The 144,179-nt window shown below is 46.2% G+C and overlaps 2 protein-coding genes and 1 pseudogene across 3 annotated transcripts; 2 read left to right on the top strand and 1 right to left on the bottom strand.

Annotated features, from left to right (window-relative positions):
* Positions 1-5,449: 5,449 nt before the first annotated feature.
* Positions 5,450-87,792, top strand: LOC149328611 (venom metalloproteinase Antarease-like). The gene is made up of 13 exons (XM_089562296.1): positions 5,450-6,214; positions 52,306-52,404; positions 55,870-55,962; positions 58,286-58,424; positions 63,175-63,332; positions 66,381-66,452; positions 66,517-66,644; positions 66,738-66,790; positions 68,061-68,169; positions 78,745-78,912; positions 79,654-79,789; positions 83,217-83,339; positions 87,611-87,792. Exons 1-13 carry the CDS (start codon positions 5,492-5,494, stop codon positions 87,746-87,748), a joined length of 2,139 nt encoding a protein of 712 aa, XP_089418422.1. The 5' UTR covers positions 5,450-5,491; the 3' UTR covers positions 87,749-87,792.
* Positions 37,835-42,836, bottom strand: LOC149328612 (TNF receptor-associated factor 3-like). Its single transcript, XM_089562144.1, has 2 exons — positions 42,552-42,836; positions 37,835-38,917 (listed from the first exon to the last, which is right to left on the bottom strand). Exons 1-2 carry the CDS (start codon positions 42,834-42,836, stop codon positions 37,835-37,837), a joined length of 1,368 nt encoding a protein of 455 aa, XP_089418270.1.
* A 29,346-nt stretch (positions 87,793-117,138) lies between the features above and the next one.
* Positions 117,139-139,028, top strand: LOC149328613 (venom metalloproteinase Antarease-like; annotated as a pseudogene). Its single transcript, XR_016285873.1, has 13 exons — positions 117,139-117,195; positions 121,339-121,508; positions 123,135-123,227; positions 123,738-123,876; positions 125,455-125,603; positions 127,096-127,167; positions 127,249-127,376; positions 127,480-127,529; positions 128,538-128,646; positions 132,308-132,475; positions 134,879-135,013; positions 136,298-136,420; positions 138,846-139,028. The product of XR_016285873.1 is annotated as a venom metalloproteinase Antarease-like (transcript).
* The last annotated feature ends 5,151 nt before the right edge of the window (positions 139,029-144,179 follow it).

Here is a 144,179-nt window from a genome sequence, read left to right on the forward strand (position 1 = left end):
GATTAGCGGCCTTCATTGCTCAGTTCTAGGAAGTGGCTTTGTTCCGCGCTCAGTACCCTCCTTCAAGGCGGCTCGTAGGCGCTAATTGTCAAGCCAAAAAGGGATGATCCCCTCTGGCGTCGCTGTGTCCCATGGCGGGATATAGACATGAATGGGTGGCTCTTTGCCGCCCGACGAGGTTGCTGCCCACCGCATCCGCAGGTGAGTGGCACCGCCGTCGTCGCCGCGCCGGCGGCATGGCAAGACAACGGTGGGGACATGGAAGGACCACGATACCTCGGCAATCACTACGAGTTGTGCTCGTGTAACTACCAACGTGTAGAACGTGGAATTGTGTGAAATAAGGCAGCGGCCAACACGGTGAACGTACAAAGTAGGGGGCTACTTGACGCATCACGCAGGAAAAAGGTTCCAGTTCTACGTCAAAAATCACATCTCGCCCTATGAGAGCCCGAAAGCGGACGTTCGTTAAAATGTTCAAAGGCTTTTGGCCCCCCCCCCCCCCCCCCTTTAGGACCGTTACTGCTCCTGTCCTGGTCGGAACGTGCGTCGATTTGACCAACATTCATTCAAGGGGCACCCGAATCTCCACCTCTTAACACACGCAGCTGCCTCTTGCCGCCCGCTAAATCTGATAGTGATTAGGGTCTATAGATGCAAGTGGGCGCATTGACAGTGTCGTAAAAATTTCAGTTTCGCACAATTTTGCTTTTTGTTTCGACAAACACGGCAGTGAACAATGCAGAGCTTCACAAACTACCGTGTTCACATTAGGTAGAGGCGTATTTAATCAGCTTTACGGTTACCATCCTTGTAATGAGATTTATGAACCCCTTGTACATGTGTGTCGATGTGAGGTTAAAGTAATTCACTGGAGGCTCTCTTGAAATTACCGGAGCCCTCCACTATGGCGTCCCTCATAGCCTGAGTCACTTCGGGACGTTGAACCGTATAAAACAGAACCAAACAGCACAAAAAAATTGCCGATGATTATGTTACTTCCTAATGCGAAATTTAAGCTCATCAGCTGTTCCAGCTTTTCGATAAATTGAGGCAAAGAATTCCAGCAAGACATGTATGTACAATAGACGATATGCGAAATGCGCAGCGCCATCTCTCGGCGCTCCGAGAACTAAGTCCTCCATGTTGGTACGGTACAGAAAACGAAACCGCTGCCCAGCGTTGGGTTAAAACGGCTGCGCTTCGTTTGAAAAGTAAAATGCCGATGCAGTGTTGCGCTACCCTCTCCCCTGTGAAAAGACACTACGATGCGTGCCAGAACTAGGTGCGTTCCAGCTTTTCGCTTTTCTATTTTTTTACTCCGTCTCAACGTTTTAGTAACACAAAACACCATGCGAGGTATCATGTGTAGAGATGTGAAGGCCTGAAAAAAAACACTGCAATTTTGGAAAAAAACCGTTTTTTTTTTCGTTTTTTTCAGACGACGAAAAATGGAAAGAAACATCGAAAATTTCAGAATGCAATTTCAAGGTTTTATAATTGCTTGGTTTTAGCTTAGGTTTTTGATTTTGCTTTGAAAACCATTGCAGCGTGCATCGTAGAACGATTGGACAGCAGTCGTCATCGCCGGTGCCAGGTGGTGCTTTTAAAACGTTCGTGCTGCAAGTTCGCGGGTTGAAGGCCCAGGTCACATATAAGATCCACGCTTAACTTAAAAACACACTAATACTTGAACTCACGACTGAAGTAGAACAAAATGGCTGCAAATGCTACAGCGCGACACACACGGCATAAATAACATAGGCTGCTGTGCACGTAAGCGGTTTTAGCCAAATAGAATACTAGCTTCTTGATTTCCAACGTAGCAGAGTACAGGACATCCGTAGAAATTTGGTCCAGGACAGGGGTCTGAGACTCAGCGAAGCACGTGGCCCTATCTACCTGGTGGCAAGGCCTTTGCACCAACCATCCGCTAACTCCTCTGGCTTGCCGACTGCTGCAGATACCTCAATCAACCGACAGCTGCGAACGAAACTGGTCACGTTTCGGAAACGTGCGAACAGGGCTGCGCAACAGGCTTTCAGGGGAATACGTTCGAAAGCTTATGTGGAGTCGTACCTAGCTGTGAAGCACAACTTAAATCTATGCTGCTGCGCGCGTAGTGCCGCATCCAGCGACAGTGACTCCGAATGAGTCCGATATGGAGTGACTTATAGATCAGTTTTCATGTTCTCTTTCTCGGTGCAATAGAACAAGAAGTTCGTTCCACAAATATGATATTTATATCTCTATATTCGCTTGAAGTGCAAATTCGGTGCAATAGAACAAAAAGTTCGTTTCACAATATGACATCTATAACTGCATATTCGACTGAACTTCGAAGCATTATTATTGATCGTTGTGCTGTTGCAAATAAATCTGTTTTTTATACGTTTAGCAAAATTTACAATTTTTCATGAAAAAAACCCGAAAAAAATGTTTTTTTCTCATGCCATTCAAAATTTCTTGAAATTTTACATCGCTAATCATGTGTCAGCGCGCGGATCAGTGCGCAGCTTTCGCTTTCTGCGCTGATTTTTGACAAATCTCTCGAGGTGATTTGCGTTTAATTAAGATAAGGACCACAGCCTTTGTTGTCTCTGATCAAAATTAGAAGCCGATTTCGTGCATTTATCAACTCTCCGGTCGGGCGTGTATATAGACGCATACTTGAACAACGTAATAGAGAAGGTAATTTTTTTGAACGGGCCAATCGCTCGTGCCGTGGCGAAATAAGTTCATTCGAAGAACCATATGCCGATTACTGCTTAGTTTGCTACGTGTTCAGTCAAGTTTTTCCCGTGTTCAATTAGTTTCAGAAGGGCGAGCAAGCTCTCTGGACCATACGCATATGTTATGCGCGTTAAAGAGTCTTTGTGAAGCAATACACCCTACGTATAAAAACTGAGGTGCGAATGCTTTATTTCTTGAGGATTCCTATACCTTCGATATCTGCGGCGACGAAAATCTAAAAAAAAAGAAGCGAATAATATAGCTACTTTATTATGGAGGGGCGCATTTCTAAGCTAGAAAGTACGTGCAACAGTGTTCTGAAAACGCTTCAGGCCATCAGATTTTATTATCTTTGTGGCATGCTCCAACAGCTTGCTTCGCAACAAAGCCGTTTGTCCAAGCTTGGGAGTAAGCTAATTAAGTTTCGGAAGCAACCGAACATGCTAATTTCCCCCCTGCACACACAGCTTGACCAGCGTGTCGAGTCCGTGCATGCACCTACAGCTGTAGCAAGCCGCCGCGGTGGCTCAGTGCTTATCTGAAGAAAAAAAAGAAGCTGCGGCTTTGCTTACAATATTTTGAATTATATGTGCATGCCTACTTTCCTCTTGTTAATGTCGACTGACTGCGTCTTAAGCAGGACGCGGTTTCAACGAATTGTGGCGAAAATCAACCGACGCCGGGCTCTGAAACGGTGACGTTGAAAACCGCGGATGCGCATTGCACATTACAGTAAAGGAATCGAATTACGCAGCTGGTCGAGGGTCTTGTGCGATTATACTGCAATGCACGAAGCTCCTGGAGTCGGCGCGAACGAAAGTTCGCACTGTCACAGAATTTTGTCAATACACGTGCGCACTCACGGCAAAATAACCGCTCGCTACCCTACCAGATGAATTCGCGACCACCTTAAAATAGCCATGATAATGCGTGATGCTTGAACTGGTGCTTTAATGCGAGCATTAAAACAACGACAGCACACGGTCACGGTTCGACTTTCCAACCCACTTTCGAGTGCCGATTATTGCGATCATCAGCGCCAGACTTCAAGCCAAGCTGAGGACGCGGTAGGAGTAAGCTGGCGCTTACTGAAAGCACCTACATTTGGTCAAAGATCAGCTGTGAAAACAACGCAGCAGCTGAAGCTTCCCTGTTGAAATTCCACTCGCAAGAAGAAAGTACGCATAGCAAACGATGCACCAGATCAACGAGCTCGACCGAGCCAAGATGGAAACCGGAAGTTGTGGGCGCGGTGTTGCCAGACCGCCAAGCAATTTCGCATATCGTCTATTACAGAGAACTTGTTATTTTTCATATATTGACCAAATGCTTAGACATCATCGACGTCCACGCTCGGGTGGACATCAATGAGTAATTACTCCCTTATTATTTTTCATATATATTGCTTCTTCAAGAAATACCCCACTAACAGTTCTTGATTGTCATGAAGGAAGCTTTGTGGACGGAGAATTAGATATATATATATATATATGCTCGACGTGCTGCACCAATGCCTTGTTCTCAAAGATGAGGTCTGCGCAAGTATTTAGCGAGGTTGTCGCAGCTGTGAGAGCGTTATGAGCGAGAGGAACGGGATGTTCTCCCGCATAAGTGGTAAAGAGTTCCTGTTTGTTTGTCTTTATCTACATTAAAGTCCCCACCCACCCCAGAAGGTGGCAATTAATGGTTGATCGCGAGAGTTCGCGCACCGTTGTCAGCGCTAGCGCATACGGCTAGCCCACATGTCTCTCTCATCACCCCACGTACCTATAAACGCGATTCATGCGTCCACTGACCCAGGGAGCCAGTTATGCACACTTCTTTTCCTCAAAGTGATCGGAAACGTTCTCGTCGCCAACGCCAAAGAACGCAATGAATGCCGACTGCCTATGGCTTCAGCGCCGTGTTTCTTGCACAACGTTGTCAATGCCAACGCATGCAGCGCACATGTGTCACTACCGCCAAGTAGCTGTGAGCGCGCGAAGCGAGAGGACGTGCAGTGCATCTTCTCCGCCAACTTTTGGCTGGAGCCACGAAATTTCGCCCGGAACCCCTTCAATACAGCTGCGTCTGTCTTTGTGAACCTGACAGCCACCTGGGGATACCACTCGCACCCAGGTGAGCCTACATTTAGACCTTTTAGGGCCGATCCTCACGCGTATCGTGGCAACGGTGCTAGGCCTGACGCCTACGCCGGCGCCCGGCCGTAAGTGAGTCGCCCACCCGCAGCAAGATGGCTTCAGATAATGCTGTACAACGTGGCTACGACCCGGACACCATGGCCTGGTCCGAGGTTCCGGCAAATCCAACGCCTGACAACCCGGATTCTGCGCCGATCGAAAACATAAAGCTTTTCAAGCTCGTCGAACGCCGCTCCCGCAAGCGGAACGCTAAAACGGACGCCGATGTGGCAGGACGGTCAACACGGCAGAACGCTGCTACGCGCGCTGCAGCGCTTCATGGCCGGCCCCAATCTAAGACCGGGCCCTCCTGGAAGCCAAATCCGCTTCCGCGGCTTCATGCCGAAGACATAGTCATCATCCTGAAGCCCCGGGCGGCCGTCGCTCTCAGGGATGTGTATCAACATGGCGAGCTGGGAGCAGCGTTCGCGGCCTACCTGGGCGCCAAGGCCGCAGCATCCCTCAGCCTGCTCCCCACATGGGAGCAAAACCTGATCGTCGCAGGCACCCGGGAGCCGCACGCCGCGGACAAGCTTCTGCGGGAATTCGAACTTACAACATCGAAGGGCTCGCTCTCCATGTACGGGCAGCTGAAACTCACTGGCGACGTGTGCCGCGGCGTCATCACCGTGGCCAAGCACGAGACCAGTGAGTCGCTCCAAAACAAGATCCAGTGGCGTGCTGGAGAGCTTGCCGATATCCGCAAGCTTGGAAAATCAGACGTCGCGGCGCTCACCTTCGTGGGCAAAGTGGTGCCGCGATATGTTCACTATAATTCAGAGGTGACCCTTGTGCGGCCATACAAAAAAACCATCCCGGCCTGCGTGCTGTGCGGCACTGTGGGCCACCGTGCGGACACATGCCCCTGCCCGGACGAAAAGTGCGGCCTCTGTGGCCAAATGGTGAAAACCGTCGACGGGGTCAAGACACCTCATCAATGCACTCCAACATGTGCAGTCTGTGGACAAGCCCACGCTACCAACTCCCGAGACTGCACGGAAAAATTCCGGCAGCCCAAGGTGCCCGGCCCCAAGGCCAAACGCACAGTGCTCCGAGGAAACCAGCGACCTGGCAAGCCGCCAAGTCACCCAAATTCAGGTGCAAGTGCCGGAACGCCGCGTGGTGCTCTCGGCACCGACGACAAAGTGTCGTCGGCTTTGCAATCATCGGTTAAGTCAGCGCCCGGGAAGAAGACGCCGCCTCCACCGCCCAGCGGCAGGGACACTGGCCACTTCCCGGCCCTCAAGACATATGGCACTACCGGCGCCCGGGCATCAGCGCCTCAACACGGCAAACAACAGGTGAGCAGCTGGGCTGAGATCGCCTCCTCCTCCTCCCATCCCTCCTCCCCCCCAGTTACCGCCTCCACACTAGATGCGGAATACAAAAAACAGATAGACGTGCTCCGGGCACAGAATGAGCTTTTGCTCACCAAAATTCAAAATTTAGAATCAAAATTGGCGTCCGCCGTTCCGAGCCCACCGAACTCGGACGCAATGGAGAGCGACGCGGAGATCTCGCCTGTCCTCGTGACAGCCATCTCCGCGATGGAGGAACGCTTAACCTCTAAATTACGATCTATGATCGAGACCGCCATGGACCAGATCTTGACCAAGGTCAAATCTGCCATCCCCGCACTGGTCTCAAAACACATCTTGGACAACCCCCGCCTCCTCCGTCGGACGGGGCCCATTAGGGACGTATCCCGTCCTTCAAAATTCAACCATCTCATTATTGATTCGGACAATGAGGACAGTTGCCCCGCTTCTTCCGTCATCACCCCCTCGATGGCACAAGTAGCTGGCTCTGGGGCAGCCAATACCTCCTCCTCCCCCCTAAAAATTTTAAATCATGGCGAGACACCTTAATCAAAGGAGTTCCGCCATCTCCAATTCGGCCGTGTCCACTTCAATAACACAATGGAACTGTAGAGGCTTTAAAGACCGCACTAAGCGGGCCAATTTCCGCCTCTACCTTGAAACCTTCGAGTCCCTACCAGCCGTGGTTGCCCTCCAGGAGCCAGTCCTGGGCGCCACACTTTCAAATTACACGACGTTCCAACAGGATCCCGCGTCTTGTCTTCTCGTCCACAAAGCCTACACAGCCAACTTAGTAGATCTCGATCTCCAGCTCGAGTATTCTTATGTAATGGTGACTATCCTACCACTCCGCCGCAAGGACCCGCCGTTGCATATACTCAACGTGTACTGTTCTCCCAAACTTAAGCGAGTGACTTTTTCGGACCTCTTTAGCCGTGCGCTAAGAGTTGCGGGTCGCGATCCCCTGCTGATTGTGGGCGACTTTAACGCTCCCAGTCAGCTGTGGGGGTATCGCAAGGAGGAGTCGCGCGGACGTAAGTTGGCGGAACTTGCGTCCACGTTGGGCCTCACCCTCCACACGGACCCCGTCCACCCAACACGGCTAGGGAATTCTGTGACACAGGATACGTGTCCGGACTTAACCTTCACTCGCAACATACGACACGCAGACTGGCTCAACACCGAGGAGACCCTCGGTAGCGACCACTGCATCCTTAACACTACACTACGCACACGACCCCTCAAGCGTCCCAGAACACAAGCCCGCATCCCAGATTGGACGAAATTCAGGCAAAATTTTTACACACTTGATAATACACCCATTTCGGAGCAAGGATACCAGGCATGGTCCCAACAGCTGCTGACACACCTTTGCTCGCATGAAACTCAGATCCAGCTCTCAGATGCGGTCACGGACGTGGATAACCACCTTCTACACCTCTGGGAAGCCCGTCGCAGCCTCGTCCGCCGTTGGCGGCGCCAGAAACATAACAGAAAGTTTAAAGCTCGAATTGCCGAGCTTACCCAGAAAGCGGCAGAGTACGCGGCCCAACTCGCCGACTCCAACTGGGTGGATAGATGTAACACGGCCGCGCGACAAATGTCCAGCCGCAACACGTGGCGTCTCTTTCGAGCCCTAATCGACCCAACCCAAACACGAACAGAAACACAAAAACATTTGCAGCGAGCCATGCATGCTTTCCCTGGCAACACAACTCAACTGGCACAGAAACTTCGGGACCAGTATCTGTGTACAGCCCAAGACGCCCGTGGATCTGCGTACTTTTATGCAGGCAAGGAGAACACGGAGCTGGATCAACCTTTCCAGCTCCATGATCTGCGGGCGGCCCTCGCCAAAATGAAACGGGGCACTGCGCCAGGGAGGGATAAGGTCACCGTCAAGCTTTTGACGAACCTGCCCGACTTGGCATACCAGTCCCTCCTCGCCTACATCAATGCAATTTGGCGCGGGGACACCCCCCTTCCAATTGACTGGAAAACGGCTCTGGTCACTTTCATCCCTAAAACAGGCAAACAAGTTGACACAGATAACCTCCGCCCCATCTCTCTCACCTCTTGTGTGGGCAAACTCATGGAGACGATGGTGCGGGATCGGTTATCTGCATATCTTGAACACAAACATGTATTTGCGAGCACCATGTTCGGATTCCGCCCACACAGATCCGCACAGGATGTCCTCCTGCAACTTAATCGGGAAGTCCTTGACCCCCTCGAATGCCCCCATTCGGGTCGCCGCCTTCTTGCTCGACTCCATATCCAACACACCCCTCCAATGGAAGACAGGTTTCGCATCCCAGAACTGTGGAGACGTGCCCTCCACGTGCGGCCTCTTCCAACAAACATGTCACACGAAGACCATAATGGTCGGCGCCTGGCACGAGCGGAAGCGCTAGCCCGACATTATGGCAACAAAACAGGTGTATACTACGTGGACGCCTCCGGTCCTCACCACGGGGGATGGTACACGGCCGCGGTAGTTCACAACAGCAACACAGTTAACGGCCTCACCTTCAGAGCCAGAAGTGCAACACAAGCAGAAGAGGTCGCGATTGCTCTCGCGGCCTCACATTCCAATTCAAAATACATAATCACCGACTCGCGAGGGGCCTGTCGGAACGTCGAACAAGGCTGCACTCCCTTCCTAGCCTATCGAATATACCAAAATTGCATACGGGATACGGACCCCGCACACCGTTACATTATATGGGCCCCTGCTCATCAGGGGTTGGCAGGAAACGAGGCAGCAGACGCAGCCGCCCGCGCGCTCTCTCACCGGGCTGTTTTCTCCTCCCCACCCGATCAGGAACCCGATTTTAATCCGGTGGATACATTCAAAGAAATTACAGCCTACTATCAAAACAGTCATCGCCTTTACCCAAGCCCATGTAAAGGCCTCAAGAAGGCGGATGAGCGGCTCCTTCTCCGCCTTCTCACCAATACATTACTGTGCCCGGCAGCACTAAAGCATTTTGACCCCTCCTGTAACGGCAGCTGCCCGCACTGTAGTGCGGTGTCTTCTGACACCTATCACATGGTGTGGGCCTGCCCCTCCAACCCGGCTATTCCCCCCATCCCCAACCCAACCCGGGAGGACTGGGAGGCGACCCTGCTCGGCTGCCACGACTTAAAGGCCCAACAAGCCTTAGTCGGGCGCGCCCGGGCAGCGGCCACCGCCACTGGGGTCCCATACTAGGGACCTCCACCTAGTCTTTGTAAGGATCGGTCCCTTACGGGCTGATCCAAGCATACCTCCTGTCCTTTCTTAATAAATGTTTTCACCACCACCACCAAGTAGCTTAAAACATGGTTGAGGTGTCCACTGTTTCAAGAGGGCAGTTATGCGCCTTCTCTCTAGTTTAGGCGTCCACCGAGATGTGTGAGACAGATAGTGCGCCATTTGCTTTCCTCAAAAATCTATTTATCGATTTTGCCCTCTGCTTTTCAAGCTCCTGCTCTATTTGTTTCGCAGCTTAAAGCGCTACTAAGGTGTCCACTGCTGGTTACAACGAACAACGGCGACATCGACGCCGCGAAACGCAGTAACGGGCGCCAAAGAGCTGCGCTCTAAAACTTACTGTCTTATTTTCAGGGAACTAGCATATATTTTTGAGAAGTGCATTTTCTCGGATAATTCGGGGCTGTGTGAACACAAGGCACTATGAGCACGTATGACTAACAGACATATTTCAAGAGCGAAGAATTTTTTTTTACAACTTTGTAGTGGCAGGGTTTATTACGGTACGAGTGTATGAAGATATGGTGCTTTGTTGTCTACGGAGAGCAGGGATGATATTGCCACATTCCTGGACATTCTCGTGGCGCCGTCTCCTGGCCGAACTGCCTTAACCGCCATCCTGGCTAGCCTTAGCCATGGTGGCGGGCAGTGCTTCTTCGTCGTCTCTTCTTCGGGTTCCGCTCGGGAGTTCGATGCTGTCTGGCACTGCTCAGTAAAACGTGACCTGGCTTTCCCGACTGTATAGCCGTGACATATTTGGTGGAGGTGCTGGGTAACGTCCCATGTACACTGACTCTGAGGACACCTTTGAAGCCAGCTCTCAGTGCGTGGACACAACCCCCGTCCACAAAGCGAGCCGCCGCCTGCGAGGCTTACAGCCAGGGTTCAGCGGCCTGACAAAACCGGCAAGAGATATGACATCAACCACTGGTAGCCAGACCACTCAACGTTTTGGAGCTGACACTCCCTTCGTGCTTCATGCGCCCAGGTCACCGCCGACGTTCCACGGTGACAGGTTCGAGGACGTTGAAGACTGGTTGGCCAGTTTCAACCGTGTGGCAGCCTTCAACCAGTGGGACGGTGAGCGCAAGTTGAGGAACGTTTACTTCGCACTAGAGGACTCGGCAAAGATCTGGTTCGAGAACCACGAGACCTCTTTTGCCACCTGGGAGGTTTTTCGTCGCGAGCTGCTGGCGACATTCGGCACCAGTGAACGGAAAGAGAAGGCGGAAGTCGCTCTGCACTCGAGGTCGCAGCAGCAGCGTCACCATGTTCGTTGAGGACATGATGCGCCTCTTCAGTCGAGCCGACCCTGCTATGGCCGAGGCAAAGAAAGTGCGGCACCTGATGCGGGGCGTTAAGGAGCAGCTGTTTGCTGGACTTATCCGCGACCCTCCAAGGACAGTGGCCGATTCTACGAAGGAGGCAGTGAGCATGGAACGCTCCTTGCAGGAACGCGGTGCGCAGTACGGCCGTCAGGCTAGTATGGCAGCCGCTCAAACCTGCACGCCTACGACGCTGCCTCCTGAAGATCTTCGAGACCTTGTAAGGAGCATCGTTTGCGAAGAACTCGCGAAACTCCGCTTCGAAGCTCCACAGGCCAGCGTCGCCGCCCTGTCGGACGTGGTACGGGATGAAATCCGTCGAGTGGTGCAGCCAGCACCAGTTGTTCCGGAGCCGCAACCCTACATCATGACCTACAGCGAGGCACTTCGACGGCCTGCGGCAGTGGCCCAAGCTTTTTCACCTGTGCCGGCTGTGCAGTACCCACGTCCAACTGTGCCCACCACCGTGCCGCAGGAATTCCGGCCCGCCATGCGTAAAGCGGGCATCTGGCGAACGCCGAGGAACCGACCACTTTGCTACCACTGCGGTGAGCCCGGCCACATCCTGCGCCACTGCCCCTACCGTCGGATGGGTTTAAGGGGTTTTGCTTCAGACGCTCATCGACCACGCTACGGCGAGCGACCCCAAGAAATTGAACAGTACCTGACGTCCAACTTGCAGGCTCAGACCGTGCCGCGATGCCAGTCTCGATCCCCATTGCAAGAAGATTCTCTTCTCCCAGCCGCCTGTCGACCTCTGGCGAATTCAGAGGCAGGTCCCCACGGCGGGAAAACTGAAGACGGCGTCCTCTGGGGGTAGGGCCGCCGCAGCTAGAAAGAGACAAGAGCCTCCACTCGACGATTTGCAGCGACGACGAGACCAACGACCACCTGACCCGACGAGCCCACCGACGAAGAGCCAGCAGTTGGCTTCTACGGAAATACCAGTAACCGCCGATAACTGTGAAGTAACCGCACTGGTAGATACCGGCGCTGATTTCTCTGTGATAAGCAGCCGGCTAACCACGACCCACAGAAAGGTTTTGACACCCTGAACTGGGCCGCAGATCCGCACAGCCGGCGGCCATGTTGTGACGCCAACCGGCGTTTGCACCTTACGAATTCAGATCCGCGGCGTCACTTTCCCCGGCTGCTTTGCTGTGCTTCCTGAGTGTTCTAAAGACCTGATTCTCGGTCTGGATTTCCTACAGGAATATGGGGCTGTCATCGGCTTTAAGGAGCTGATCGTCTCGTTTGCCGCACACCGTACTGTTGGCGACGAACCGCAGCAACGCAGGACTAAGTTGCGGGTCTGCGATGATGACTTGGTGATTCCGCCGAGAACCACAATGTTAGTAACTGTGGAGTGCGATGACAGCGCCGGCGCTGATGGCATCGCTGGAGCCAACATGTCACAGCTCCTGGGTCGGCAAATGTGTGTAGCTCGCGGGCTTATAGAACTGAACAATAAGCGAGCCGAACTACTGATAACAAACTTCGGTTGTGAACCCCAACGTTTAGCGGCCAACACAACGATTGCTTATTTTGAAGAACTCGGGGAATGCGCCGGAGAGTACGCGTTGACGGGGACTACGAAGTCAATAGAATCACCGAATGTTCCGGTTCAACTCGACGTGAACCCGAATCTCCTGCCTAGTCAAAAACGCAACCTGCAGACTGTCATTGCCTCTTTCGGGGACTGTTTTGCGTCAACCTCCAGAGTTAGACAAACGCCGATAACAAAACATCGAATTATAGTTGATGAAAGCCAGAGACCATTACGCCAGTCGCCGTACCGGATATCTTCAAAGGAACGGTATGCAATTCGAAGACAAGTTCAAGAAATGCTCCGGGACGACGTGATACAGCCATCGAAGAGCCCGTGGGTGTCGCCTGTGGTCCTAGTTGCAAAGAAAGATGGGACCCTACGGTTTTGTGTTGATTACCGACGTCTGAACAAAGTAACCCAACTCTGCCTTTTCCACAAGTTATACTACAGTTTTCCTCAATTGCACTGCACACTTCTACTCCCTCCCAATAGAACATCTCGTCGTCTTTTTAACAGCCTGAGCCTACAGCGTTTACATGGTTCCACCAATGCCTTTCAAAAATCATTTCTGCCATCCGCCATTGAACTGTGGAATGAGCTGCCTGAGGCAGTTGTAACTGAGCGCGATGCAAATAAATTCAAAACCCTGCTTTTATCTCATCCTTTTCGTTAGCGCATTTACAGTATAATGCCCGACAATTTTCAGTACCACCTCTGCACATGTTACATTTTTGAACCCTTGTCTGCTAATCAGTGTTCCCGTTTTCTTCCTGTATATATAGCGTGATGGCCACAGTGTACCTGTGATTGTTCCCTTTTTCGTTTTTCAATGCTCTTTTAACAATTGTTTTGCCTTCTTCACTGTTATATTTCAAATGTTCCTATTGTTTGTGATTTCGTATTTTTGCTCACCCCTTATGTAATGCCCCACCTAGGGGTCCTTAAGGGAAAATAAATGATGATGATGAACTAAAAAAGACGTTTATCCTTTGCCGTGCATTGATGACTCCCTAGACCGCCTGCGCCACGCCAAATACTTTTCATCACTCGATTTACGGAGCGGCTACTGGCAAATAGAGGTGGACGAACGTGACCGGGAGAAGACCGCATTTATTACCCCGGACGGTTTGTACGAATTCAGCGCGCTCCCCTTCGGTCTATGCTCAGCTCCGGCAACTTTCCAACGGATGATGGACACTGTGCTTTCTGATCTCAAATGGCAGTCGTGTCACGTGTCAACCTGGATGATGTTGTCATCTTCTCCGACACTTTAGAAGAACACCTCAGCCGCTTACGCGCTGTTTTCGAAGCTATCCGTTTCAGCTGGTCTCTCCCTTAAGCCCGAAAAATGTCACTTCGCTTTCCAGGAGCTGAAGTTTTTGGGCCACATTGTGAGCGCCAAGGACGTTAGCCCAGACCCCGACAAGACTGCCGCCATCGCTTCTTTTCCCATCCCTGCTGACAAGCGAAGTGTGCGCCGTTTTCTGGGTCTCTGCGCTTACTATCGGCGTTTTGTGAAGAACTCCCGAATAGCTGAGCCCCTTACTCGCCTCACCAAAGATAACGAACCGTTCTTCTGGGGTCGGGAGCAGCAACATGCCTTCGAAGAGCTACGCATGCGTCTTCAAAGTACACCCATACTTGGGCACTTCGGTGAGGCAGCTGACACAGAACTGCACACAGACGCGAGTAACGTTGGCCTTGGTGCGGTACTTGTACACTGGCAGGATGGTGTCGAACGCGTAATCGCTTACGCAAGCCGCACGTTATCACGGTCTGAGGTGAACTATTCCGCCACCGACAAAGAATGTCTAGCTATTGTGTGGGCAGTAACGAAATTTCGACCCTATTTGTATGGCCGCCCTTTCCGAGTGGTGAGCACCACCACTCGCTGTGTTGGTTGGCAAATCTCAAGGATCCCTCAGGGCGACTCGCACGCTGGAGCCTCCGACTGCAAGAATTTGATGTCACCATCGTGTATAAATCAGGGCAAAAGCACAGTGATGCAGATTGTTTGTCCCGTGCCCCACTTCCAGCCAGCACCGTGGACCTCGATGACGATTCCCTTTTCCTTGGGGTCATCTCCGCGTCCACCCTGGCTCACCGCCAACGAGACGACATTGAATTACGGTCCCTGTTTGACTATCTCGAAGGAAGCGCTCAGACTCCGCCCCGCATCTTTTCACGCGGCCTGCCATCATTCGGTTTACGGGAGGGCATCCTGTACAAAAAGAACTATAGGTCGACGGAGGCTGCCTATCTACTCGTTATCCCTAATGCCTTTCGCGATGAAGTCTTGCAGGCGTTCCACGATGATTCTTCCTCTGGTCACCTTGGTTTCTCCCGAACGTTGGCACACATACGGCAAAAGTATTACTGGCCCAAGCTCGCGGAGGTTGTGAAACGCTACGTCCGAACTTGCCGCGAGTGTCAACGTCGCAAGACGTCGTCGACTAAGCCGGCCGGACTATTGCAGCCTGTTTATCCACCACAAGTTCCTTTCTACCAAGTCGGCATGGATTTACTCGGCCCATGTCCGGAGTCTTCGCTGGGTAACCGGTACATTGTGGTCGCCACCGACTACCTCAGTCGATACTGTGAGACGAAAGCTCTTCCCAGTGGAACAGCTGCGGAAATTGCCACCTTCTTCATGCACAACATCGTGCTTCGTCATGGCGCACCCACGGTCGTTATAACTGACAGAGGAACGGCGTTTACCTCGGCGCTGACACAGGAAGTTATGCCACTCAGCGGCACGAGTCGCCGACGAACAACAGCTTATCACCCCCAAACTAATGGACTCACTGAGCGCCTAAATAAGACGATCGCCCTCATGATTTCCATGTATGTCGATGACGATACCGCAACTGGGATGCAGTACTCCCTTACGTTAAATTCGCATATAACACCGCGCTGCAAGAGACTACTCACTTCACACCGTTTCGCTTAGTCCATGGTCGCGAGGCCGTGACAATGCTCGACCCAATGCTGCTTCCTGGTAGTGAAAACTCCACTGTCGTGGGGGCCGACCGCTTTGTTCAAGAAGCCGAGGCCGCCCGCCAACTTGCTCGGCAGCATATCCGGCATCAACAAGAAAAAGACGCTCGCCGGTACAACCATCGCCACAGGGATGTCGCTTACCAGCCCGGAGAACATGTTTGGGTGTGGAGCCCAGTTCCTCAACGAGGGCGCTCTGAAAAGCTTCTTCGGCGGTACTTTGGCCCCTATAAAGTGTTACGCCAACTCGGCGAGGTAAACTATGAAGTTCTGCCTCAAGGCACTGTTCGTTCCTCTAGACGACCAACGTCCGAAGTTGTGCATGTCGCCCGAATGAAGCCTTACCACGCCCGCTAGCAGCTCACTCGTCACTACCTTCTCTCTTTCCACTAGGCTCTTAACCGTGCGCCCCCGTCGAGATGGTGATCGGCCAGAACCGCCTCATGGAATTCGGCAACGTCAATGCCCATCCCACACTTGCCGTGCTGTTCAACCACAACACGCTGCAGCTTGAGTATTTCGTCGGACAGAGTACCCACGCTTCTGTGTCGCGAACGCTGAACGACCGCGTGCTGCTCCCACTGGCAGTAGCCAATGTCCAGACGACTAAGAGCGCAAAGGTCATGGCATTCTCCATCCTGACCGCCCATATGCTCCAGCTATCCGCATCTGTGATGATTGTCTTATTGCCTCTGCCTCCTCGCGTACGAGATCACGATGGCCGAGAGAGTGGATTCCGCACCCGTCGCCGATAACTACTATATGCACCAGGACTACTGCGCCTCTGCAAGGGCACTCCATGATCAGCGGACGTTCGTGCCCCAAAAGCCCGTGCCCGGGGAAGCGGCTGTCGGACCACACGCCCTGCTGCGCCGAGGGCGGCGCTTTCCAGAGGGGGGGGGGGGGGGGGGGAGCAATGCCACATTCCTGGACATTCTCGTGGCGCCGTCTCCTGGCCGAACTGCCTTAACCGCCATCCTGGCTAGCCTTAGCCATGATGGCGGGCAGTGCTTCTTCGTCGTCTCTTCTTCGGGTTCCGCTCGGGAGTTCGCTGCTGTCTGGCGCTGCTCAGTAAAACGTGACCTGGCTGTCCCCGCTGTATAGCCGTGACAATATAATGATTTAGTTTAATTTTGATTAAATTCCGGCCCTCCTTGCTATTCGTTATTTTGCCATGCCTTCGCTGTCACCAGAACCAGTCATACATACGGGTCGTTGGTAAGAAATGATCAAATTGGACGAAAAATTTGTTTTACTGGGGTCTTGCATTCAATATGCACCCGGGCGCAGCTAATTACTATAAGAAAATCGTGTAACGAAAAAGGCTACCTAATTTTTTTTCGCCTTCCATCTACAAATGGCTAAAAATCTATATCCATGCTGCAAGTAGCTTATGATTAATAAATTTATTAGCAAATGAAAGATCCACAATATCACAAGAATGCACGACACTACATTGTCATACAGGTTGCTACTTTTGCGAATGACCAAAGTTTATTAAAACCTTGATGTGGCTAATTTCTTGCAAGGATGAAGTGTACGTGTATACGAATATGCTAATACGAAGAATACGAATAAAAGGAAATGCTGCTATGTAATGTTGCTAATCTTTCCCTTTGCACGCAGACTTTGGCGATGAGGATGAGAAAAAGTTGTTAGATTGTATGAGCAGGTCCAGTACACAGGTAGGTTGTTTGCTCGGCTTAGCAGTTTTGCTGAAGCGGCTCTCTCTCGCAATGAACGAGTAAAACAGGAAGCGCAACATCCATATCACTCGAGATTGCGCAAGAGCAGTGACATTCAATGCGATTTTTTGGCATCTATAATCTGAAAGCATATTATGGCAAGCATGTGTTTTGCTTGAATTGACTTCACTTCACTTGATTACCTTCAAGACCACACTCTGGGGGTATTACATAAGTCTAGGAGTGCAGATATTAATTGGATATGATTGCCTACATGCTATTTGTGAAGTGGATATTTAAACTGTTAACAAAACTTGATGCGCAGCTAGGTATGGCATCAACGTCTTGGGGAAAGCTAATCCATTCTTTAACAGTGCGATGAAAAAAGGATGCAGAAAAAGTGACGCTGCGGGCGCGTCCTTGGTTTCTTGATTTTTTTTTTTGTGTCGGAGAGAAAAATTTTTTTCTCCGTCTAAGAACAATCATTCCTTTGCCGTATGGAACGCATACTGTGTTCAGCAGCATCTCAATAAGTGAACATGCACGGGCTGCAATGAACAGGTATAGACATGCACAGCCTTTTATGCAAAGGGCCTTGCAGCGGTCATAGTTTGAATCCAAAGAAAATTGGCAGGGAGCCATGCAAGGATTGTCTTCCCGACAGTATGTTATTCTTTGCTATATCTAAGAGAGGGTAAATGACAGGCATAGTATGGAGTACCGGAGCTAAAACGCAATTTCTATGCTTCCTTCTTTTTTCTCCATAACGGCTCCTACGATATGGACGTCACGACGAATAAAGTTGCGCCCTGTCGCTATTAAGAATGGTAACCTCCCTCGCGCCAAAGTTTTGATATTGTCTTAAGATTAAGATAGGAAAGTTTGATTTTTAAAATTGTCTTTTAGAGCTAGATAAGCACTCTCGTCTGGGCGAGTTGGTTCATAACAGCAATTAAAGGAATAAAATAGCTCAAAGAGATTGTAGAAGAAAACGAAAGAGATGTGAGGGCTGTCCTCCCGTCTCTTTCGTTTTCTTCTGCAATCCCTTTGCGCAATTTTATTCCTTTTAGAGTTAAGAAGGCGCTTTTTGCGGCATTGCATTGCCAGCGGTGTAGCGCATCAAAATGCAGCTAAAACATGCTAAATTTTAGGATGGTGAACTAATATTTATTATTAGCTTTTTAACTATTACTGTTATGCTTAATTATTGAGAGCCGCATAGCCCGCCATTGCTAGTATCGGTGTCATTTTTCAGTGTTGCCTAGCGTTAGTAATACTCACATCAGTTTTTAGAATTTCGGAAAAGCTGTTAGCCTCGACGCTTTTACCAAGCAAATTTTCCGTATTTCGACCAGTTACGCCCACTGAAGAGGTTGTTTCCCCTGCAAGCTTCTCGACAATCCACGTATTTAGCTGCGGTGTGGCCGCAATTTCTCGGGCCACTGCGCCGAGGGTACCTACGTTTTCGAAGTTCTAAAAAACAATATGAATATTACTTACTGTGGGTTACGATTCTCTCAAGAAATAAAAAGATTTACAGTAATAGCCTCAAATGTTAAATACTCGGTATTAGTTAACTAGCCTACTAGTTTGCATGCGTTTGCTGTAATTTGATGTTCTACGCCACTGCAATGCTACGGCAAAAAAAAAAACACTGTCTCAAAAAGTCTGTTCTAAAAAAAAAATCCAGTTCTTAGCGGAGACACCAGGCAATTCTGCGCATTTTTGGTGGTAATATACTTTCAGTATTACGCTCATGCCTGAGGAAAACAACACAAGCACCCCTTCTAATGTATATTTTTTTACTCAAGGGCACCGACTTAGCATTAAACCTTACAGTGGTGCCTATCTTCTAGTTTGGCAGCGTTCCTAATTTGTAGCTTTAAGATGTGACGTGCATACGGAGACGGCATCTGATCGAATTAAGTTATAATGTACAATGAGCAAACTTGGGGAATTCTAAATCTGTCTTATGTCATCTCATGATGAGACTTCATAAGGAATTTTGCTTTAGAGACCTGCAATTTACTTTTCATTACACTGAATTTACTAAAAGTGCAAGCTCGCCTCGCTGGATTCTGAAAAGGTACCCGGATTTCCATGTTCACGCAAATCACCTTTGTCATTTTATCAACAAATGCGCGCATTTTTTTTATTGGTTTCCTAATATAAGGACGCTAGCATTCAGTAATAACCAGCAGATTAGTGACGTATACGAGGAGATGCGTAACGCTCTACGAATTCGCATAGCACAAAGTTGTCCTGTTTATTTACTTTAGCAAGGAGGAAATCTCCTGCGAGCAATTGTGAAGCTCCACAGTGCTATAAGAGGCTGAAGAACGGCGCGGAGGCGGTGTCGTATTGTTCTTTTCCACTGGTGTTGCGTTGTCGTCGCTAGGATCTTTTAGCTTACCTAACAGCAAAAATACCTTTATTTTTTCGGTCGAGCTCGGCTGTCTTTTTAATCCATCGTGTAATGTTTTTTTTTTTGCTGGTTATAGCACTTATGTAACGTATCATCCCTCCATTCTCGCACTTGTTGATTGCTTCCCTACTTTCATGTGTGAGGAAAACAAGGCCTGCAGTAATATGTCGAGTCCTGAAATGAAATTTCGAAGTGAATACTGTGACTCATCGGGCACTTTCTCTTGCTTCCTGTTATTGAAATCAGAAGTGCTGGAAGGAGAAGTGGTGCCCTAGAATAAGTGAAGGGTTAATATGCAATTTAACTGTGCGAAGTTCTTTTCAGTCTAAAACATTACTCAGCAAAGAAGGAAGGAACACTCAAACTTTTGCTATAGAAGTATGGAAATTAAACGTAAGTGCGCAGTTCTTCACAGCCAATACGCACGCGAAGAGCGTCGAGTCTTGGCGTCCTTGGCCAAAAGAGGTCCCTAGCGGTCGTAGCAATTCGAGCCCCAGTCCTATTTCTGAAGTACTAAATTTATTGTGCGGTTTTAGGGTGATGTGCAGAGGTGGTTTGCTGGTGGATAGTAGTTTAGGAAGGCAGCTGGGTTTCATACCTTTATGTACTCGATTTCTCCGTCGTTTCTTGTTCCACTGCTGCGTGGGCTTCTAGTGAGTTGAGACCTTTTAGAAGGTGATTGTAGGTGGGCTCCTGGCAGCTAGTGTTTCTGGAGATACACCTAGGTTAGGTGTATGGTGGATGGTGTTCCTGAGAGCTGAAGAAGGTGGAAGAAGAGCTGGGGTGGTGAATCGAGGGTGTCGGTCGGCTGGAATTCTGCTTGCTAGGCAGGTGTGGTAATTGGCGGGTGGTACTTCTGGATGGTGTAGACTTAAGGCTCCGAAGGTTCACAACGATAACGCCGGCATTTTCACGAAGCACCAGTCTGGCTGTATTATCTGTGAAACGAATGAAGAATGAATCCCGAAGGGCTATGCAGTAACTCGGTGATCCATCCTGTCCAGTGATCGCACTGTAACCTGCCATAGCTCCTCGCAAATCTCCCCCATCAGCAGCCTGTCTCCCCCTTCGTCTTTGCTTTCCCACTTTCTGTCTGCAGCCCCTACCGTCTTAACGAAGGAAAGCTCATGTACCTCTGCTCACTTTACCGCATGCCACCTGAGGCTTCAGGCGGAGGGACATTTCTAAAGCTAACGTATTAGAGCTGAAAGCGCGAAGGCCGGGTCCAACAGGAGCCTTGCTATGACTAGTGCTGCATGGTCGAACATGACCAATGTCATCGGCTTATGGAGGAAAACGTCCACGATGTGTGCACAGGGCTCACAGTAATGTTGAGACGGGCAGATACCCTTCAAGAAAGGAGTTATGTGGCGATGCATGATCTCTTTATGCTAAGGAGTATGTCTGGGCATTAACTGTTGAGAGCGTTGTTTTGGGAATATGTACACGTTTGTACAGGCGTGACGATAATGCTTGCGGATAATTGTGAGACAAAAAAAACGATTAGGGCGGAACTCTTGGCAGTCAAATTTGGATGGTCCGAGAAATAAAAAAGCGCTTCTCACTAGAACTTTCATCGTGCGATGTACCAAAAAGGGCTAGGAGCGGGCGACATACTTGAGCGACTGTTCTTCCGTTGCGCTTTTTTTTTCGGCTTCCTTTCTTTTAGCGCGAGATGCTTTACTAGCCAGATGACGGAAAAAAATTGCCCGATGTCGGCGGTGTCTGCGTTGGCGACCGTTTGATGCTTCGCAGTCGGAGCGCCCGGTGGCTTCAGGCGCTCCGGCAACCTAGGTGCACCACCTTAGTCACGTGACCGTGTGACGTCATCACAACCTGCCCGTCGGATTGTGAGCAAACTGATAGTTGCAGGTTGCAGATAAATTAATGACTGGTCACCCGGAAAGAGCAACCTGGGTAGGCCCACTGCTGGGAGAACCTGCCATCGCAAAACAATGGCGCATTGCTTAACCGCTGCACCAGTGCGCCAGGAATGGCGAGAGGACTCTCGGGGATCTGTACATGTCAAATACACAGATAATGACCTTGTGTATAGATCTGAATTAACTCATTAAGCTACCTCGTCATGCTTTTTAGGCGGAGCTGAAGTGCTCGCTTCAATTTTTGTTTCAGAGAGTTTGGCTACCAGCACTTTTCAGTTCATTTCAGATCTCTTGAAGTGCTCAGAAGCATACGTTGTTGAACGTGGAGTTCATTTCTAGTAACCGCCGTGGCAGTGCGTTGCCTATTAATTTTTGGCGTGTCATCTGGCGGTTGTGCAAACAAGAGGAACTTGCAGTCACGTTTTATTTCCTGTGTTAAAGATCCCACGAGGATAGAAATAATACGGAGACATAATCAAAGCCTTGCCTCGTTGCCAATGCGCAGCTTTCCTTGAAAATAAAAAGAGAAACCTATTAATTTTTGTTTCTGAAATCTACCATTGCGTCCCAGCGTAGCTAGCGTACCAGTAATTGTAGTAACAGGCCGGCAGCAGCGCGGATGCTTAATCGCAAGGCATTCATACATCTTTCCACCTTTCCTGGAATGAACCCGAAAAAGCGACGTGACCGCTTGTATGAATATCACGAGTCTTCAGGCAGGCTATTTTTTACCGTCTTTTCCTGAGACTCAAGAACAGGCTCTCTGTTAACCTAGTACAAGGAAACGCACTCAGCGCGGTCTATAATCTTTAATGGTAAAAAAAAAAGAATGCGCAGTGGTATAACAAACGCTAGAAAAGACTGCGATTGATCGGAAGGAACACATGAAAGGCCAAAAAAGTTTCTTGTCAAGCTTTGAAAAGACGTCGGGTGGGGCGGCACAGGTCGGCTCATTTTCTTAATGAATAAAAGTTGCTGAAAAAGGAAAAATGCCGCCTGGGCTCTGCGGATCTCTGCGTCCATCTAATTTGATTTTAGTGAGTGCATATTATATTTCATTTCTTCGTATTGGCAACAAGGGCGCAAAAAGACGAAATGCGCCCGCGCAAGAGGAGACCGCCGGAATCGGAAGCTTTCGGGCATCTGTTTAAAATATGACCTACTTTTCCATTTAACCCACGTTTCTATTCTACCAATGTCATTTATATTCTTGGCTGTGCGCATTTCAATAGGGTTCTGTTGGCATTTACATTTTTTTTTGTCTGTCTCGTGAAATATCGTAAAAGGTTAACTCGGCCATTGTATTAAACAGTCTGAAAAGGTCAGTCAGCACGGTTGGAAATTCTGTAGGAAGATACTACTCTTTTTAGCTATAAAGGTTTACTTTCTCTTGTATTTGTTGCAAAAATAAAAGTTCTTTAGGTTATAAATATGTTGTATATGCCTCCGATATGCACTTGATATATACAAGCGGAATGGGGACGACATGCGCTGCTATGTTACAAAAGTATATGAGCGAATTTTTATAATCTAGACGTCAGCGAATGTTGCGCAGAAATGGTGCACTGTGATGTTGCGCAATTCGTATAGCAGGCAAAAAGTGGGAATTATATATAAATAAGGTTTTTATTCTTATAACATACAGTTAGTATACAGCTCGAATTAGCATGGTGTCGTTTGCGCGTGAAGCCGGGCAGTGCAGCGGGCGTTGCAGCATGGTTTCGCGGTCCCATGGTGCCTAAGCGGCCGAACCGCATGAGTGAATGCTGTATACTCCGATTCATTTTCCAAAAGTGCACTATGACGCCTGGCCGCTTGTCCGATCTAGTATCCACTGAAAATGCCTGTCAGTGTCCATGGTAATACTGACCCCGATAAGAAGGGTTACCGGCGCCTGGGGCATTGATCGAATGTTAACGAAACCGCTGAGGGAGTAAGGACAGCGCCGTGGGCGCCATGAGCACAAAGAGGATAACTTTAACGTTAACATATAGAAGGAGGACACCACGTATGGGGAGGAAACATGGACTGATGACACTCCACGTGAAATAAAACAGGAGCCATGGACTTGCGCAAGCTACACTCTATGTAAAGTTGCCCTGTTGCGCCTTGCCTTTTATAAAAGGGAATGTACTTGAGGACTGCTAACACCTTTTTTGCTCCCATATAGGGGCATTCGTGTTTGGAGTGTATCTCGTGTTTTGATAGAGTAAAAGAGTAGACCTTAAAAGCAGGGAAACGTTCATTCACCGGAGTGTGACCGTAGGCTCACCGGAGTCTCGGATGAAGCGATAACAGTTTGTGTTGGTTACTGGGCTACTGATGATCAATGGGAAACATATTTGCCCTGCTAAACACGGAATGGAAAGGAAAATGATAGGTGTAACGTTAAGAGATCGGAAGCGGGCGGAGTGATTGAGGGAACAAGGGCGGGTTTACGACAGCCTAGTCGAAATCAAGAGGAAGAAATGGGCTTGAGCAGGGAATGCAATGTGAAGGCAAGATAACCGCTGGTCCTTAAGGGATTCCAAGAGTGGATTCCAAGAGAAAGCAAACGTAGCAGGGGGCGGAAAAGTTAGGTGGGCGGATGAGATCAAGAAGTTTGCGAGGATGTGGAGCCGCAACTGGCAAAGGACAGGATTAATTGGTGAGACATGGGAGAAGCCTTTGTTCTGCAGTGAGCGTTGTCAGGCTGATGATGATAATGATGACACACGAACTGCCTGATTGCGCTGCTGCTATTGCTGCTAACGGTGATGACGAAGCTAAACTGACGTATTTTACCTCTACTTCTTATCTGTCTCCGTCTTTTCACCTTTTCTTTTGCGCCCTTTTGATATTCAGATATAGTAATCCCCTAGCCATGTTTCCTTGAAGACATCCGGTAGGTCACAATGTAAGAATTGACGCTTTGAATTTTTAGTCAATTTTTCGTTTCTTTCTTGCGCCCACAGCCTAACTGTGTAGCGGGTGTGCAAATGTAAAGCTCCTCTCATGCTCGTCATTGTTTACACATGCGAATGCGTGAATCTGAGTTAGATTGGCACTACCTTCACAAGGACGAAGTGAAGAAACACACGCCACATCCACTATAAAGCGCCAACCTTAATTTAAAATGGACATCAGTGAGACCAACGGCCTTGCTGGAACCACTGCTTAAAGGCTTAAGGTGCGGCTCTTATTATATTGATCTAGCAATGCCATCTCCCTGCTGCGAACATTTCGCTTAATACATAGACATGTACCGGGCTAGTTGGCATATAGTACTTAGGAAAATTTACGCAAAGAGGGAGACACGATCAACAGCGCTCGTCATGTGTCGAATTACTGAGTGCGTTTCGCCTTTGTACTCGAATGAAAAATAGCACATACCCACTGCGGGTAACTGGCCAAGACTAGGACTGTGACATGCAGTAGTGAATTGGGAGGCTACCTTAATTAATAACGAGCGAAACAATTTCCCCTCTTTAAGTTAGAGGCATCTTTCGAGCCTGTAGTGCTGGAGTATGTCCGTGTAAGTGGTGAGTGGAGAAGCACGTGCGATATTACAGTCAGAGGAAGCAGGGAGGCTGATCATACACTCTGCTCGGCAACTGAATCTCGGGCGAGAGTGCGCCTGGGCGTTTCCGCTGAGCGACTCGTGGGCTGGAGCCCAAAGAAGTAAGCGAGAGGTGGAAGAGGGTGCAGTATAAAGTAGAATGTGTAACGCCTGGCAAGAGATACGGCCAGCATCGTAGTTGCGGATAGCCGCAAACTACAAACTGGCAGTTTTCGAAACCCCCTCTTATACAGCAGGATCTTTCCGCAATAGATAGACCACATGTGCGAACACTGCTCAGCTCCGGCCCCTCTCATACGCATGGCGTGGACTTGTACACATTACAACTTAAACAACTCAAACACCCCAGAGACGTGGGAGTCTCTCCTGCGTACTTCCGAGCTAGAAGTACAGTGGCTGGAGCCAGATGACCAACGCCGGCTTATCCAGCGCGCGGTGGAGGCTTACCCAGCGCGACATACCAAGGGATCCCCGCCGACCTTTTCTAAGCCAGCGCAACCGGTCCTTGGACTGGTCCCCTGTTTTTGGGAGTAATAAAAGAGTTCAGCACCACCACCTCTTTACGTTAGACATGTCTAGCATTCTTGGACAAAAATTTTGAATACTAGACAGCTGTAAGGTGCTGCTACGGAAATATTGAAGGTGGTCCATTCTTCCGATATGTAGTGTAATATATCTTTTACAGCGTTTCCATCGCTCACATCGAGCAGTTAAGACGGCCATAGAAAAACAGTGGGCAATGCTTTTGAGGGGAGCAGGAATGTTTATAGCAAAGAAACGCAAGCATACCGGAGATCTGCGGATATATTGATTGTTATAGTGAAAGCTTACAATGTATGAAAAAATTGCGCTCATAAACTCCCGTTATAAAATGTTTTTGTGCCGAATTGTTGTATGTTCAACGTAAGCTTTTGAACACGTGTTTATTAAAGCTACTAAAAACATTACTACCACTTGCAACATGGGGGATGACCTAATTCTGCTGCAGTCTTGTTCCTTCTCGACCGTGGTCGACCATTAGGCACAGAGGACGGAAACAATGGAATAAAATGAAATGAAAAGAACAGTTATTAATTGATTACTCAATTTATTTCATTATACTGTAGGTCTAGTGAACGACCCTGACAGAAGGTGCACATACTTAATAGCGCTCGTCCTGTGTCATATTACGGAGTGCGTTTAGTTTTGTCTTCAGACGGAACAAAATATTCATAGAATATTCAGACTGGCATTGGAAGGTTGGGTTACAGATCTGTTAGGAAGGTACTGTCAGTCAGAAGGATTACCCGAAAAAGTAAAAGACCAGAGAAATTCAGCGAAACGTTACCCAATTCCGAGGAAGTCATTTTGATCGTCAAATCAGGCAGTTCTCGGAGGCTAGCTCTTTTATTGTGTCCGTTTCCAGAAGATCCGTGCCATTTAAGTTCGCTTTTAGTGTCATGCGCGCACGTTAGCCCCGCTAACGTGCGCGCGAAAGTCGGGACCATTCAGTACTGTCGCAGTGAGAGTAAATCACCTCTTATGAGATATGGCAGAGGCCGCGGTGGACTTCTCCGGATTAATACTGACCGCGTGTGCGTTGACTTTCGCGCAGCGCATGGGCTTGTTTTGTATTCCGCCACCATCGACATTCGGCTGCCACGACCCAGCTTAATAGTGTAGTGACCATGCTGGAATAAATAAATTGATATACACATGACAGGAACATTGAAAATAACTGTGACGTGACAACAGAGGCATTGGTACGAACAGGTGGCGACAAAAAAAGAAAAAGTGGGGAAGACCCTTTGGAACGGTCGTCCGCCTGTACAAAAACAAACAGATGAAAGAATAAAAAGACATTAAGCGCCACCTACTAGATGTAGAAGCTAACTACTAGTACGCCTTCTTTCACATGGATAGAGCCACATGTCAATAACTGGCGGTGCGACAGGCGCGTATGAACAAACTAATGTAGTGCGCGCCATTCTGATTGGACGAGAGAGCTCTACCTTTCGTAGTGGTGCAAACATCTTGTGAGACGGAGTATAGGCGATAGTAACTTTTCGCATTTTGCTTAAGAGAAATTCTTTGTTCCCTGACAAAATCCAATGTAAATTCTCCAAGTATAGCACTAATTCGCTGTTTCTAATTTTTGTTTCATGTGCGTAATTTAGACCACAAATAGTGCCTGTTTGGTTCTAACCGACCGACCGACCGCCCCCCCCCCCCCCCCCCCCCCCCCCCCCATCCCCGGAAATGTGGTGCCCCTCTCCTGCAAAAAGTTCTCCGGACGCCCTTGCACAAATCTAAGTGTCTATGTACCATAACCGTATACACGCTCATTCACACATTTAGTTCAGCGTATGCAATTATACATGCAATGATAAGCCCAGCCTAGTGGCGCCATCTACATGTCAGGACAGAAACCAGAACTGTCAACAAACCGACGCTCCTCTAGTGGCGGCAGAATCGTCGCTTTAAATAGTAACAATAATAAAAAAATGATCACTTATATGTTTGTTATAGGTGAGGTGAGACGAAGCTCAAGACCGGTGCCCCATTTATGGCCAGTGAACGCCCCGAAGAAGGCAGCGGCGGCGACGAATTCAGTCCTAAGCGGGGGGTCCTGCTTCGAAGGGTGGTGGTGTAAAACATTTATTTATACTATATACAGAGGTATTGCTTGGACCGTGCCTGAAGGGCCCGGCCCTCACAATCACTAGGAGGGATCCCTAGTCCGGGACCCCTGTGGCCTCCGCGGCGGCCCGGGCTCTTGTCACCAGGGCTCGTTGGTCCTGGAGAGTTGAGCAGCCGAGCAGGGCAGCCTCCCAGTCCTCTCGGGTGGGGTGGGGGTGGGGTGGGAAAGCAGGATTGGCAGGGCATGCCCACACCATGTGATACGTGTCCGCAAACACTTCCCCACAGTGTGGACACCCGCCCGAAAAGGCCGAATTGAAATGTTTGAGCACTGCCGGGTACAGTACCGTGTTGGTGTAGAGGCGAAGTAGCCAACGCTCCTCTGCCTTCTTGAGGCCTTTACAGGGGGGTGGGTATCGACCGTGAGCGTTTTGATACAGGAGAGAGATCTCCCGAAAAGTAATAGCCGGATTAAAATCAGTAGCCGGATCAGGCGGCGAGAGAGGCGATGCCCGGTGGTTAAGCGCGCGGGCGGTAGTGTCCGCTACCTTATTTCCCTCTATCCCCGCATGTGCTGGGGCCCAGATGATGGTGCGCCGGGTTGGGAAATCCCGGTACTCATCATCTGGCGCCGCCATGTTTGTCGCCGCGGAATTTTTCCGACGGCGGCCATCGGTCCTGCACCGATTGGTCTCGCTATGAGCGCGCCGCTTTCCGCCCTGTCGGCGTAAATAAGCGGCCGAATGCGCTTCGCTCGCCGTCAGTGGGCACACGGGCTACGGTGGCTAGACGGGCTGAGCTAAACAAAGTTGGAAGACGCTTGGCCTTTAAGAGCAGAACGCGACAGCGTAATCAAGCCCAGTTCGCAAACTGCTATCGGCCCGCTAATCTGTAGCCGCTATCGGCCGCTGGAGCTAATCGGCCCGCCTACGTAGACGAACGTTATAGCAGCGGCCGATATAGAGAAAATTTACAAAAAAATACTGGCTGGATACATAAAGTGTAGTGTAGCAGCCGTGCTCGCTCACTGTGGTGAACTGTAGTAGTGAAAGAAGACGACGATCCTGAGGTGTGACGCTCGCTCGCAGCCCGAACGCTTGGCCTGCACCTTTGCTGAACGTTGCAAAGCGACCTAGGTTCTGCTCAGCCACAACCCCATCCTACATTTGGTGGAGGTGCTTAAGTTCCCCCTCTCGTCCTCATCCTGGAGCTCCGTAGCCGCACCTTACCTTCGCCGCCAGTTATGCCTGAAGTCACCAGCCAGACAGCCCCCATCCCGTCGCCTACCATCCTGTGTTCTGGCGGGCTCCGGCAGCGAGATCCCAGCGTCTTCAGCGGTGCCGACGACCACGATGTTGACGACTGGTTGGCGACTTACGAGCGCGTCAGCGCCCACAACAAGTGGGACGATGCCACCAAGGTTGGTAACGTACTATTCTATCTCAGCGACGTTGCCAACTTGTGGTTCCGCAACCACGAGGCCGACTTGCCTACCTGGTCGTCCTTTAAGACCAGCTTCTCGGAGGTATTCGGCCGCCCAGCTGTGCGCAAACTGCGCGCCGAACAACGCCTCCGCGCTCGCGCTCAGCACGCCACTGAAACCTTCACCAGTTACATAGAAGATGTTCTAGACCTGTGCAAGCGCATCAATCCATCCATGCCGGAGGCCGAGAAAATTAGCAACATCCTGAAGGGCATCTCCGACGACGCGTTCCAAATGTTGCTCGCCAGGAATCCGCAAACGGTGGTGGATGTCATTCAGCTTCGTCAGAGCTATGACGTCCTCAGGAAGCAGAGGAATTCTACTCGCCGTTCCGGAGTCCTCGACGAGTCCCTTCCTGCGCCGGCGGTCTGCAGTCTGGTCTCTGACTCGGCCTCCCTGCTTCCCCAGATCAAGGCCTTCATACGGGAAGAAGTGGCCCGCCAACTGTCCCTACTGCCTGTGTCTGGCGACCCTGAGTCACCCATAGATCCCACCCTTCGACGCACCATCCAAGAGCAGGTCGCCGAAGCTTTGCCCTCTAGCCCTCGGCCTCCGCCTGTGGCTGCCCCCCTCACCTACGCTGAGGTTGCCGCCAGACCCCGACGCCCCGCAGTCTACGTTAACCACCCATCTGTCGCACCGCTACCACCTCCGCCGGCACCTGTCCGCCGTCGCCTGCCGCCTCGCCGTGCCGTCATGAACCCATGGCGTACCTCCGACAACCGCCCCATATGTTACTCCTGTGGCTTGCCGGGCCACGTCGCCCGGCTTTGTCGCCAACACCCGCCGAGTTTCCGGGACGAGGCAAGCCCATTCCACTACGACCCTGCGCCTCCCTCGCAACCAGTTTCCTCCGGCACCCCTGCGGGCTCCTTCCACCTTGACCGCTCTTCATATTCTTCACGCCGGTCGCCTTCTCCCCGTCGCCGATCTATCTCTCCCATGCGCCGGCGATCACCCTCTCGTCCGGAGGAAAACTAACAGCCGCAGTTCCGGAGGCAAGAACTGCGATTCCATCGAACTGCCCAAGTCCTCCGTCTTCACCTGCGAATGTTATCGAAGTATTTGTTGATGGCGTCGCCGTTCTCGCCCTTGTAGACACGGGCGCTGCTGTATCCGTTATTAGCGCAGCCCTTTGCCGTAGACTCCGTAAAGTGACGACGCCTGTTTCGAACTTTTGCCTCCGCACTGCAAGCTCGCACCGCATTCAACCTCTAGCATTATGTACAGCTCGCCTTGTTATCCGGGATGTTGTGCATATCGCCGAGTTTTTCGTGCTGTCCTCCTGTTCTCATGACGTCATTCTGGGCTGCGACTTTCTAACCCTTCATCATGCGATCATCGACTGTGCCCGTGCCAGCATTGAACTGTCTCCGCTCTGCGCTACTCTGCCGTCCGACACCTCTCTCCGCCTCGGTAAAATGCTGGTCGCTGCAGATACTGACATCCCTGCCTTCTCTGCTGCCCTGGTTCCCCTCACTTGCGCCTGCGATCCTGATTCAACTGCTCTCTTTACTCCGACCGATGCCGCTGCCCGTCGCCACTGTTTCCTCCTTCCTTTCGCTCTTCGGACTGTCTGCGATGGCCACAGCGCAATCTATGTCACGAACCCTTTTTCTTGTCCATCAACGCTTCTCCGGGGCGAATGCCTGGGCCATGTAGAATCAGTCGATCACGCTCTTCCATACTCCGTCTCTGACGAACCTGCCCCTCTCCAGATAGATGCCATTGGTTCGCCTCCTGCTACGCCAAACCATGACACCGTTTCTGTTTTTTCCCGATCTATCGATGCCAGCCTTTCGCCGCACCAACGTGATCAGCTCGTCGCATTACTTCAACGTTTCCGTACGTCCTTCGACTTCCCGCACAGCTCTCTTGGCCGCACATCCGTCGTCACACACAGCATTGACACCGGAACGCATGCCCCTTTGCGCCAGCGTCCTTATCGCGTGTCGGCCCCTGAACGCACCGTCATTACCAAGGAAGTGGACGACATGCTTCAGCGTGGCGTAATCCAGCCTTCTCACAGCCCCTGGGCCTCTCCCGTTGTTCTCGTGCGGAAGAAGGACGGATCCATCCGCTTTTGCGTTGATTACCGTCGCCTCAACAAGATTACGCGCAAGGATGTGTATCCACTTCCCCGTATTGACGATGCCCTCGACTGCCTGCAAGGCGCAGAATTCTTTTCCTCATTGGACCTCCGCTCCGGCTATTGGCAGGTGCCCATGGCTGCTGCTGATCGGCCAAAGACGGCCTTTGTTACGCCCGACGGCCTCTACGAATTCAATGTCATGCCGTTCGGCTTGTGCAATGCGCCGGCCACATTCGAGCGCATGATGGACACAGTTCTCAGCGGACTCAAGTGGCACACGTGTCTGTGCTATCTGGACGATATCGTCGTCTTTTCTCGAGACTTTTCGTCCCACCTGGCCCGCCTCGAGCGTGTCCTGCAATGTTTGACCGACGCCGGCTTGCAACTGAATTTAAAGAAGTGCTGCTTCGCAGCCCGGCGGCTTACCATCTTGGGCCACGTCGTCTCCAAAGAAGGCGTCCTTCCCGATCCTGCAAAACTGCGCGCAGTCGCCGAGTTTCCCCGACCCACCTCCCTGAAAGAGCTGCGTAGCTTCATCGGGCTGTGCTCTTATTTTCGCCGCTTCGTACGCAATTTCGCTTCCATCCTGTCACCCCTGACTGATCTGCTTGCCGGCGACACCAGCCTCTCGTCTTGGACACCAGACTGTGACGCGGCGTTCACAACGCTTCGGCGCCTGCTTGTGTCCCCGCCGATCCTCCGCCATTTCGACCCCAGCCTGCACACTGAAATTCACACTGACGCCAGCGGCGTGGGCCTCAGTGCCGTGCTGGCTCAGCGCAAGCCCGGCTGCGCCGAACATGTTGTTGCGTATGCCAGCCGCACTTTGACAAAGGCCGAGCGCAATTATTCCGTGACAGAGAAGGAGTGCTTGGCAATAATTTGGGCTATTGGGAAGTTCCGCCCTTACCTATATGGTCGCCCGTTCTCTGTCGTTACCGACCACCATGCCCTCTGCTGGCTGTCGTCCCTCAAAGACCCTTCAGGCCGTCTTGCTCGTTGGGCGTTGCGCTTACAAGAATACGACATTGAAGTCATCTATCGATCTGGCCGTAAGCATTCTGATGCCGACGCACTATCGCGGTCCCCGCTACCTTGTGACTTAGACTCCACATCTTTCGCCACCGCTGAGGCGTCCTCCCTTGATATTGCCGACATGCCGTTTGAACAACAACGGGACCCCTGGATCGCTTCCCTCCTCGCTCTCCGGTCTACACCATCTCAGCGACCTGCGACCCGCACTCTCCGTCGTCAAGCCCGCCACTTCGCAATACGGGATGGCCTCCTGTAAGGCCGCTGCTATATTCTAGCTGCAACTACTGTGTAGGGCGCTGCCCTCGCGGCGGTGGCTGTCCATTGTGAACGACAGCACCGTCGCTACCTTCAGGGCGCCCCCACCCCTATCCCCCTTATGCATACGCTAACGTCGGAAAGGCGCCCGATGGGTCAACGCTCATTTCCAGCTACCACGGTGCAGGGCGCAGCCCCCGCGGAAGGGGCTGCCCATTATGAACGAAAGCCCCTCCAAGCACAGTGCAGTAGGGAGTTCGTCTTTTGACGCACTGCTATCTTCACGGTGTCTCTATCAATTTTTGGGGGAAAACAGGAACCCTGTCGTGGCTGGTATGCCGAGCCGACAGAGAGAGCCCAGGAAAGGACGATTCGAGCATTTTTTGGGCGACGTGGGGAACGACATGCATTCCTCACTTTTATCCGCCCGCTCATCGATCACCCTTCTCCGAGCGCCCCACCGTCTGTGCCGTACCGGCTTCTCTCTCATCTATTGTTTGCACATGACAAGCACTGAGGACAGGGGGTACGCATCTGTACCAAGATCTTGACTTGCAGTGCGAGTGGAGAGGGGGGGGGCGGCGGTGTGCTTGGGACAGGTCGGAAGGAGAGCCCCAACGGGAGAGGATGTACATGCTCTTTCCGACTAGAGAGTGGTGTTGTATTTGTTCTTTATTTTTGTTTCCTTAGCGAGACCCTGGGTTTGAGGCTGAGCTCAACCCACGGGGTAGGTCAATGATTGGAGAATTGATGTTTGGGGCGGGCCACTGAAAATCACCGCCCCATTTCTTTGTTTGTTACGGTTATAAAAACCGAAGTAAACGGATGGAGACCAGCCTGAGCTGGGGCTCCATGCTTAGCATGTAAAATTCTGCTACTTAGGCTCTAACCTGCTGGGTCGAAGAGTAAAGTAGCGCAGTTTGTTTTTCCCTTTGTAAATTCATGTCTGCTGTTTTCCAGTTTTACTCCTTGTACATGTTTACTGTAAATATATGTTCTTCTATCTATCTCATCATCTGCAAGAATGCCTCCTGGACTTCCCCCACGCCGAATTAACTAGAGGAAGGGTTTCGGAACCTTCCTGTGAAGAAACGAACAACTTTACTCCTCCTTTACCGCCGCAACTACCTTCCCGACGGTCGCAAATGGCTCCTTGTCATTCCTCGCCACCTGCGTTCCGACATCTGCGCCTCTTTTCACGCCGACCCCCAGTGCGCTCACGCCGGTGTGGTGAAGACCTACACGCGCCTTCGACTCCGCTTCTACTGGCGGGGAATGTACCGTTTCATTCGACAGTACGTTCGCTCCTGCCCGGAATGCCAACGCCACAAAGCCCCTTCTCGCCGTTCCATTGCTCCGATGCAGCCCTTGCCTTGCCCCATGCGCCCATTCGACCGCGTTGGCATCGATCTCTACGGGCCCCTTCCCATAACTCCGGCTGGACACCGCTGGGTCATAGTGGCAGTCGATCACCTTACCCGCTACGTCGAAACGTCATCTTTGCCATCCGCGTCTGCGCCCGACGTTGCGTCTTTCATCCTGCATCATCTCGTTCTACGCCATGGTTCTCCTAAGGAGCTTCTGAGTGACCGCGGCCGTGTCTTCCTCTCAGACACCGTCGAAGCCTTACTTCGCCAATGCCGCATTGTTCACCGCTCTACTACGGCCTACCACCCTCAAACGAACGGCGTTACTGAACGTTTCAATCGCACATTGACCGAAATGATCGCCAAGTATGTTGCCTCGGACCACTCAAACTGGGACCGCATTCTCCCATTTGTAACATATGCGTACAACACTGCCACACAGAGCACAACAGGCTTCTCTCCGTTCTTTCTTCTTTACGGCCGCGAGCCTTCCTGTACCATGGATACCGTGCTTCCGTATCGCCCTGATATCTCCGAGTCTCTTACCCTTTCTCAAGCAGCGACCTATGCTGAAGAATGCCGCCAGCTTGCCCGCTCTTTTACAACGCAAGATGAGAATCGCCAGAAGCACCTTCGCGCCCCTACCAGTCCGCTTCCGTCCTATACCCCAGACTCGCTCGTGTGGCTTTGGGTTCAGACCTCTCCAGTCAACTACATCATTGAACCGCTTTCGCCGCCGCAAGATGCGCGCCGTCGTGGCCGTGAAACAGTGCACGTTGACCGTCTCAAGCCGTACTACGATCCGCCTACCATCTGTGCGCCCTAAGACGGCAGGATGCCTCCTTTTTCGCCGGGGGGTAATTGTAGTGTAGCAGCCGTGCTCGCTCACTGTGGTGAACTGTAGTAGTGAAAGAAGACGACGATCCTGAGGTGTGACGCTCGCTCGCAGCCCGAACGCTTGGCCTGCACCTTTGCTGAACGTTGCAAAGCGACCTAGGTTCTGCTCAGCCACAACCCCATCCTACAAAAGAATAAAATAAAAAGCAGTCTACAAAGTTTTGAAATCGTATATCTCCCCAGCCCTACAGTTTACATCTGTCGAACAGTTAGCGTCCATGTTTTGAAGACTCGTACACATTATGTCCACCAGGAGTTTACGGTTCCTATTCCGCGAGTTCTCAGTGCTTACCCCCTAGCAACTTTCCACGCGATGGAAAGCCGCAGGGACCACAGCTATAAAAGACTTGTACATGATATGCTTCGTCTGCAACATGCCATAATAGTCGTAAGCAATAGTTGTTGCTTTGCACTTAAATATTTACCAAAGCACGGTACTTTACAAATAGTGATTTTGTAAATAGAACTGTCATTCCATTTCGTGCTTTTTTATTATCAATCGGCAGCTGTCAAATGTTTTGGATTTATTATTTTTTCTAAGGGGAGCCGGCATTAGGTGTTCTGTAACGACTTCTGCCTGCTCCACGTTCGTTAGCATATGCAATGCAAAGCGGAACCAAAAGAAAAAAAAAGAAAAAAATTTACGACCTTAGTGCTTCTCAACAGACTGTGCGATAAGTTGATGAGCGAATGAAGGAATCATATACAGCCCTTGTTTTCCTCAGTTGTTTTCCTGAATTATCAATCTGGTTCTCCTTACAGAGAGTTCAGAATAACACAGTTCCTTTCATCCTCTATTATTACAGCCAGACCGCAGATATGGAAGGCAAAAAATCTGACATTTCCTGGTCTAACAAAACATAGACAACCTATACGCCTGTGAGCTTTTCATGAAGTTTTCCATCCTCATACATTGCACTACCATTTCATTACTACAACCACATATCCCTCTCTTCGTGTCGGTCATTACCACAACGTTGGAAATATTTTTTGCCCCACGAGCACATTTTCCTATTCTTTTGCTCTTCGCACATAGAAACCGTCGAACTACTTAATTCCCGCAGCCGTAGCTTCCATACAGCACAATGCATTCTATCACGAGTCTCTGATAAGCGTGCTTTCATGCGCCAAGGTTCATGTGCCATATAATAACAGAGGGGAACAATTCTATTCTCCTTTCTCAGAGCAGTACGTTAAGTTGATGTTTTGAAAGAAAGATTAAAGGCGCTCCATTTTTTTGTTATATATGGGATTATGGGATTTACTATGGAGATTGGGTAAATTTGGCACCGTAGTGCACGGAAAATATCCAATCGCAAGAAATAAAATTTCGTGCTACAAAATGATTTTCAGAAGAGGGATAATAGAGGCTGGTTGGAACATGGCTTTTGTCTGCGTTGTTTCTTTCGCTAAACAATGTGTGCGCTTTTAACTCCAGATAACAGATGCCACAATGCCTCTTAGCATTACGAGGCATGGAGTCTGGGTTGGTACAGAAGGTGGCTTCCGGAGTAAGGTTAGTCAGCCTCCAAAGGCGACCAAGACGAAGAACTATCGCTCCAACTTTATCGCTATAGGAAAAAAAAAACTTTATCGCCTTCGAAAAATGACTCGCTGGTAACCGAGAGAAGAAAGTAGACACGAAGCTGCTCTTGCATTAGTGCTAAAGAGACGCCAAAAAGAAACCGTGAAAAGTACCTCGCATAAGAAGAGGTGCGGAGTTCCCGGGAACTAAGAACAAATTGATCTCAAGCAGAATTTTGTTCCACCATACGTGATCTTCGTATAATATACAGAGGAGGAAGAAGGAGGCCTCGACCGCAACAGGTAACAGCACTGATAACACGGGGAAGTGTTCTTTTAAATCGAAGAAGAAAAAAAAAAGAATGGCAGGACATCGATTTCCAGCATAGAAATGCTTTGTAAAATAGTGTGTATTGAAACCAATGTACACGAAAAGAAGCCAACTGCGATTCTTCACGCTGAGACGACTGCACACTTATCCAGGTAAGCATAAAGGATGTGTCATCTTCAAACGGCCACGACGGATCTTGGCCGCCGTGGTCAACATGGGTGTTCATCCAGAACAAGCTTCTGCGTGGAAGACTACCTCGTCCAAAGAATGCCTTCTGTGGGGATAGCAACGCTGCAGTGTTTGTCCGCTTGGGGAGGAAATGCTCAAAGATACAACGTACATAAAAGCTCAGTCGAAGCTGCTGTACTGTTGGCAGAGTTGCGCTGATCCTGACTGAATCAGCGCATGTTATACGGAAGTAAAAACAAAGTGTTTGCCTTTATTTTGATTATTACGTACCTCTTAATTGTTTCTAATTAAGGCGTCAGAGCAATCCCTCTTTGTGCCATGTAAATAGATACTTCACAAGATTATCATAAAGACGCAACCATTATGTTGTGGTGGAAATAAAAATTGGATTTGGCACATACATTGTAAATGAAAGCAGGCGTTTATTTATTTTATTCGGATAAAAAGGAAATGTTCAGCAATGTGTGCAATATGAGGTGATTATTGTTTTACCAAACTATTTAAAGAAACACGCCACACTCGCAGCAAGACGAGGGAATAACATTTGTTCATTTAGCTGGTGAAATGTTTAGGGGAATCCCCCAAGGTGGAGTAGGTTTGTAAGGCGGCGCTCGGGTGGATGTCAATGAGTAATTACTCCCTTGTTTGTTTAGTCATTTATACTTCACATATCACGGTAGCGGAAAAGCGAGGATCAGAAATCAAGAAAATTAGAACATGTTTCGTGAGGCATTTTTAACCAAAGCCTTCATACTGGTTTGGTTTGTGTTGGTTTATGGAGTTTAACGTCCCAAAGCGACTCAGGCTATGAGAGGCGCCATAGTAAAGGGCTCCGGAAATTTCGACCACCTGGGGTTCTTCGCACATCGCACAGTACATGGGCCTTTAGAATTTCGCCTCCACAGAAATTCGACTACCGCGGCCGGGATCGAACCTACGTTTTTCGGGTCAGCAGCGAAGCACCATAACCACAGAGCCACCGCGGTGGTCACTCATACGGGCGTTTTTAGACGAATTGCTACGTAACGTGAAGTTAATCCCTAGAAAATTGCAAAAAAAAAATGGAGCATAGAAGGGTGTTCACTGACACGAAATTCTAAGAGGTGCCCCGTGTCCGCGCTTAAAAGTGATTCAAGGCAGCAGCTCAAACTTCATGCGCAGCTGGTCATTTTGTACGTACCCGCCACGGTTTCCACGTGTGAGGATAAAAGGTGCATGAAAGTGAATAGACTGGTTGCTCGATGCGGTTGGCTTTTGATTATCTGGGTCACGTGGATCTGGTTTAACTTCCAGCACACGCTCAGCACCCCCTCCTGGACGAATGACGCTGACCTTGACGGTGTGATCGAATGGCCACTTAACAACGTCGTCCATGTCGCCCTTGTGCAGAGTGTACTTCACGCTTACGAACAGATTTCCATGGACTTTCGAGATCTGCACTCCAGGAGACATACAGTAGCCGCGAAGGTACACCTTCTCGCATTCATAATCTGCCCAGCCAACCTTCATCGCCTTGTCTTGAAGCGACTTCACACCGCCTACAAGAAATTCGCACATCGTCACCTGTACCTCACACTCTCTACGCGCATCGTGGACGGGCTGCAATGTTTCTGAGACGCTTTCCTGCAATTCAGCCGTGTCTTGTTCAATGCCAGCTGCGATCTGGGACAAGTCGTCTCTAGTTTCGCTCAATTTATCGCTCTCTTTTTTTTCTACGCTTTCTAAAGTTGTCAAACAAGTGTTACCATTCTCCCTGCAGGTGGCTAAACATCCTTTCAGTTCAGCGTTGGACGACGTTGTTTCCTCCTGGTTCTGTCCTTTTAAAGACGTTAGTTCTTGACGCAGTGTGTCCTTCAGCATGTTTATCTCATCAGAGATATCGCTTAATCTACCGGCATGAGTGCTAATATCAACAGCCATTGACCTAAGACAAGCTGTGATTTCACCCGCCTGCCTTCCGAAGGTTGCTTTGAAAGAAGTCAAAGATGCTGCTTCTTCTGGATGAGTCGCCGGAACTTGGCTTTCGGATGCGAGAGGTGTCAAAGTGTTGCAAGAGGCCGACCTGAGATGTGTGCACACGTCTCTACAAAGAACGGTGGCCGAGCACTTGGGACAACGGACGGAGTGGTGTTCACATTCCCCCAGGAAATGCTGGGTGATCCCTGAAGCAGCGGTCGTATACTGGCAGCCACTGCCTTCGTTCCAGCACTTTACCTGAAAAGAGACAAAATAACTCACTTGGAGACATGTGATTATGTGCCAAAAGACTCACTTGTCACGTTCTCCAAGGATAGCGAATTAGAAATTAGATTCGATTATAACCACTCAGTTGTGAGCCTTCGAAAGCTACCTAATATCTTTTATTCTTCTTTGAGTTTATTCTGAGAAATTAAACACTGCACGTGGCATACCTTTAGCTAACCAATCACGTTTTCTATTTGCTGTGTATACTGAACCTGATTAGTACACCTTGGTGAAAATGTTGTATGAAAATCATAAAAAAAAGATATTGAAGTATGAAAAAGATTGGGAATTGTTTGCCTAAGAATTCGTAAAACATCTTTAAAAACAATGAAAGGTAAATGAGCTGACACACCGTGTTCAAGGAAGCGACGTTACTCAACCGACCTGCCATGTAACAGGTGGGAGACCACACTTTTTTGTGCGAAAGCACTACTTTACCAGGTCCAACCGGCTCACCGAGTTTGTGTGAAGCTTGACGTTGAAGGTGACCATGGCAACACACTAGCAAAACAACAGCCTATGCAGAAATAAAACAAAAAATATTGCCTCGACTAGGTTTCAAACCAGCGGGGGTGTGAACAGATCAGCTTCGCTGTCTACTGCACTAGGATATTATACTATCGCTGCAGCCGATCACGCCTCGTGTTAAACAGCAACACACACTCGCGCAGTGCAGGGCACATCGCCGTCTACATCAACTTTTCTCTCGGCGCGAACAGATCAGATAAGACGACGCGAGGCGAATCGCGATCAGAGCTTAACCCGAGCCTAATATTGTTGCCAGATGTGCTGATGACCACATCAAAGCAAAACAATGAGCCAACCAGACTGAAGACATGCTTTCGCACGTATACTCTGTTTAACTACGTTAAAACGCTACCATTTTTTGTTTGTTCTTTGGAGTATACGACGGCCAGGCCCTGATAGCGTTTTCAACGCTCAAGCAGAGCAATTTTAATGGTGTGTCGAAACACTGGAAAACAATTGCACAGCGGCGGCTACAGAGAGCCACTGCAGGGTGGCATACGAACTTTCAATCTAAGGCAGGCTTTGTCAAAGCAAGAAAAACAAGGTACGCGGCTTCGTACACGGGTCGAAGACAAACTGAGAGACGTCGGGCGCGCAACTAAAAAGCAAGGCTCCGCCCAACATTTAATCTCATGCCCAACAAGTTGAGACTAAACGGAGCCAGCTGTTCGAGATAACTAAGGTTTCGCATTCGGCCACCTGATTACGATGAAAACACGATGAAGTAATACAAAACCTATTTACTAAAAATGGAAACTAAAAAAAAATCTAGAAAAGGGAAACTGGTAGAAAGGGGATGTTTCTTTGAATACTTGTTATGGTATATTTTGCCTATGTATAAAATTACTATCGGCCTCAAATGAAACGCGAACAGCGGGACGCGTGGCGATAGGCTCCATTCAGGCCGCCTGCCTGTAGTTATCAGCGCGAATTTTCGGTTGGCGATACTTTGCTTCTATTACCTTTGGCGTTCTTTTTCTTGCTTTGCCACTGCAGCGGCACATTCATACTTACCACAGATTACAGCTTGCACAGCGCTTTGATTTTGCTTCCACCGATGCTATGCGCTGCTCGCATCGCTACCAGATACTGATAACATCGCATCGGTGGAAGCAAGACCAAAGCGCTGTGCAAGGTGTAATCGGTGGTAAGTATGAATGTGCCGCTCCACTGGCAAAGCAAAAAAAAAGAACGCCAAAGATAATAGACACAAACTATCGCGAACCGGAAATTCGTGACTCTCTCTGATAACGACAAGCAGGCGGCCTCAATTGGGCCTATCGCCACGCGTTCCGCTGTTCGCGTTTCATTTGACGCCGATAGTAAATAAAGCGAGCTTTAAATTCAAAACATCTTAATCACAAATCACGTCTCTCCTTTAAGCACTCTGGCAGCATCTCTCAAGTCAGAGTTCTAGACACGGCCTCAGCAAAGTCCTGAATGCGGTGCTTCAATGATTTAGAAATGCCCGCAATTCACGAAACTTTCAAGGCGGACGAGTTTGCTTCGGGCCTCACCAGTGCACCACGTACAGGCGCCCAAATCTTTAGCTGGCGTGCGCGAGCGGCGACTTTTCTGAGCGTCAGCGCCATATGACGGAGCGAAGTTGGAAATAGGATGAGGCTAAGCGCATGCTCACAAAGCACGCTCGGCTGGGGCCGTCGTCTGCTAGTCTGTTCCTTATTAAGGACGTCCCCCCTTATTATCGCGTTTCGACGAGCAGGCAGCGTGAGTAGACGAATGGTTTTGCTCGCATTTTACGTTCCGAAGAACAGCGTTGTAGCAACCAAGCGAGGAAATGAAACTGAAAGATATGCCGAACACGCCCAATCATGCGATAAGCCGGAAAACATGGGTCGTTATCATTATGAATGGAGAACATGGATCATTATCGTTTTGAAAGGATTATCACTAGCTCGGGCAACAGTCTGCAAACCTTCTTTTGTTTTCCTGATGAGGTAGCGAGGAGCATCTTCGATCCGACCTTCGTCCCACTAAGCACGTATGATTCTGCCCACTGAAGTCCCAGCCACTCTAGTTGCTTTAGCATCTCCTTCTGTGATGAGCCGCCCAATGACATCCCCATAATTCGGAGTCTTGTCGCTTGACATACACGGAGTGGCATCTTGATATCTGTTCCGAACTGCTGCGAGCACGACTGCAGAGCAGCTTCATTTCAGTTTCACAGCGGCCTTTTAGTTTCGTCGCCACGCTGAAGCATAAAGCACGCAGAGTGTTGATAAGCGCCCTTCGTGCAGATAAAAAAAAAGCTTTCGCTTCAGCAAGTAACACATGAACGATCCATGTTCTCCGGCTTATCGCATGATTGAGAGTGTTCGGCCTATCTTACAGTTTTATTTCCTCGCTTGGTTGCTACAACGCTCTTCTTAGGAACGTAAAATGCGAGCAAAACCATTCGTCTACTCACGATGCCTGCTCGTCGAAACGCGATAATAAGGGGTGACGTCCTTAAGAAGGAACAGCCTGTCAGACGACGGGCCCAGCCGAGCGTGCTTTGTGAGCATGCGCTTATCCTCATCCTGTTTCCAACTTGGCCCCGTCATATGGCGCTGACGCACAGAAATGTCGCCGCTCGCGCACGCCAGTTAAAGATTTGGGCGCCTGTACACCACATCCCGCATTCGAAAGCAGTGGAGGCTGAGAAGTTTCCCTTCACCATATTCATGTTTGCGCTTTTAAGCGAAAACAAATCGAGCTAAGCAAATTTTCAAATCGTTCTGCGCGAATTTGGAAATATACAAAATATACGCGCTCTGCGCGTATGTTTTCCAAACTAGACACTGCACAAGACGCCTAGGAGTTTGAATTCATAGCCTGATAGAAACCTTATTATCTTACGGATACAATTCCTATACTTGTGAACATAAGCCAATAAACGGGCTCTGGAACAAAAGTAATATTGTACAGGGTTCTTTCTTTTTGCAATCCACTGGCATTCTTTCTTCCGCTAGATGTAAAATGCGCAGACATGTTTGAAATCCTCCGCGCGGCAAGCAACAAGCAAAAAGAAACGAAAAAAGGGGGACTCCAGAAGCTCTTTTATATTGTCGCTTACCTCTCTCCTTAGCAGGTCGTCAGCAGGGAAGTCCATGAGGGTGACTTCACACTCCTCGTACCCGTATCCATCCAGCGGACACTGTTGCGAGCCGTTCTGGTAGCACTGCTCGTTGCAAGCATCGCATAGAGCGTGCATGCAGGGCAGCAACACTGTCCTTTTGCGGACTAGCCCGCAGGCGCTGCACACTCGGTTGGCTGGAATAGGCTTGAGGAAAGTCAGGGGCCTCCAGTCAAGATCCGAGGAGAACCCGACAAGCGTGTACTGCGGGCTTGCAAGAGGCATTGTTGGCGACGTATCAAGCTGTTTCACACTGAGAGCCGAACTGAGAGCGCCGGCGAGAACGGGCGGCACAAGGCGCATGCGCGGAATGAGCAGCCGGCCGTCCTTACTGCGCATGCGCCGTTGTCGCTGATTCTCCCCTGCTATCGGCAGCCACGCGCTCCCAGTTTCCCAATCGGTTCGCTGCGCCTGTCGTATCAGTCACTTCTTTTCCCTCCCCCTTTATCAATTAACGACCGACATTGCATATATGATAAAGGGCGCAAAAATGTGAATTGTTTTAGTTTCTGCCCTCGTATCTACTCGAGATGCTAGCGTGATTCAAATAACGCTCTTGTCCAACTTATTTAGCAACGCAAGGCTAAAGTATTAGCTGCCGGAGATACAGGAAGCCCGCGAAAAGATAAATTCGTGCACAAGCTAGCCCTAACACAAAAGAGCCTTTCATTTATGTGGTCGTAATGCTGCCATGGACGCCGGAACAGGGGGCGCAAGGGGGGGGGGGGGGAGGGGGGCAGAGCCCCCTAAGTGTTCTCATGAGGGGGCTCAGCCCCTCCCCCACCTGAATTCCTACCTTGTGTCTATTTTTTTTTGCTGTAACCTAACTTACGGCCTCCGCGTTCCCATGACGTCCCAGTAGGAAACTACACGTTGAAGACACCCCCAAGTCTCTGGAACAGGTTTGAATCAAAGTGCTAGCCAATATTTTGGTTTTAGCAGAACAGCAATTTTAACAATAAAAACACTCTGGCGCAGGTACCACGACGAGCGCCACTTGCTCGCTAGTTTCATTCTGTGCTGAAATGCAAATAAGGTAGTACAATGACCGGGCCAAGCATAGCTCATGGCCTTCAAGTAGAAAACCCTTTATCTTCAATCCATGGTTCCGGCACCAACTCCCTTCCTTCTTCAGTGGAGACTGGATTCGCAGTATTCAGTTACATTGAACATAGAAAATTAAAGCGGAATATAATATATCGTATAAAATGTACATTATACGATAGCGGATCAGCACCCTTACACTTTTGCAGCTAGTGGTACTGCTGCACGCAGTATCTTCTTTGTCGCCAAAAGTGGTCAGTTATGAAAGAAAAGTAAAAAAGTAAGAAATTACATCACCCAATCTTAGAAAGACACCACTCGTTGTGATACTACGCAGTTTCGGCACCTTTCTTGTTACATACGAGCCATCTGAGCTTCCTTGTATACCCCACAACACAACGTGGATGTGATACTGTGCGTTGTTTTCGAGAGAGTGAAAAGTCTCCGAGTTCCATATCTTTCTTGCTTAAACTGCAAAGCAAATGCATGAAAATTTTAGATCGAAGGAAACAAAACAAAAGAGTAGGTTATGCTACTGTGCGCCGTCTTCGCAACACTAAAGGTGCACTGAAGAGGAATCTGAACTCGTCTTTTTGCCGCGGGAACTCAATCTACACGTTCTGAGCATTCTTAGAAACTTCGATTTATGGCCCTGTGTGGCCGATATCCCTAATTAAATCGAATTAACGTCCGGCTCCCGCCTTTTTTTTCGAATTCTCCCCCGTACGGTGGGCGGAGTCGACCAACGCGTGGAGTGCCTTCAGCCAGCTCCGTGGAGGCTTTGTTTTCGCTTTATTTTGTTGCTTAGGTTTCCGTGAATAAATAGTTTCATTTGCGGATAATATAGCCGCAAAATAAGCCCGCAGAAATAAAAATACGCGCGGACTATTTGCTTCTATGGACTACTACGTATTACTCCGCCAATGGCAGAGCGGCAAGCCGCCTTAGGACTGGGTGAAAGGCGCTCCACGCGTTGGTGGACTCCGCCCACCGTACGGGGGAGAATTAAAAAAAAAAAGGCGGGAGCCGGACGTTAAGTTGACATAATTAGGGAAATCGGCAACACAGGGCAATAAATCGAGGCTTCTAAGAATGCTGGGAACGTGCAGATTGAGTTCCCGAGGCAAAAAGACGAGTTCAGATTCCACTTCACTGCCCCTTCAATGCCGAAGCAAAAGCCGGCTTTGACGTCGGCAAATGTCCATTACGTTCGTCAGGGACGGTAGAAAGGTGCATGTTGTACACTGCTGACGTAAGCGCAAGATTCAAGAGGCTCTTGCGCGTTGCCTTGCTGTTACGCACTAAAAGCAATCAGCCTTTAGCGGTAATAAGATTTACAGACCATTGGTCAATGGCGAGGCACCAAGAGCATCCCTCCTCGGACAAGTACTCACAGTCACTGTGAATGTAACCTATATTTGATATGTCTCCCGCTAAATATGTTAGAGGCGGTTCAAGATTATAGGGGAATCAAATAAAATTTTACTTTTTCTACCACGGACTAGCGCTATAGATGGCTCGGAGCTTTCCGGGCTTCTGTGGTTGAGATGTTTCCCTTGAAGATTTTTTGTTTAAAACTCCGGTTGACAAAAGGCAAAAGCAAGCCCAGCCTCCGCCAGGGTGCTTAACCGAAGTGGAGAAAAGAAAAAAACCAGCCTAGGAAGGCTGAAAGGCAAGACAAAATTATTATTACAAATCATGAAAAGTTTGTAATGACCAGATAAATCGCCTGCCGGAGGCAGAGAGTGATGCCAGGATATTTCTTCGTAAATGAGGAGGCCGAAAACCCGAGAGATGAACCTGCTGTGTTGACTTGAGCGTCGTTTAAAAGGGCTGTATTCGCAAACACATGTCTGTTGGCAAAAAATGGAAGATAGAATTGAGCCGAGTGAAATATAAAAGATTCAGGTGTCCTGAAACATGCACAGTTTGAACGCCAGTCTTGCGAACTGTTGCATTCGCTCGGTCTGGTCGTTTAAATCTGGAAAGTGCAGTTCTGGAGACACATATATGGTAGCGACAGGCTTCCGCCAGCGAACCATAGTTGGAAAGCTCACTATAAAATGAAGGCATGTGAGGTCCGCTGCAGACCAGGTAGGTGCGAGTGGCAGCGGAATTCTTTGAGAGGAGACTACTTACCCCGCTGCTTGTCCTGGGCCTGGCAGCATTAAACAGGGCTAGAGTGGGAAGAGTCGGGGATTAGAGTTAATGGAGAATACCTGAGTAATTTGCGATTCGCTGACGACATTGCCTTGCTAAGCCACTCAGGACAAGAACTGCAAAGCATGATCAATGAGCTAGACAGGCAGAGCAGAACGGTGGGGCTAAAAATTAACATGCAGAAAATCAAAGTAGTGATCAACAACCTAGCAAGGGAACAACAGTTCGCAGTTGGTAGCGAGGTGCTTTAAATAGTAAGAGAATATATCTACTTAGGGCAGGTAGTGACCGCTGATCCGGATCAGGAGAGGAAAATAACTAGAATAAGAGTGGGGTGGAGCACAAATGGCAGGTTCTCTCAGATCATGAATGGCAGTTTGCCAATATCCCTCAAGAGAAAAGTATACAACAGCTGTATCTTACCGGTACTCACCTATGGGGCAGAAACGTGGGCTAACAAAGAGGGTTCAGCTTAAGTTAAAGGACAACGCCGCGAGCTGTGGAAAGGAAAATTGTAGGTGTAACGTTAACAGATCGGAAGAGGGCGGAGTGGGTGAGAGAACGAACGCGGGTTAATGATATCCTAGTTGAAATCAAGAGGAAGAAATGGGCTTCGGCCGGGCATGTAATGCGAAGGCAAGATAACCGCTGGTCCTTAAGGGTAACGGAGTGGATTCCAAGAGAAGGCAATCGTAGCAGGAGACGGCAGAAAGATAGGTGGGCGGATAAGATAAAGAAGGTTGCGGGGATACAGTGGCCGCAACTGGCAAAGGACAGGGCTAATTGGAGAGATATGGGAGATGCCTTTGCGCTGCAACTGGTGTAGTCAGATTGATGATGATAATGATGACAGTGTGCATGTTACTCTTCTCGAACTTGTGCTATACACAGTCTATAGACTTCTTATAGACTCTGTTGCTTTCCTATGGATATTTCTCTTTGTCTATTCATAGTCTATACACTGTCTGATACAAAAGTCTAGTAACAGTGTATGGCCATAAATCTATAGATTGTCTATAGACTGTCTGTAGCATTTGTATTGCCTATAGACCGTTCTCTAGGATTTATTTATAGAGAGTCTATAGACTGTCTGTAGAGTTTGTATTGCCTATAGGCTGTTCTCTGGGATTTATCTGTATAGAGTCTAAATACTTTATAGACAGAAGTCTATAGATACTGTATAAAAAGACTTTTGTAAGGGAGGAGCTGTGTTCAGGTCACTATCTGGCATTTCGATATTCAGATATCTGAGGATCACTTGGAGAAACATAAGGGTGGGAGGTGTAAGTTAGTTACTGAGGTGGGCCAGTAGATAGGAGCTATTAAGTGCGTGGAAGAATCTGCCGACTCGGTGAATGCCTTGTCGGGGCTGGGGCATATTGCGAGGGCTGGCTGCCTCTTTGAGCTGTGTGCCGTCCTGCTTTAGTGTATTTGGCATCCTGGGACTGTTCACCCAATTCGTGCTGCATTCTCAACCGAGATGGCCTGAACAGAGCGAGGGCGAGGTGACAGCCGCGCTGCGTGGATGGATCGAAAATTTCGGAGCGTATACGCCCCAATTGAAAAATATTACAGAGCCGGATTAGAAAAGAACTTGTCGTCCGGCTCTGTCATATTTTTCGACTCGGCGCATATGGAAAAAATTTTCTCGTCCTGTCGTCAAGATAGATTTTTCTGTAGTATTGCGCAGTTTCTTGTGCTTGCGACAGAACAGAATCTGTCTTTTCAACAGGAGATTGTACAATACTACGTAAAATCCTGTTCGTGCTGCAAGATTTGTGTTGTCCCACCGGAAAATCTGTTGTAACAATAGAAAATTTTATTTTGTGTTTTTCAATAGGGCGGTGCATTTACCAGGAATTGCGTAGAGCCTTGCTACCACAATGGATTTGGTCCAGTAGGCTATTCTCTGCCAAGCCTATCCGAGCAGTGGTCCACATGCAAGGTGGCCAAGGGAACTTTACCATTCTGGAGTGGCCACTTGACGCCTCGTCGTAGCTGTGGTGTGAACGAGAAGCGTCTCGGCCTGTGTAGCTGAAGTTGTCAGCACCTCGATATCCAGGAAGGCTCTTACTGCCTGAAGTGCTTACTGATTGAGAATCAAGAGCTGACCCTAGCGGTCGTGTGGTGTTATATGTGTCCATAGGTATGCGTTATCCACGAGCACTGAACAGCGCACTGAGAACTTGCAGTACTTTCGGGTCATTCAAAATGCTTACAGACAATTAAGCGAATGTGAGGCGGAAAAATAAGGTTAGGGCGGAACTCTGGGCAATCAAATTTGAATGGTACGAAAAACAAAAAAAGCGCTTCTCACTAGAACTCTCATCGTGCGATGTACCAAAAAGGGCTAGGAGCGGGCAGCACACATGAGCGACTGTTCTTCCGTTGCGCTTTTTTTTCGGCTTCCTTTCTTTGAACGCGATATTCTTTAGTACGCGCCTGGCGGAAAAAATAGCCCGATGTCGGCGGTGTCCGCGTTGGCGACCGTTTGATGCTTCGCAGTCGGTGCGCCCAGTGGCTTCAGCCGCTCAGGCAACCTAGGTAGGCCACCTAGGTCACGTGACATTATGGCGTCATAACAACCTTCCCATCGGATTGTGAGCAAACTGACCACTGTAGTAGGTGGCAGTTAAATCAATGACTGGTCATGAGAGGTTGTTCGGGACGAGTGACCTGGGTCTCACAATGCTGGTTGGTTGGTTTATGGGGTTTAACGTCCCAAAGCGACTGAGGCTATGAGAGACGCCGTAGTGGAGGGCTCCGGAAATTTCGACCACCTGGGGTTCTTTAACGTGCACTGACATCGCACAGTACACGGGCCTCTAGAATTTCTCCTCCAAAGAAATTCAGCCGCCGCGGCCGAGATCGAACCCGCGTCTTTCGGGCCAGCAGCCGAGCACCATAGCCACTGAGCCACCGCGGCGGCTCTCACAATGCTCACCGACGGTAACATCTGCCATCGCTGGACAACGGCACATGACATAATCGATGTACCACTGTGCCAGTAGTGGTATGAGGTCTTCCTGCTGTCTATAAGTGTAAGGTACAGAATTACCAATTTCGCACATACGGACATTAAACAATTAACACTGTGGCGGCATACCCTTAAGGCGGAGCTCAAGTGTTCCCTCGAGTTTTTCAGTTGTTGTGTAAGATGATTGAGGTAATAGAGATGGCATACGAGCTAGAGCCAGACACCCATTAGGAGCCGCATAAAGTGGAAATCAGGACTTAAAACTTCCGCCCTCTGAAGAGATCTACCTCTCCTTACTACAAGAGGCCTTGAGGGTTGGTACGACTTGTGTGCCTACGCTGAAATTAACGCACGTAAGTCGAGGCTACAACTTCATGCCGGATTCCATAACAATGCATCACATGGTGAACTCGCTATTCTATATTCAATAAATCAACCACCTCGGTTTTCTTCCTCCTTTGAGTTGCGCGATGCTAACAGACACCTGAATTGCAGTAGTCTGCAGATAGATGCGAGATGGTTTTAGAATTCTACTCCAGTAAGCTATAGCAAACTCCTTAAATACTATCACGCCACATCTGGGCTTCAGCAGGACCTTAAACTGCTCGTTTTGGTGACGGCGGTTAAGACTCCATGGACATGAAATACCAGTGGTCTTAACAGGAACGCTTAAACTTTAGGTGATAAAGGTTGCAGGAGGGAAATCGTAAATACATCGAAACTGAGGCTGAGAGAAGCCAAAGCTGAAAATGCCATGATCGTTTGGCGTGATCACCCCTGACGTAAATCACTTTCTATTCGCCAGACAAGTGTGATGCATGTCTGGTTAAGCTGCGAAAGTGCAAGAAAGTGGTTGTGGCATTTATACCAGTAACTTAAGTAACGAATCGACCTCTAGAATAAGCGAATGAAAAGTGTACCTTAGTGGACGAATTTTGCTTGAGTCTGTCATCCCGAAGATGAGCAGACAAAGGAAAGGGGAATGAGGGGCTCGTTATGACACACATGACGAAAGGTAACAGTTAGCTTCCGTCACATATGTCACAACGAGCACCCCTGTTCCCTTGTCTGCTCATCAGCTTTGTTAAGGAAGCGATACTATGTGTATTGTTTCCATCATCTGAAGGAGACAAGTTGAAATGAACAAGACCTGCCACGCACACGAACGGCGCACAGTATGGAAGGCTCGGAGCAATTGTTCACGCCAGATGCATTTCTAATTTCCTGCACTTAGTTCGCATCTGAAAGATTGTGAGCAATTAAACGCAACACTACATTGGCACTAACATCTTTTAATGCAATAGCATTTTGGTTGTTGTCTCACAAAAAAAATTCCGTCTTCTCTGTCACTTAATGCCCTGATTGATCGAGACAGATCTTCCGACATTGTGACGTCATAACAACCGGTCCAGGAAGGCGGGTAAAACCGGGCTACCGGTTCGTCACAACCTGCCCAGTATGGCAGGTTGCAAATGACCCTCTGGATTGTCAGCAACCTACCTACCATCTCACAGTCGTGGAAGGGATTAAATGATTGATCGAGATAGGTCACGTGACATTGTGGCTTCATCACTACGTTCCCACCGCGGCAGATGGCAGTCTAGTGGCAAATCTGAGGACACCCGAAATGTGGAAGTTGGTCCGCCCCCAAAAATTCCAAAGACATCCAAATTTTAAGGCGGAAGCCTTTAATGTCTCATCGTTGTAAGCAGGAGCTGTCGACAGAAATGTCACGCTTTTCAATTGGTCGAAACGGTCGTGACGTCACAGTGCGCGAATTTCAAACGGGGCCAATTGTACTTTGGCTACTAACTATGCAAACAATTAAAGGGATCGTACAGTGAGGCTCCAAGTAAGTTTGACTGAGATTAGTTAATTGCTTACTTAACTAATTGGGCTAATTAACCTTTCTAGTCAGACCAGATAAATAAATAAAACCGAGTAAGAAATTGGCCAAGCTTGGGAATCGAACCCCGGTCTTCGGCGTGAGAGACGAGCATGCTATCCACTCCGCCATGCCAGCTCGATGGTTTGGAATGAACAAAGGTGCGTCTTATAGTGAATACGGTGTCTTCGTTCATTCCCATCTTCCTCCCTTCCCGTTACGGCGAGGTTTAGGTGTCCACCGAGATATGAGAGACAGATACATTTCCTTTCCTCAAAAACCAATTTATCGACGAGCAAGGCGTATTTGTCCGCGTTTCAGATTGGTCCAAATTGTCGTGACGTCACCGCGCGCGAATTTTGACGGGTGTCTACCGAAATATGTGAGAAAGTTACTGAGCAAATTCCTTACCTCAAATACAATTTTCGATATGTGAGACAGTTAATGTTGTTGTTGTTGCTGTGACTGAGAGAAGGATGAAGAGGAAATTGCACGGGCCTGCTACTGGCTCGAGCCAAGCCACCACCGCTGCCACGTGCAGATAGAGGAGAGTTAAAAGATCAGAGGAAAGTTAATGCGTAATTTCCTTTCCTCAAATACAATTTTCATTTCCTTCATTACGGTCCCTCTTTCTTCTTTCATTCACGCTTCCTCCCTTCCTGTACGGTGTGGTTCGGGTGCCCACCGATATGACAGAGAATTACTGCGCCATTTCCTTTCCTAAAAAATCGTTGCGTTCAAAGGGCAAGGCATCGCGCCGAACGGGTGGTGGCGTTCCGTGGACTCCCTGGCAGCGCTACAACACGCTGTCGCGTTCCACTCCTAAAGGCGAAGATTAAGCGTCATTAATTGGCAGTTAATTATTGCACCAACAATATGTGCAGTGAACAATCGCGTAGCAGAATGCAGCACTCAGGCTTTCGCCTTTCACCACTTTAGCCGCTAAAGTACCTCGTAATTTTTAGATATAGAGCAGCCCCAGAAATGAATTAAGGCGGATTAGTGAAGATTAGTGGGTGCGACTATTATAATCCCTTGTGATAATCCAATGGAAGGTATGCGAACATTCTAGAAGGTGATGACCTATTCATACCATATAAGAGCAATGGAATAGGTTCCAACCAGGCTTTTAGCGTGAACATCTCAATAATGACTTAGACACTTACTCTAGTCACCATTGCTGGCAACCTAAATGCTGTAGTATTTTCTTTTTAAACATGTGGTTAAAAAGGCCCCCAAAATTTTGTAACCTGCACCGATTTCGGTAATTTTGTCAGATCAAGAGAACAAGACAAATTCCAGAAAAAGATACGTTTTGTAGCTCAGGCCTAGTCTTGGCTTAGCTCCTGGTAACTGTTGGACACGACCAGTGACATTTGGAATTGAGCTCTATCGCAGTGGAGCGTACCGGTTTCATCTTTCCAGCCTAGATTCACGTCATGAGGAACTTCGTAATAGGTAACCACAGTGACGATGTCTGCTCTGCCTAAAGCATCAGCCACCAAACGGTTTCGTTCGATACTACTGCGGAAACTAAATGCTTACACTTTACAGGTATAAAGGAGCCTAGACTGGTTTATGCTCGCCTCCTTGAAGCGCGCACCTCCGATAGAAAGATGGTGTTGCAGGTACACGAAGACCTTACGCTCAACCTGGAAGGAGCGTCAGTGGCTGTTCCTCGACTACGCTTTCTTGGGCAGGGAAATGGTGATTCGGTAGCACACTTGGTAAGCGATGCAATCACACTTTCATTTGCAAGTATAAGCTTTCCCCGAAATACGTTGGTCACCGCACTCTATTTGTGGCTGTGAATTGCGGAACGTATTGAATCGCTAGTGGTCAAAGCTCTCTCAAGCGTGAAGATAACTCGTCTCCTCGCCCTCATAGCGCTTATAGGAGTGCCAGAACCACAGGAGTCCCACTTCTTGGCCCACCACTGGATCGTGTGGCCTGTTAATTTCTGACCAACACTGCGCTTTTTGTACTTGCTGATGATGTGAAACGTTGCAAGAGGAGGCACTCTGGAAAAAGCGAAAATATAAACGCTTAAGTCTGTAAAGAGTGTGCGGTGAGGGGCTAGTTGGTTTGTCTCTCTCCTGTGCCTTGTCCCCTGCTCAGTTTTATGTTTTGTAATCATAAATCAGTGGATTTCAAAGCCTTCTCAGCTATAATTATGAGAAGAAAGTATATTGATGCAGGACATGTAACCTGAAGAATAGATTAGCTAGGGTTCGTTAGAGCAACCTAGTCGGTTTCGAAAGGAAAACGTAATTAACAGCGGCAGAGTGTGAGGTAAAGAAGGAAGGTGAGCTCAGGAAACGGCGGGTAGTCGTGGCCGATATAGCAGTGGGCCAGTTGGACATTATAGGGAAAGGTTTTGCCTTAAAGGTGACGCAGTATTGTTGATTCTGATGGATGGGTAATGCCAACTGGAAGCAAATGGAACGTTTTCAAGCCTGACCGATTGCGTCTGCTCTGCACCAGCAGCAGCCGCCATATATAAGCAAATTTCCTGATTTAACCTTTCCACCTAACTTTGTGAAGATGATGAAATCTGAAGACCATTTTTTTGGCAGATTTTCACATTGCATTTTTGATCAGAAAGCTCATGAATAAGAGTCACGAGACGAAATTACATGCGATTAAATTCTAAAATTTTGAGGACAACTGATATGCGAGCTGCTCAGACCCGTTTAGTGTGCAAAAGTTTCGCAAGTCCCTATTTTCTAGCCTCTGGTAGAAAATATATTCTACCTCTCTGGTAGCGAGGCTCCTCTCCTTGCATTCCCTCGAGATTTTTCTCTCCCGCGTCTCGTCGAGTAGGCTCCGCAAGGGAACATCGCCCTTCCTCCTCCGATGTTAGCCGGAGGCGTTTTTGTCTGGTGGAGTGGGTCACATGTCGCCCGCCATGGTCCCGCCTTGAAAAGAATTCTTTTGTGTTTTGCTATCCGGTCTCATTCAGCGGGGGAGGGGGGGCGGCTCTCCTAATACCCTCTCTATTTTGCTCTTTGTGTCTCCTACCTGTGTTTCGTCGCGTTTTTCTTCTTTGTCCTTCCTCTCCACAGTTGCTTGGGTCGTGGTCGTAGTCGTCTGGAGCGAAGTGTCGTCCGCAAACCGCCACATTCTTTACTGTTGTGTCAGGAAGACCGATTAGTTGGAGCGAGAGACGACTGAACTCATAATCTCCTGGTAATCTGTGCTGGATCGTGGTTCGACTCCAATCGCTGCATGCGCATCCAACGATGAAACAGCGTCGTTGAATATTCTCCGCACCCTAAACGATCGAAAGGCGCGATCGGCTTGACAACCTAAACTTGTTAGCGAGCGCATCCTTTAGTATATCTGTTTGTCAACCCCAGTTAGCGAGCCACCTTTTCATTCCTTTTTTTAGGCCTCCCCATCTTTTCACGACCTGAGGGGCGGGAGTCAGTTTTGTTCGAAACGCAAGGCGAAGAGCGGATCCGGCAACCGCCCGTTTGCTTTTCTCCGTGTATGTTTGTGTTCTGTGTCTTTTCTCTGCTCCTAAGCTCACGTTGTTCAACGCAGCCAAGGTGTAGACAAGATGCACGAACGATATGCGGTGTGCGTGCGAGGTAAAGGGTCTACTACACATGGCACGGCATACGAACAGAACACACTGAAGCATACATGAACTGGCACAACTAACTAAAACCTTGTTTTAAGGGGCTTGCATGGAGGAAAAAAAAACTGAGGAAGAAGCGCGCACACAGAGGGCTATCTTGTGCCGTGATCACGGAGGGGGGGGGGGGGGGCGACTCTCTTCGGTTTACTATTTTTTACTTTTTATTACTAGGGTTCAAGGCTGTCGCCGGACGCTCCCTTCTCAGTTTTTTTCCTTCGTGCGGGCTCGTAGGCATGTGCCAAAACGGAAGGCGCTGACGAGCAGACAACGCGACGCCCCGACTACGCCCACCCTTCGCCCGACAGTCAGAATGACGCACCAATGGAATGCCTTTAGCGAAAGCTTTCCGTATGTCGTCAAACGAGCCAGAGTAGAGGACGAGGACGTTTGCTTGTGGAAGGAAAAAACGAGCGGGCTTTGATTTGAATTTTTATAGCTTTTATGGGCGCGCATGGCTCTAATATTTTGCAGAGGCTATCTTCGATGCCTCATCTAAGCAGTGGGCTTGTTTTTAAAAAAAATTCCAGACCCTGGCCAGTAGCCCTTCAAAAACGTTTTGTAGCGAGCATTTTGCTTGAAATTAGGGGTGTGCGAATATCAAATTTTCCGAATACGAATCGAATACGAATACTTAGTTCCGAATATCGAATCGAATATCGAATAATCAAGGAAATACGCATTTAACCACTGCAAAACATTTATTTGAGCTTCCAAGAACATCACAGTTCAACTATCAATAACTAAATGAACACAAAAGGTGCGTGTGGTTGCACAGAAAGTATTGAAGTCTAGAACATTATTTTTAGAAGAGTGGAATTTTCACAGAAAATGGCTAGTACACAGCACTGATTGAATCTAGCATGCCACCAGCGCAAAAGCGCGTTGCTGGGATGAACTTTAAAGGTCGTTGTGAAGGAAAACCAGCTGCTCCACATGGTCAAGCAGGAGTCGTTCTCTTCTAGCTGGAACGACTTCTCCAGCCACAGATAATTTCCTCTCACTTGGCACTGAAGTGCCAGGTATTGCGAGGTACCTCGTGCACAGCTTTTACTATACCAGCTTCGCAGGTATAGCCACAAAGAAGCTCACAAGCACTGTCAGCTATGGCATGGTCCAACATTACGCATGGCTCCGGACGCCGCCATGTTGTTATGTCTATGTCAAATGGACTTGCGCACCGAAATTTACGCCGGTGCTCGCAATAAAATATTCGGCTTAATACGAATATTCGCATGGAATCGAATAATCGAAACAACCCGAATACTTAGATTTCGAATCGAATACGAATAGCAAGAATCTAATATTCGAATTATATTCGAAAATTTCGAATATTCGCACACCCCTACTTGAAATGCGTTCCCAAAGCACAACATATCCCCTTAGTACCTGCTCCCTGTGTGTATATGAAGTTCATTGTTCGCCGTGCGACTGTTTTGGCTATGGATGGCTCAGAATGGGCACATGTCTACTATACTAACGCTTCAGATTGCAAATAAATACTTTATTAAGGGGTGAACGTGATGCAGCATAAGGGTTTTGATATTTTCAGTACAACGGAGAAGAGATCAACAGGCAACTGTTTCAAGACAGCAAACGCTTGGCAACAGTTTCAGTCAAAATGAATGGCAATAGTGTCGAAGTGGTGAGTTGACGGGAAGTTCCGTTTTTTGACTGCATATAGCTCCTCGTGCTGAATTCTGCCGTAGAGGTTAATCATGGCCTTATGTAGCTTTGCAATTCTGTGAAAAGGCCTTAAAGAAAAGCCTCCTTTTTTGAACAGTTGATGTTTTCGACTTGAAAAACGAGAGACAAACACTTTAACGAATACGACTTTTTTCTTTTTTTGTCTTCTTTGTTGCGTTGATCTCTTTTTGAGCTATGCTTTGCTATAATACTCTTCTGCCAGCTATTTTTCACGTGTGCTCGAAAATAAGGAGCAAATGGTTGATGGAACAAAAGCGCTAATAACAAGGCTGAGACTTGTTGAAGGCAGCGATATAAGTCGAGGCCATTATAACAGAGGACTTTCACCGGTAGTGGATGCTGCTCGGCACGTGATGATAGCTGAGGTGATTGATCGAGGAATTCAAAATACAAAATGATATACACTTTACCCTTCTCGTCAATGAGTAAAATACAAAACTATTCGAGAGAACGGCAGTGAAGGATGCGAAATGTGTAAAGTGACAGGAACTCGTAGAAATCCATGGTGAACTTCTGCTGTTTTCCTTAGAGAAAACAATTTGTTAAATGATGAAGAACTCACATCTTGATGCTCACAAAAGTTTGCAGAAAAGAAATGCATGACCTCTTCTTACCCGCTGCAGCTGCTAAGTTTTATTTATTCTGAAAGTGGAGAGCATCACGAAATGCATTTAATGGAACCGTGTGAAGTTCGCGCACTTTGTAGGTGAGGAAAAAGCATTTCAAATCCATGTAGATAAAAGAATCTGATCAAACGAAATAACTGTTAGACTATGCAGAATGAATTCATTAATACTGATTAGATATTTTTTATGGTCGTTATTGCAGGGATGTCACGATATTATTAATGCAAATTTTTTGTAGTGGATTATTCCATTTCTCATTTCTTGCTTACAAATAAACTAAGCAGGAAGCTCTAAGTATTTTGTGAAATTACTGATATTTAACATCGTCTGAAATAAAGACAAGCAATAAACGATAAGGAGATGGAAGTTTCAACGAGGAGAATGAACTCATACATTTATTAAGCTTGGGCATTTGTTACAAAAAATTTCAGCAGAGCAGATATAAAAGATACACAATGTTTCATGAAAGCAAGACCTTGCTTTGAAACAATGTAAACGTGTGTCTTTCACTGGTAAAGCACAAATAAACGTGCCCCGCCGCGATGGCTCAGTGGTTACGGCATTCGGCTGCTGGCCCGAAAGACGCGGGTTCGATCCTGGCCGCGGCGGCTGAATTTCGATGAAGGCGAAATTCTAGAGGCCCGTGTGCTGTGCGATGCCAGTGCATGTTAAAGAACCCCAGGTGGTCGAAATTTCCGGAGCCCTTCACTACGGCGTCCCTCATAGCCTCAGTTGCTTTGGGACGTTAAACCCCAATAAACCAAACCAAACAAATAAACGTCACAATTCTCGAGCACGGGTCTTTCAAAATGCAGCCGAGAAGTCTTCGCGTTTTCGATGAAGCAATGAGGGGCCCCATGATAGGTGTTTCCCCGAACACCTATAGGTAGAGAGTTTTATTTCCGAAACCACGTGCTGCGAAATAAGTTTTTGATTCAAATACGCGTTATTGTGGGCAGGGCGAGAAAGATTTACTATTCGACTGTTTAAGCAACATTTTGAAAGTTGCACTATTAGTTAAAGATTTAGATTTTCCTCAGTAATGATCCTTGTTGTAGTTGTTGCAATGGCAAAATAGCTACCCGAACTGAAAACTGCGCCTTCATTGTAACCAGTCAGAAATTCGTGCACTATCTACTGCGTTAAAATTTCTCATATTTGTTTTGCTGGCTGCCTTCCTTAAACTTTGTTCACAGCGTCATTATAGTGGTCTGTGCCGTCATAGTGGTCAGTGCCGTCATGGCCTGTGTATAGTGGTCGGTGCCGTCATGGTCTAGCGGATGTGGCATTTCGCTGCCATGAAAAAGATTAATAGTTGGTTACCTAGCCGCAGCGAATCCAGTTTATTTCGGCTGAAATGCAAACTTCTGCTGAACAGGCTCTCCCCATAAAGTACCTTTAGCGAAGGAAGTGCTATTAGCCACCCCTGTGTGAGGCTTTTGAAATCAGTTATATGTTAATAATCTGTGCGAAATATTGTTGCTCTACGTAGTCACATTCATCCCACAAGCAGCATCTTTAAGGAATACTGCACTTAACGGGAACAAGTGAAGCGGATTGACGTACAAAGCATGCCATGAGCTTCAGCTTCATCTCAGATTCAGCAAGTTTTCAAACTTGCCTAATTTGTTTCAGGAAGGTGTGGTGGGACCGAGCGAGAGAATCGCACCAGCCCCAACAACGGAACGTTCAGAATCCGGCTTGGTCCCATACATGATCTACGAGATTGAGCAGAAGGAGATGGACGACGAAGCGCTTTCATTCATCGAAATTGGTATGTTGGAAACAGAACTTTTATATAAATTTGTGGACAGAAAAGGAAACGCTTTAAAAACTATATTTTTGCGCTGTGGCAAGCCCATGAGCTAGATGACATGAAAAATGCATTGACATGGGAGGCCTAGCGGAAGGGCACTTTCTGTGCCATTGGCCGCTTGCTTGTCTTCTATACCGTAATAGTAACCGGGGCCACCGTGGGATCGTGCTTAGTGAAAATGAAAGATATGGCGGATGACGTGACAGTAGGGGTGGTTACAAACGGGTTACGCACAATGAAATGCGTGCCACCGCGATAATTGAGACGGTGAAGTGGACACTGTCGCGGAGCTTCACATCCACCGGTCACGTGGACATGCCCAGCGCTATGAGCGGGTGTTGCTGTTTTGTCTCATGTCTTCGTGGGTTCAAGGTCGTTGTACTCTCGGGTGGTCTGGGCTGGGGACAAGGAAGGGAAAGGGGCAGCTCGTAAATCAATCAATCAATCAATCAATCAATCAATCAATCAATCAATCAATCAATCAATCAATCAATCAATCAATCAATCAATCAATCAATCAATCAATCAATCAATCAATCAATCAATCAATCAATCAATCAATCAATCAATCAATCAATCAATCAATCAATCAATCAATCAATACTTTATTCAACATCATCCGGATGTTGGGTGCACCGGCAAAAAGCAGTGATGAGGCTTGACGAGGTCGATAGAGGCAGTTTGGTAGTGGCACACACATAAAAAAACCAAGTTGATACAAAGAAGATCATGGATTAACATTCGAACATTGAGGGCATGAGGTAGTTGATACAAACCAAGTTGATACAAAGAAGAACATTGATTAACATTCGAACATTGAGGGCATGAGGTAGTACAGTTATCAATCAGTTGTTCGTCAACTCCGATTCATCATTTAATAAATGTGGGAGAGTGAAGCGCAACATTTGACAGCCATAATTTGTGCGCGTCCTAGGTAACAACCATTTCAAGCTTGTTCTAGTTGAATACATAGAATGTTTACACTGTAATCTTGACTGTTGTAACATAAAAGAGTTGTTTTTAATGACGCTTACCTTGTATCGTTTGCGAGGTAACGTTTTGTATAACTGAGGAAGTGGGATGTTGCCTAGTTCTTCAAAAATTGGTGTATAATGTTCGAGTAAAGGAGCGTTCACAATATTTCTAACAGCTTTCTTTTGTAAACGATGCAAGCGGTTGATGTTAGCGAAAGATGTGGTACTCCTGACCAGTAAACAGTAATCAACAACGGAAGAAAAATTGCGTTATACAGCATTCGCTTTATATGCTTTGGCATGAAATATCTCAGTCGACATAAAATGCCAACGGCCTCAGACAGTTTGCTAACCACAAGGTCGACGTGATCGTTCCAAGTCCAATTTCCATTAAAAAGGACACCAAGACTTTTGACAGTTGGAACTAATTGAATAGATGATTATCCCATCCTAAGAAAAAGTTGTGGCAGCAAAGTCAGTTTATTGCGAGGTCTAAAAAGCACGGCTTTTGTTTTTTCAGTGTTTATTTTTAAGGAGTTAATTTTGGACCATTCATGTAGAGTGTAAGCAATCAGCTTACACTCAGCAATCTGCTTACACATGGCCAAGGAGCACGGGGGGTGCTCACCGGGAGCGATCGGTCGAAGCAAGGATGACGATGAACACTCGCACCTCTACCGGATCTTAGGCGGCTCCAAGCCGAAGAACGGGATATGACAGATGCGATGACGCACGTTTTGAGGTCATCGGCCTAGCGCAAGGGCTCTGTCCCAGTCCACTTCTTGATTCTGCGTCTTGCCTTCCGTAATAATACTATTTACTGCGCGAGCAGCGTTAAACTCTTTTGGCGAAAAAACTAGCCGGGAGATCATACGATGTGATTCGAGTGAGTGGGTGAGTGAATAAACTTTATTGGATGATTAGTTGTTGAACTTGCCTCACGTCAGTCTTATCGATGGTCAAGGCCCCTATTTCAGTGCTCCGCTGGCTACCCTCAAGCCTGGTAGATCTTCTGATCAGGAGGATCTGGTGGATCTGGTTGTTCTGGTGATCAGAAGGAGCTGGCCAGCAGTGCTTCTCACTGATCTCTATTGTTATTGATTATAGGAGGTTCTGTGTTGTAAGATGTAAACTCCCATGTCATGTGGCACAGGTTGAGTGTTGACCCGCACCATGGGAATATTGTCGCAAGAGCTGTGGAGTATAGTTTATGTAAGTTTATGAAGGTTACATCTGTAGCCTACGCAGATCGGTGGCCTCTTCAGTCTTTAAAGGGGCACCGCGATGATTTCCTCAGTACCAGTTAATATCATTAAATAGATTCATCATGCTTTTCAGAGACCAGAGCAAAAAGAATTATTGAAATCTGAGCATGCAAACGAAAGTCATTCCACTCTGAAAATTCGAAATGAAAACTCGGACGAAAACGCATTTCACTCGCCCATTTCACTCACCCAGTGCCCAGATTGGGCGCTAGCAATCAGAACCGCGCCTAGCGCACACCCAGCGGAAGCGTGCATGCAGTTGTTGCTTTGTCGGGGCTGTAGACAGCCGCGAATTTTGACGGCGTCTTGCCCCCGTGTACGCGGCACCATAGTCAGGGCAGGGGTTACTAACAACAAAGGAAGCTCCCCGAAGTTTCTTTCTTTAGTCGGATTGGAAGGCTGTCGGCAGTAGCCCCCCTCCCCCCCTAACTCGACTCCCGTCTCCTGTTCGGCCTTTCTCTTCACAATTTTGGGCAAGGTGCGTGGACTGGCTTTTTTTTCGCTGCCGTCTTGGTATGGTCACGGCCGGTCTCGACGCGCTCGCTTTCTGGTTTGAGCCAACGTTTTTTGAACAGCGCTGGCCGCCACGAAGGTTTGAAGCGGAATGGAAAGTGTCGCCCCTAGCTGTATTCTTGTTAGTTTTCGTTCGCTTTCCCTGCTTCTTTCCAGTTTTTGTGGCATGCGAAAAGCTTTGAGTACTCAGAGACATAATATTTTGGATCCATCTCGCAAGTATACAGGAACAATATGGAAACTGGACGCCCAACCAATGAGAAAGGCAGCGCCCTATCTGGATGCCACCTCATTTCCGCTGCAGCAAATAGCCGCCGCGTTGCGACACCATCGGCTCGAAACAAGCATTTCTAGAGAAGATTAAAATATCAAATATTATGAGTTCGGTGATCTCATTGCACGTTCAGGACTCACATTGTCCTTTACTCTGCATACAAAGAATAAACACCCCATGCTTTATCTACGTCGCAGGGCACCTTTCATTCTCCGTGGGGTGGCGGGATGACAAATCTGCTTTACCAGTACTGATTGTTCACCCGGCCAGTTGTTTAACAGTAACAAGCGAAAGTCGAACAAACTGCCGCACAGCGCTGTGTGACCAAGCGGAGAGGTGAAAGGGGATGGAACGGCAAGCAATGTGTGCGCATGTGAGTATTATCGCCTGCTTCATCATTTCACTTGGACATGCTGCTGCACAGCTGCTTGTTGAATGCTCACGTGATACTGTTAAAGAAGTGGCCGGGTGTGCATTTCGTTTTTACATTGATCGCCTTTCTACTGTCTTTAAATTCAATTTATTTTTCGGTATTTTGTTCCGATTCTGTGTGGGTTTCTGGTTGGTGAATGCTTATGGAGGGTGGTGGGCTCGCCTGACTCCTTTGCAGAGGGCTCGTATTCACACGGTACAGGTTGTTGGGCTGAAGTGGGTGGTGGCTGGCGCTTTCCTTCACACGGGGAGACTTCACACGCCACCGTGTTGGATGCAAGTCGCTCTAACGACCAGCTCGATAAAATCTGTGGCTATCTATGTGTGCGGAGCAGCCACCCCTCAGTGTCCCCGGCGTATCGGTGCACATCCAGTGGGTGCACCTCCATTGACCTACCTTTAAATATGCATCTTCCACGCACGAGCCCCCACTCATCCGGCCCTCATCCGCCCCTCATCCGCCGCCCATCACCTACCTCTAATCGCCAGAAGTCTCCGCCCACCAGAAGCAGACGGCGAAATTAGATTCCAAGACGGAATGGGAACACGATCATTGTAAAAGCGAAATGTAAGACCAGTATTACTACCGCAGATTTCTCGCATCACATCGTATGATCGTCTTTGCATTGTGCCTGTTGAAAGTGATTGCGGTGCCTGTCATTTGCAGCGGTGCCGAATGACAGCGAGAGGCGGGGGTGTGCCATGTAGTGAAGAGAACACCGCAGATGTTCTGGGCATTTTGGCAGCGAAGCATTTCTTTTCTGCAGTAGGGCAGCACAATGAAGGAAGAGAAACTTATTGCAAGAATTCTTTGTTGGTTGCAAGTGTGAAAGACACCAGTACCTTGCACAGCAGAAAAAAAGTGACAGGAAAGGCGGGGCAAAACCGAAGTGGTTGAAACGCTCTGGCTAACAGCTGAACGAGAAAAGAACAATTAATTGAAGAAGGTTATTAGCTGAAGAGCGGTTGTCCTTCCTTTTGGAAAGAAATATATTTGCTTGCTTTTTGGACAACTACTGTTAATTTATTTACTAAAAACCATTTCACCATTTCATTGACTCTTTGTTGGATTTTGCTTCGACCTCCTTTAGCCATTAGCCGTAAGTATTAGGTACGGAAAGAAATTTTAATTAATCGGCTTATAGTTTGAAATGAATATGCACATTGCTTGCATTTTGTTGAGTGGAACACACAATATTGTATACTACGAAAGGACGAACTAGGAAATATTGCTAATACTTACGTTGCAGGCAAGGATTATTTCGTAGCTGCCAGGAAATACGGAGCCGAAGAAACTGTTCCGGAGGAACTTACTGTGGAAGCTTTTTTTATATTGGACAGAGTCCATCGTCGTCATTTTAACAATACCAAGGAGGCAATTCTTTACGTCTGCATAATGCTGAACGCAGTGAGTATGAAGTTTATGGTTCAAATTGAACGGACCGAAAGCCCACCTACATATGGAAAGTCGGTAGATTTTCTCACCTTTCTGCTGGAAAAAAGAAAGCTGAAAAATTTATTTCGTAATCTAAAAGTTTAGATTTTTGCGTAACGGTGCAAATCGTTTGATATTCAGCCGGCCTGCGATTAAAACTACTGCTGGACACTGCTTTCAGGCGCGAGCCTTGTTGAAATGTGAAAATGTAAGGGCTATTCGGAGGATTTAAGAAATGCTTTTGCAATTGTTTATCAAGCGCAAATAGCCGAGAAGAAAGGGAAACAAATATAGCCGAATTATCGCCTACCGTAGTGACAAAAAGCTCACGAAAAGTGAAACGTCCAGCTGAATGGGCACACATCGGAGTTTGATGAAATTTGAAACTTCATTATGTTGAATTCAGCCCCACGCCATGTGGCAGAAGGAGACAAGGCACGGTGTGAACTGAGGCCCCCTTCAGAAATGCACACATTACTCACCTTTGCAATAAATGCACACAGAGTTGATTCTATGGACATCTAGGTAATAATTGCGAGCTTATTCGAATGGCGTATACTGTACGCAGACCAAACCCGACACTGTTTGTTCCCAAGATCCACTACAGTTTTGTGCAGTTCTACCGCCGTGCTCGGCGTGTAGCCTGGTTACGAGATGCCAACCTTGCATAAGGTTGGCAGTACCTGTCAAATAAAAAAAAAAAAAAATAAAATTGAATTTCCTGCCATCATCGATCGCAACTTTTCTTTTGTTTTAACGTGACAATTCTTCCGCCTTTGCTCAGCCTTGTTGAATGGACAAAAGGTTTGATTCGGTTCGTAGCACATGAACAAGAGGTTTTGAAAGTAACTGTAGGCCAGACAGAACTAAGCTTGCGGCGTTGTCAGCATGTGTTGTACAAATGGCTGCTGATGTCCACCGGAACGAGTGGTATGCTATGCTTCTCAAGATATTTTTACACATTTTCTTCCTTTCATATTGCCTCATTTTCTTCACTGTTCTATGGTGGCCGCCTTTCGTTATATCAAAGCCCTTGATGGCACCAGCACTGTTTGCGTCTCTCCGGAGCATTCTTCTCTCGTCATGTTTTCTGCGCGCTAGTCGGTATTTATAGCTTTCCTTTTGTACAGTCAGACTGCCCTAGAAAGCGGGAAAATACAGAGCGAGCTCCTTCTTTCTTTCTTTCTTTCTTTCTTTCTTTCTTTCTTTCTTTCTTTCTTTCTTTCTTTCTTTCTTTCTTTCTTTCTTTCTTTCTTTCTTTCTTTCTTTCTTTCTTTCTTTCTTTCTTTCTTTCTTTCTTTCTTTCTTTCTTTCTTTCTTTCTTTCTTTCTTTCTTTCTTTCTTTCTTTCTTTCTTTCTTTCTTTCTTTCTTTCTTTCTTTCTTTCTTTCTTTCTTTCTTTCTTTCTTTCTTTCTTTCTTTCTTTCTTTCTTTCTTTCTTTCTTTCTTTCTTTCTTTCTTTCTTTCTTTCTTTCTTTCTTTGTTTCTTTCTCTCTTTCTTTGTTTCATTCTTTCTTTCTTTGTTTCTTTCTTCCTTTCTTTCTTTCTCTCTTTCTTTCTTTCTTTCTTTCTTTCTTTCCTTCCTTCTTTCTTTCTTCCTTTCTTTCTTTCTTTCTTTCCTTCTTTCTCTCTTTCTTCCTTTCTCTCTTTCTTTCTTTCTTTCTTTCTTCCTTTCCTTCTTTCCTTCTTTCTTTCTTTCTTTCTTTCTTTCTTTATTGCTTCCTCAGACACAGTCCAAGAGGGGGCCGAGTCTAAAGGCGACGGAGCGCCTGACAAGGGCCCCGGCCATTTGCACAATGTACATAAAACACAACTAGCATTACAAAGTTCGGTGAAGCAGCTCTAAAGCAAGCAATTAAATCACTACATTTATTTTAATCGCCTGGAACACCACAACATCGCTTTTTGCCCCACAAGTAGCCTAATGTTAAATTGATTTTCTCCTAATTAGCCGGGGCCAAATATTTTCGAACTTTGTATAAGATATAACCAATAACGAAACGTAATATCTAAACACCTGCGTTAAACTCTTAAGCCAGGTTGATTGGGCTTCACAGTTGTGTAAAACTCGGTGTGCAGAATTATGCGATTTTGCGATTACTTTTTCGTTCGTGAAAATTTGGTTCTCCGCTTAAAAAAAGTAGCTGATGTTTAGCGCTGATTAAAACGGGCAAGTTGCGTAAGCGGCGTGGAGCCTTGTGGAGCGCGGCTGGCTCCATCTGTCTGACCTCGCTGTGGCTAAAGATCGAGTTTTGATGGTCGCCAAGTGCACGAACCCGTGCTTCTATGCTTAGATTTTGGTGTATGCTAAAGAAAGTCAAGCGGTCAAATTACAACGGAGTACTCTGATATGGAGTAACGTTCTTCCGCTCATTTGTTGGCTCGCTGAAATCAGTTACGAAACAAAAGCTGCGAGATGAATACGACATACTACAGCGAGGCTTCTTACTGTTCTCGAAGACATGACTTAAAGGTAAACCCTATAACCAGCAATCTTCGCTTGGCAGGTTTTTTACAAGTCGCACTTTTTTTTACCGGTTTTTCGTTGCTTAGGAGCGAGCGCACAAGCATGCGTCACTTGCCGGCTTGTACCTGAAGGCAGGAGTGGCATTCCTTTGCATTTAAACGCAAGGGATGTTCTCACTTTCAGAATACAAATTAAAAGGCGTTTTAAAGTTGGGTCACCAACATAATCTATATTGCTGCTTCTACTCGTGAAATTAGCAACGTGTATCCTGAAAATCCACACAGGTGTTGTAGGGTTTGCATATACGGCACTATATTGCAACCGCACTGTTTGCGATCCTATGCTCTAATTTTAGGGTTGTACTGCACTAAACAAAAACGCCTGCAAAGCACGTCTCGTGACAAACTATGACAGCCAAGTAACACTAATCATTTGAAGGCTAAGACGCGAAATAATGTGCATGCTAGCTAGTACGAGCTGCCAGCATTGTCTTCTTTGAACATAGAATTGATTTCAAAAAAGTTTGTGACTTGCAGCCATTGTTTTTAATTTCAGGCAAATTTAAGGTACGGCGATATGCAAGATCCTAGAGTGAAACTGGTCCTGACTGGTTTGGAAGAAAGCACGGTAGGAGCATGCAGATTAATAAATTTGGGCAGATTTATACTAACTGTCTTTTGATTCTTACCAGGACGAAACGTATTTCCGCGGTACAGACGAATATATGTATGATAGTCGCACGTTGGCTCAACTGCGAGTCTACGCCGTACAAAGGAGAGATAAATTCGGGAAACCAGATATTGTGGTCCTTTTATCTGGGTACGTTCACTGTTTCTATGCCTTAGTGTTTGGAATACTTCAAGAATAAAAAAAACTAATTCCAGAAATCCCTGGGCGCTTTTAATTTTACAGACGTGACGTTGTTGCAGAGGATGAAAACGGCAAGCTAGACACTAGGGGTTTAGGTAAGAGGTAATATTGTCTTGAAGAGCTTGAATTTTATATCTTGATTTTGTAGTTAACATCATCTGTCGTTCCTGTATAGTTATTCCTCTCTCACTTTTTGACCTACTTTATTTCCATACTGTACTGGCTGTTTTTTAATTTCTGTTTAGTTTCTTTTCTGTGTGATCATCCTCCAAGGTGCCTTGCTGTCATCTTGTGTCAACATAATTTCCATCTCTGCTTAGTGCCTTTTTGTCGAAACAGTACTGAACAATTTTTATAGACTACTAAACGACTGCATCATTCCTTTTAATAATGGCTTCATTGTCGGCAACTTTCGCTCTCTGCCCTTTGTTTGCTTTAGATCCGACCAGATCAATTCAAATTTATTTCGACACCGATAACTGCGATGACATAAGACGTCAGAGTGTTAAAACAATAAACAACACACCTACAATAAAAATCATGATTTTAGCTGTATGAAAGACTTGAATGCTTTTTCATTCTCTGACGTTGAAAAACGTTGCCTGCATTCCTGAAGAGTAGTCCCTAGTAAACATACCATAGTGGCTAGCGGTGGAAAATAAGTAGTACGGTATGTAAGAGCGTGACGGAAGCCCTGCTACTACGGATTCAATACCGTGTGTCCGGTCATTCCCTGAAGGGAATGACCGGACACACGGAAGGGAATGACATGCAGTTCTGCTTAAGGAGAGTGGTATGTTTTCTTCCACTGCAGTAGTCGTAGGAGGGACAACTTGCGGTGGTGTTTCTTGTGAAGTTGCCCCTGTTAGTACGGCGCCACACAGCGCGCTATGGCTTTCATAGAAAAACGCCAACTACATCAACAGCTTATATAAGACATTATAGCGGTGTGGTACATGTCGCCGTCGCTCTCGAAGTTATGTGTCCGTAATAGGATCACGAATACCAAGGTACACGCTTGTACGTTTTCACATCTCCAATCTAGCACTCGACTGTCATTAAGTTTTTAAGCTCACTTGCTACCTACCTAAAAATAGGCGGACGGTGGCTCCGTTCTTTACGGTCCTGCTCTGCCTTTCGCTTTTCTTTAGCGCGTGCAGCCCACCTCTCAACCTGTGCCTAGACCCTTTTCCGCTTTTCCTTCGTTAATCCTCTTCACTCATTAACATCATAAAACAGCGATCGCTGAATGTTGACACCTTTCACTCTTACTACTAGGTGGAGGCCGGCAACATCGCCTTTAACAGCAGATGCTGTCACAACTCGCCTTGAGACGCAAATTTTGTGTTTCGTGTTTTTCTGCAGGAGTTGGCTACGTTGGTGGCATTTGTACCGACTACTTCGTTGCCCTTGGTGAAGACAGCCCTGGCTTATACACTGGAATGCACACGATCGCACACGAGATTGCCCACCTGTAAGACAAATTATTTTATGGAACTCGTTAAAAGCAATGCAAGACACGGTTGAAAACACGTCCGCGAGCAAGTGCTGGCGCGAATAGATGTTTGGTTACCAATGTAACGATGCGGGGTATCTGTTAATACGCATCTGCTTACACAGCTCCCAAAACAAAGGACGACAATACAGCTTGTGCTGTCGTTAATGGGGTTCGGAACTCGAGAATAACCTAGACACTTGCATGTTTTTTTCTTTGCAACCCGGCCTGTGGAAAAAATAGTTTAAAAGGCCTGCGCCGGGACGTCGTCGATAAAGAGGAGGCAAGATATTTTAATGAGAGAAATAAAGAACAAATAAAATAGATTGACAAGATTGTGGCTGCGCATGAATGCTGACCAAATGGGCAGTAATTGAACGACTGTATTGAAGCTTCTTTTTTGATTGATGCTTCATTTTGTAAAACACCTGAACAACTCATAAACAGGAGCTGTGCGCTTACTAAGGATTGCCGGACACAGCGTACATTAGATTTAGAATGTAAGCACATAACTGTCAGGGATTTCAACGGTGAATGTAAAATTGCTGGAGGTAGTGAAAATAAGGCTTCTGGACTATATATTTTTTTTCAGGGCTTTTAAGAAGATCTGACAGAAATCTCGCTTGGGAAAGTTTGCTTTATATTAGAGCTGTGATCTCGGCACTTTTTACAATGGTTGAAGTTTCAGCGGCTTGTTCTATTACGTAAATCTAGCGAATTAACAGCTTCATGCTGAAGTTCTACGTTCCGGAAGTATCAATCTCATGTCCAATCATCCACCGCAACGCACCTGTGGCATATCGAGTATCTCTGCCTCTTGAGCATACGTTACAATGAAAATGCTTTGACGATAAAAAAATTAGGCTTAAAATAAAAAAAAAAACACATTTTAGCGCTGATCACTCTCAGATGACGTCTTACGAAAAAAAAAAAAACACTTGGGAGAAGTTTATTGGACAGTGTGGTCTAAGGGACTGCTGACCCTCGAAAAAACACTACAATCAAAAAGCGACCGCAATCGTCGAAGACACAACGAAAACCGCACATGCGGGAAGAGCGAAACAAAACTGCGCGAAGACGACGGGACAAAAGAAAGGCACGAATACACACACACAAAGCGTGTATTCGTGCCTTTCTTTTGTCCCGTCGTCTTCGCGCAGTTTTGTTTCGCTCTAACCATGAACCGACTAGACCAACATCATGTCTTACTTCGATACAAGCGGGAAGCCCGCCAAAGTTTTCACACACAGCCTTGGAGTTTGTAGCGCAGAGTTTACCGCGCACTTGCGTCACTAAAGTTCCACGTTAGACGGCTTTCCCGCGCGCACATCACTCACACGCTTTCACTGGTGTCTAGTACGGGAGAGGCAGCTCGGCCACACGACCACGCCACGCGTCGGTGAAACGGGTTGACCAGCGGCGGTTCCTCCAAAGACACGAGGTTCGCACACGCTTGCTCCAACATGTGCGCTCGTACGCGCTGTAGCAAGGGGTACATGGCCCTCTGTGGCCAGCCGTACCGGGTCGCCACTCCTCTCTGGCGCCACAACACAAAGGCGCCGATGCACAGCAACATTCGCACAAACGGGTCGCGGGATCTCGAGTTAGAAGCCAGAGTGGCCCCGAACATGCGCGACATGACTACCCAGAATGTTCTTGCAACGATACAATCAAAAAGAGCATGTGGCATGGTTTCTACGAGACCACACTGCCGACCTCAGGCGGAGGGTGTCACGCCTCAAGCCGCCATGCTATCTGCCGTAGGCAGAACCCGCCAGCCCCGCAGCCAGCCAAAGTCGCGCACGCCAGCGGGAAGAGACGAAGACGCCAGGTTCCGCCACCGCACCTGCCTGCCCCTGATAGAAGCGTGGCTGTTGCAGGGCTGTCGGGCCGACACTGCGCTCTCTGAAGAAAAATGGGCAGAGGCTCAGCTTGGTTAAGCCCGGAAATTGCGAAAGCAACTTCATCCGTTTCTTCAGCCCGCCGTCGTTTCCTAGCTTGAGCGACTCGTTGCAGCCTTGCCTTGTGCATGTCGGACGGCATGGCCTGGCTGAAACGCACAGAGTGGTTACGCCGGGACGACTGCGACGATTGTTGTTGTTGTGACTGAGAGAAGGATGAAGAGGAAATTGCACGGGCCTGTCTACTGGCTCGAGCCAAGCCACCACCGCTGCCACGTGCAGATAGAGGAGAGTTAAGAGATCAGAGGAAAGAGAAAAAGGTCACTGCGACGAGCCGGGTCGGAGCCCGATATATCTCCGTCTGGCATGACGTCATCACAGCGAGCGCCTCCTCACGGCAGCGGCGCGCAGCTGCTGCTCGGCGCACCGTGGTTACGTTGGGGACGACCGCGACGAGACGAGTGGGGCTCTGTCTCTCTCCGTCTGGCGTGACCACACAGCGAAGGTCATGCTAAAGGTCAAACGGGGTTACACCGCCGGGACGACGCTGAAGGGCTCAAGCCGCGAGCAGTATTGCTTTCGCAATAAAAGGCGACGCCAGCTTCCCCCTCCCCGGGTAGTCGGTGTAGTTGACTAGTTCGCCGATTCGTGGTAAGGCGAGCACGCTACACATTTTCGGCAGGTGGGGAAGGTTAAATCGACCCCCCCCCCCCCCCATGTTTGTGGGAAGCCGGAGGAGCGCTCGCGCTACTGTCTCCGTCTTGCGCGCCCCTGAAGAACGAGCCGCATAGTGGCCAGATAACGCGTGAACGTGCGGGGTGGATACGCAATGTGGCCGACGCAGCACAGCGGGGCGCACACCGACGAGCGTATGATGAACGCACGCTCCGCGAGGGACAGTCGCAATCGCGCCACCACTGTCAAGCCCTAAGCTGCGTCCACGTCTCGCGGACCGGCTCTCCGATTGCGAGGAAGTAGATTCCCACTACGTTTACGGCCGAGACCAACTGTACTTCACTGAACAAGTGTTATGAAAAGGCGTCGAAGCGCAACGGTGGACTCTTGCCCCTGTTTAGCAGGGCGCCGGATAAATGGACAGAGAAATTCACTGGCAAAAGAGCCACCCATTGCTAGTCCTTCGCCTTCCTACTCTTCTTCAGAGCGCGCAATATTGTGCTGGCTCGAACAGCAGAAGCTCACCTCGCACACTAAGCTCTTCAGGAAAACAGTGAACTTTGATCTGCATTTATTTAAGCCCACATCATGCACATATTTTTTGTATTTTGTTTACTAAAAAATGTATGCTAAATTATACTAACATGAGATATGCGGCGTTTGCAGGTACTCAACAATTATTCCGGAGACCTCCACTACGGCACCTCTTTCTTCTTTCACTCCTACCTTCCTCCCTTCCCTTACGGCGCGGTTCAGGTGTCCGCCGAGATATGTGAGACAGATACTGCGCCATTTCCTTTCCTCAAAAACCAATTTGCCATCCATAGTGTTTCATACACGTAGTGAATGAATGCGGAATAGAAGCGTATGCAAAAAGGAGAGAGAGAAAGAGTGAAAGAATTGGAGGACGCTTAAGCTTCGCTTTTAAGAGTGGAACGCGACGGGCTGTGGCAGCGCTGCCAGGGAATCCACGGTTCGCCGTCGCCCGTTCGGCGCGACGCATTGCACGTTGGACGAATCGCTCGTAGTACCAATTTACCTCTAGGAGGCCTCTGAAAGCCCATCCGTCGCCCGAAGAGATCATAAACGGCCTGCAGTGACACTGCTCTCTGAAGTGGCCGTTGTGCGTCTCCGTTGAGAATGTGATTTTAGAGGAAAGGAGAGACGAGAGAGAGAGAAAAACTTTATTATGGCAAGTGTGTTTAGACCCCCCTTGGGCCCCTGTACCACCGCACGGTCCCACTCTACGTCGGAACGTTCATGTGGTGTTTGTTCATGACGTCGGCACCCTGAAGCACCGCAGCATGCTGCGATGGCGGATCCAGAGACGAAGGCACGACCTCCCAGTCCTCTCAACTTGATAACGCGGGCTGTCCCTGCGGGGGAGGATCAGCAGGGCAGCCGAAAAGGATGTGGGAGAGTGTGGCGTAAGGGTCGCCGCACAGGGAGCATGCAGGGGAGGTGGCGCAGTAGCGAGATAGCCGCTGAGGGGATGAGAGAAAGCGGGTCTGGAGGCGTCTCCAGAGGATCTGTTGGGAGTGGGTAAGGGAGGGGTGTGGAGGAGGGTAAGCCCGACGGTCCAAGCGGGGCATTTGTGTGAGCTCTGCAAAGGTAGAACTTTTTGACGGGTTAGTTGGTACATTGTCTTGAAAGAATGTCGTACGCCAAAAAAGGACGAAACAGGAAGGAAAAACACTGAACAGGAAAGAGGCGCACCTGCGCCTCTTTCCTGTTCAGTGTTTTTCCTTCCTGTTTCGTCCTTTTTTGGCGTACGACATTCTTTCTGCAAAGGTGTGCGCCCGTTCTCTCGAGAAGCCTGGACCGAGGCCGTCCTGAGCCCGGCAAATCTCGGGCCAATTTATCGGCAGCCTCGTTTCCTGGATTCCCAGAGTGAGCCGGCACCCACTGGAGCTCTACCCTGCGTGGTAAGTTTTTGGTGGGGGTGTTGAACAACTCCCAAGCAGGGGCGTGAATCCTGCCTCTCGCGATGTTGAACAGAGTCGTTTTAAGGCGGAAGCCTTTAATGCCTCGTTGTTGTAAGCAGGAGTTGTCGACAGAAATGTCATACTTTTCAATTGGTCCAAATGGTCGTGACGTCACAGTGCGCGAATTTCAAACGAGCCAATTGTACTTTGTTTAGTAACCATGCATCCAATTAAAGGGATGGTATAGTGATGCTCCAGGCAAGTGGGACTGAGGTTAGTTAATTGCTTAATTGACCAAGTAGCCTAATTAACCTTCCTAGTCAGACCAGATAAATAAATAAAACCGAGTAGGAAACTGGTCGAGTTGGGGAATCGAACCACGGTCTCCGGAGTGCGAGACGAGCACGCTACCACTCCGCCATGCCCGCTCGATGGATTGGAATTAACAACGGCGCGGCTAGTGATGCGGTGTCTTCGGTCACTCCCATATTCCTCCCTTCCCGTTACGGTGGGGTACAGGTCTCCACCGAGATATGCGAGACAGATACATTTCCTTTCCTCAAAAACCAATTTACGGATGAGCAAGGCGTAGAGCCGAACGGGCGATGGCGTTCTGTGGACTCCCTGGCAGCGTTGCAAGACGCTGTCGCGTTCCACTCTTAGAGGCGAAGCTTAACATCTTAACCACACATCAGTGACACATCTTAACCACACATCAGGGGCCCAGTGGTACCGAGACAGACGCCACCGAGCCACGGGCCTGTACGTCGAAAGCCAGTGATTGCGCAGCCCACATCCAGGAGACCCAGGAGACGCAGTCACTCCGGAACGCTACACCCGAGAAAGAAGCCGGCCCTGCTAAAAAGGGTGAGTTGTGCGTCCAAGCAGCCTCCACTCCTACCTCTTTTCGAAACCCTGACCCCCCTATTACACCTCAAGAGGCGGTTAAACAGTACATACGTTCCGCTGAATTTCGCTCAGAAATCACTACCATAATAAACACTATAGTTGCTGAACAACTTGGAGCGATGCAGCAACAGCTCATACTAGCCCAGGCACAGTTGATACAGTCCATGGCTGACAGGATAGAAGCTACGATTAACACACGCTTGGAAAAACATGAAGCCGGCATCATAAAGCTTTTCGATCTTGTACCGCATCAGGAATTACCTCGCAAGCAGCGCGCAGTTCAACCCGCTGCTTCACTATCTCCAGACCAGCAACATGGCGCAGAACAATAGCACGCGAAAAGGTCGGCGGCGACGACAGTCCACTACACCAACAGAAACAATTATATGGCAATGGAACTGTCGCAGCATACGCCGAAAACAAGCACAACTAGCCGCATATATAGCAAACTCCCCTAATCCCCCCCATGTCATCGCTCTGCAAGAGACGGAAACAAATCGCATTCATATCCGCGGTTATCACACGGCAGCCCTTACACCACGTACGGCAATCCTGACACTCGCATCCGTGCCGGTACTAGAACGCACACCGACAAACACCCCAGACAGCAAGGGCACTCAATATACCGCGATAGAGCTCAGCTCACCAGGACACACATATGGCCTCACCATTATTAACATATACAGCAATCCTAAAGATAAAGGCAGAGTTATTCCGGGCATCCTGGGCTCCTTCCGTTCCTCAAAGCTCCTTGTGGTGGGTGATTTTAATGCACGTCACACGCACTGGGGATACACCTCGGATACCCCCTAAAGTAACCTGATTTCTACCGCAATGGCTGATTACAACCTTAGCCTGATCACAAACCCCACCGTACCCACTCGCATTGGCACAAGCGCCACCCGCGACACCACACCCGATCTCACATGGGCCACACCGAACATAACCGTTAAATCTCACACGGTGCTCCAAGACACCCTTGGAAGTGACCACTTTCCAGTCTGCACTATTATAGCTTATGATTCCAAGATTTTCAACCCTCGTTCGGAGCTTCTCACTGACTGGGATAAATTGCGCTCATATTTGGCAGCTGATTCTACAGAACCCCGTACTGTTACTGACTGGACTGACCGTCTGGTGAAGGCCATCCAGGCGAACAGCAAAAGCATTAAAAATACCCCTAAGGCACCGCAGATTGATCCGCATCTTGCTCATCTATGGGAGGCCCGACAGGGACTTCTCAAGCGCTGGCGTCACCAGCGACACAATCGGAAATTGAGACTCCGCATAGCCGCTCTCACTCGCGAGGCAGAAGAATATGCGAACACGCTAGCCCGCTCAAACTGGGCAACATTTTGTAACGACCTCAAGGGTACATTAAGCACTAAACGCACGTGGTCCCTCCTACGTGCTCTCTTGGATCCAACAACCACTAAATCTCAGACACAAGTAAACACACAAAGTCTAATACAACTAGAGCTCCAAAAGGGCACCGACGTAATTGGCTAACTACGGGACACTTATATACCAACATCTCTTCAGTCGGCAGATCCACCTAATCTACCTCCACCTAACCCAGAACTTGATGCCGACATCACCTTAAACGAAGTCCGCCGAGCACTCTTAAGTATTCGCCGCTCTACGGCGCCGGGGCCGGATGGCATAACGTACAAGGCACTACTCAATCTGGACGATGTCTCCCTCCAGGAACTCACGGAGCTCTTTAATAACCACTGGCAAGCTGGGACGCTCCCATCAGCCTGGACCCATGCCAGCATGGGATTCATACCCAAACCGGGCAAACCCCTCACTCTTCAAAATTTGCGCCCAATCTCCTTAACGAGCTGTGTCGGCAAGCTCTTCGAGCATGTCATTCTCAATCGCCTGCAACCGTTTCTAGAAACAACAGGCTTTCTATCCAACGTTCAATTCAGCTTCCGTCCAAACATCTCGGCGCAAGACGTACTTCTTGCCCTTAAAGAGTCCCTCTTTTGCACCAGGCGCCGTACAGCCAGTACGCGAGCCATACTGGCCCTGGATATTCATAAGGCTTTCGACACAATAAGCCATGACCATATCCTCACGACATTAGCCACCACGGGATGCGGCACCCGCATATGGCAATATATTCGGGCCTTCCTTCAGGGACGCACGGCAGAACTCCACCTTGGGGATATTGCCTCCCAGCCTTTCCCCCTGCGTAACCGGGGTACCCCACAAGGGGCGGTTCTGTCACCTTTACTTTTTAACATTGCCCTAGCGCCACTGGCAAAGGCCCTTGCTGCTATCCCAGGGCTGCACACAGCCATATACGCAGATGATATAACCCTGTGGACAACGGGAGGATCCATTGGAACAGCCTAGGATATCCTGCAATCTGCCATAGACATCACCACCACTCATTTAGCTAACACAGGCCTCCGTTGCTCTCCAAATAAATCGGAACTCCTGCAACTGAAGCCCCTCCCCAGTGACCCCCAGATCGAACTACACATGTACGGCAATCCAGTGCCCATTGTGCCTCAGGTGAAGATTCTCGGCCTTCTCATTAGCAACACACTCGATGCAACCACCACCCTACAGCTCTTGCAAAAACAGACCAAACAGGTCGCTGCACTTATCAGGCGGGTGGCAGCACACAATCATGGGCTGTCTGAACGGGAGACCCTCAATATGACAAATGCACTAATCATTAGCCGCATTATATACCACCTCCCATACCACACACTCACTCAGCGGAAAACACAACAGGCAGACATCCTAATACGCACGGCTGTCACCTCCGCCCTACGGCTTCTACGGACGGTTAGCACGAAACGTCTCCTGGCCACTGGTACCCACAATACAGTGACCGAATTAATAGAGGCTCAACGCACCAACCAATTAGTCCGCCTGAGTCGCACAGAAACAGGACAACGCCTACTGCGACAGCTACGTCTCAATCCACCCATTCCCACCCCAACAAGTCCTACACCTTACATGATCTCTCTGCGCACTCAGGATAACATATATCAGAAGCCCCTACCGCGCAATATGAGCGCTAGTTTCCATCAGGGTAGGCGGCAGGCACGAGCGAGCTATTACACGAAAACATACAGCAACCGCTCCGATATCCTTTATGTCGACGGGGCACAAAATTCGAAACCAGGATATTTCACGGCAGTCGCACCCTATGAAGACGGCACAGTGGGGGCCGCCGCCACTATCCGGACTAATTCGCCTGCAGAAGCGGAAGGAGCCGCCATCGCACTTGCGTTGGCCCACTCCACCATTGACAAAAACGTAACCGAAATTTGCACAGATTCCCAGGCCGCGTACCGCCACTACCTAAAGGGCGTGGCGACGCCGGCAACACATCGTATTCTTGCCACAGTCACCTCTCTCGACCGAACGGTTACTCTGTCGTGGGTCCCTGGGCACGCCTCGATCCCCGGTAATGAGCGCGTTCATGCGCTGGCCCGAGAACTCTCCTCCCGGACCCCGGATGATCAGGCACCCAACCCTACGAACGAGGCTACATCGGTCCTGTATACATATCATCAAATTACAACATTCTACAAACTCAGCCGCATGACACTGCCACCACCCCACAGTACCTTGTCGCCCTCATCCAGCACCACATGACGGCAATTACAGACAGGCTGTTTTGTTTCCCCCCACCGTCTCTCATGCTTTCACCCCACCTTTCCTCCTGATTGTACCACCTGTGGCGTGCCCAGATCTACACTTTTCCACTACCTTTGGGAATGTCCTTCCCCAAAGGCAGTACCCCCCATCCCCAATCCCACTCATTCTTCCTGGGAGGCTGCTTTACGGACCGCTCAGCCCGCCGGACAGAAATGGCTAGTGGATCGGGCTTTACGTGAAGCGCAAGCCCGTGGACTCCTGGATCAGTAGGAGACCACCCTGGAAGATTTTTTATTTTGTTTTGGTGTAATAAAGTTGTTTCCATCCATCCATCCACAAGCAGCACCACAGCGCTTAAGGCTTCCGACTCACCGCACTTTAGGTCAACAAAGCGCCCCCCTGAATATTTGGGAGTCGCTAAAGATGTAATTTGCATTGGAATGTACAAGGGCTAGGTCGATGGCAGTTTCCTCTGCCTCCTCAGGCGTACAGCCCGAGGGCAGGCGGTGTATGAGGGGCTGTGCTAGGGCTGGATTGTAACCAACTGCTACAGCTTCATGCGTTTTGCACGCGGCGTCTACCCAAATGGCGTCCTGGGCTTGTCCGTAATACTTGTGAAGGGCCTTAGAGCGAGCAGTGCGGCGAGGAATGTGGTACTGGGGATGAACGTTCCGAGGAAGGGGTTTCACAACGAGGGTGGTATGAATTTGTCGAGAAATGGCTATAAGCGGGAATGTTGGTGCGAAGGGAAGCAAGGATATGCCTGCCAGTTGCGCTCGGGGCAAGTCTTAGATACTGTGTCTGAAGGTGCGCGTCTGCTAGTTCCTGAAAGGTGTTATGCTTGCCTATTTCAAGGAGGTTGGCTGTGCTAGTGCTGCCAGGTAGGTTTAAGGCTGCCTTGGTTGTTAGACGAATCATGGCGTTCACTCGCTCTTTTTCCAAGCGGTTCAGCTTAAGATATGGGGTGGCGTATAAAATGCGGCAAAGTGTAAAAGCATGCACTACTTTCATGCTGTCTGCTTCGTCTAAACCTTTGTGCTGGGAGGATATGCGGCCTAGAAGTCGCAAAACGGATTGCGTGGAGGCCTTGAGTGTTTTAAGGGTATGATCATTGCGTCCGGAATCCTGCAAGTAAAGGCCAAGGAGAGGCGAGTAACTGTCTCACATATCGATGGACACCACAACCTGAGGGAAGGGAGAAACGTTGTATGTAGTAGTTTCCGGTAAAGTTTGTAAGTAGTTCCCGGTATTCAAATGAAGTGGATGGTCGACACTATTGAGAGCAAATAATAATGAGCAAGCTTAGTAAGAAAATACTTCTGGTCGTGAAATCCTCTTTGCAGCCTTATTGTGGAGTCCTTACGGCAACATTAAAAGTAGCTTTCGTCGCTATTGACGTCACGACCAAATGAAACGAAAACAAAATGAAACGTTACAATGTTACACTCTAACGTTACACAACCTCACAATTAAACTTACAATGTTGCCTAAAGTCTCTTTCGTTGCTGTCTTTATAGGCTGGGATCTGTACATGACGGATCTGGGCCATATTCTCCAATCAGCGGACATCCTGGAGCTGCTCAGTGTTCTTGGGAAGAAGGATACATAATGAGCTACAAGAATAAGGGTCATAACCACCACAGATTCTCTCCCTGTTCACTGGCCCAAATGCGATACGTTCTCGAGTGAGCCGCGCCATTGTTTGACGTTTTTCCTAAGCAGTGTCCAATAAGGCCGAAGCGTCTGTTTAATGCTGTCGTAGATTTATATACATAGGCCAAGCTGATTGCGAGTTCGTTCCAGCGCATGGCACGTAGTGGAATGAGAAATGTTCATACGTTAGCGTAAGGCTCAAATATCGGATGTTCTTGGTGAGAGCAAGGGTGTACAATGTTGAATATAGAAGGCATATTGAAATGCATCATCGGCGGCCAATTACTATTCTCTGCACGCTGATAGGCTGATGTTCAAGAACATTGTATAATAAGTCATGGTGTGATGGGAGGCGGTGAAAAGGTTCCGGCGTAGGTCGGGAAAAATCAGTATTTTTAGGCTGCCGACGACAGATCTTGTTGACGAAAACAGCACCTACATTGGAGCTGGGAACAGCTGACTGTGATTAGAGAAGAAGCATGACGCAATTGAAAAAAAAACCAAGACAAAGACGCCTTCATGGTTTTACATATTACTCTAAAGAAATCCGCTTCAGCGGCGAATGTTTCCTAATTTCCAAATTCAAAACTTAGGTACCACAAGTACACAAGGAACACCGCTACTAGTAGAACTATAAGATGTGATCAGTAATGTTGCCGTCATATATTCGGGCTTGAGCACTCTATAACGAACCGCTTGACTGGAGCGCCAGGTTTCGGGTCCTCTCGGGAAATGACGCTTGAGCTGGCCACCGACTTCACTTTCTTTTTCAGGCGGCGTGGCCGATCATGCTGGGTTGTCGTGTCCAATGGCTACAATGTAAGCAAGGAGTACCCGGGCATGCATGTTACAGCCATCAAAATGTGCGAGCAAGTCTTCCGAGGTAAAGACCACGTTGGGGCGGAAATGGTAAGTCAGTGAGCGTTTTTGGGCGCATAGAAGCAATACCAACCGAAGAAGAATGGCAGGATGATCGAGATTTAATTCTCCATGACAGCAAACTGCTGTAAATTTGGGGAAGCAGCGACATTCAATTAAAGTTTATTTAGAGGGGAAGATTACAATCTGAGAAACATGCGACCAAAGTGAATAACGCGCATGAAGACACGATAAGCTCCGCGAAAAAGTACTTTCTGGATGAAAACGGATGTTTTCATGTAGAAGTTTCCCGAAACCATTAAACATGGAGCACATTTTCCTGCATGACGCTTCAGAATTGATTTTAGCCCTTTTCTCATTCGAGTTTGGTTTTCTTGCTTTAGTGTAGGTCCTCAGATTTGGTAACCGTAAATCTTACTGCTTTAATCTTCCGCGTGCTCCCCGCACACAGATATATTACCGCCAGCAGAACTAATAAAAAAAGACAGTATGGCGCCTCTGGTAGGCCCGCGGCCCTGTATTTGATTCCATCGTTAAGAATTCTGGCTATACAATGCCTTGTAACCGCTCAGAGAGTTAAAAGATGGCAATGAAGGAAATAACCTCCTGTCACACAAAGACCAAGGCCAAATATAGAGTAGGCGTTTGTGGCATTCTTCTACGGAATCGTCCTTATTGTGTTGAATGAGTGCAGGCAGCCATACGGTAATAATATTTTGAGGAGGAGTGGTTTCGATATTAACTGGCGCAGAATGGTTTGAGGGTTACGAGAGGGATGTTGCGATGAAAGCTTCCGCTTAACGACAATCCAGACGGCAGGACCACCGTTGTCACTTTCGCACCTTGTAAGAGGAGCCTAGTTTGAGCGTTGGTCTCGTGACTGATACGGCTAAGACTTAGGCTAGTTGGGACTGGATGTTCAGAAAAAGTGACCAAAAAATTGAGGGGCAACTGGGAGACGCTGGAGAATGTGTTTAAATTTGAATTCACTCTTGAGAAATCAGTTGACTCACGCCTGCAGATCTGAGACATCATGATCACGCACAGTGAAAGCCATGCGTGCTTACGTTACAGTACTACGGCATAAAAAAGACTGTTCGAGTTTCATTCTCCTTGCACAAACATACAGAAACCATAAAGTGGGGATCTGCAATGTCATGCCTGATGCACTCGATCATGAAATCCACTCGCACCATGTGGAAGAAAGTGCCATCGCTGAATTAAATGCGTTGAAAGAGAGTGGCTACATAAACCAGCTGCTGTCAATAATAGCCGAAAGTTGGTAAAAGAGATGAACATCCAGAAATAAGTAACAGGTTGGTAAACACAGTAACAGGTTTGACCAACAAATTTCCCAATTGAGTTATTGATCAATTCCCTCTCGCCCTACCATAAGCTTGGCGTCCCGGTTGGCTCAATTGGTAGAGCGGCTGCTGCGGTGCAGCGGTGGTCCCGGGTTAGAACCCTGGACCAGGACAAATTTTTCTTTAAGTACGAAGTTTCTGAGAAAGCTGTATAGTTTTCTTTTGTAGCCGTATGGTTGCGCTTGGGTGGATGTCAATGTTGTTGTTGTTGTTGTGACTGAGAGAAGGATGAAGAGGAAATTGCACGGGCCTGCTACTGGCTCTAGCCAAGCCACCACCGCTGCCACGTGCAGATAGAGGAGAGTTAAAAGATCACAGGAAAGAGAAAAAAGAAAGAAAAGACGCGCGTCGCAGCAACAACTGCGTCCGCCGGAGCGGACGCTGCTAAAAAAAAAGCGGCCGAAGCCGCGCTCGCCGAAGCGAGAACGGATACAATGAGTAATTACTCCCTTGTTATAAATAAGTAACAGATGGGTTCAGAACAGGAAGGCCCTGTGAAGAGCAGGGCTGCCTCATGAAAAGAGTGTGTTGAACAAACTGAAAAAAGTGGCGGTAAAATATTCCCTTCGTTTCCTCTTCATCCTTATGTTAAAAGGCCGCTGCTGCCAAGCGAACGACGATTACAACCCTGAACGATGAAAAATTTCTACGACGCCAAGCACAGGCGCTAATGTCTAGTATGCAGCGCTAGTCTGGTGTACATAATACATATGGCGTGTGTAGAAAATGCGTCGGGCAGCCAGGCCGATGCCTGGCTGTGTGAGAGCTGATTTTGATTAGCTCGCGAGCAAAAATAGAGCCTTCTAATTAGATTAGTATTAATTTTGCCAGGTGCACATATTTATCGAGTTTCATTGACGCGCTGGTCATTATTCGCTCCAAACACATTTGTAAAAAGAGAATTGGAAGCATTCGAAATGCCATAGGCAGGGAATCAAAAATGCGGGAGCACACCTCCCATTGCACACACTGAAAAATACAAAATGATTTATTCAAGTCCGGTTGAAAGAGAGGCTCAAGTGTTGGAACAAACTTTGCAATTGCTTCTTTAAGAGGCATTACATGAGCAATTACACGAGAAGGCAAGCGTAGCAGGGTGCTGTAGGACATTGCTTGGGTTGATGAGATTAAGAATATTGTGGGGATAGGGTGGTCATAGCCGGCACATGACAGGGTTAATTGAAAAGATATGGGAGAGGTCTTTGCCCTGCAGTGGGCGTCGCCAGACTCTCGATGATGATGACATTAGTAATATCACACTACGTTTAAAAAGGACAGCTCCTTGCAGAGTAAATGATTGTAAATGAAGGTTTCGTACTGTAGTCTGTCGGTGCAATTTATCCTAACTTTTCCCTGACGTTCTCTGTTTGAAGCAGAGTGACTTTGCTTTTCTCGGCCTGATGGGCCAGAGCACTTTGCAGTGCTCTGCACACAAACTGCGCTGAACGCGCTACGCTGAGGCTTTCTTTTTAGACACAAGTGCTATTGGAAATAACAGAGGAGATAGATATCTTGCCCTTTGGCAAGATACCCTCGTCAAGCGGTTCGTCCACAATGGTAGATGCGCTGTGACTCTAAAATATCTCTCATACCAGGAGTTGTGTTCACGAATGAGAAGGCAATAAAACGCGCTCATATTTAGAATAGCATCTATGAAAATTTATCAAGTCAGGCTTGCAAAATGAAGATAGTAAACTTTTTCTATATTGGACGCCTCCGTGTCTTACGGTAGCTGTTGTGTTACTTGGGTGCGCGTTTGTTCTTTCTGTATATTCTGCAAGCATGAGCGCTGTAACGTGCCTATATAATGCTGATTTGTTTAAATAACGACTTAATATAAAAGGAACCAGTTAAAGAAGAATAATAGAGGCCTAGAGTTCCAACGTGGACTTGTAAGAGGCCAGAGGAAGTTGTATAATAATTTCTCGTTGAACGCGGGAAATTTATAGCCATTTTTACAAGTTGTCTACAAAAATAATAAAATTAGGTATTTTTGGGACTGGAATTTTAGCGTCTCAAGGGCTAAACGTCCGGGAAAAAGACAGATAGATAGGAGACTTTTATCTTACTTCCCGCGTGCATATTTTTTTCAGGTCCTGTCGAATGGTAATGAATGCAAAGTGAAATGCAAATACGAAGTGCATACCGAATTATACATCGAGCAGTATTCATTGACAAAGGATGCACCTGACTACATTGAGTGTGGACACAACAAGGTAATGGCAACTTACGCAGCTTCAACCTAAACTATGCTGTTTAAATTTAAGGCGGCTATGCTTGAAACTCGTAAAACCGTTTTGCCTTTATTTGCCATTGATTGGTACCATGCACGCACTGAGGGAAGCATTTGTGCCTCTTATGGCTATTATACTTAATACAGTACTAAAGGGCGGGCACGTACTGTGCTATCGTGGATTAGAAGATAGACGAGAACTGGGCGTGGGATTGCTCATCAATCGGGATATAGCTGGCAACATAGAGGAGTTTTGTAGCATTAACGAGAGGGTGGCAGCTATCGTAATTAGGCTTAATAAGAGGTATAAGTTGAAGGTGGTTCAGGCCTAAGCGCCCACATCAAGCCATGATGACCAGATCGTTGAAACCTTCTACGAAGACGTGGAATTGGCGATGACCAAAGTAAAATCAGAGTACACTATACTGATGGGCGACTTCAATGCGAAGGTAGGCAAGAAGCAAGCTGGAGACCAGGTGGTAGGTGACTATGGCACAGGTTCTAGGAATAGCAGGGGAGAGTTATTAGTAGAGTTCGCGGATAAAATAATTTCCAGATCATGAATACCTTCTTCCGCAAACGAGCCAACAGGAAGTGGACTTGGAAGAGCCCCAATGGTGAGACTAAAAATGAAATAGACTTCATACTGTGCGCTCAGCATGGCATCGTAGAGGATGTGGAGGTCCTCGGAAAGGTCCGTTGTAGCGACCACAGAATGGTAAGGTCTCGCATTAGCTTAGATTTGAAAAGGAAGCGCAAGAAATTATTGAAGCGCAAGTCTATAAACGAGTTAGCATTACGAGGGAAAGTAGAGGAATTCAGGATTTTGCTGCAGAACGGATTTTCCGCCTTAACTGAAGATGACGACCGTAATGTTGAAACAATGTACAATCGTCTCACAGATATCATAACGGAGTGCGCCGTAGAAGTAGGCGGTAGGATGGTCCGACAGGATACTGGGAAGCTATCTCAGGAGACTAAACATCTGATTAAGAAACGGAAAAGCATGAGGACGTCTAACTCCATAGATAGAATAGAGCTAGTAGAGCTGTCGAAGTTAATAAATAAGCGCAAGGTAGCCGACATCAGGAAGTTTAACATGGAGAAAATCGAGCATGCTCTAAAGAGCGGAGGTAGCCTAAAAGCAGCGAAGAGAAAACTAGGCATAGGTGAAAACCAGATGCATGCGATAAAATACAAAGAGGGCAACGTCATTAGCAATATGGATAAGGTAGTTAAAGTAGCCGAAGAGTTTTACACAAATCTATACAGTAGCGATTGCAATCAGAATGTTACTGAGAGAGGCAGTAGAGCACAGCCATGGGACATCCCGCCAGTAACGAAGGAGGAAATAAAGAAAGCCTTAGGAGCAATGCAGAAGGGGAAAGCAGTTCGTGAAGATCAGATAACAGCAGATTTGTTGAAGGATGTAGGAGAGATTTTGCTCGAAAAACTAGCCACCCTGTATACGCAATGCCTTGTGACCTCGAGCGTACCGAGAGCTTGGAAAAACGCTAATATTATCTTAATTCATAAGAAAGGAGACGCCAAGGACTTGAAGAATTACAGACCAATCAGCTTATTGTCTGTTGCCTACAAGGTATTTACTAAGGTAATGGCTAATAGGGTCAGGACAACCTTAGACTTCAATCAACCAAATGATCAGGCAGGCTTTCGTAATGGGTACTCAACAATGGACCATATTCACGCAATCCATCAGGTGATAGAGAAATGCGCAGAATATAAACAGCCCCTATATATAGCGTTCATTGATTACGAGAAAGCATTCGACTCAGTAGAAACCTCAGCTGTCATGCAGACATTGCGGAATCAGGGTGTAGAAGAGTGTTATGTGAAAATATTGGAAGATATTTATAACGATAGCACAGCTACCATAGTTCTCCATAAAGTCAGCAATAAAATTCCAATAAGGAAAGGTGTCAGGCAGGGAGACATGATCTCGCCTATGCTATTCACTGCCTGTTTACAGGAGGTATTCCGGGGCCTGGATTGGGAACAGTTGGGGATAAGAGTTAATGGAGAATACCTAGGTAATTTGCGATTCACTGATGACATTGCCTTGCTAAGCCACTCAGGACAAGAACTGCAAAGCATGATGAATGAATGAGCCGGGATCGAACCCGCGTCTTTCGGGACAGCAGCCGAGCACCGTAACCGCTGAGCCACCGCGGCGGCCATGCAGAAAACCAAAGCAATGTTCAACAGCCTAGAAAAAGAACAGCAGTTCGCAATTGGTAGCCAGGTGGTGGAAGTAGTAAGAGAATATCTCTATTTAGGGCAGATAGTGACAGCTGATCCGGATCATGAGAAGGAAATAACTAGAAGAGTAAGAATGGGGTGAAGCGCATATGGCCGGTTATCTCAGATCATGAATGGCAGTTTGCCAATATCCCTCAAGAGAAAAGTATACAACAGCTGTATCCTACCGGTGCTCACCTATGGGGCAGAAACATGGAGGCTAACAAAGAGGGTTCAGCTTAAGTTAAGGACAACGCCGCGAGCTATGGAAAGAAAAATGATAGGTTTAACGTTATGAGATCGGAAGCGGGCGGAGTGGGTGAGAGAACAAATGCGCGTAAATGATATCCTAGTTGAAATCAAGAGGAAGGAGTGGGCTTGGGCAGGGCATGTAATGCGAAGGCAAGATAACCGCTGGTCCTTAAGGGTAACGGAGTGGATTCCAAGAGAAGGCAAGCGTAGCAGGGGGCGGCAGAAAATTAGATGGGCGGATGAGATTAAGAAATTTGCGGGAATACGGTGGGCGCGGTTGGCGAAAGACAGGGTTAATTGGAGAGACATGGGAGAGGCCTTTGCCCTGCAGTGAGCGTAGTCAGGCTGATGATGATGATGATGATGGTGATGATGAGTCAGCATTATTAAAGATTACCACAAGTATAAAATAGCATCTGCAGACTGAACCGGAATTGTTTTGCATAAAGTGACTAGGCATGCGTGGACATTTACGCTCAAAAAGTCAAATGCTTTGCTGAAAGTTTTGAATAGGCTGCTGGTGCTTGGCTAAATGTCACCATTTATACATTTGAGCGTGAATGATTTGAACAATGTGCTGTCATTCATTTACTTGCTTCAGTAGCTTCAATACTAAAAGCCGTTGCAGGAAGAAGTAATTCGAGAAAGAACGCAAAAAATTGTCAATATTGACACGTAGTGGTGACTGCTGTCGAGAGAGCAGGAATGCAGCAGAAATGGCTTCTAAACAAAACTCTTTACTTGGGCTGACTTGCACCCACAATGGACTGGATCACTCGGCGGCGGCGTAGCAACAAGCGTGCTCGGCGGTCATTGAACTCGGCTATGCTCATTTAAAAGCTGACAGCGAACGTTCGAGATTAAGCGTGCAAAGTTGCTAGAACATTCTGGAACAGCGTAGCCTCGGCTTCGTCTGGATGCGATCAATCTAGATAAATCTGGTCGCGTCCTGCATCACAACCAAAACGACAAAGTGGCGTTCCGGCAGCTTTGAAGAATGAAGAAACTTTACAAAGATTCGCAGCAATATAGATAACTCTAGGTGAAACTATCTGCAGTCGCGGTCTTGAAAGTATAAGTGTGATTGCTGTCGACAGTAAAGGTGATGAGATGGATCGATGCGATGATAACTTTGTAAATGCTAGAATTGAAAATCAGAATCACTCGGGGGTAACGACAACCTTATTTATATCAATAAACACTTCGAGATCAGAGACGAGAGTACTGGACAATTAATTCGTATTTAGGTGGTTACGAAGTGTTTAAATTCTGTGAAAAGGGGGAAGGGTACTCATGTTCGTACAAGAGGAGAAGCTAAGAAAGCGTATGGTTAGTTTCAATGATGAAGCGCTATAGACTAATAAATAAAATGAACGTGCTTTATGATTCTCAGCGATTCAGCATAATCAATAAGGAGTTCTTAGTTAGGATCGAGAACTGCAATAGGAGATTCGAGTTTACGGTGAGAAAAGAGATTTATTCAGAGCTATTCTTGAAAGCGGTAAGACTCTGGGAAGATTTTGACATGGAGAGCCCAAAATGTGGGCGATGTTGCAATTAGGAGCGCCACGTAGGTTTTATAGACGCAGTAGGCTGCCATGTGTTTTTCAGTATACCACTTAACAGTTGTGCGACAAGAACTCCTGTTCATCAATGAATTCCTTACAAAAAAAAAAAGACTCCACTATGGGGTCCTTCAAGAAGTAAGCGAAAGGGGTATAGAAAGTTATATTTTTTTTTCAGGTATGCATACGAGGGCTTTGTGTGAATGGTGAAAATAAGACACTGAAAAAGCCTCCAGAGAAGGCGTCGTCGTCGCTGCCTGCTTCTACTCGACCAACCACGACGAGACGAAGTTTGTGGTGGTGGATAACGGGCTGAAAGAAATTGTTTCATGGAAGCAAAGAAAGCCACTTGTATGGTTCTATGACTAGCCACAGAAAAAAATGCATTAGTCGGACTAGAACCCACTCATAAAAATTTGCTGGAAAGAAAAATGAAGTCCATTAACCATTTAGTAGAATTGTTTTCAAAAAATCTCTGAGCCTAATCTTTCCTCACGTGTCACCATAACTTGCTCACACCCAAAGAGACGGCCCAGGTACACAATGCGATTGTGTGCGACTTTCCACGGTGCAAATTATGGTGACAACTAAATAAAAATAACATAAATACGAGACTACACAGAAAACAATAAAAAAGCATCAATTATAATCCTAAATGCGGTTTGAAAAGTTTCAGGCAGTGCATTGCCGAGCTTGTAAGTCATCCGCATATGAAGCCTGTCGTTTAGGAACGAGAGAGAGAGAGAGAGGAATTCAGGAATTCCAGGCATTCAGGGCACGCCCCAGGGTCCCCGCACGACCCCACTGCTCAACTACAGATAATTCATCGGGCAGTCTTGGGCCCAAAAAACAGCGAAATGGGATTGAAGCAAACTCAAGCGCGCATCTTCCTTAAACCAAGACAAAACGAACGTCAAACTTGAAGCCGGTACTTTGCGATACATTGTGATACTTTGCTGTGAATTCCACCCATCAGGCATAGAAACCTTCCACTTCAACGCTTCGAACGGCAATCGAACCATCGCTGAAGCAACTAGAGCAGCTATGCATCTCGACAGCTGTGGAAACTCGGGCATCGCTGCCGCTGGTTCACTTTTGTGTTGTGCGAAGGCCCTCGTGCTTGTGTTGTAATCGGCATATAGCACATTTTCCTGACGAAATCGCCTTAACGTTTCATCAAATCTTTTGCGTCTTCAAGTGTTCGCAGCAGCTGGGGCCAAGGAGTGCATGCGAATGGTTAAAGGCATAGAAAGGCTCGGTCATGAGGCCTGTGGCAACATTACGTAGCCGCACACAAATCGGCCAAGGCGGCCGAACGGCTCCGTATGACCAGAAAAGAGCAGAGGAGTGCTACTGTGCGCCATGCAACAAAATCAATGAGACACTGTGCGTGTCGCCGAGTGCCAAAAAAAAAAAAGTTGGAGGACGCTTAAGCTTCGCAACAGCATATCGCAGCTTGCCAGGGAGTTCGCGGAACGCCATCACCCGTTCGATGCGACGCCTTTCCCGTTGGACAAATCGCTCGGAGTCTGTAGGAGGCCCCTCAACAAACCCGATGCCACGAAAGACAGCATAGCTTCCGCGCCGAACGAACGGGCAGCAAGCCGCAAGCTTCGTGGTGAACGCGCCTTGGACGTGCGCTGCGTTATTCGCCGCTCACAGCGTGATTCTTGCGTCCCCGCATGGCCCCACTGCTCCCGAACGAGACGAGCAGGAGGCGCTGCCGTCGAGTGCGATTTGCTGGCGCCATGGCTGGCGCCAGCAATGGCTGGCGCAGTGGGGTACATTGCGAGGAGGAGGAGGAGAGAGTGGTTGTAGTGGGCGCCACCTGATGGCGCTGCGTGCGCGCTCAGCGAAGAGGAAAAGTAGCGGAAACGCACTTTGTTACTGCGTCTTCTGTGATTTCTATGCTCATAATTACTAATATACACCACAGTACGTGTCTCCAAATCACCCTTTTAAGACAACACCGTATTCACTAGACGCGCCTTTGTTCATTCTAAATAGATAGATAGATAGATAGATAGATAGATAGATAGATAGATAGATAGATAGATAGATAGATAGATAGATAGATAGATAGATAGATAGATAGATAGATAGATAGATAGATAGATAGATAGATAGATAGATAGATAGATAGATAGATAGATAGATAGATAGATAGATAGATAGATAGATAGATAGATAGATAGATAGATAGATAGATAGATAGATAGATAGATAGATAGATAGATAGATAGATAGATAGATAGATAGATAGATAGATAGATAGATAGATAGATAGATAGATAGATAGATAGATAGATAGATAGATAGATAGATAGATAGATAGATAGATAGATAGATAGATAGATAGATAGATAGATAGATAGATAGATAGATAGATAGATAGATAGATAGATAGATAGATAGATAGATAGATAGATAGATAGATAGATAGATAGATAGATAGATAGATAGATAGATAGATAGATAGATAGATAGATAGATAGATAGATAGATAGATAGATAGATAGATAGATAGATAGATAGATAGATAGATAGATAGATAGATAGATAGATAGATAGATAGATAGATAGATAGATAGATAGATAGATAGATAGATAGATAGATAGATAGATAGATAGATAGATAGATAGATAGATAGATAGATAGATAGATAGATAGATAGATAGATAGATAGATAGATAGATAGATAGATAGATAGATAGATAGATAGATAGATAGATAGATAGATAGATAGATAGATAGATAGATAGATAGATAGATAGATAGATAGATAGATAGATAGATAGATAGATAGATAGATAGATAGATAGATAGATAGATAGATAGATAGATAGATAGATAGATAGATAGATAGATAGATAGATAGATAGATAGATAGATAGATAGATAGATAGATAGATAGATAGATAGATAGATAGATAGATAGATAGATAGATAGATAGATAGATAGATAGATAGATAGATAGATAGATAGATAGATAGATAGATAGATAGATAGATAGATAGATAGATAGATAGATAGATAGATAGATAGATAGATAGATAGATAGATAGATAGATAGATAGATAGATAGATAGATAGATAGATAGATAGATAGATAGATAGATAGATAGATAGATAGATAGATAGATAGATAGATAGATAGATAGATAGATAGATAGATAGATAGATAGATAGATAGATAGATAGATAGATAGATAGATAGATAGATAGATAGATAGATAGATAGATAGATAGATAGATAGATAGATAGATAGATAGATAGATAGATAGATAGATAGATAGATAGATAGAAACTTTTATTCATGTCAATTGCCAGAGAACATAAATCAGGCCTACTAAAGCCTCAAAGGGCTTGAGTGGCAGCGCCTGGCAGACAGCGAACATTGGCAAAACAAAGGAAAATAGAGACGTTGCAATGAACTTTGCAAAAAAAAAGAAAAAGGTCACCAAACAGAGTGAAACAAATATATAACTATTACAACATCAAGAGAGATTACAGTAATTTGAAATTAATACAGTAAATAGATGAAATAACTACGGGACAGGAAGCAACGCGGATACATAACGCAAAGTTTTTTTCAGGGTGTATTTAGTTTTCATGCGGAGTACAGTAGGAGGCAAGCTATTGAAACAGGCAGGTACATAGTAATGACGTGTGCGCTTTCCGTACCGGGTTGAGGAGCGAGGAATGCAGTAGCGATATTTTGGTCTTAAATCCCGAGCAGGAACATATGGAACGGTGAACTGACTGTACCAGAAGTGTTTTAGCACAAAAGTTTCTGTTAATAAAGAGTTAAAACTTGGAAGCTTTAGTCTTCTAAAAATATCAATGTCATTACCAATGGACAGGTCGTAAGCAATATTCTTTAGAAGCAAAACGCAAAAGCGAATTCACCCTGTGTTGCCAGCGAACCGTGCAGTGACCATAAACAGTAATTCCGTGCCTAAGTACACTATAGGCTAGAGCATGTGCAACACATTTACGGACAGAAAAAGGCATAAAATATCTAATGTTATACAGGACACACGATACAGCACGAAGCCTTTGGCAAACAAAAGAAAGGTGCGAGTTCCAAGAGAGATCACTGTCGAAGGTCAGGCCAAGATATTTGACCGAATGCGCATATTTTACTTGTACACAGTTGCAATTAAAACAATAGGAAGTATGCAAATAAACAGGGTCAGTCAATTCAACTTGTTTTAATGGGTTATGAAAACAGATCAGTTTTGTTTTAGAAGTATTAACATTAATAAGATTAAACTTAAACCAGTCCATGGCTTTAATAGCTGCTATCTGTAGTGCTGTAACAGCATCAGTGTATTTCTTTGCACATGCAACAATAACAGTGTCATCAGCATACTGAAACAGCAAAGGTGGCACACTGTTAGCGAGGTCGTTAACGTATAGATTGAATAATAAAGGACTCAATATAGAACCCTGCGGGACTCCAGAGGTAATTGCCGTGAAATCGCTATGGAATCTTGAAATCGACACATATTGGCGCCTATCTTGTAAAAAGTTAGGAAGCAGTTCTAAAAACGAACCTCGAAATCCCAGCGCAGAAAGTTTAAATCATCGAGCTGGCGTGGCGGCGTGGTTAGCATGCTCGTCTCGCACTCCGGAGGCCCTCGAGTGGCACCCCTACCTACGCGCTGTTAAGGGGGGACGCAGTGCGTCACTCATAGTGACAACGACAACGAACGGGATCTTTAAAAATTATATGAGAGAGCAAGAACTTTTTAAAATTGCTTTTGGAGTGACAAAACGAATAAAAACAAACCGAAAAAAATTTTAATATCTACGACGTGTAATGCCAAAAAGTTAACTTAACTCAGGGGTTCTCAAACTATTTTGCTTGGAGGAACCCCAAAAGCCTTCAATAAGTTTCAGGGAACCCCCCCCCCCCCCCCCGCCCCCCCCCCCCCCCCCCCCCGCTTTCACTTACCAGCAATGTTGTCGAGTGCATTTTTGCAAAGGGAAAGTTGCAGAGGTTAAATGTTTATTGCACAGATTAATACAAATACTAATGTGATGTGTGATGGGTGGTACTGCTTCCCTTTTAAGAGCAAGTCAAAGCGTGGCTCAGTAGCACTCAGAGCCAGTCTCATATCAGCTGCCGGGTCAGGGCCGGTGAGGGTTCTCGCGGAACACAAGAAGACAGCCCGCGGAACCCCTGTGTTCCGCGAATCCAGTTTGAGAACCCCTGACTTAACTGATCTATTGAAGACAGTGTATGCGGACATCATCCTGTTGACTGAAACGTGGCTACTCCAAGATATATATGGCCACAAAGTTTTGAACCGAGATAGATCCCTACTCAACACTTTCATCTTCCTTTTAGGATGGTAACATCGCCGGATTTTCTGCACAAAGGGACATTTAACGCTACTTTTAAATACAAGGGAATATTAACGCGATATCATTAATATTGCCTTTTATCTCCAAGTACGCTGGTTATAAAAGAAGTTGTCAACACATTCCATGTAGCGTTTCTGGAGCTTTTGATCATGGGTTGCCTATGCCAACATAAAGCAACCTTTCATGTCCTCCGACCGAATTCGCTGGATTCGCGCTGCGTTTGAAAGCACCGGATACGCGGAATATTTTCATTCTATTCGCAGCATGTGCAGCAGGAATAACGTGAGAAGTCGCCGAAGCGGCGACGTGGTGGCCGGAAAGCGCGAACGAGGGAGGATTCAGGCGGCCGCGGATTTCGTTCACTTTCGCTTCCGAATGTCGAAGTATAAACCAGTCATCTGGGTTCGAATTCCACTCAGAACACACGAAAATGATTCATCGGTAAGCGTGTTGCGTTTTGTTTGGATTATCCATGGCGGGTTTCAAAGCGCGACAAGACGGAGACGAAAGGAAAAGAACACACACGACAAGTGCTTGGAACCCATCATGAATGTTTACCAACTTGCCCAACTTTTTGCCCTCTTTGGATTACGTCCAAGCACATTACCCATCCTTAGCAGCCCTGCAGACTGCTGCGCATTCTGGTTATTCACACGTACTTAGTGTATTCCGGCATTTCACTGCTATAATTCTCTCTCGTCTTGTTGCTGTTTCGTGTCGTGGCCGCTGGTAGATACCTCGGCTCTGCGTTGGAACAGCCAAGTATGTAGACCACACAACTATAAACGCAAATAGCCCATACACAGGTCTACAAAACTCCCGAAAGCAGGTAGACTGAACACTTGACATTCTTAGCACTCTAGATGATCTCGATTTCAACAAGATTCATTGGAAGCGCACTGCGAAAGGCAACATGTTTTGCAGACTTGCAGCTAAACTGAAAAATAACCTTTTGAGGGCTGAAGAAAGCCTCCTCACTGTCTTCACAGCCACAGAATGCGGAAGACCTCTGTCAGAAAAAAAGAGATAGTGAAGGCAGTGGAATATGGTTAAAAAAATGGCTGGTGGTTTAGCGTGGCTACGGAATATTGAGAAAAGTTGAAATTTGGTTTTTGAGGAAAGGAAATGATGCAGTACCTGTCTCACATCGTGGTGCCCACGTGAACTTCGCCTTAAGGGAAGGAATAAACGAGGGAATGAGAGAAGATATGTCACAAAGCTGGCACACTACCGCCGCCCCACCACTTGAAGGTCGAATGACGGCGCCGATGACCTTAGCTTGACTAGGCCAGTAAGGCTTTCGCTTGAAAAGGACGGCCAGTTGGTGTGTCTTGAATACGTACGCCAGTGTCATATATTCCACCCAAGCGCCAAACAATTAATCGCCGTACTATACACGCGTGCGCTTTGAGAGCAAGCATTTCCCTTCGTTCTGGTTGCTCCTCACTCTGGCACCGCTAGAGGAGTAGCCATTGAGACGTGCTATTTCTTAGAGTGCTTACGAAGGGTTTTATTGGAAGAGCTGCGCTTGAAACATGTAATAGAGTGCGTCTGTTTGTACGCTGCCGGTTCTGAAGTATATTGGTGACACGCTTCTCGTGCGCCCTGCGTTCTAGAGATTATGAAAAGATTTGTCCGTGATGCACCTTCTTGAGTGCCATTTTCTGGAAACTAATGCCGAAACTTAGGTTCCTAACGCAGCGACACACAGAGGTCACGAAGCGAAAATAACAAGCTCGGGTCTCTATGTCACCTCGACCGACACAGAGACGTCGCCAAAAAACCTCTGTCAAGCATCGCTGATCTGAAATTATACGACCTGACATTTGTTCAGGCAGTGCTGCACGTTTGGTTTGTAGTTAAGCGAAAGTGGGCCCCTCACAGCTGCCTATACAGTTTCATAATGGTACGATGGAGAGTAAACAACGCTAAGGATTTACTGCAGGCTTTTACAAGCTCTATTACTTGGACATAATTAAAAAGGAAGACGGAAGAATTTTAGCGGGGCTTATTGCACTATAAGTACAGTTATATGCATACACCGATACAGACAGCAGTGACACACAAAAAAGAACGATTTAAAAGTGCTTCACATAATCACACTCAGTAACTGGTATTTGACTCGTGCAAAGTGGACGATGAACTGGTTGTTCACGTGGCAGTGCAAATGGAATTAAGATATCGAAATCATATCGAATTCTTTATTAGCATTTCAGTTTTTAAAATGTCGTTATGGTATTTCAAAACGCGAACGCGCTATATATGGTACAAAAATTCTGGGCACAAATGCCCAGCTTAAAAAAAAAAAGGAACCGGAATATTTCAAAGAAGTATTAGTGTATTTTAGAGAAAGGTTTCGGGGCTGGATGGAAACTGGCTTTCTCACAACAAAGGCTTCTATTTTGTTAATTGGAAACTTGTTCTCTTGCTCGTTGCTTAAATACTGCATGATGCTTTGTCGCAGAGCAATACTTATGAATGAAGAGGAAGGACATGCCATACAAACGAGTCGAGGGAATTGTGGTATTACCAAGTAATCCGAAGATTGAGGTTAATACCGTATCGAAACCCGCGCACAACGCCTCATGAGACATTGCTTTTTGGCCTATTAGCTGCTCGAAAATAAGCGAATCAATGCAAGCATAGTGCGTAATTGATCTGATGTTTGAGAATATTATAAAACAGCGCGGAAAGGTGTCTGCCTTTTCTTATGTCGTATATACATATATATACGTTGATTTTCCTTCACAACGTGAAATGAAGAATGTTTTGATGAAAATTTGTCATACTAATATTTTATGCTTGGGAACGACAGCAAAAATTAAATTATATGAAGTCAACAGCAACTTTCGTACTTAGGCAACGCTGAACTGGGTTCACGAAGATGAATAATTCTTCTGCATCTGCAGACACAATTTCACCAATGCGGCAACGCTACGTGTGTGATGAATTGGCTAATATATTGGCTAATATATTATGCTACTGACCGACAGTTCCCTATATAAAATCTCTATAATAGCTCCTTAATTTTGATCAAGGCGACATTCAAAGGTATCCTTGTGCCGTTGAATATCAGTGGACACGAAGAGCCGAAAAGAGTCGAAAGCATGGCCTACGATTACTATTATAGTCCTTGCAAAGATGACTATTGAGTATAAAAGAAAAGGCTATCTTCCTTGCGCAATGGATTCATGAGAGAATCAGTTTATTCCCTTATGACTCATAGTTTTCAATTTCTATTAAAAACTTCCACCCGTGACTGGAACTTCTACTGTTTGTCGTAGTTAACAGTTTAATAACCCGTCTCTACATAACAGTATATGATGCAATTGAGTTCTGATGAGGTAGAATTGAGTTTTTGTGCGGTGTGCTTTATATTAAGCAAAGGATATGTTAAATATCTGGCTGCCATGCCACTCTTGAAACATGTTTATTGTGTGCCACGAATATAAACGGCGATGATTGTTATACACCTCTCAAGTCGCCTTTTTTAACACAGTTGGTAATATGATTAGCTAAATTAAGAAATGTCTTGTGGTTTCTGGAATTTGTAGTGCATTCTATATAGCGCACTGTTTCTGAAAGGGCTTAAACGAATCCAGGCGCACAGACATTATTCAGTCCAGTTTCTTTAGGCTTCACTGTCGGCGCAGCTGAAGCCGTGGTGGCGTTTAAGCGACCACTTACGTAAGCAGCTCAGTAAAATCTTTTAAGCTAACGTTATTCATGTGAAGCGTTGTGTCGGTACCTGACCACATACGAACAAACTTGAAACTGTCAAGTTCTTAGTTTGTTGCTGCAGTAATTACCGAGTTGTTTCTGCCTCAACCGCGTACTAAATGGTGCAAGCTTCGGGAGCGTGGGAAAGCCGAACAGGTACAGGCACTGGATGTTGAACATTCTGCATTAATAGCTAGAAGGAAAACAACAAAAATAAAAGGACTGAAAGTTATATTGGGGTAAACGTATCTTGCTACTCTCTGTTATTTGGCTTTACTAAAGGGCTAAAAAACATTTGCTGAGAGCGCCAGTTAGAACAACACTTGTTGTTGGGCTAGTTGGTAATACATACTTCTGAAGGAACCAGCGCACAAAACACAACGGACAAGAAAAAGGCGGAACACGACGTACATCTGTACTTCTGCATCTGTACTTCCGAAATAAAGTTGTAAGTTCAGCGCTCCTGTCCGTCGTGTTCCGCCTTTTTCTTGTCCGTTGTGTTTTGTGCGCTGGTTCCTTCAGAAGCCAGTTAGAAAGAGCCCCTCGATGTGGCTGTGCTATAAACAAAACAAATGAAAAAAATCTACGCCAGACATGCACGTTCTCTTGTGTTTGATGTAGGTTCCCTTTATCAACGAATAATAGCGCAGCATAGCGACGTTGACTCGAAAATCCTACAGGCAGCTAAGAAACTCAAGTTTCACTAGCGCTTCTTGAGAACTACGCCTTTGTGTAGTGCTTGTTTATTATAACGAAAAGAATGCGTTAGTTGATGCATTTGGCGTGGCCGGTCCTGATGATGCTATTTACCCTTGTGAAGAAGAGTGCGTAATCTTTGTCGTGCTGACAAAGTGAACAACAGCTGAGCATGACGGTGGAAGGCTTCAATTTCTGTTGGAAATGACTGAAAATTGAAATAAGGGTGAAGAACAGCAGCAACCGTTGCTTATGTTGAACTTGGGTTTTGTCTGCACAGGATGGTCAAACCTGCGCGAGAATGAATCTAACTTCATCCGAAAGTGTTATGAATTAGTTAAGTCTGGGCGTGGCTAGCTCCGCGTACGTGACTCCAGGAACATTGTCTTGGTGGGAAGATTATCTAGCTCGCTGAGCGTATTTTGCACTGTGTACGTTTGCACGAGTTGTGCTGGATTTGTACCGCCATCAAGTGCATAAGCGAGTCTACAGTTGTACACTCGTTGTAAACTTGGAGATAGGCTCACCACCATAGTGAACCTATCTCCTCCTCTCTTCCATCACCGAGTGAGCAGAAATGAAATATACGCGTCGTCTTTCTGCCAGACAACGAACATACGAAGAGAGGAGACTGACCGTCTCAACGCCATTGGCATCGTCTCTCCCTAATTCTACCCCACTATTTTTTCAGTGTGCTACCACGTGCACGTGTGCCGCCCTCTCACTCACAGCCGCTTCCATATCTGGTGCTGAGTTTTTGAATATTGAGCATAATCTATATACAAGATACACTAAAAATATATTTTCGATACCGATGCTCTGATACCTTTATTTTTGACAAGCGATACATAATACCGATACTAAAAATGGGTGAAAAGATAGTGTCTAAGATACATGTATCTTCGATACTGCCCATGCCTGGGAATAATTACGCAACTTATGTTAGGGCTGCCTTCCAATAGCCAGAAGTTTCATGTTTTCGCAATAAAACTACAAACAACCTGCCTGAAATTATGCTGCTTTAAGTGCAATCTTAGAAGACAATACTCCACGGGCTGGTGCTCATTTACAGGATAGCGTTCAGTCACCTGTCGGGTGTGCTTAGAGTTTGCTCTCTGCACTCGCCTGCAATTTTACTGAGCAAGTGACAAGGTGCACCTGCCCGTGACAATGGAGCGATTCCTACGTACAGGAAAGAAAGGGCGAAGCTAAGGCAATGGGGCATTTAAGGAACTGCGTAACTTGTATGACCGCGGCCGCAGGGTGGTGCACCTTGGACTTGTTGCAAAATCACACATTTCACTTCTGCGATGACTGTGAAGAGAAAAATAGAGTTTTCACTGTCAAATATGTTTTCGAATTACTTAAGCGTTCATCGTTATTTTTGTCCTGTTCTCCTTGTTTGTTATTGGCCGTGAAGCACGCAAGGTAGCTGCGGTACTAGATACTTTCCACCAATTTCATGAGAGCGTTTTCGTGGTCAAGTTTTTAGTGCGAAAGAGCTTCTTCACAAGGTCAAACCGACTCACTTGTTTGGGTGAAGTTTGACCTTGAGGGTGACCTTGAGTAAACTGTAAATAAATAAATATCGCCGCGACTGAGATTCGAAACCACCGCGGCGCGAACAGATCAGCTTCACTGGCCACTGTACGAGAGCACTATTCTACCGCCGCACCCGAACATGCCTAGCGTTTTAAACTGCAAGACACTCTCAGGGTGTGCATTGCACATCGTCTTCTTCATCAAGTAATACTATTATCAAACTAAAATTCGTGATTTGCAGTATGTGGTGGTAGTGACAGAGAGATGTGTGCTGCGTGTGTTGGCGTGTACTACACTGGGGCAGAACCAGGGCTGTAGAGCAATATGCGTTGGCGTTGACAACATTGCTCCAGAAACGCGGCACTGCAGCATAGCCAACTGGCGTACATTGAGTAAATTGACGTTGAGGATGTAAAGGTTCAAAATGCGCCTGGCTCCCTGTGTCATGGACACCTCAATTGTGCTTTCAGGTACGTGGCCATGGTGTCCACCTGCAAAAAAACTGTTCTTTCGCGCAATATTTTGTGCTTGGCAATGCTAAACCACCAGTCAATTGTTTTGTATCATCTGTAGTCATGAATGATGCGAGCCTGTGAGTGATGTTATGGAGAACGGCATGGTTGAAATCACAAGGCATTAGGAATAGGGGTGCGCGATCATTCAAAATTTTCGAAAAATTTGGTATTGGATGCGTTTATCGATGAGCTGGTGGGCGTTAGAAATTAAATAGTTTTCGAACTTATCATCTGCGTTGTTCTGTGTTGTGCGAATTTTTGGTAAGTGTATTGTGTTGTTCAAGGTTAGATACCCTTTCTCGATGGAATTTATTTTCCTTCTTGAGAATTTCATGAAATGTGAGGTCATTGTTATTAGAGCGTAAAGCCTCGATGAGCGCATCCATAGAATTTACGCTGACTACCATGTTGTGAACCTCCACTTTTTGGCCTCCGAAATCGACTACAGCATCTTAAACCTTCTACTGTGCGATCCTTGGGCTCAGTTTGCAAACTACATAATCACTGAGCCACTGCGGTGGGTGAATTGTTGCAAGCCTCGACTCGGTGAATGATAACTCGAACAGTATGACAAGAAACTGCGAGTCAAATTTCCACTGCTGTCTATTTAATCGAGAGCATTGGTCAACTGTCCGATGCATGGAAGAATATATTTACAATGCTGAAGAGTTTTGCTGTTTAATTTACAGTTTTTACTTAATCTCTATCAAGAGTTGTCAATCTTCAGTTCCAGTTTTATGCCCTATAACTCAAGACGCGCCTGTGCAGTACTTTAAATTAACATACAGCTGGCAGAATTTAAATACAGCACTAAGAAGGCCTGCATTATTAGGAAATGGGGTAAAGATGTGAGTATTGTTAAAAAAAATGATTCCTTTTCCTTTTACCGGGCTGAAAAGATAGCAACCTTCCTTCTTCACGCATCGGGACATTGAATTAGATCGGCAGCGTACGCACAAAAAACTACCGCCGCTTCTCCTAAGGGTACAACGAGTAATTAACGCCAGATGATTCGCAAGATATTTAATGCAATTATGACACCACGCAAGATGTTAAGGCGGCTGTGTTTTTGGATGGGAAGGCTGGAAAGAGCGCTAATCGGTTGGAGAAATATTTGTGTACGAATCTCAGGACGTTTTCGGGCAGTTAGTTTGCAGGCAGCTGTGACGATAATCTCATTCTCGTTTTAAATGCGATAACATTCAGTTTGTCACCCTGCAAAAAACCACCCGTTTTCTCGATAACAAATTTTTTGATTGGCCGAGGGGGCTTTCACGTCATAAGCACCGGCAAATTTGATAATTTAAAGAGTGGAATGTTTGAGTACCTTCCATTTGATTATCATATGGGATTATGCTTGCCCGACCTACCCTTCCATCTTAATTCACCAGCTAATCCCCACTAATCTGCCTTAATTAATTTTCTGGGGTGGGCCTACTTCGAAAATGTGGGGACGCTTTGGAATATTTCGGGTGAGTCAACTTCCAAATGCTATCGGGTTTTGTTCTTTAAAAGTATAGTTAAGAAGGCCCCAAGTTTCCTGAAGTTCCTCAGTCGCTGGCTTCACTTTCTTCCAACGAAACCTGAAAACAAAAGAGACTGGCGCAGAATCAGTGCTGATTCGGGCTACCATTGAAATGACCATTGAAATGATAACACTGTTAGCTGCAGCTGCACCTATCATTAATTACAAGTAGTATCGGAAGTCTAGTTCCTCTTCGGTTCGGATTTTCGCAGTGTACTCGTTTGTGCGATTCAAATTTTGGTTTTGACATATCAGAAAATTCGCCAGTAGCACTCGCACTGAACGCACACGTGTGTCCGATACTGACAAACTCAGAGTAGGCAGCACCGCAATTGGCTAAAAGTACTGATCACTTGAACTGGTGCCTCTTTTGCGAGTTATTTTTTACTGCTGACTTCAACATCCGCCCTATATCAGCTTTCGGGCGCACATTTCACTTTGGACTGGTTCTCAATGAATGCCACACTATTCCTTCTCCGCGCAGCCTCGGACTTGACTGGCCTTCCGCAAAACGTCGCCGCAATCATCCGGCCATATTCACTTTTGAAATGTACAATACCAATACTAAACTGCGAAGGTATATGCAGATAGATTGTTTTAAGCTTGCACTTAATTTGTTTCACTATAACCCACCCCTATGTAAAAGGCCCATAATGGGCGCCTATAATTTAGGTCTAATTAGGTGCAGTGTGGCTTCACTGCATTGAAAGAAAAAGAACATAATGTGTAGATAAAAACCACAGACCTTACCATGAACACATGGGCCATTTGCTCTACCCTACAGCCTGTAGGGAACGCACACATGACAGCGCCCAGCCACGTGTAGCCTGCGGCATGTACGCGTCCCACTGACACCTTTTTACGTAAATATGGATAACTATTCAAGATAGTCTGCGTGATGAGCTATTTTGGATACATTGCTCTACCTGATATTGCTCGGAAATGTTTTTGAAGACATGGTCGATATTTCAAAATTTGCAGTATTGCCGAGAAATGTTCCGAGCCACTAAACCCCATGAACGAAAAGCAAGCTGCACATGCGCTAAAGTTGCCGATCTTAGGCTTTGCAATCGCTTGAGGACAATGAGAGTCTTTCAAACTACTGCACTGAGGAATGGAACGCTAGGTTTCGCTCATTCAGGCTGTCAAAAACGCCTCATTTGAATAAATTAGATCAGAATAATTTGTAGTCAAACTGTACGCGTATTCAAATGATATTTGTCTGTATTACGCATGTCCGCAGTTGTACTTGTTGAAAGCACGGGAAAATTGTTTTTGCCCTTATCGTATGTCTCCCTACTGCGACATACTATTCTCACTTTCTGGCGACAATGTTTTTTACGCGAACAGTGTCTTCAAATGACTGAGCGAAGATGTCGTGAAAATGGGTCACGTCATGTGCTACTTTCGGTTGAGATAAGGCTGCTGTTTCCTTTTGAATGTTAGTAAAGCTGACAAACACGCTGAAATGGCGTTTTTCATGACATCTGCTGGCCACATTTTAAGGGCAGTTTTTATGAACGAAAAAAAAGGAAACAGGTGGAAATGGGTCGCGCTCAAAGCCATCGCGCTGAAAGCCGTTGACGAAATGGCACGTAGGTGAATACCATTTTTTCTTAGGCACTTTGTTTCAGTTCATTCCAAGAAATATTTCAAGAAAAGTGATGGGGCGTTTTTTTATTTTTTTGTCAGACTGGACCCTTCTGCCTCAGTGATTGAGCTGTTGGGTAGAGCCCCAGATTTCAAGCTTACCTCTTTAAAAAAGCTCATGAAATACAGTGAACGTAGGTGAAGTTATGTGGGTGTGGTGGAGGATGACTTCACTTAAGCAAAAGTAACTTGGGATTTTTGGCTTATGGTTTGGTTTATGGGGTTTTAACGTCCCAAAGTGACTAAGGCTATGAGAGACGCCGTAGTGGAGGGCTCCGGAAATTTCGACCACCTGGGGTTCTTTAACGTGCACTGACATCGCACAGCCTCTAGAATTTCTCCTCCAAAGAAATTCAACCGCCGCGGCCGGGATCGAACCCGCGTCTTTCGGGTCAGCAGCCGAGCACCATAACCACTGAGCCACCACGGCGGCTAAGTTGGGATTTTTAATGAAGGGCGACATTAGTGCGTTTTTTTCTTTTTGCGAATTAAGCAGTCACAAAGCTCAATCAAGATTTTTTTCTATTCCATGCTGCACTAGAACTCTTCTAGGCCCACAGCAAAATGTGAAGATGGCCTGTGCCCAATTAAGTGGGAACTTGCTCTGTACGTGGCACACAGAAGTTTATCTCTCTTTAAAATAAGCCAGAAACAAATTTGGCAGTGCACAGAACGGAAAAAAAGCTTTCGTCAATTGTAGAGGCAGCCCTCTGGACACTACAAGTAATTTTTTTATGAGAGCGCTGTCTATGAGAGACTAGACGTGGTCGAAGTGAAGAGCATGCTGACATGTGTCTTTTTCAGCGATGAATATAGCCGCTTGTTGGACATAACACATATGCTAGCATGGTTAGGCTGGGGTTTAAGAAACTCTAAATTGGAGTGACTACTCATAGCAACCCTTCCCAGATTTGTTTCTCCGGCATACCTGAACTAACGTGTTTCCATACATGATGCACTATTGCGGTTGATCGCACGTTGTTGAGTGGTACACATGCACTGTCAGCCGGTTTATCTGTTTGGGTGTGGTGTTGAGGATAACATACGAAAGCGCTTATTTTTCGACATCGAAGACCCCCTCCACCTCTTGCGCAATTGTTCTCGGCCGCACAATGCTGCCATTCAGAAGTAGTCACACGCATCCCGGCTCAGTTATCAAACCCGCTTTGGATTCCACAATCTGAAGGCGCCTGGTGTCTTGCAATTTCAGCAGCCAGACTAACCACAAACCGCTTCAGCTTTAGTGCAGCACACATCATGGAGGTGGCTTCGGCGACTACCAACGCGCTGGCATCCTGTTGCAAAGCTGTGTAAAGGCTTTTGCTGTGGGTGACGAGCTTGCGGAATGCACAAAAGCTTAGCGCGGATGCGGAGTATATTCTGTGCCTATAAGAAACGTATCGAAATAAACCACTGCCTAAATTTTGAATGCCGCAATATAGGCACTATTAGCGCCCATAAAATCCTTCGTGTACATTTTTCTTGCACTTAAGCTGGGATGCACAATGTGGGTTTGTAATTGGAGGATATTTTCCTGCCAATGCACGCTCCGCGAGAAGCAACCTTTTAATTATGCAAAGCTTATATCAGCAGCGAAGCTGGTTGTAAAGCAGGTGACAGCCGCCTCGCGATCGTACTTACGTCCACGGGTGCCGCGCACGAGTGCATTTCCGAACCCTTAGCGAAACCATTATTACAACTGAGCGCTGAATCACGTCAGATCGCTGTGCGCAAATGTGTGAGCCTTGAATTTCATCAGTGGCGTCTGGAAACAAAATGGCCCTTAAGCATGTTTTTTTACGAGCGTTTGCATCCTCCAGACTTTCAGGCATTTATCTCTGTAACTGGCCACTATACCCTCGCCAACTGGTCATAAAATACGGCTCGTTGCAGATACGCAGTGAACAGAATCTGGGTCCTACAGCAGTACAAAAACTGAGTGCGAAAAATGCAGATTTAAAGGTCACGTCCACCTGCCGCATGCCAGTGATGACGTCACGATCCAATATGGTGGATTCACTAATCAGAGGACGGAGTTTGTGCGAATTAAGAAGAGCCAAGGAGAAGAATGTGAATCCATGGATGATGACGAAAGGGTTATGGAAGAAAACAGTTCGTCGAACCAATCAAGTGAAGAATTTGATGAAGATGAAGTGAAGATGTTAAACAGTGATTTGTGTGGTAGTTGGTTGCAATAAGTACAAGTGAAATGTTTGTGAGTGCGTTTATCATATGGGGAAATAAACGTATGAATACGTATTTCAATTGGTGTACCTCCCTTTAATCTCATTCATATAAATTCTAGTAAACCGAACCGTTGACGCTCCGTACTTCAACGTCTTCTAGACGGTGGCGGCCTTTTTTGTGATTGCGTGTTTTCTGCTGCACCACAGTGGGTTTTTCTGTTCTATGGTTGGAACAATTTACTTCCTTTAGCCATGTGAGCTTTATTCAGTTCAAATAGTTTAAGCCATGGCCATAAAATTAATCAATCTTGCCTAGTAGGGTATACGACTGTGGTCACATAGTTAAACGTTAATGTCCCATGCGCTAATTCTTCTTTGAAGGTAAGCGTTTCACGACATATCGGTCGTTACTACGATTTATGCACTCAGCTATAGCTTTCACGACTGAATGACACCATCTGTTCCTGACAAAAGAGCAACTACCGCATCCACACAAAAAACCCAACTGATATCTACGGTGTATTCACGCAATCGCGAATATTCTACGATGGTGACAGCTGCATGTTTTTCCTTGGGCTTGCTGCAACATCGCGCATCTCGTGATATTTATGCGTTGAATGTGGAGAGAAACGAACAGAGGTCAGTGTCATACGTGTTACTCAATTACTGAAATGTTCACAGGAATTTCCTTCCGTAGTGCAATGCTCCACTAGCCGAGGCACAAAGCCTTTTACTGAGACCGATGGCTAATGAGCGAGCATGAAAAAACTGGCGTAGTTGCTTATTGGCTGTGGAGTGCGCAGATGAAGTTTCGGTACTATGTACAATTTCATGGGGAGGTGAATGCCTGAGCTATTTTTGCTCTGTCTCTTCGGGAACAGGTAAACAGGTATATTACTTACTCTGCATCAAGAATAGGTGGAACCCTATGATTCTTTTTATGAAGAACGGTGATGTTCAAACCCTTAGACGTTATTAATAGGCGCATTCAAATATTCGAAATTCTCGAATGTAGAATGACCGATTAAAATAATGCATGTTCAAAATTATTTGAAACGAATCAGACATCCTCTCGTGTTTTACAAAGCTTTTCAGATAACTGGCAATAAATTCGAATAACGCGCGTTTTCGTTTTCTTCGATGAGTTTCAAGGAGAGGATCAACTCCGAAGCCGTATAAAAGGCTACTGTGATGAGTTATTGCGAGATGAACTGTCCTGCGCCCCGACGGGGTCCATTCTTGTGCAGCCTGTCAAAATGGTGAAATGGCCTCCAAGTCTGTGCTGTGTGGCAACGCTCAGACAAGTTTCAGAAACCATGTGTTGGCTCCGGACCTCAAAGTTCCCACACGAAAAACGGGCATAAAGATATTGGTCGGTGGCCCTAAGATGATTAATTAGTTATGAGGAACCGCAGCTTGAGGATGAAAAAGGCATTATCGAGTGAAAAGAACATCTGCATTGCTGTTGAGGCTGTGTAGTTGTCCACAATAATATGCCGTATGTACCGTGGCGAGTTGTGAAAGCAGCCTGATTTTGAGGGGACAATGTTAAAATTTATTTCCTATCCTCTTCTGGTAGGTGCGTTCCTAGCATGTTTAGGATTTAAGGCCATAAAGAGCCGCCGCAAATGAAAAAAGGAAGAAAACGAATATAACCAAGGAGATAAACGTATACTAATCTGACGCCTTGAAACTGGACGAAGACAGTGAAGTGACCGAGGTGACTGATCGCAATGACTTATTCTTGGAGAAAACAGGGAAGACTTATTCGGGTTTAGCTAGTGAACGCATGTCACACATGCTTAAACACATCGCAAGTAAGCAAAAAATTAATTATATTGCATAATGCACCGTGCCTTTCTTCCAGTTAACGAAATAAAGCCTTTACCGTATCGCTCATTATCGCTGTTCGTTATTTCAAGAATGTTTTGTGCACTTTACTGAAATGAAGGCTTCATTCATGCTGAATGCAAGTATGCTAGCATAACAAGTGCTTCAGATATTTTATGCCAATTCATTTGTTGTTCGACTGCATTTGGTAGGAGTTGGGAGTTTTAAACTTATCTTTCCTATTTGGCCATTTTGTGACGCGTTCCCTAGTGTCAGCTGATAAAGTTCACTTCGTAGTTGAAGGCTCAGAAACCAGGTGAAATGTTCCCGCTGAACACCTATACGAAATGTTCCTCTGTTTACGACTCTTCCCGCTGCTTTGAAAAAGTCAGGAATTGGTGACAGTTAGCGCTGTTAGCAAAGTTGTGGCAGATAGCATTTGGTTGACGCTGGTCCTGCAAAATAACATGTGTCACAGGAAGCGAATACAGGCGAATCATCTACCTCAGCTTCTTTGGCCTCCGTCTGCGCGAAAAAGACTTTAGATATATGATCTAGGCCTATATGCTTATGTGTCAGGGAAGATCATAACTTTTTTGGTAGCGATCGGACAAAAATAATAGTTAGCGCAGTGGAGTATACGAGCAATAGCCGCGAACATGGTAGGCAAAGCATATAAGCTGCCAGAGCCAAAGTACTCTGAGACATCGACCTGCGAAATCAGCCAGAATGTTCTCTCTTGCTGCACTTGCTTTGCTCTGTGCCGCCGTTCAAGGTAAGGTAGTAGCTTGTACGTGTGGGAAGTAGTATGTCTTAATTGTTCTAAAGTACGTTTTGCCATACTGACTGAAATAAGCTTTGCTTCGTCACCGCCTAGCCACCAAGGAAAGCTCAACTAAATAGCTAATCAGCAGCCTTATAGTCCCAATGAAGAGTTTGGCTGGTTGTGGACAACATGCCACAGGGAATGTTTAATGAAGCGTAGGATATGAGCCTGGGCCGTGTGTGGTAGACGAATAATGTAGAGTACACTTTAGCCTAGAGTTTGTACACTGTGCGACAGCTGTGGACTTCAGAAATAATTGTGACGCAACGGAAAAATGAAACAAGCTTTGCTATTGAAAAACAGGAAAAATAACGAGACATAAGCAGGCAATGTAATGATTGTGACCATTTTAGTTAAATTTAGCGCGTCTAGAATCTTCATTTTTCAATAATCGCTTTTGCCCTTAGTTCCCGTCGAAACCAAGTCTTTCGAGTCGGGATGAAACGTGTAAACTTGTTTTAACTATGTATAAGCACGTAATATCCCTGGAACCACAAAGCAGGGTTAAGGTGTAGTTGGTGTTAAACCGTCATAAGGCATGGTTTCAGTTGATGGAAGAGATAGTTGCGCGCTTGAAGTATGAAAGAAGAATTAGTAGGACTTCCTCTTACTAGAAGGACAACTGTCGCCAAAGTGTCAGCACAGCGTGAAAAAGCCTGTCTGTTAAAATGCTGGCGCGGTCGTACTCAACGATACGCTGACCATTTTTCGTTCCATAGCTCGCTTCGTTGTTCTATAGATGTCAAAAGAGTACAAAGCGAAGCATTGCCGCTTCGCTGCGCATGGCCTCAAAAACTATCGTACTGAACGAACTTTGCATCCTGTAGAAGTAACCATGTCAAACTGGCAACTCTTTGTTAGCCGCGTTTGCTTCTTTGATGCGCTAGTTACACCTTTTTTGGTCTGGTTAACCCTGTGTACATAATTTTTGTTTTCAGTGTTAATGGTTTTGCGGCTTAACGGTCTCGGCCATCTCTTTAAACAAGGGTGTTCTGCCAGTAAAAATAAGATGTTGACCTCTGTCTAGACGTTTTTGTTCTTTCCCGCCGGAGATATTCGGCCGTCTACACCCTTTACCGGAAGCGGAGGCAGCGTCATATGAGATGAATTAGCTGTCAACCATTGGGTTTGGCTCTCCAAACGACACATGGCTTTAAAGTAGAATGTAGTGAAAGGTTCTAGATTAATTTCACAACATGAGGTGGCTTACCTCAGGCGGCACACACGTTTTTGATGAGAGGACATAGGTGTAGCCCTAAATAACAGGCACGTGTATGGATAAAACATGGGGAACAAACGCAGATGACTGAGCGACGAGTTTATGAGAAGGCTGGATGCGTGGCACTGCCCTCTGTTCACCAGCTTACGCACTGGCTTAAAAAAGGTGCCCATGAAAAGCAACGTCGAAGTTGTACTTACTACACGAACAAATTCAGCAAACTCCGCAAAGTTTTCAGTGATGCCATGCCCCATCAAACATGGAAAGCATTTTTTTGGCCTGCATGACGAATGTGGTCTATCGAATTCCGCCATCATGCGGAAAATGTTACATCTGCCAAACTGCCGTTGTAACAACGTTTGACTTATGGAGCATAAGATTCTTGCAGCGGCTCTATCAGGCCCTGGACACTTGGTGGTACACTGCAAACGGTATGAACATGATGAAAAATATTGGGCCTCATTTCTTGAGCAGACACGTGTGATATCTGTAAATAGGGACCAGAAGGAGCGAGAGGTACTGGAAGCCTTTCTTATACACGTTGAAAAGCAATCATGCGTGAGCAAACCAAATGTTTATCTTTCTGCCAAGGAATAGAAGTTCTTGTGTCGGGAGGTGCCCTCGCGCATGCTGTTTAATTGTTGACAATGCCTATAAATGCGTGGTATTTCTTCGACTAAAGTTGATGTCTAGCGCTTGTGTGTCCTTCTCTTCTTTCTAGCGCAACTACTACGCCCGGTATAATTGAGCACCAACTAGCCCAGCTTTCTGACTTAAGTTTTTTTACATTTCGCCTCCGTCGAAATGCGGCCTGAGTGACTGGGATCGAACCCGTGACTTTGGGATCACGCGGCGCGCTAGTACGCCACTAGGCCAACATGGCTGCAGTAGGATTTGTTGGGCTTTAGGATCATTTGAGGGCAATTGGAGTACTTTAGCCTACAGAGCACTGAAACTCCATCGCGGGCTCCAATTTAAACTTAAAGTACTATTATTTGCGGCGTGCATTTAGCACCGGGAGTTTAAGTAGGGTGGAATTAAACTGATGCAATTTCTTTTTACCGGATTATCCAGGCGTTGTTAGCACTCGGCGTATAGTCTGCACCGATTGCATAAAATCACACTAGAATTTTTTTTTCTACACTGGACGATATTGAATAGAAAATGTGGAGTCCACACCTGCAGCCAACAGGCAAAGCTCGTTATAAATTTTGAAAATGCGTAATCAGCGGACTCTGTAAAGTAGTTTCCGGTACTCTATTCAAGTAATTTTATCCGAGTGGACTAAATGGAAGCTGCAAAAAAAAAATAAAACTCTCTACATGCTATATAAATTGCTGCATGCCCTCATCGTAAGTTTTTCGATGCAAGCACTACTTGCAATTGTGAGAGTGAAAATGTCGCTCCAGCAAATAGCGTAGTGCCCGATTTCCCGCCTTCCTGCTTGGAGACAGGGTACCTGTTACCTTTCCAAAGTATGCCAAGGTTTCAATCATGTTGAAGTGACGGCGGGGATCGCATTTTCGGCATGCATTTTAGGGCAATATTTCATGCACAGTAAATAAGGCAACAGGCGGCAAGATGTTTTGCTAAAAGCCGTCGGCTAAATGTCACCTAGCTGAGTTCCGTTTTCACTTAAGTGCAGTGTTTACGTCCAACTTCTTGAGAAGCATTGGCAGTTCTAAAATGTTTGTCTGAAAAGCCATCGAGCATCTGGGTGACCCTGCGTATACATACTGCTACCATACGGAGCACATAGCGCGTTGTTGATGTGTAAAACGCCACTTCTGAAGACCAGTGAAGGATCTGATTATGTATTTTCATTTCTTTGGCCAATTTAAAAGAATGAAGAGTCCAGGATTTTTCTTATTCCATGAAGTAAATAAACCACTTAAGCGCGTCGCCAACAAAAGGCAGATATGTGTGTAATTACAGCGAAAAATTGCTTTGTGCGTGGCACACAAAAGTTTTTTTTTGTTTTTGATACTTATCAAAAAGAAATATCCACCTGCACAAACTGGAGACAGAGCTGAGAGGGCTTGTAAAGACCACCCATTCGGTACCATGGTATTTATTTTGCATAGACATTACCCGTAGGATTTTCTAGGCTTCAGAGACTTCTCCCGCAAAAACAAACTTAGAGATCATTCTATGGGAATTAATTCACATAGTCGGGCAGAACAGGCGACTCGGACATGGCGCTCCGAAAATTCCATCTGAAAATCGTGTTTGTTCAGGAGTGTTTCTCTGGTGGCTGTCCAGACGGGCATCGAACGCAGCCATTGGGCCCGTAGCAAGGGGCGAATAGAAATATAAAAGATGACGTCCGTGTCTTACGCACCTGCAACCTGATCAGGCCCAGACGCCTACCCGTTGGGCATTTTTATTTCACAAGAAAATGCCAAAGAGCAGCACAAGAAAATTAATTAAAAGAGTGTCCTTACCTGTAACACTGTAAGAGAGCGGCACATCTGTGGGAAAGGATTGCTGAGATGAGCTTAAATGGCTCCTACTGCAGATGAGAGAAAAGCATTCTGGGCGAAGGCAAGCTTTGATTTGCTGCGCCGGGACGGTACAACTTTTGTGTTGGCTTTTGCTCGCAAACTGTTCTAAGGGACCTCGAAGAACTGATGTGCCATCTACCTGAGTCATCGTCTCTACAGACGTAATCTGCAACCTTCACGTTTATTGGAAGCTTTGCGCAGCAAAAAGGGGCTCACAGAACACCCCTCTGACGTCCGCCCGTCCACGTAAGGAGCTGCCAAAGGCACAGGGCTCTGAAATAAAAATTAAAAATGTTTTTGAAGAAAGGAAATGGCTCAGTACCTGTCTCACATATCTCGGCGGACACCTGAACCACGCCGTAAGGGAAGGCACGAAGGTGGGAGTGAAAGAAGAAAGAGGTGCCGTAGTGGAGGCCTCCGGAATAATTTCGACCACCTGGGGATCTTCAACGTGCACTGAAATCTGTCACAGATATTTCATGAAGTGAAAGAATGAAAGCGTTCTTGGAACCCCTTATCTTGCTCCCGGGTAACTAGTGTCAGTTGTCCGCACAGAGCTAGTCGTCACTCTCAGCTTTTAGGGTCTCGAGGTCTCAACGGCCCTAAGATGGCAACTAGAACTACTGGCCTACACAAGGAAATGCTATTCTAAGTAAGAAAAGAGGAGAATTTATTGATGCCGCCCTGAGAAATAGTTGCTGGAGGACTTTACATTCATGTTTTTCTAACGCCCTTTACTGCGATGAGGTAAAAGAAAGAGGAAAATGGAACGATAACACTGTGACAGTGTTGTAACCGCAGACACGACAGACGAGAAAATACAATCAGGCTAACGCAGAACTTAAACAGTTTTTTTCACGATCTTGTGTCCGCAAAGAGAAAATCAGCTCGGTGGCAGCTATAGAAACCTTTAGTTTTGGTGGTAGACAGACGATCAGACTGGCCGGCGTTCTCGGTTGCGCTCAGTTTAAAAGCTACAATAAACTTTCTAGATAGGGCTCCTCTAACACCTACAAAAATTTCGAACACCGTAGAAGCAGCGATACCAGAGTTGCCTCGTGGCCTCTGATGCGAGAAACAAAATTGTAAGGCGCGTGCCAGCGGATTTGAATAAGGAACATGTAACAACAAACTTTACAAGCACCCACATAGCATTTTACCAGCAAAGATAGTTATATTGGTTCTTGCTGGGTAATAAATTTGTTAGAAATGCTGTGTTCACCGCTTCGTGTTAATAAGATATTTAATATTGTCTAGGGAGGAGAAGACATGCGAACCGTAAGGCGCATGAAGTATGCCTTATAATACCCAACAATTCCGGACAAAGAATTTTCGAGCGGGAAAACGTTTATGAATGCAATTTTTTATATAATATGAGATTTCACTGCCACAAACATTATATCTGCAGATCACCCTACCGCAATCTTGCTTTCTTTTCTATTAACATTTTTGCTATCATCAAAAGCGTTCCCCCTTGGTTTTCTATGGCAGTCATAACTGTTCGATGCGATCAATGGAAACATTAAAAAAAAAGATTTTGCTGCATATCAGAAGAATGGACCATTATCTTGAACATTTCTATAACAATGTCTTACAATTTTTCAATCTTCAAAATTTTGTTCCGGAAATGTTGGGCACATCTGGAAGCAATCAAATTGTGTGAAAAAAAGCGCACACTTAGTAATGGGAACAGGTAGTCCACTGCAGATCACGTACATGAGCTCACGAAGGAAGACTGGAATGAATACGTTTGTAACCCTTGGTTAGAAACGTGCACGATACTGGCTGTGCATAGAAGCCAATGCTTCAGTGAGATACAAGGGGAAGCTTTGGGCCAGTTGGTCAGACATGTTGGGGAGGAGGAATAACCGCAAACTTGACAGGACTGAAGATCGAGAAGAGGACAGGACGAGCGGTAACTAGCTTCGATGTATATCATTAATTATCTTGTGTGTTCCACGTGTCACTATCTTAGTTCCCGCACGCTATGCGCAGATGCAACCTTTGCTGCAACATGTCTTTTTTCAATAAACTTTAGTTGCTAGTTACCGCTCGTCCTGTCCTCTTCTCGATCTTCAGTCCTGTCAAGTTTGCGGTTATTCCTCCTCCCCAACTTCAGTGAGATAATTTAAGCAGATTTGGTTAGAGAAGCAGGTGCATTCTGTGTGTGTGCATCATCCATCTCACTGGACTGCAAGGAATCAGTTTCTTAGTGCAGCCACCTGATGTCGGCATTTAGGTTGGATGATGGCATGGAGTAAGGTGTATATATCATGAATTTGTGTCAATCAACAATTAGTTAGAAGTGAGAGCTTGTGCAATCCGCATGCCTCTCGGTCTTCGTTTGTGAGCGCTCGTACGAGATCTGCAGTGTCAAGCAAATTTATTGCGACTCTGCTCCCGCGGTGTCGGATTCGTTTATGTACCTCTTATCCTCGTCTGTTTGCGCAGTTTCTAAAGCTCCTAGAAATCGCTTTAAGCAAATATAATTAACCGTTTAGATCTCAAGCATTCCCCGTTGAGAAGAGGGTCGAGTGCTTCGAGAGCAGCACGTGTTCGGTTTGGTTTGGTTAATTGGGGTTTAACGTCCCAAAGCAACTCAGGCTATGAGAGACGCCGTAGTGAAGGGCTCCGGAAATTTCGACCACCTGGGGTTCTTTAGCGTGGACTGACATCGCACAGTACACGGGCCTCTATAATTTTGCCTTCATCGAAATTCGGCCGCCGCGGCCGGGATGGAACCCGCGCCTTTCGGTTCAGCAGCCGAGCACCATAACCACTGAGCCACCGCGGCGGGTGCCCGTGTTCGTCTGTGAAAGCCACAGAAAACTTCGGCCACGTTTCTGGAGCATTAGACGGTCTATTCAGCACCTACATGTGTCGTCAAAAATAACAGCACACGTTGCAGGCGAAGAGTAAAAGGAAAATGACATCTATAAAATAAGTATCATAAAACTGTATGTATACTCAAAGCAAGTATAGGGGTCTTTGAACGTCGGGGATGTATCACGCATTTTTTTTTTCGGAGATGATGCTGGCTGAAGCCAACACCCTCTTTGAGACTCGAATGGGGTGGTGAAGGATAACAGCAAAAATACGCGATTAACGATTATGTGGCATAGCTTCAAAATAGCGAATTACTTTTGATGAGGAATATAAGCTTGGACAGCGCGTAGTCGCTTTAGAGTGCACGGAGCATTTATTTTGCGACAGTAGCCAGGTGCAATTTCGAGAATCATGTGCTGCCCGTACAATGCTGTCCTGAGAAAGCAGTGTTACATTTAGCAAAATAGCAAATATCTCCGGTAGCCAGTTCTGTTCGGTGCAGTCCTTGCATATTGAACCCATAACGCTACTTAAAGAGCCCTTGACAAAATGGGAAGAATGCTGATGCCAGCAGTTCTGCTAGTTTACATCAACCTTTCGCTATACTAATGTATTGAATTGTTATGATCTTGTAAACAATGTTTTATACTGTTGTGTAGGTTAAAAACAAGAACTGAGTGTAAGCGCAAACAGGCGAACACTGGGAAGAGGGGAAATTTCCAATTTGCGGGGGTCCTATATCTGAGAAGAGCGGACTTTTAATCTGACACTTGAAACAGCGTAAGGGAAGTAAACGAAAGTAATTAATAGCAAAAAAAATTTTCCAGGGAGAGGGATGAGTCCTTCTTCGGGATTTAACTGCTGAACTGATAACTCCGATAGCTAAAGTGCACAGTACCCCAAATTTGGGTTTCACTTCCGAGCTAATGTTATGTGCTTCAAGTGCGAAATGCATTTAGCTCGCGTTGTTGGTGCCCGCGGGTAAATTTGCCACCAGAGCGAAGGAAGAAAACGAGGGTCGCCTCGTCACCAGCACAGACGTCTGACCACGGCGCCGAACTTAAATCAACAATGTGGAAACTTTGAGTTTGCCTTGTGGTGCTTTCGTGCTGCGCTGCCGCCAGAACAGCGCATGCGTCATCAACAGTGCCTTCCTAATGCAATAGTGGATGAAACCAGCACGTGGCTCGAAAGAGTCTACGCTGTCCTGAAGCCTTCGCGGCCCACGCGCGTGTTACGCAATCTGCTTCCCCGCATGCAACCGCAACTCGTGCGATGGTCTCGCGCGGAACCATGGCGCCATCCTTCGGCGCAGCGTGGCATGCATTGTAAACATTCAGTCTGGTGGAAGGTAGTGGCCGTGAACATGTCACTCTGCCACCAGAGCGGCGCTACGGACGGATGGTTGTGCTCCGTCGAGACGAGACCTTCTCTTGCAGCGCTGTTGAGCCTCTAGGAGGCGCTTCACCGGTATTGCAGACTTTCATGCTTACATCCACTCTAAACTACGAAGAAATACAGTTTAAAAAGTGATTTTGGCTCAAAAGCATATCAACATGCAACCTAAAAGGTAGCACACACGCAGGGAAGGCGGTGAATTATTTATGTCGCGTTAATCTTCCGTAATTCCGTTTCCTCAGTGGTACAATACCATTAATTTCTGGTAGCCTCCTGACTCCCCCGGCAACTTTACAGACAGCGCTTTCGAAGGAAGAGAATCAAATATTGCAACATAAATGTAGCGCAAACTAAGAGGAGATACTAAAGGATTTCCGCCGTTCTATTTGTTGGCATCGAAAAAAGGAAGAGCAAAAAAGTTATTCTGAATGAGAAGATTCCCCCCACCCCCCAAAAAAAAAGCGTTCATGAACTGAGCGGCAATGCATTGCATCACAGAGCATTTTTTTTTACTGCGAATCCGCCACAGAACAGACGAAAATAAGCGAGTTTAATTACTCTTAGTTCACATAAAAATACGTCTAACTGCAGAAAGCTGGCAGCCTTTAACCAAAAAATTTGACCTGTACCGTCCAGGGAGTATCATGCCTGATGAACACAGTTCTGTACGTGCATAAACCGATATGAAGCAGCAAAAAATGGTGATGCTTAACAAAATGCACCGTCTATCATGGTTTGGTTGGTTGGTTTATGGGGTTTAACGTCCCATAGCGACCCAGGCTGTGAGGAACGCCGCAGTGAAAGGCTCCGGAAATTGTGACCACCTGGGGTTCTTTAACGTGCATGACATCGCACAGTACACGGGCCTCTATAATTTCGCCGCCATCGAAATTCGACCGCCGAGGCCGGGATCGAACCCGCGTCTTTCGGGTTAGCAACCGAGCACCATAAGCAGTGAGCCACCGCGGCGGCTGCACCATCTTTCAGTGAGGACAATTACACGTCTAACCGAAACTCTTTTCTTTCATGTTAATTACAAGAGGCTAACAAGTTCAGTAGGACATGTCGGGCTAGCTGGCTTAATTCGTCAGAACATGAAAAGTTTGCAAGAAAACACGCACAAGACACGGTAGAGGGAGAGCATAACCGCGAAAACTTAAAATTAGTGGTCATTGTTGTACGTGTCCTGCACCCTGAATGGCGGAAGCTTTTTCGCGCTAATTTGTCACGTCGGAAGGCTAATAAGTGTTTCTTTTTAATTTCTTCTACATTACTTCAATGATTACTCTATTAAGACTGAATGAGATTCTAGTCGTGTACCCACTGTCCCAGATATTAGGGCTCTATTTTGTTTTTCGTTGCGTTTCTGAGGTGTGTGTGTCCTTAAACGTCTCATTGTTATTTTGCTGTTTTGAAAAGGTGCTCTGAGGGTGCTCCAAAAAAGTTCGCGCCCTTGTTGAAGGCGCACAGAAAGCCTCAAATGTTTCCTCGGAACACCTATAAAAAATGTGTCGTTGTTTACGATCCTCCCTGTTCCTTGGAAAAAGTCAGGTATCTGCGTGGCTTATGCTGCCACAAAAACTTTGGAAAAAGAGCGTTTGGTTCACATTACACATGTACAGTTATTTGTCCCGCACGTAGCGAAGAAATGTGAATTATCCACCTTTGGTTTCCTCCGTCAATACTGGCCTTCGCCTACGCGATAATACTGTAGATACGTATGCTCCAGGTCAAAACGCCAATATGTCAGTGAAGGTCATGACCTTTTTGCGCCGTAATGGGACCAAGGCTAATAAAGTTCACGCAATGAAACCTGAATTCAAGAACCGTCAACCCAGTGAAACATATATAATAGAGGCCGTACGCTAGGTATTTTCACGCATCGATCGGTGATCCCAACCAGCATGCACTCTCTAGTTGCAATCGCTTTGCTTTTCGCAGCCGTGGACGGTAAGTTCAACGTTTGCATGATTTGGAAGAAATACATCTTGATTATCTTGATCTGCCTATTAGTGTACTGAACTCTTCAATCAAAAACATCCTTGTTTGGTCGTTCTCTAATCACCAGGTCTATTTCTGTTAGTTACGTAAATAGGGGTATATAGTGCGAGTGAATAGCCCGAGTGCTTGCACACTATATGATACAGGGTAGCATTTAACGGCGCATGAAGTTTGCACTCATACTGCATCGCCAAGATGAGAAAAAATGGAGGAAATTTCAGAGACAGAGCGTGGACTTTGGGACTACCGCAAATTTGAGAAGTATTTTAAACAGGACGAACAATTATTCAAGCGTTGGTCATGAAGCACACAAAAAGAAATGAGGATCATAGAGGTGATCGATTATTCAATTGCGATCAGTTGGGGTAGTTTTACCGCACATCCTATGTTTCTCTGTAACCATTCATCTCCTGCAAAGGAGCATTTTGTCACAAGGAGTGGATAAATGCAGCTGATGTGCATTTGATTTCGGTCGTCAATACTGGTCTTCGTCTACGCAAAAAAAAAATGCAGAAGTACGCTTCAGGTCAGCAAGCTTACATCTAAGTGAAAGTCATGAGCTTTACTGCGTCACAGTCGGACAAAAGCTAATAAAGGGCAAACAGTGAAATATGCATGGAATTACTGCGAATTTGCTAGGAAAATTAACATAGCGGAGAGAGGCGAACAGCATCGCCATATCAATTGGCGAAATCGACCAGCATGCGCTGTTTAGTTGCACTTGTTTTGGTTTTTGCAGCCGCTGTGTAGTAATTTCGACGTTCTGGCTGATTTCAGTGAAAGTTCCCTTATTATATAAAACCACCTAGAGCCAAATGGAAATCTGCAAATAAATATATCTCTATTTTGTCGCTTCCTGATTACCATAAGAATTCTGGTAGTTAAGAATTTGAGTGCTTAAAACTCTCACCAAAGAGTCCGTGAGCTTGCAGACAACTTGCTGACGGGAGGTGTTAATAACGACGCTTAGGTTATGCATAGATGCTGCGCGAGAAAAATGTAGACAATGAAGCGCATTTTTGAAGCAGTGTCCGCTGTGCTAGTTGCTCGGATATCAAGTTGTGACAGGCAGAAGTATTAGGGAAGCGTTGCTCATAAAAAACACAAGTAGTAATGACCCACGTACAGGCGATTGATTTGTTGCGCTTCATTCCGAAAATATCACCGCATACCTAATCTTCATGAACAAGAAAGCGGAAAGCATCTTTAGTGCGCGCAAAGGGAGAGATTTGCCGAAGTAAGTCTCGTTCCTGCTACTTCAAAATGAGGAAAAAAGAGAAGAGGACTAGACTGAAAAGGCAGAAAGGGAAGGTTAGTGATCATAGAGGGAGTGTGCACGTGGCGCCGACCTCCTGAAGTGACGATAGCAGAAAATTCATGACATTCTACCGCTGATGAGAAAACAGCAATGATAGGCTGAACAAAATTTAAGATAAGCACTGTGCCTCGGGGACTGCCGTATGTACTCCGCCGAAAACCAAGCGCAGAGCACCAAGCAGCGGTCTAATGATGCTTCTGATTGGGTCCGGTGCTCTTCAACCTTCTGGCTGACACACAGGGGAAAGACGCTCAGCATGAGGAGAACCGGACACATTGCAGAAAAGAGCGTTTTGTAGCGAGAGCTACATTACGCGCAAGTCTCGCCGTTTCGCCGTGGCACCAGTTTCGCCGTGGCCGCACTGTGACCTTGAGCCGTTGCCTAGCAACCGCCGCAGCTGGCGGCCGTCGCTCGCCGCGCCATCGGGCGTGACGTCACAGGAGGAGCCTGTGCCGTGGCGTGCCAGCGAAACCGAGTTGCAAAAGCTGTGCGCATGCGCCGTAGGTGGAGGGGGGTTGGTGCAGCTGTATATATATATATATATATATATACGAGAAGGCGGCTTGGTGGAGCCGTCGGTAGATAAAGATCGTGAGGCGGAGAGACTGAAAGAAGCCAGGCTTCAATTACATGACGAAAAACCGAAAATAAGATCGAAATTTCCGGAGCCCTCCACTACGGCGTCTCTCATAGCCTTAGTCGCATTGGGACGTTAAACCCCATAAACTAAACCAAAATAAAATAAATGCGTCACACTTTGCTGCGTAACAAATGTCCTGTTTTTAATGTAGCCGCAATTAGACGCAACGGGGGGGGGGGGGGGCTAATAACCAAAGCTAAACATTGGACGCAGCCGGATAGAAGCCAGGCTAAACGACAAGGTGTAATTATGTTTAACCGTACTCTCACCACGTACAGCCTGACCTAGCTGAGCTAAGCCACTGCCATTTTATGTAGTTAGCCCGTTGAAATGGAGCAGCAACGCCCAGAATCAATCACGTGATGTGGTCATCAGCTCGTAGCTGAACGCTCTAGCCTTGAAGAGGCCAAGAAAGGATCACACGGTCGTTTGCGATTATCAGGTTCACGGCAATATACGCAGTTGATGGCAGACATAATTATGCACTTGGAAACTGAACCACATTACTCTGAAGGAGATAATGCTAGGAATGAAGCTCACTGCATGGTTGACGGCAGTGACCAGCCCGTCAGGAAGGCGAAGGCGTGACCATTGTTGTCTCTTCAGGAGTTCACATGGCTGGGTCACAGGTACAATGAGAAGTTGTGCGGACAGCGTTCCGAAACATTCCGAGAGTGTTACGTTGCTGAGTGCTCGGTGAAGTACGAAAAATGAAACAAGATATGTAAATAGTTTTAGATGGCAGTGCACTTTAGTCGTTCATAAGATACAGCGGGCGATCGAATTGTGAAAGAATGGTGAAAGTTTCGTGAAAGAAGTTTTGTCAGCTGGTATCGACAGCTTCGAGGCTAGAGAAGTTGTACCAAGCTGTGTCTTCAAAGACGGAATCAGAAACGACGCGCCATAAAATGGCATAAGAGAGCGCTTGACACTTTGTCTGCCGAGCTGTTGAGATAAACAAAGACGACAATTAAACAGCTGTAACTGGTAACTTTAAGAGTTGTTTGGGATGCAAATGTTTTTATATGACGAAGGAAGACCAGAAAACTAATTTTTCGCATTATTATAGAGCCTGCTGACTTGCTGGGCGAAAGCTAGCTCTGTTCAAAGCAATGTTTTTGTCGCTGAGATCACCCAGTGCTGCCCTATTATAGTTCAGGAGTGCAAACTGCTGGGCTAGTTGGTTCATATTGCATATAAAGAGAACCAGCGAAAATAGACGCAAGACAAGAACAAAGAAGGCACACACCACAACGCTGGAGTTGTAAGTCCAGCGTTGTGGTGTGTGCCTTCTTTGTTCTTGTCTTGCGTCTATTTTCGCTGGTTCTCATTATATGCCCTATTATAGTAGATACTGAAGCACCACACAAAAAATTGGAGCTACAACTTCTGTCTTGAGAATGCAGCCTCCTGAAAAAGAGAAAACTAACTACAAAGGATTTTATAAGACAGCCTCGTCATCACTTTCTATTGAAAAGAAAAATGTGCGAAAGTAAAGGAAAAAAAAAACTGCAGTCGCTTATGAGATGGCCAGCTGCGTAAAATAAGTTATTCAGCACCTAAAATACAAAGGAACTACAGCTGACTCATAAAGTCCTTTTAGTTACCTTAGATAAGGTGCTGATCTGAAAGAGAAAAGGGATAGATGTGCAACGAACACGTTGTGAGAATTTTTTTTGGTTCCTTAGATGAGAAAAGTGATTCTTACTGTACAAATTTACTAAGGCGAAGCATCCAACGAAACCAAAAGTTAAACTTCCTTCTATTCAAATCCTAGGCAACATTATCTCTTTATACACCGCAGCTAAAAGCGCGTGATAATGATCTGTTTCCTTTGTTTCTTTATGAATAAAGTCTCGAACTGCATTGCTGCCGGCTACAGAATAACATCCTCTTATTTTAAATCATTTGCACTACACTGGACATTACAATTTCACACAACGCTGATATTTCAAGCACTTTTTATTTTCTCACTACTTCAGTAATATTATTCTATGCCCAAGAGACATTGCATGTTCTAGGTGTTTTACAGTCTTTCATTTACTCTTTCGCATTTGATGCAAAGTAACTAATAATCAACGTCACAATAACAGCGGAATGGATTTGATATCAACATGTGAACTTATTCTTGCAGGCCTACAGCAGCCACGTCTTGTGTACCCTCGACTTCTCCAGGAGCGCTCCCATGATGGAAAGCTTGTCATGAAAATAGACGATCAACTGACCCTCAATCTGGAAAAGACATCTATTGCTGCACCAAAACTGCGGTTCCTTAAGGCAGGAAAAGACCCGATGACAGTGCTGGTGAGAATGACTTTTCTATTAAAAATGCGAATACACAGTAGAAACAATGTGGGCAAAGTGTTATAAGTACAATGTGCGTATTTTCTTGCACAACAGTTCTATTAGCCCTCAAATTCCAGTTGAGACTGCTGAACAGCAGGGGGCGAAAATAAAGCAGCATTCGTATGAGAAGAGCCTTGATTCCGCGAAAAAAGTCCCAGTGTTCTTGAAAGCACAATTCTAGAAAGCAGCCCTTTAAGCACGCATACATGGGTTCTGAAGTGCTGTAGGCTTGCGCATTTTTATTTATGCACTTCGCTGAGAGTGACTGCAGTGACGGTTCACCCTAAACTATCTCCCTAATTAAAGGCGTCCCATTAAACGTGTACTTTTTGCTTCATTGCATTTTCGCTCCCTCCTGCATAGATAGTTATATTTGAAATCAACTTTATCTGGCGTTTCATCAGAAGCTACGGGAGAGAGATTTCATCATCCATGCTTATGCGGGTGGCCTGTGCGCGCAAGGCTACACTGCGTCTACCATCAGCACCAGCTAGCACCAGAGTCTAGCACCAGATTGCCAGAAGTTAACGGTAGGACACTAGTACTGTATATTTGTTTCACGCGGACAGGCGGTATGTCGATTGGTTCAAAAAACTCCAGACTGCTTAAACTAACGCACATAGGTCTGGCAAGGCCTACGGCGTTTAGGCATGGACGGAGAGTGGCAGATAGTTGTATTCTGTGGTGCGTACCCTAGGAGTGGCGCGCAAACTAGCAGATGTACAAGCAGCTCAGATTGTGTTTTTCCGGTATAGACGTCGTAGTGAGTTTGGCGTCCAATGTTGGTAGACGGGCTTTGAAAGAATTGGTGCTTAAGCGGACCACAACCAAAAACAGTTATTTGTTCCGGTGGTCTTGAAGAGAGAAACACTTGAAGAAAATACGCGACAGAGCGTTAGAAGACAATGTGGTCCTTACGGATTGTTAGGGCAATGTTGGTTTGCAATTGAAAGATGATGTGGGCTTGAAATAGCAATTGTGATGGGTTCGGTGGATGAAATGAAAGCAGTGCGAGGATATCAGAAACAAGTTCGTTTGGGAATATTTCGCATATTTAATATGCATGAATGTGCGCTATTATGCCGCACCGTCATCGCTAAGCGAATTTTTGGAGTGCGATATTATACACATGATTTAACCCAAGCGTCAGACTGTGCAGTTGAAGCAGACATTTGAACCTCATCTTAACACCGCTTCTATGAAACTGCCGAAGGTGACAAGAAAAATTACAAACAATACTGGAAGCTAATCTTAGCTTCACCTGTATTAGCGTAGAGAACTCCGTATAACATGGTAATTGGGCACAGCAGCTCCCCGACCCCCTTCATTTTATGATTTTAGATAAGCAAATGAAAACACGCTTGGGTAGAGTGCAGCGCCGGCTACATATTCAGTACATCATGCTCGCTGTACTTTGGTGCTAAGATGAGAAGGGTGAGAAAAGAGAGCAAACAATTAGCGTCAACACACTTGAACTAAAGGAAGGTCAAAGCGAAATATTGTAATTAATTCTGCTGCTCTGGTCGCACGCCTTGGAAAATGCTTGCTTCGGGAAGACATCATTAAATTCTCAAATCGTTTCAGTACGACGGAAACGAGATAAACGACCAGCTGTATCAAGATGGAAAGCAGTTCGCTACACTTGCAGTTGAAGAGAATGGTACAATCGCTCAACTGGTGCGTATTTTTGGCTCATCTACTTTTATTGCGCCGCTAGATCAGGGTGGCCCATGGCGGAGTAATGGAGTGCTTCCCTACTAATTTACAATAGTCTTTATCGGCATCCCAGTTTACGTCAGGGTGCCGATTGGATCTATATTGGCTTGAAATGCAATGATTTGAAGAAATGAGCCTTCAAACCGTGCTATAGCGATTATTAGGGTGGTTAGAGTGCAGAGTGTGCTACGAAAATATATAAAAAAAGCTGGTCATTCACACTTCGTCATAGTTCTAAATTATCTTGGAAAAAATAACGCAAGAAGACAACGGTTGTTTGCATTGTTTTTTCTAGATGCTGTACCAACTATCTCGAATGTTAGTATTACTCTAGTTTTAAAAGAATATAGAAAGTCTGAAACTTATTGGCATCACGGTTCTTTAGGAAAGCATGAAATATTTATCTTTGTCAGCTTTCAGTGAGAACAGCATGGATACAGTTCATGTCTACTTCTCTGAAATTGTTTTCAGAAAGGCTTGGTGGGACCAAGCCACAGAATCGAGCCACTACCTGCAATGGAGCGTTCGGACTCAGGCCTCATTCCGCACATGATTTACGAAATTGAACAAATGGAGATGAACGACAAGGCGCTCAGTTTTGTTGACGAAGGTACGTGATCACGATTTCAAGTAATTGGAAAACAAGCGGGAAGGACGCGTTCACAAGCAGGAGAAGTCCATAGGACAACGCTGGAAACAAAATTTCAAGTACTTAGAAATGGTAGTCTTAGATTTCTAAAGGAGCGTTAAGAATCACCCGCTTCATTGCAGAACCATGCGCTGAAAGACGAAGCAATACGCACTGCCTAAACTGCGATGTATGCCTTAACTTGAAACAAGACTCCTGCAAAACATTTAAATTTGCGTTTCTGGCATACCACGAGCATAATTTCTTATCTGAAAGAAGGCGAATGTACAGCACTGCATTCAAGATGTGCGCCCAGCATTCATACCAGAATTAGCAGAAAAAATATGGAAATTGATAAATTCCTGTTACGACGAGGGCTGATAAAAATACGAAAACTATCGAAGTGCCAAAGCGAGATGAGCCAGGCATATTGCTAATGAACTGCAGAAACTTGAGCGTGAAATAAAAGAGTGGAGATATGTGCGCGATTTCAAAGGCGTAATTTGCTGTACTAGGTCTGGAAACTACTGAAAACGTTCCCCGTAATGGATCACTTAAATAATTAATGAAATGCTTGGAATAACAACGAAACACTAGAATTTCATAACATTGCACGTTGCCAGAGGCCCTATAAAGCCATCTTCATAGTTTTGGGCATCATGCGATGTTCGCAGTTTGGAGCAGTCTTGCTAACTTTCATTCCACACAATTTTTTGAGTGCGTACTACGAAACTGAAAGGTGTGCTGGTCTATGTAAGTCAATGTCCTTTCTTTCATTCGTGCCTTGAGAAAGCTTCTCTATACCGCGACGCATTTCTTCACGGCTTCATCAATTTGTGTAACTCCTACTTAGTAAGTAACTACTCAGTATACACTCTGGCAAAACGAATACATTTTTGCTCGACATATTTACTCTTCAAATGTGGAATTAGACCATGGAATATGTACTTCAACAAAAACTGTGTTTCCGCAGAACACCTTTGTTGCTTTGCAAGCACCCTATCAGTTAAACACGTCGTATCTTTATACAATAGCGGAATATCTTTATTCGTTACGTACTGTTTATTTGTTTTTTACCCCGGTATTACTACTTGTATTGTGTTCTACAATTATATTTTGGTGTTCCTTACTTGTAGTACTTGTATTGAATTCCTGGATGTTTATTGTTACCTTCTGGCGTTCCTTACTATTTTTGCACTGTTTTTGACACCCCTATATATATATATATATATATATATATATATATATATATATATGCCTGTGCTTTCATCTTAATTATGTGGTGTACTCCACTCCCCTCTGTAACGCCCGACCCGGGCCCTGAGGGTATTCGAAATAAATAAATAAATAAATAAATAAATAAATAAATAAATAAATAAATAAATAAATAAATAAATAAATAAATGCTTACAGATGAGCTGAAGCGAGCTTATGAAGCCTCAAACAGCCATATGTTTTCAAAACTTCCGACGTAACGAACACAAAAAGATAAGACAGAGTGGAGACATTGTATGTTGCCACACTTACACAGCTGTGATGATGAATTTTGTGTTGTTGCAGAGATATATCCCGTTTTCTCGGCAAGAAATGGCGGAAGGGTGCCTGATGAAGTAGTGGTTGAAGTGTTTTTTGTGCTTGATCACCCGCATTATCGTCATTTCGCAAGCACCAGAGATGCACTGATGTATATCTGCATTATGATGAACTCCGTGAGTAACCATTGCGCACTTAGTATTTATGTGGGTACGTCTGTTTTTTAAACTTAAGAAAATTGCGTGGTTCACCTATCAGACATCGAATGATAGGAGCGTGTATTGTTCCCTGAAGTTCAGAAGATCAAGGTTCCGGGCTAGTTGGTAATGCATTTAAAGGAAGAAACAGAGCGAAGAAACACGGACACACGAAGAAACGACACACACAGCGCTCATGTGTGTGCCGTTTGTTCGTGTGTCCGTGTTTCTTCGCGCTGTTCCGTTCTTTGATTGTTCCCTGAAATTAGTGTTTGCATGCTAGCTTCTTAACGCCTTCAGAGGAGCTCCCATTATGAGCCATTTTATAAAAATGTCGGCTTTCAAGTAAACCCCATTATTAACAACTGTTCTAATACTGAAGGAGATATAATAAAAAACTTTGCTGTGCCATAAGTTTAGAATACAGGGCTCAGAATTTGTTGAAACGAGATTATAGAGAGTGCTTGATAAAATATTTTTATGAGATATATGAAAAAAAGATTTACATCAGGATTAAGGTATTGGTACTAATTTTAAATAGCAAAGTTTATGAGTTGTGTACAGAGAGTGAAATATTAAAGCTTTATTTAAGAGAAGGCAGTCGTAGTTGTGAAACCCAGCCTATTATGCGACGTGTATTTGTTTCTTCATCTGGAAGTTCTTGGTTAGGTTATCGGAAGCGTATTACCGTTCACCTCTTGCTTTCCCGAGACTCGATGCGATAGTTGTTACTCCAACTGTGGTACGGATTACTTCTAAGTGATTAATATTAAAAGCATAAGGCTCCATAAAGAGGTGGCAAATATTCAAGAACGTAAAGTTCCATGCCAGTTGCACGCGGTAACAAACCTAGGAGACTTATGGCTAATGTATAAAATCGATAATTCTTGTTTCCCGGATTTATGAAGGCTATTTACTCAGTATGCAGCAGTTTGACCGCCACTCATTTATATATATTTCATATCACAATGATGATTACTCTAGAAATGATATTTAAAGATAAGGATGTTATACACTGGTGCTGAAGGCGTCAGCCACCTGTTGTCTCGTCGCCTTTTTAGGGAGAATAGGGGGCCTCAGACCTTAATTCTAGACCAAGCATTTTCAGAAGCTGTCGATTAGGAGGGGCTGCTCAGAAGACCTATGCATTTCTAAAATTACGTAAGACGAGCAATACCTGCACACAGATATATTTTGCCGTTACCGACCAAACCATATTAGAAAGAAGAAGGGCGATAAGTAACAGAAATAAATTACATATGAGTCATGGCCCATCTTCCGAATTTTTAATGTTCAAGAATAAAAGACTTTCTGATCAAACAGTTGGCAGTCGTTGTAAAGGTGGCTGTTTTATGCATGATATTTCCTGAGGACTGTAGTGCTTTAACTCGGAGTCAGATATTGTTTTGGAGTGGTTTAGTTGCCTGCTGAATATAAGTGCACTCACATTCTGACGTTTCGTGCTTTGCAGGCAAACTTGAGATACATAGATGTGCACAATCCAAGAGTGAAGCTTATGGTTACAGGAGCAGAGCAGCCTTCGGTAAGGAGAACTGACTGCACGAGAAACAGTGCGTAGTGTGATCAGCGAAGTGGGCTTACGTTGCCGCATGTTTTCGATTAGGGAGAGGAATATGTACGTGGCACGAAAGATTTATTGGCGGACTCCGACACGCTGAGCCAGCTGAAGATATACGCCGGAAAAAAGAAGTCTGAGTTTGGAAACCCAGACATTGTGTTCCTGCTTTCTGGGTGAGACTTATTCACTGCCCTTAGTTTTGAAACGGCTTTAGGAGCCAGAAAAGAGAAAACAAAACGCTAACTAGAGTGTTTTGCTTGCGTGTTTGTTTTGCAGGAGAGACGTAATTACGGAAAACAATGGCAAGTGGGACAAAAATGGCCTGGGTGAGACTTTGCGCTTATTGTTATAGAGCTTCAAAATAATTTTCGCTTAGAAATCAGTTATGAGTTAACTCGTCGAATAGTGCGACTAATGATAACAATTGCAGGTTGTGGAATCTTGGATCGTTCTACTGCACACAGTGGCAAAATTGACACTTGCGAGTCACTTAAAAATTTGACTAGAATATACTTTTTCCATGGTTCTTGAGTAGAAGCAGGTAATCCAGTTCTTTTTCTGTGAAAACACTCAGTATTGTTGGTGGTGCTATTTGCGGAGGGTTTCCTAAGGGCTAGTGCTACTATTATTTATTTGTTTATTTTACCCTCAGGGCCTTGCAGGCATTGAAGAGGGGAGTGGGCAGAAAATATAGAGCGAGCAATGGAGAAAAGGTAACGGGTACATAAAAGATTAATCCTGTGTTTACAATGTCAGCGAAGACAATAAATACATTAGTGCAGAACAACATAGTCAGAGCTTGTACAGCACCACCTAAAGCTTTGCGAAAGTTATTTATGTCAGTAATAGATACAATTTCATCAGGAAGATAGTTCCATTCCTTAGAAGTACAGGGAACAAATGAACGTAAGAAAGAAACTGTTTTGCAGAAGAAACTGTGCTGCATCACGAAGTGACTGATAATCTTACAATGAAGAGATTGCCGCCTTATGGCGATATGAGTGTAGTCTGTCAATTCGCTCGTGAAACAAAGAAAAGCAACCTGTATTGCTTTGAAGAAGAACACATCTTGCGTCACTACTTCACAGAAGATGCGAAGATGTGAGTTAAAAAAAGTCGATCGCAAGCGCTAGAAAATGATCTAGGCAGCGATTATCAGCACACGATTGACAAAAGTGATTGTAGTGGAATTTGGCCGATTTCAGCACAATGAATGGGTGAAGCAGCTGAATTTGGGCTACCTATACTGCTTAAGGTACAGTTTAGAATTTGCAGTGCAGGATGGTTTTTTGTGATACAGTAACTAATTATGAAATTCCCCTTTTCTTGTCCAGGAGTTGGTTACGTTAGTGGAGTGTGTTCAGACTACTTCGTTGCCTTGGGTGAAGATAAACCTGGATTGTACACTGGAATGATTACCTTGACCCACGAACTCGCCCATGTGTAAGTAAAATTAACAAAACAAAATCTTAACTGTACAGCCTACTGATCGAACGGCACTAATTCCCGCTCTACGCCATAGTTTTAAGACTCAAAAATTGTTTCAAAACCTTAAGTCTGCCCACGGTCATTTTTGCGCAACCGGATTAACTCTGGTACCCTTCAATTGCGAACTTGTTTGAGCGGGAATACGGCGAGTTCCACATTAAATGTTAAGTGCATGAAACACGCCAAAGCGAAGGGCTCGCCAAAACATAGCCGGTAGTGCATCAATGATTTTTGGACAGAAAATGATGTGCGTTGGAAACTAGAACATATATGAAGGGAAGCCACAGCTGCGGAGTGGAATGGTGCCGGCTGGAAGCAGTCGGTAGTCAGTGGAACCCTTATTCGCATCCGTATCGTTCTGTCTTCATATTTAGGTCCCCGGTGCACTATACCTGTATTCAGGATGACGCAAATCGCTGCATCTACCGTCCTTACTTTTTCATTCGAAGGAACCCTGGTAATACTTGCTAAGTTTTCTGAATGGAAAACTCGCATCTAGCACTCGGAGCGCAGTAAAGTTGTTTACGAAGACGACGCGAGAAAAAAAAAAAAACGGAGTTTGACAATGGCTTGACCAACGCTTATCCTGCATTTTTGAGATGAGCCCTCTCACGTTTCCCTCTTCCAAAATGAGAGATGTTGAGGCCACATTTTCCGTTTTTGTGCGGCGTCGTCGTTGGTGTTGTAAACACATGACGTCATTACAATGCGCCACGCTGATTGGCGAGAATGCCAGTAACTGATTAATCCGAACGTAATGAAAACAGTTTGTTCGTCGCGACTTCCCCCCTCCATCCTCAAATTCCTCAGCTTTTTACCTTTAATGTCTGTCTCGAAGGACGCCCGACTTTTATGGAAGGTAGAAGAGCGATCGTATGTGACCATGCATGATCCATGGTCAGCAGCTTGACTCACGCCCCGTGAGGGCTTAATGGGTCTGTCCACTCCTGCACTCTTAGTCAAATGCACCAGCGTCGAGGGTTACTAAACAATCTGACAACCATCTCTATTTCGAACTGCCCCATATCTGTCTTAAACACCTATTTCTACTAGTGGAATGGTCCACTTAATGTTTATCTTCCATGACCTGGGAGTGGAAAATTTGTTTTAGTACGATGGGAAATGGAATCGCATACGTGCCAGTCTGGCTGCGTGAAAAACTCTCAGATACTTTTAAAAGCTGCGCTACTGACAAGTGAACATGATAAAAGTCATATCCTCTCTATCTTTTCCAGCAACTCTCAAAAAGGTCGGAGTCAGTGTGAGCGCGTTTGACAGTGGCGTCAAAAAAAAAAGCAAGCAGGTGCACATGCATCTGAACAATTGGTGAAGCACTTTTAAGCACTGATTATCACCCAAAACTGCGAGAAAAGCTCGTGATTTCATTTGTACCGCATAAATATCAGAAGTTTTATCTATATTGCAAAATTTGTTCCGAATGCACCACGAATGTACTGAACATAGTAAAGATAATTCAGTCATGTTTTACAACCCAGATTATGATATCTTAAATATATGATATTGTCACGTTTTAGTGACGGCAGTCCAGCGGTCAGGAAAACACCAGAAATACTTGCAAACGAAGCTCTTTATTAGGGCTGACTTTCGCCCGCAAAAGAACTGAATCACTTGGCCTAAGCAACAAGCGTGCTCGTCAATCGTCGATCTACGAATGCCCTCCGCTCGCGGCACCGCTCAATTTAAAGCCGGCTAGGAAACTTCGAGATAACAGGTCGAGATCATCTAGAGTAATCTAGAAACACGTAGGCGAAGCTGTTCATGGCTGTGAACAATCGAGATTAGTCTGGTCGCTTCTCGCGTCAGGAACAAAAATGATAACACCCCTTTTCTGCGGCCTTGCGCGAACGAACGGACGCTACAATGATACGTGGCATTACCCCCCTCGCAAAGAAGCATCGTCTCGATGCTTTAAAATGAAAATAAACGCGGAGAATGCGAACTTCGAGTCCTTTAGCGTTCGTAATAAAGTTTAAGGGCAGCGGTAAAAGCTTCAAGTCTGGCTGTGTCGTCGTCGTAGTTGTCGTCGTCGTCGTAGTTGTCGTCGTAGTCGTCGGCGTCGTAGTCGTCGGCGTCGTAGTCGTCGGCGTCGTAGTTGTCGTCGGCGTCGTAGTTGTCGTCGGCGTCGTAGTTGTCGTCGGCGTCGTAGTTGTCGTCGGCGTCGTAGTTGTCGTCGGCGTCGTAGTTGTCGTCGGCGTCGTAGTTGTCGTCGGCGTCGTAGTTGTCGTCGGCGTCGTAGTTGTCGTCGGCGTCGTAGTTGTCGTCGTCGTCGTAGGGGTCGTCGTCGTCGTAGGGGTCGTCGTCGTCGTAGGGGTCGTCGTCGTAGTTGAGGCATAGTCTTGTGTTTTCGTCGATGGACGGTCTTAGTTCTTGCGCTCAGAAGCAACCTCACCTCCAGAGGCTGCTTTATTCAGTTTAACCTTCGGTGTCCGGGGGAGCGTCCACGCACTGCGTAGCCTCGGCTAGGAGATAGTACATAGCGCGGTGACGATGGCGACGGAGAACGAGATGGGCGGCTCGGCGATGAGTATTCTTCGACGCAAGAACTCTTCGATTGCGGCTGGTCGCAGGCCAGGTCGGGGTCGTGGGGCGTCGTAAGAAAATCCTCGGATGCCCATTCTCCTGTATGGGCAGTACCAGAGAATGTCACCGGCTTCTCCACAGTGGAAGCATAGTTATGGCGGCGCTTGTCGGGTGTTCTCCACTCGCCGCATTTCCTAGGCCGTGTGCGACGCTCGTAGGACGGGCAGGTTGGGGCGAGAGGGCGGCGCTCCAGCGCAGCTGGCTAATGGCGATAGGGGCTTAGGTGCCGTCGTCGAGGTGCAGGACGGCGCACTGCTGCGGCGTAAGTCATGGCTGGAGGCTCCAAGAGGCTGCGTGGTAGACTGGAGTCAAGTCCTCCGGTGAATGACTCGAAGGGCTGGCGTCGCGACTTGCTGGGGGTGTCCGGTACATGGAAGGCTACCCAGCACCTCCACCAGATGTCACGTTTTAGTGACGGCAGTCCAGCGGTCAGGAAAACACCAGAAATACTTGCAAACGAAGCTCTTTATTAGGGCTGACTTTCGCCCGCAAAAGAACTGAATCACTCGGCCTAAGCAACAAGCGTGCTCGTCAATCGTCGATCTACGAATGCCCTCCGCTCGCGGCACCGCTCAATTTAAAGCCGGTTAGGAAACTTCGAGATAACAGGTCGAGATCATCTAGAGTGATCTAGAAACACGTAGGCGAAGCTGTTCATGGCTGTGAACAATCGAGATTAGTCTGGTCGCTTCTCGCGTCAGGAACAAAAATGATAACCCCCCTTTTCTGCGGCCTTGCGCGAACGAACGGACGCTACAATGATACGTGGCAATACAAAAACCTGCGACATTTTGCACTCTGAGGGTCTCGGGAGGTGATTGCAGTTTGCCCTGCTGTCTGTTGATCGTGTAGTCAGGATTTTTCTCTAAAGCGACTGTACCGCAGAGCGTCTGCTTCCAAGCAGGGGCTCATGCAACTGAAGCAACTGATTCAAGTAAGCATTTGATACTTATTCTGTCTATTCTCGTTTTGCATATCCTGGCTATCCGACAACTTGTGCGTTGCGTTGCAAAAGTCTCGGCGCTGTGCACGACGGAGACGGTCCCTACCGTCCAGTGAGCGGGCATCCTGGAGCCAAAGCTTGCCCTTGGGATGATGGATTTGTGATGAGCTACGTGAACAAGGACGCTAGGCACCAAATCTTCTCCCCATGCAGTGTGCGGCAGATAGAATACGTACTTGGGTGAGTGGCACAGTTGTGCTCCGACATCTGCTTATTAAATAGAGCATGCTTTAATAAAAGGGCACTACGACGTTTAGCGCGAACGAAGAAAGGTTTAGGGCCTTTACTGTCAGTAGTACAAAGTGGGGACTGAAACTACTGGGCATAATGCATAATCCGTGCACGAGTTTAGAGGGGGTGGATTTTTTTTTACTGAAATATTCGTGTAATAAACCTTAGAAGCAGCAGTGTAATATAAAAGGGACCATTCATTTTTTTATAAGAAAGGGATTGCTACAACCGAAAAAAATTGAAATGAGCATGCTCCTTTGCTGTTTTAGTCGCCTTAATTAAAAGCGTTTCCTGTGACGTTTTATACAGTACAGGGGGAACAAAAAGTATTCTTACCAATGTAACAGGCGTTTTGACTGGCTTTCGCTACTATCAAGCAGCTTTGATTGTGAGATGAAGTCCGCCCAAAAACAGCTTATCGGAGCGCCCACAAGACTGTCAGGCTATCTGCCTCTCTCTGATTGCGATCGCCACTGCGTGTCAAAACACTAGCAAGGTACCCATAAGAAGAAGAGCGTTGTCCTGTGTTCTTCTTCTCCAGGTGTCTCGGACTTTCACTGGTGAAGTTATGTCTGATGTACAACAACTAGCCCACATGGGTACCTTGTTACTGTTTATTTTTTCTTCTGTGGGCAACTTTCTATATGTTGGGTCTTAAGGTTACCAAATTTCGATGTGTTCCAGCGTTGTGCTATGTTTTTCTTCTGCTGGTGTCTTGTACTTTCGCTGGTGAAGTTATGTTTGGTGTCAAAACAATTGAGCGCAAAACTGTGTAAACGTTATAGCAAAGCACAAGCAAGGCCTCACATAAGAAAAACCTGAATAAAAAAGGGTGGAAAATGTAGAAAAACATTTCAGAAACATCGAATCAAATCATATTTTATTTTCCGACGAGTATCGGGTAGGTCACCTGGGTTAAAGTTATACGAAAAGCTTGACGAAGGCCCAGGAAACCATTTTATGGCAGCAGCAGACAGAAAGAAATAACAATTTATGAACAATACAGAAGCAGTCATGACTAAATAAATAGAAAGGAAATTGTACAGCGCATGCATTAGGGCAATACAACTGAAATAAGCTGACAAAATGTTTTCAATAATGAACTGAAATGCAAAAAAGAGTACAGCAATAACACAGAAGTTTTTTTTTAAACGACATATGAAGAATTACGAATTATATCTGCACAACGTATGTTCGCATTTGTTTTCTACTAAATCCAGCAGTATCTTTATATTTGCTGAGAAAAAATGGCAGATTGTGAGCCAAGGATTGCAGCTTGTAATCAGTCCTAAATTGTGGCAAGGACCAAGCGTCAGTACAACGAGTGTTAACTATTGCTGTCCGATATTCAAGGGAAACAAGTTGTGTCAAGAAATTACTCATGCCTGCGGAAGAAAATTATGTTTGCAACAAACGACATTCATAGATATTATCTACATGGATCATACTGAATGATGCTATTGTGGGATTAATACTGGTTGTTGGTTAAAGGTTTATGATAAGACGAATAATTTTTCTCTGCAAAACGAGAAGCTTCTTCATATTTACTTCAGTTGTTGTTGCTCATGCCAGTGTACAGTAGTTAATATCAGAAAGAAATAGAGCGTAATATAATCATAGTTTAGCGTTTGTGGAAAAAATTGTGCGGCAGCGTTGGGTTCCGCCAGTAACAGCCGATAATTTTCTAAAATTGTAAACCATATGAGCCTCCCATTTAAGATGGGCAGAAAAGTACACACCGAGAACCTTATGCTCGGCGGCTATTTCTGTATGTTGGTCTTGAAAAATGAATGAATTCACCGGGCGAATGCTTTATTCTGAGCATGAAAATTAACAGCTGTGGATTTAGTTGGATTTACTTTGATTTTATTTACTGTAGTCTATGCTGATAGTTTAGTAAGGATATCTATGCATCTTGACTCTAGCTGGCTAATATTACTCCCAGAAAGAAGTAAGGTGCTGTCATCAGCATAGATTACGAATTTAACTTAGGTGTCGATATTTACAATATCACTGATAAAAGTGCTAAATTAAAGGGGTCCCAATATACTTCCTTGTGGCACACCGCATGCTATTGGTAAGAAAGATGTCGTTCGGTTGTTAATACACATGCACTGGTACCTATTTTCTAAGCAGAATTTAACTAAAGCCAAAGCTGTTCCACGAATTCCATATGATGAAAACTTACTAGTGGGAATACTGTACTTAAAAACCCATCATTGGACATAATCGATATTACTCTGAATTCATAGTTTTTGGTGGAATGAATGGAATTAAGCCATCTCTTTCGCCATTTTTCTGGCAACACACTGCCCTGTATAAAGATAATCGTAAGCGCCTCATTTTTTTCAGACGTAAGGGTCAGCAGTGTTGGGACGTTGCATCGGGTGGCTACAACATGAGCACTCAGTACCCTGGAAATAAAGACATCACGATGCTATCTGCAAAACAGTCTACCCAGATAAACAAGGCGTGGAAAGTGAAATGGTAATACTCGCATTACTTCCGGCAAAGCGAGAATAATGATATCTATAACATTTGAGAAACAGAGCAATAAACTGCCGCAAGTTACTTTAAAACAGTGCAAAAGTGAAGCTGGGCTCTGAATCCTAAGCAGGGGGAGTAAGGATTAACAAATCATGACCAATGAGTGACAGTCTAGAGAATTAAAATAGTACAGTAGCAGTATTGCTGGCAATTTTTGTAATTTTGCTGGATGTCCGATATCTTCCCTGAGATATTACAGGTGAATATCCGCACTAACTTTATTTAGAAAATGCAAAACGGGATTAGTATAAGCAAGGTGGTAAACAAGGTTTTTGTGCTTCAAAACTTAATAAGAGGCCAACGTCTCGGATACCGGGCCTTGTATTATCGGTGCGTAGTGGCGACGAGGATGAATGATGCCACTCTCATTAGAATTCTCCGGGGAATAATCCTTTGTGAGAAAAAAGACGCATTGTCCCACATGCAGAGTAGATGCATTGTGAGTGAAAGGTCAGAAGAACGTGCCACTACTTTATTGGAAATAGAACTGAATCCGAGTTGCCGGCGGAATTTTTCGCCGACATAAGTGACGTGTTGAATAAAAAACCTATCAAGCAATGAAGGCGCCCAGAATATATACACAAGGGGCGTCCCTTGAATCTGTAAAGACTAGACGAAAACATTAACACTTATCGCCATTCGCACACGAAAAATTGACACTTATTTTCATTGATGTCCCGCACCATTAAGATGGAACTTCAGATCGGTGTTTAGCACAGTTGGTTCGGTGCCGCTCTTGAAGGGGTGGTGGGATTTGGTGGCAAGAGGAGAAAAGGAACGCGGTCGTGCTTGCACCAACAATTATTAGAGCTGCCGCAGCCGAGAAACCTGGCGCAGTTTTTTTACGTCTGTGGCAAAAGGCTTGTTTAGGGCTAGAGAATAGTTGACATTCCAGTTACACTTATTTGATCATCGTTGTCGCAAGAAATTACCGTCAACATTTTGTGACCTTAAATATGTAAGCTCGTCAACTTGGTGCAGTCTTTGATGTTTCCCTCAACACTTCGTGTTTACAGGGCAACAAAGGCGACGGAGAGAAGCTTGGCTGATTTGTGTTTTCGTGCTTTCAATATTATTTACTTTATCAAAAGGCGCACTCGCACTGTACTCTGCGATTATCGATAGCTTTAAACTACTTCCTAACTGCAATCACTGGAGAAAACGAGATTGCCAGAAGTGGATAGTAAATGTGACCGCTGTTAAAAATCTCAATATCTTTTACAGGTTTCTCCCAGGGGTGACGAGTGTAAATTAAGGTGCCAGTACAAGGAACGTAAGGGCAGATATATAACGACCTACTACATCGACAAGGATGCCCCAGATTTCGCGCCTTGTGGAGACGGCAAGGTAACTGAAACTCCCATATTGCTTATCTGTGTTTCCAATTTTGGAGTAGATTCGCTGAGTGGAACAAAAAAGCGACGACATGACACAAAGCATTTGGTCTGCAAAAAAAAGAGCTTATATAAACATCGGCAGATTTCAGAAGCTACTCACCTTGATGGCAGGAATAATCAAATGTGAGAAATCGTTTATGCAGGTCAATGGCGCATTATTTTTTCTCTTCGCTTTCGCCAACCAAGAGAAGAAATAATCAAAATTTACGATTTTTTTCTTTGAAATAGTTTGCAGTAAAGCTTTCCAAAATTTCGTGGTGTCAGAAAATTTGCTGCTAATATTAATTCCACTTCTTGCTAGCCCCAAAATAGCACTCCTTAAACAGTTCATCTTATTGACCTGGTAGGGCTTCGTCTTCAAGTTACCTGCATTCTGCAACCGTAGGGTATGGGTACATGTGAGCACAGTTGTAAGTATATTGTAAGTGTATATTGTAAGTGTATTGTAGTAAATATAAAGAGAAAAAGACGTGCGAGGAAATTTATTCCTCATGTTTTTTTCTTGAAAAAAAAAAAAACTGAATCCACGTCTTTAGTTCTTGAACCGCTCAAAATGAACAGTAAGCTGCGCTCTAAAAGTCAGAAAAAAAAAATCTTCACCGGCGATATAACAAAATCGTTCAAATAAAGGCTGCTTATAGATTGACGCGTGCAATCTCTTCGTGATTTAGTAATTTAGAGTTGCATTCCTTTGCTAAAGTAATGAAGAGTGCAACTCAAGGGTATCAGATCCCATACGTGCATTGGTCACCTTCCGCCTGCTGACATTTACGTTCTGAAAGCGCCTTTTGTGGTGCTCAATAGACAATTCGCTACGCTGCTTATCGCAAGTTCGCTTGATCGAATACCGGTCGCACCGGCCGCATTTCTGTTCAGGCTAACTATAAAAACGCTCATGTGCTGTGCGATGTCAGTTCATGTTAAAGCACCCCAGGTAATCTGAATTACCCCAGAGCCCTCAAGTACGGCGTCCCTCATTGCCAATGGTTTGGTTTGGTTCCCGGGGTTTAACGTCCCAAAGCGGCTTAGGCTATGATTGACGCCGTAGTGGAGGGCTCCGGAAATTTCGACCACCTGGGGTTCTTTAACGTGCACTGACATCGCACAGTACACGGACCTCTAGAATTTCTCCTCCAAAGAAATTCAACCGCCGCGGCCGGGATCAAACCCGCGTCTTTCCGGTCAGCAGCCGAGCACCATAACCACGGCCGGGACCGGACCGGCCGCGGCGGTCCAATTTCTCGCCTTGGGACGTTAAGCCCGAGATACCATGGCGCTTACCATAGGTTGCCGTTCTGAATACCCAAAAGGGTTTCTATTCATAATAATTTAACACATAAATGTGTCAAAGAAAAGGTAGAGCAAGTATCATGCCGCATGATTTGTCTCCGCATGTCATACTTGGCTGACAAAGTGCGAGACAGTGGGATAGCTACTGTAATGGTGTTTACAATAACGAAAATAGAAAGAGGTTTTTCAATGTTTTTTTATATAAATTTATTAGGTGCTATAAATGAGGTGACCTCTGATTTGCTGTTGAAATCACGCAATTTCATCTGAGAGGCACCCACACAACAACATGAAATAACCAAACTTCTTTGCATGCGAAGAAATTTGGTGTAGTGAGGTTGTTTTGAGAGGTACAGCCTTTGTCAAGAGTTTAGAGCCCGGGATGTCTGCTTCTAAGCACTACTGTGGCGTTCCTGTAGCACTAATGAAAGTCCTACGCATCGGAGGGAGCAGGACCAAAAATCTTGTTACCTTCAGGAGATTTCGGACGCTGAGGACGCATTACGAGCAAAGCAATGTGGCCCAGAAGCAGACTTTCTGGGCTCTAAACTTTTGACAAAGGCTGTACCTCTTCACAATGAACACAGCCATAAACACAACTCTGGCATTGAAACCTGAGTAAAGGCCACTGGAGCACATAGATAATGTGCTGTAAACCGCTTTCAGCTTATTTAAGAAAGTCTTTACCGCCCTAAACCGTGCCAGGCATGACGCCATGAAGGCAATCTGTGAAAGGAGAGCCCAGAATTACGATACGTTCCGCTGAGCCGAGAGGAGTACCCAGAAAAGCATTTTTTGGCCGAAATAATGACAGGGCGATTTCAGCGCACTTTGTTTAATACCTTTTCCAAATAGAATATTGTCTTCTTTGTTCCTTATTTAAAATTTGTCCAAAGGTGCTAGTGTGACTGTTTGTACAATGATGTGCACTTTGGGAAGACATACATACTTTGACAGTTACAGCATTCTCATAGGTGTTATCACAAAAAAACTTAGCCTCACGTAAGTCATCCTGTTTCACCAGTTATCACTCATAATTCTGAGAATATACTGTGGATGAGCATATTTCCTTGATTTCTTTTCAGGCATGTATAAGAGGTCACTGTGTGCGGCCATGGAGACGATAGCCACAGAAGAAGAATGAAAGCAACCAAGTGCTGCACTGCCTAACACGCGCTTAGGACGCAACATTAACTCCACTACAATGGGCGTCATATAGCCTAAAATAAGGCTTTAAGCTCTCAATAAAAAAACATGAAATTGCTCCATTCCGTGATTGATGATTTTCTTTAAACCTCCTGCTGGGTGTTTTGCATAATAAGGAGAGACAAAGACAACAAACAGAAAGGAACATTTGTTTAATGAATAAGAGTTTCATTTAGCTTTAAGGGTTTAAGTGTCAAACCTTGGGGCCTGCCTCTAAGTGAGATGGGAATGTTTAGGGGGGAGGGGGTGGGGAGGGGAAAATTACAATATGTTGCTTATTGCGTTATACGCGCTTGCATGCGTACTCCACTCTTAAAAATATGCGGAGATGAAGTGAACAGCACAGAGGACCCCTATAAAGGATTTTTACCCGATCCCAGAAGATGGAACCAGTGAAAACGGATATAGAACAAGCAAATAGGAGGCACTCACAACATAGCTGGACTTACAACTGATTTATTGCGGTGAAGAAACTAACATTTATATATTTTACCTGCGCAAACGCACACTCCGAACAAAGTCATGGGAAGATATTTACGAAGATAAAAAGGGACAATTCTTTTCGGTGATAAAAAGTGAAGTGTCGTTTTTGCATGTCTGCTTGTTCTTTCTAAAAAAAAAAAAAACGCTTCGGGCAGCTCACGCTCACGTCTTGATTTCCCCGGCCAATAGTACTGGCGAGGTGAAACCTAAGGGAACAGTTACGGCAGTCTTGACACGAAATGCTAAATGACATTCATTTAGGCACCCTCCAGTTTGGCCAATATATATTTTACCGCAGGACAATGGTATGGAATAGACCACACTCACTGTGCACGTAGTGAACATCGTCTGTTGGTTAGTTAAGCAAGAGCCAATTGTCTTGCTTGACAACAGGGATTTTGGCACACAAACCGGACAGTTTACGGGGAGCAGAAAACACCGAAGTCGCACCAAATTTTTGATCCACTTTTTTCATTCTATGTGACGTCCTGTGGAAGTAAGGGAACACTCCAATCTTCCTTCTATCGTCTTCTGCTGGGGCTTGCTGACTTTGCGGAATATTGTTTCATTTTTTTCCCCCCAAGGATGCACCCATCACCAGCAATACAAATAATCTTGACTCCTTCAGCTAGTTAATCTGCTCCGCCAGACTTTTCTGGGTCATATGCGAGCAACATAGGTTTAAATCATTTAAACAGCACAAATTTGCTATGCGGCGCTTCATCAACTTGGAATGGACCGATTCATATAGGAAAAGCGCCTTTTTACACCAAGGCTCATATTTCGAACAAAGTTGTCGGTTAGGCAAAAAGTAAGTTGTAAACCTAGCCCACTAATGGTCTTGTCGCACGGAACCCCTTTGGTAAAAAGTGTGTTCTTAGAGCACGTGCTAAAAAAGTTTAAAATTTGTCTGCCACAAGGCTAAGCTGATCACTCTCAGTTAAATTTAAAACTACTAAAAATCAACTATATGTCTGAAAACCCAGACAACACGTGCTACTTCAATTGAGCCCTGTAGCATTTTTTTTCAATCATCATTTTATTTTGTGAAACCAGTATATCAAAACTTGATCGGACCCATAGCCAGCTCGGCTAGTGAAAGGTCCGAATGCAAGATATTCACAGAAGAAATGGCAGACATTCAAACTACATGTGCAAAAACATATGAGATACAACAATGCCGGCATTGCAAATATATAAAGCACATACATATTGTGAAAAAACAAAAATATTCTGAAATGAACAAAACCAAACACAAACGTATTTAATCCCAGAGCTCTGGACAAACAAGAAAAATATTTTTCAATAAGGCCGAAAAATTAAGTGTGAGTTTGATGTCATCGGGAATCTCATTCCCTATCTGAGTACCATTGTACTCTAATAGCCTTTGACCATAAGTGTTGTGACAAGGCGGTAGGTTAAATCTGTTATTAGTGTCGGCTGTTGTTTGTCCCAGCGGCGATCTAAACAGTGTAAGAGGAAATGGATCATTAGTTCTGATTACTGTGTTCAATACTTGAGCTATTTTTAGTTTGTATGCAACTGATACCGGTATTATTCGCTGTTCTTGAAAGAGTGGTCGGCTAGGGTCGGTTGCCTTTGCGAAGGTTATGGCACGAACAGCACGCACCTGCAAGCGTAAAATTGATTCTAAATACGTTTTATAGATACCGCCCCATGTCTCTAGGCAGTAACATAAGTGACTATGGACAAATGCGAAGTACAATATGCGTAAAATCGGTGTACGAAAATATTCCATCGTGCTTGATAAAATATGACAGCCATTAGCTGTCATATTCCAGCCATTAGCTTGTCAAAATTTTTAATTTCTTGCTTCCAATGCATGTCCGATTCAGAGACTAAACCCGAGCACTTGGTGTGGGAGACATTAAGCAATTGCGTACAGTTTAAGGTTAGAAATAAATTATCAGAGCTAATATTATTTTTCCTTGAGTGAAATACAGTATACTTTGTTTTCTCAGTGTTAAGTGTGAGCCGATTGCCTGCGCACCACTGCAAAGTGTTACTAAGTTCCTGGTTAAATTTGCCCTCCATATCCTCTAATGTATCTCCTGTAAAAAATAGCACAGTGTCATCAGCATGTAACTGCTTCAGAATAGTTCAGAAACAATGTAAAGTCATTGATGTATACAGAAAAAAAGAGGGGCCCGAGTACAGAGCCCCGCAGCACGCCAAGTGTGTTTTTTTGAGGAGTGGAGATAGAGTTTCTGGTAACAGCGCTTTGATCTCGACCAGAAAAGTAACTCTTGAATAAATCATGAATTTACCCCCTTAAGCCATAAGTTTCTATTTTCTGTAGTAATATCGAATGGTCAGCCGTGTCAAAGGCTTTTGATATGTGTAAGTAAACAACTACAGTCAGTTTGTTACTATGTAATGCTGTATTTATCAGCTGTGTAGAGATCAGAACTGCTGGGGAAGTGGATATTTGGGGCCGGAAACCGTGCTGATTCGAACAGTGAATTGAGTCAAACTTCGGAAAAAAAACATGTTACAAAGAACTGGCGCCACATAGGTCCTAATACACATACCGCGACTTGTACGACGAAGTTGTCATCATGTTGTACAATCACTGAATTCAAGTACACCCTGAAAAGTTGGTGGAAAGATTCCAGACTGATGGCAGACTTATTCTGGAAGGAAATCGTTTCCATGCTTTCAATTAATTCACGCACTGCTCTAAAAACATTGAGCAGCTCTGCGCCGAAGGAACTGTGTCAAATTTTGATAATGTCAGAAATGTCATTTTTTTTCTCTGTTCTGAGCGGCGGGGTACGCAGGAAAGGCGTCGACACTAGGTACACTTTTTTTATTTCGTTTTGGCGTTGATACAACTAAGATACAAAATACTTTTGATTTAAACATCATGTGATGTTAGAAGGTGCACCCAAAAAACCTCAGATGGGATTGAGAAAGGAGTGCACCACCTTCTTAGAGATAACAGGGGCAGCAACAGAGTAAGAAGCACAAACACACAGAGAAGGAACACGCAAAAAACACGGACGAACGCTGCAAAAACGTGTTTTACTCAAGTATATTTCTTCTACAGTGGGCCATTCTTTCTGTGTAAACGAAGCCTTTCCTTGCGTCGATTTACTTATTAGCAATATTGCGCAATCTACGTGCCGCGCCAGATACATCGCCGTATGCATCAGGAAAGGCAGGATTCCGGTAGAAGTGAGTGCCCTCTTCGGCCTTGTTAGACCCTCGTGGGGCATGTTAAGCAGCGTTCGTCCGCGTTTTTTTTGCGTGTTCCTTCTCTGTGTGTTTGTGCTTCGTTGCAATATGAATCAAGACATCACTCACGTCCGCACGAACAGATATCTCTAGGCCAACTGCCCGGCTGCCGGTTTTCCCGCCGCCGCGTGCTCGTGATGACACGAATAAAACAAGCCACTTCAGGCACCCCGTACAAACGCGACACAGATTTTCAATGAAGAAAAATAGTAAGAATTGGCGAAAGAACACGACAAAAAGCTCTGATGCTAACGAGGATTGCATGCGAGGGTCGCGAAGGATGCCGTGGCATTTAACCCACATATCCCCGTCCCTATAACATAAAAACTCTCGCGTCCAGGCGACAATATGGGGAGGGGGCGGAATGGCCTTGAATTCCCCTCCAGCATCGTGAGGGGTTAACCGTACACGCGGGAGATCAAAATCGTCGCCGCCACGCAGTCACGCCGCGAGGAATTTCCGAAAAACCAGAGGCGCCTTGGCTACCTCGGCCGCAAAAGTGAACGATTGTGAGGACAGCACGACCTTTGTGACGGTCACAAAAGCCCCTGGGCAGTTCGTCCACAAAGCTGGCCCAGATCATGGTTCTCGTAGCAGAGAAGAGCAGTGTCTGTTGGTAGAGAGTAAGCCACTCGTCGACGCCCTCACCAGCTGCGCTTGCGAAGGGGCGAGGCTCACGGCATTGCGGTGAGAAGCTGCTCGACTCAGACCTGGGAGCGGCGCCAACGCCCAGGGGCATCTCAGGGACAGAAGGTGGCAGACCACCAAGACGTCGACTCCGGACAGGTTCTATTTGTGGGGCTGTCGTGGTTTAGGCCGTGGCCGGCAACTCCACCAAGTTGTTACGGGTAGAAGCCGTCACGATGGATGGGTTCCAGTCAAAGGTTCTGTGGCAGCTGCGAGTAGCCTGAGATTCTCAGGGTGCAAATTGAGCTGAAACAGAAGACGACCTCTACAGAACAGACGAAGATGCGCACACGCACACGCACACGCGCACGCGCACGCGCACGCACACGCCCACGCGCACGCGCATGCGTGCACACACACACGCGCATGCGTGCACACACACACACACACACACACACACACACACACACACACACACACACACACACACACACACACACACACACACACACACACACACGCACGCACGCACACACACACACACACACACACACACACACACACACACACTCACACACACACACGCGCGCGCACACGCACACGCACGCACACATCAAAACAAACGCACATTGGGCACTGTAAAGGGACTACGAAGCATTGCTGATACTGTCATCAGCTTTTTCTTTATATGATAAGTCTCTAAGGCCAGCCACGCATGCTCATTTTTAATTCTGCCGGGAATCAAATTCCGACGAAACCATGTTGCACAATTACGGCAATCATGAATGAGGGACAGAAGATATGACCCTTTGTCAACACTGTTCAGTAGTTTGTGCGCATGTTCC

The sequence above is a fragment of the Amblyomma mixtum genome, chromosome 9 (assembly GCF_055824585.1).
Source record: "Amblyomma mixtum isolate Tamu chromosome 9, ASM5582458v1, whole genome shotgun sequence".
In the NCBI taxonomy this organism is placed as follows: Eukaryota; Metazoa; Arthropoda; class Arachnida; order Ixodida; family Ixodidae; genus Amblyomma; species Amblyomma mixtum.

Coding starts and splice junctions, on each gene's coding strand:
- LOC149328611 (XM_089562296.1), top strand. CDS start 5,492: ATGTACGGGCAGCTGAAACTCACTGGCGACGTGTGCCGCGGCGTCATC. Junction 78,913..79,653: donor CAAATGCGATACGTTCTCGA/GTGAGCCGCGCC, acceptor TTTCTTTTTCAG/GCGGCGTGGCCGATCATGCT. Junction 83,340..87,610: donor TTGAGTGTGGACACAACAAG/GTAATGGCAACT, acceptor TTTTTTTTTCAG/GTATGCATACGAGGGCTTTG.
- LOC149328612 (XM_089562144.1), bottom strand. CDS start 42,836: ATGCCTCTTGCAAGCCCGCAGTACACGCTTGTCGGGTTCTCCTCGGAT. Junction 38,918..42,551: donor ACGACCTGCTAAGGAGAGAG/GTAAGCGACAAT, acceptor GTCTCTTTTCAG/GTAAAGTGCTGGAACGAAGG.